The sequence below is a fragment of the Lethenteron reissneri genome, chromosome 53, assembly GCF_015708825.2.
Source record: "Lethenteron reissneri isolate LAM-NWPU_2019-01 chromosome 53, ASM1570882v1, whole genome shotgun sequence".
In the NCBI taxonomy this organism is placed as follows: Eukaryota; Metazoa; Chordata; class Hyperoartia; order Petromyzontiformes; family Petromyzontidae; genus Lethenteron; species Lethenteron reissneri.
Genome location: NC_083831.1, coordinates 3,707,229 through 3,851,407, shown reverse-complemented (window position 1 = coordinate 3,851,407; position 144,179 = coordinate 3,707,229). Strand labels below are relative to the sequence as shown.

The 144,179-nt window shown below is 49.9% G+C and overlaps 2 protein-coding genes across 2 annotated transcripts; one reads left to right on the top strand and one right to left on the bottom strand.

Moving 5' to 3' along the window:
- Nucleotides 1-58,390: 58,390 nt before the first annotated feature.
- Nucleotides 58,391-72,618, top strand: LOC133356293 (forkhead box protein A1-A-like). The gene is made up of 2 exons (XM_061573729.1): nucleotides 58,391-58,494; nucleotides 71,221-72,618. Exons 1-2 carry the CDS (start codon nucleotides 58,405-58,407, stop codon nucleotides 72,616-72,618), a joined length of 1,488 nt encoding a protein of 495 aa, XP_061429713.1. The 5' UTR covers nucleotides 58,391-58,404.
- A 14,635-nt stretch (nucleotides 72,619-87,253) lies between these two features.
- Nucleotides 87,254-124,207, bottom strand: LOC133356331 (mirror-image polydactyly gene 1 protein-like). Its single transcript, XM_061573800.1, has 9 exons — nucleotides 123,868-124,207; nucleotides 120,986-121,139; nucleotides 119,196-119,301; nucleotides 115,403-115,532; nucleotides 113,309-113,342; nucleotides 106,054-106,224; nucleotides 104,514-104,609; nucleotides 95,082-95,176; nucleotides 87,254-88,056 (listed from the first exon to the last, which is right to left on the bottom strand). Exons 3-9 carry the CDS (start codon nucleotides 119,224-119,226, stop codon nucleotides 87,825-87,827), a joined length of 789 nt encoding a protein of 262 aa, XP_061429784.1. The 5' UTR covers nucleotides 119,227-119,301; nucleotides 120,986-121,139; nucleotides 123,868-124,207; the 3' UTR covers nucleotides 87,254-87,824.
- Between the last annotated feature and the right edge of the window lie 19,972 nt (nucleotides 124,208-144,179).

The following is a 144,179-nucleotide window of genomic DNA, read 5'->3' as shown; positions in this document are numbered from 1 at the left end:
AGAGGCGCGAGACGTTATCCGCCAGCACGACGCCCACGTTCCTCTCGAGCAGTGGTTCTTAGCCCTGAGGGGGGGGGGGGGGGGGGGGGGTGCGGCATGCCCTTTCTGCGGGGGTAGCGAGACGGGGCGAGGATTTTGTCCGAAGGCAAATCATCGAACACACAAATTAAGCACGGACACGTAAGCACAACTCTTCTTCTTGGTTATTTCGGTAAAGTCACGTAGAAGGGAAATAATATAATAAAAAAAATAAACATAATAAAATACAATTCTCACGACGTTTCGGCCACAACGCAAGCAGCCGTCCTCAGGTGAAGAACAGGTCTGTCGAAAAGACAGACCTGCCGACAGACCTGTTCTTCACCTGAGGACGGCTGCTTGCGTTGTGGCCGAAACGTAGTGAGAATTGTATGTTATTATGTTTGATTTTTATTATTTCCCTTCTACGTGACCTTACCAAGAGAACCAATAAGATGAATCCCTGCAGTCACGAAAGCTTTAAATCGAAACACAACTCCTCTGTTCAATCACGTGCTTATTAACATTCTCAAAAAACGTTTTAGCCACGAAGAACCATTAAGAACCAGCAAAGCTGCAGTAACGGTTAAGAAACTACAGCCTTAATGCGTACTCTTAGGTTTTTTCGGTAAAGTCACGTAGGTAAAAAAATAAAATTAAAATTAATAAAAGTAAAATAAAAAATAAAAATCACGACGTTTCGGAGGCAGGTGGAACCGTCACAGCACGATTGCTGTATCAAGTATCAAGTACTTGATACAGCTATCGTGCTTGATACTTGATACAGAAATCGTGCTGTGACGGTTCCACCTGAAGACGGAAGATTGTGTTGCCTCCGAAACGTCGTGATTTTATTTTACTTTTATTAATTTTAATTTTATTTTTTACCTACGTGACTTTACCGAAAAAACCTAAGAGTATGAATCCTTGCAGTCACGAAAGCTTCAAATCTAGAAGCCCTAATGCGTTTTGACCCCACGTGGTCTCGGGCAGCCCGCGTCACAAAGAGGAATGGAGTGACGCGTGGTCGTGACCAGCGGTGTCGTAGGAGCAGCAGCCGAAGGAGGCAACACGCCCGAGAGGGGGGGGGAGGGGGATCAAGACAACCGCGGAGACGGAGCGATGGAATCGGCTCGTGCGCAGGAGCTCGACGTGTTGTTGATCTTTTTGTTGTTGTTGGTGCACCGCGAGACCGCGAGATATGGCGAAGGCTGAGAGGGAGGCCTTCATCCAGCAGTGGACATATCACAGCCGATAACGATGATGATGATGTGGCTCTAAAGCAGTAGCATCATGTGGCGTCATAGCCTTCATCCAGCAGTGGACATATCACAGCCGATAAAGATGATGATGATGTGGCTCTGATGCAGTAGCATCATGTGGCGTCATAGCCTTCATCCAGCAGTGGACATATCACAGTCGATAAAGATGATGATGATGTGGCTCTGATGCAGTAGCATGATGTTGGCGTCATAGCTTTCATCCAGCAGTGGACATATCACGGCTGATAACGATGACGACGACGTGGTTACGAGACGGTGCCACGATCACGAGCTCCACATGCACGCAAGACACTTTCGCCCTAACTCAATGCAGCTGCATCGCCCATCACAGCCGAGCCGCGTTGGGACACGTGGGTTGGATTAGAGACGCGATGGAATTCTCGACGATTCCTCTCGGGCAACTGCGGGGATTTTGTTTTGATTCATTGGTGGAATCTGCAGAATGTTTTTGAACTCTCTCTCTCTCACGCACACACGGACGCACAGCTACATGCCGTACGAGGTGTCTTGACTCGGGGCTTAATGGATCTTCTGGTTGTTGATGAAAATTTCTGATTGTTCCAGCACGCACTATTATTCTCTTGTGATGATGGGGTCGTCTCGTCATTTCACAGATGTGATTGCTATCCTTGGTTCCTTCGGTAAAGTCACGTAGAAGGGAAGTAATAAAATAATACAACTAAAACGTAATAAAATTCTCACGACGTTTCGGCCGCAACGCAAGCAGCCGTCCTCAGGTGAAGAACAGAGCGGTGTTCATTAGGACGCTGTCTTTCCGACAGCCCTGTTCTTCACCTGAGGACGGCTGCTTGCGTTGTGGCCAAAACGTCGTGAGAATTCTATTATGTTTTACTTTTTATTATTTTATTATTTTTCTTCTCCGTGACTTTACCGAAAGAACCAAGAATATGAATCCCTGCAGTCACGAAAGCTTTAAATCGAGATGTGATTGTTGTTTGCATTGGTCAGGCTAACGGGCCTCGTCACGTGGGAGTGTCGGCCTCTACGACTCACGTGGTGCGGGATTTGGTTTCGTGCCGAGGCAGACTGTGCGACTGTTGCAACATCGGTGGCTAGAGCCTGCTGATGAGTTCTAATGAAGGGGTAGCCAGCCCACGCTTTGTCTCTCTCATTGCATCATCATCATCTGCTGCTGTCAGTGCGGTCACATTTGTTCGAATGTATTGTGACGGTGAGCATAGGCTGGTGGAGAGATGTTAACTACCTCGCCTGGTGTATAGGATGGTCGCGGGTTCGATCCCGACCCCGACACCTGCTGCTGAATTTTTGGAGTTTGCGGTGTCTCTCTCCACGTGGTCGCGTGGGTTTTTCTCTGGGTCCTCCGGTTTTTCCACTCCACATTTAGAAATGAGTTTAGATTATTAGGCTGCTATGTAAATGTCCTCGTGATAAGCCACTTCGTCGGGTTATCGTTTGTGGTCAGGTCGCCTTTGAAAAAGAGTTGGAGAGCTTTAGTGAGCCTTACCTGGTAAAAAAAAAAATAGCCTTAGATTTATTTGTATTTTTTTGCATAAATGACACGTTTGTTTACGTGCGCCTTGTTTGAAACCGCATACAGATTTGGTTAAAAGAAAGCGGTTACCGGTTTGACGCACAAACACACACACACATGCAGATAACACAATGCGTAGAGCAACACACGTGACTCGCTTAGTGTTGTAACTGAGACGCGAAAGGAGCTGCCACGGCGTAATGGTTCTAGATTTGAAGTTTTGGTGGCCATACTCTTAGTTTTTTTCGGTAAAGTCACGTAGGTAAAAAATTAAATATAAATAAATAAAATCACGACGTTTCGGAGGCAACACTAGCTTCCGTCTTCAGGTGGCACCGTCACAGCAAAATCACTGTAGAGGTCGCCGGTTCGATTCCATTCTGCAGGCACATGCAGTCGAAACGGTGGTGGAAGTTCACATTGTTTGGGTCTTTCGGTAAAGTTTCGTCAATAGGTTCAAAGAAAATAACAAAAACCAAAAAAAAAACAACGACAATTCAATCACAACACATGCGATCGTCCTCCTGATGACGATCAAAACGTTGTAGTTGTTTAGTTTATTTTCTTTGTTATTTTCTTTGAACCTATCTACGTGACTTTACCGAAAGACCCAAAGTATACGAATTCCTGCAGTCACGAAAGCTTTAAGTCAAAACGGTGGAAGTTTTTTTAACCCCCCCCCTCGCTCCCAACGTTACCTCCATCCACCCAGCAGTCGTACTGAATTCAACCACAGCTGATCGGCAGGGCCTGTACGGTGGGCTCAAGTGTGGGTACCCCCACCTCTTGCAACAGTATAGAAGAGTAGACCAAATACCCTCCATCTCCGTCGAGTGGAGTGCCCTTCCAGCCGGCGGTAGCGCGAGCGAAGCTATTGCAGGGCTGCGCCTTTAGCGTCGTTCTCCCGTCTCTGTGAACATTGCCTCCTTCGGGGACTTATCAGGCGGCGCTCTCTGATTCGCGATTCGTTGCGAAGACCTCCGGGACCGCCAGGGAGGGCAGCATCAGCGAGCCTCAGGGTATCCTTGGTTGGATTGTGGGGGGGGGGGGGGGTATTAATGCATTCCATGTATGGGGGGGGGGAGGGGGGGTTACCCTTCACTAATGAGTTCCAGAGAAGTTTTAGTGGGGGGCGGGTTACGTTTCTTCAATTCCCCGGCATCTCATAGCGCCCGACATCACCTCTCAACCGCTAATTGCGGAAGTGCCTTGCTGCAGTCCAGCTGATGGGGTTCCCCCAGCGGTGGACGTCACCGTGTGTGTGTGTGTCACAAGGAGTACTCAGCACCGGGCTGCAAGTGGACATTTGTCTGCCAGGAGAGGGGGAGGGAGTGGGCGGCTATGTTACCATGTGGTTCTAGATTTGACGCTTTCGTGACTGCAAGGATTCATACTCTTAGCTCTTTCGGTAAAGTCACGTAGGTAAAAAATGAAATTAAAATTTATAAAAAAAACGACGTTTCGGAGGCAACACAAGTCTCCGTCATCAGGTGGGACCGTAACAGCCAGATTTGCTGCATCAAGTGAGGCCACTTGATGCAGCAAAAGTGGCCTCACTTGATGCAGCAAATCTGGCTGTGACGGTCCCACCTGATGACGGAGACTTGTGTTGCCTCCGAAACGTCGTGATTTTCATTTTATTTTTTATTAATTTTAATTTCATTTTTTTTTTACCTACGTGACTTTACCGAAAGAGCTAAGAGTATTACCATGTGGTCCTGTATGCAGGAGGTTGTGGGTTCGATCGGGGGCCCTGACGCCTGCTGCTGTATATTTGGAGTTTGCCGTGTCTCTCTCTCCACGTGGTCGCGTGGATTTTTCTCTGGGTGCTCCGGTTTTCCCCTCTACACATTCAGAAACACGCGTCTCGAGTATGTGGCTGCTATGTAACGTTCGCACGATGATACGCCACTTCGTTGCGCTATCATTTGTGGCGAGGTCGCTTCTAAAATAGCTTTACAGCTCAGTGGGCCTTACCTGATAACATACACAAAACATGTTTTAGTTGAACCAATGATCATATTTCGTTACTGGCAAATGAGGTTCCAATGGTGTAAATGCTTACCCCGAGCTCTCATACTCTGATGGTGCATTGTCTTTCAGTTGTGCGCCTTTTGGCGTCATCTGGTCCAACACCAAATGAGAATAGGCTCTAAAGAAAGCTGTCTCGGGTGTGGACCAATCAACTTCAAGGACAGTGCATACATTATCAGAGTTATGTGTTTTGTTTGCATTCCAACTGCAGGTATTGTGGGCAATGCAAACATGACTCCTTGTAAAAAAAGGTGTCAGTTTTGTTGCCAGATAAAAGGGTAAAAAAACAATCATCATGTTTTAGTTGAGTTGAGTTATTTTTTTGCTACCCGTGCAATTCATCGCCCGTTTTCTGCGAGCAGTTGACCAAATTTGGGCACGTTCGACAAAGGAGTTTCCCAGGCCACCAGCGGAACCTGCTCATGGCCCCACGCCGCTGGCAGCACGAGGCACGCACGCACCTCGCAGCACATTCGGGTGACGAATTCCAGCCATGAGTCGCAAACCCACGGGGGGTGGGGGGCAGGTGGAGGAGGGGGCTTCAATATCGGCAGGGGGGGTGTGGGATTTTTACTTTCGATAAAAAAAAAACATTTAATCGATTTGCTGCATTGCAATGACCGTCACGAAATGTAACGAAAAGGTTGCAAATAGGAGCATGGAAATGTGATTTTAGATTCTAGATTTGAAGCTTTCGTGACTGCAAGGATTCATACTCTTAGGCTTTTTCGGTAAAGTCACGTAGGTAAAAAATAAAATGAAATTGATAGAAGTAATAATGGAAATAAAAGAATAAATCACGGGTGATCACCCGTGATCACAGGTGATTTATTATTTGATTTGATTTTATTGATTTTAGATTTTAGATTTTTCGGCACGGGAATTTTTAGCAACGGAGAGGCGAGAAAGAGGAGGAACAGACGAACGGAGGGGGGGGGGGCGATAAACATTGCGGCGACCGTAAAAATTAGAGACTCGGTGAAGTTGTGGCAGGACACGGCGTGGCTGATGGTGATGGCGGCGGCCCTGTTGGACAAGGGCTGGCGAGTGAGTGGCAGTCAAAGGGATGGAGCGCTCTAACGCTTAGGCTTTCGCGACCAATATCATCCATAATAGAGGTTGTCGCCTGCTGAAGCTAGTCGTAATTACTGGCCAAACGTCGTACTCAGATTGTAAATGTTGTGGCTTGGCTCTCCAACACACCAGTTAGTGTTGTACTAGTATACTACACTATACACTACACTACTACACACTAGTGCTGTACTAGTGACGAATTGTCCACGTTCTGTTTACGTGACAACCCTTACTCGTTGGCTGTGTCGGGTGGTGGCGGGTTTTTAACGGCACATTCATAGATTCACGCGGCCTAACCCCCCCAAAAAACTCAAACCAAAGTGAACCAATCATTCTAGATTTGAAGCTTTCGTGACTGCAAGGATTCATATTCTTAGGCTTTTTTGGTAAAGTCACGTAGGTAAAAAATTTTTTTTAATGAAAAGTAAAATAAAAATAAAATAAAAATCACGACGTTTTGGAGGCAACACAAGCTTCCGTCTTCAGGTGGAACCGTCACAGCACGCTTGCTGTATCAAGTAATTTTTTTTTATATAAAAAAAAGAAGTACTTTTTATATAAAAAAAATGTTTTTACCTACGTGACTTTACCGAAACAACCTAAGAATATGAACCAATCATCTGTCCTGCAAGGACGACCAAGAGCCCGACGCGGTAAAAAGCGGCGGTGGCAGCTCCAAGGACTTCGCAACCGTGCTGAGTTACGCGAATACCAACAGTGACGCAATGACCGCGAATCGTCGGGGGTTGGCACGAATTCAGGGTAGCCACGGAGACAGAGCTCTGGCTGAGCGGGGGGAGTTGTTCGGGGTTGAGCGGGGAGACGGAGAAGAGGGGGCGGTGATCGAGATCGCAGGCGGCAGGGGAGCGGGGAGTGTTTGTTAAAAACAGATACGCGCGACAAAGAGACTTTTGACTTTTAAACAACTTTTATTGCCGCCAGCAGCAACGGCGCTGGAGGGGACTTCGATATGAAATACACACAGTCACCAGCAAACAAATGAAAATAAACGCTACAAATCCACGCGCTGTGCAGGCGCTAAAAGCACCGCGCACAACACGAAAGAAAAGTCACGTGGTGGTGGTGGTGGTCGGGAGGTGGCTGTATTTGTTGTTTTTTTTTATAGAACTTAGCTGTTGTTATTTGTTTTTTTTACCCTTTTATCTGGCCACAAAACTGACACCTTTATTTACAAGGAGTCATGTTTGCATTGACCACAATACCTGCAGTCGGAATGCAAACAAAAAACATAACTCTGATAATGTATGTGCACTGTCCTTGAAGTTGATTGGTCCACACCCGAGACAGCTTTCCTTAGAGCCTAGTCTCACATGGTGTTGGACCAGATGACGCCAAAAGGCGCACAACTCAAAGACAATGCACCATCAGAGTATGAGAGCTCGGGGTAAGCATTTACAACATTAGAACCTCATTTGCCAGTAGCAAAATATGATAATTGTTTTTTTAAACCCTTTTACAGACGCGCGAGGGAGGTTAAAAGTATGGATCTGTGGCTGTAGTTGGTTATTTTTATCGAGAGAAGTTCAACGACCGTCTGCGATCTGTGAATCGGAATAAACGCTCACCTCAAATTCCTGACGAGCAAGATGGTTTATTGCCGCTAAACAGAGTTCCGTTGAGTTAACGTCAACTGTGCCATAGAACGGGGACTTTATGTCAGTTGGCAATGGCAAATTGAGTCAAGCGTCTATCTTCTTTAAATCCTTTATATTAAGTTCACTTGCTTGCTTTCTTGCGCGCTTACGACCGTGCAAATCTTTCGGTCGTTTTTTAACCCACTTCCCGTGATCCAATCGAGCTGACATTTTGCACACAGACTCGTTGTGCGTGACAATTTATTTTCGTGCATTTTTTTTCTCCAAATTTTTACAATTTTTAGGAAAAAATTAATTATATTTAATTACCAATTGCTTAATGGTGGCAGGCAATCATCTGACCCATAGGTGGCAGCCATCTCAAGCCAGAGGACGAGAGGACTCTAGCCGCCACGCATATAAAGGATTTATAGTGAAAAACTTAGTTTTTACGGGTTAATTTTTTGTTTGCGAGAACGACCACAAGCCACAGAGGGTCTTCACAAAAAACCGGTGCGGGTCACGTCCTCCGAGGAGATGGAGCAACGTGAGATCGGTTCATGCGCAGCAGCGAGACGGGATCGTGACGTCGCTGGAACGTCAAGGATAGCGAAAGGCGCGGGCGAGATTTTTATCCAGTGGTGGATTGACCCTGGTTGACGATGATGGTGGTGGTGGGGAGCGGTGGTGCAGCGGTTAACGCGCTGAACCTTGCGACCCGGGTTCGATTCCCGCTCACGGCCAACACCCGTGACGGATTATCTGAACCGGTACTGGGCCTCCCCTAGGGCGACTCGGCCTCAAATGAGTACATGGTGCAGTGTGCAAACATCGCCACTGGGGAGACAAAGGCGGCCGGGCGTGGTTTTGGCCACTTACTTCCTCGTGTACCGTGCCGGCCTTCATAGGAGCTCGCTCACAGCGCTTGCCCTAACAGTCTGTTAAGGCTATCTAGGGGTTTTTTGCATTTCATGATGATGATGATGATACCACTCTAAATTTGGGAATGTGGACGCACAATGTAGCATTGTGCTGCGTGGAAGACGCGTCAAGGGACACTGCTAAATCCTCTTTTGGTCAGATGTCCGAGTAGTAATATTTCAATAAAGACGCCTTAGGACGCCGTTCTTTCTTGTGCCTGTATAAGGCTGCTTTTTATGGGCGCACTACAAGACTCGCTGTCCGCAATAAACATCCCGTAATCTGCTCGACATCTCGGATCAACGTGTCCCGTGCAAGCGCTGCTCAAGCAACTCACCCAAGAATCGTCATTCAGGGTATTGTAAGTATACTGATGATGCTATGTAGTTTATACTCTAGTTGTTTATGTAGTTTATACTTTAGTTTTTTACGTGGTTGTTTAGTAACTGCAGCTACATACTATTAACATTCCTTTCCTTTGTTAATGCTACCCCCCTTCCCCCTCCCTTTGATGCTGCTAATCCTGCATAATGCACGGGCATAATCTTAATTTGAAACCCCCCCCGCCCACCTCCTACGCATTTTCCATATGCTAAATTCCTCTTGATATGCTAATTATTTTGTCAAGGTCGCTCTTCTTCCCACCTCCCCCCCTCCAACCCAGCTTAAATATACGCTCCAAGCTTGGCAGTGTTTCATTCTTCACCTGAGGACGGCTGCTTGCGTTGTGGCCGAAACGTCGTGAGAATTATTTTATTATGTTTTATTTTTATTATTCTATTACTTCCCTTCTACGTGACTTTACCGAAAGAACCAAGAAGATAACAGCGTGCAGTTAAAGCGTTAAATGCGGCGAGGAACCCTGGTTTTATCGCCGACATGACAGCGCTTACCAGGCTTGACGAATTACACAGAGCGAAAAAGTACTCTGCGGAAGCATCTGCTAAGATGTGTGAGGCCTGCGATGTGTGAGGCCTCCAAACAACTGCTACTTCAGCAGGTTTTTTTCTTGCTGTGGTTGTCCTACCTGATGACGATTGCTCGTGTTGCGATCGAAACGTCGTGATCTATTATTTGTTTTCTACCTACGTGACTACCGAAAGAACCAAATAGTATAACACTGTTCAACACAGTTTTTTCTGGCATAAGGTATTCCAACGGTTGTAAGGTAATTTTGGGGTGCTGATTCCAAATCAGTTTTTGTCTATCCCATCAGGTTTTTGAGATATCAAATATTGCATTTTCAATAAAAACTGCAAAAGAAAAATATTAATAAATAGGGATATCTACAGAAAATGATATTATAAACAGACTATCCTAAAAATACAGCACCATATTTTAACACTAAACCAGTCACTGACTCGCAACAACTTGCAATCATAAGTGACAGAGTTAATTTCGGGTAAAATCAATGAAAATGGGGTATGCCCATAGCATAAAAATGAGATGCGATAGAGCAAATCTGAGATCAGATTTGGAATCAGCACCCTGAAATTAGTTTTAAAAAGCTGCAAAAGTCCAGGCCAAAAAAAATGTTTTTTTTTGTTGACCAGTGTAAGACATAGAGGCGATTATTACGGACGGACACAAAGATACAAATGCTCCCGTATAGTCTTCAGCGGACTGTCGGGGCAAGTGCTGTTAAGGAGTAGCACATATGATGGCCAGCATGGCACACACTAACGGGTTGGGTGGCCAACACCATGCCCGGCCACCTTTGTTTCCCCAGCATTGATGTCTGCACACCGCAGCCGGATACTCATTAACGACTGAGTCGACCTATCGATTCGGCCGATGACCGATTCAATTACTCGCCACTGTTCGTGGTCGTGAGCGGAAATCGAACTCGGGTCGCTGGATTCGTGGTGCAGCGTGCTGACCACTGACACTGCCTTTCTGCACAGACAAATCAGACAAACATACGCGCACACAGACAGACACGCAGATATGCATACAGCAGACATGAAGACACAGAGAGAGAGAGAGTAATACAAATAGATATGGAAACAGACAGATACGTTGACAAACCAACACAAATGTTCACTTTTAATCTTTAATCTACGTTTACGCGGTCCTGTTGAGATTGTCACAGCCCCATTATTTTGTCATTGTAGATACATTAAGTAGCACTCACTCTGCGGTGGATGAATGAAGCCCCGTCATTGCTAGCTAATTATTCAGATATTTTGCTGCTAGACATTTACACATTATAAGCTATGTTTTGAACTATCATTTGTGGCCAAGTCGCTTCTGAAAAAGAAGTTAATCAGTGGCCGTTACCTGGTAAGACACAGATAGTTGAGTTTTATTTGTATATTTTTCAGAGTGATTTGTTTACATTTCCCATACTTTGCACTCCAATCCACGTGTTTGCATTTGATTGTTGACGAACCGTCCTGAGCCGCCCCTACCAGACACCTGTAAAACGAGCTTCATAGCTCATCGGATTTTTTCAGCATGAATGAACATTCTGACTCTTGATTCCGAGTTAAGTACTCGAACCAAGGCAACACCGAGCCAGACTTTGAACAGGCACAGGAATGCACAAGCAGCAGCTGCAGAGGCAATCAGTCTGCGAGATGGACACTCAAGAGACATGGAAGGAGACTGACCATTGGGCAGATGGAGGGGGAGAAAAGCCAGATTGATGAACAGACAGATAGACAACCGCATGAATGTTCAGGTAAATGGTCAGACAAGAAAAGGAGAGACAGGCGGACAGACGATTGATGAATGGATCGATTGAGAGATTGATAGAAAAACAGACAGGCAGATAGCCATACACATGTCTATAGAATTTGACTTTTAAGCAACTTTTATTGCCGCCAGCAGCAAAAAGCACTGGAGGCAAAATCGATACGAAACACACAAAGTCACCAGCAAACAAATGAAAATAAACGCTACAAATCCACGCGCTGTGGCGCTAAAAGCACCGCGCACAACACTAAAGAAAAGTCACGTGGTGGTTGTGGTGGTCATCGCGCACGCCACGGTGACGAGCGAGCGCTTCAGAAGGTGAACACCACGAGGGTGCCGTCCACGCTGATACAGAAGGGGGCTTTTCCGGCTCCCCAGCGTTCGAAGAAGACGCGCACATCACCGGCATGTGTGTGGTACATGGCGTGCTCCAGCTGGAGCCGCGCCTTAAGCAGGCCTCTGAACACTGGAAGCACAGAGCAGCCGTCAGTGTATATAGAGGCAGGCAAGGCAAGTGGGTATATAGATAGGCCAGGGGTCGGCAACCTACGGCTCCGGAGCCGCATGCGGCTCTTTACGGGCTGCTTCTTGACGATGAGTACGTATGTACTCAGATGCATTGCGGCTCTTGAAATACTGAATTTTGTACCGAATTGGAAAGAAATGGCTCTTCTTGTTATTTTGGTTGCCGACCCCTGAGATAGGCGAACAGAGAGACAGGCACACACAAGCACATAGACTGAGCAGAACTCACACAGAAGGAAGAAACAGACAGAGGCTTTACTCAGTTTAACACGTAGGCTTTCGCGACCAATATTATTCATAATCAACGTTTTTGGGTTTAGATCGCGTTATTTATAAATGTGTCGTAACCCTCCACCACCCGACACGGCCAATCAGTAAAAAAGTGTCACGTTGACAAAAGACAATTAGTTCACTGGTTTAGCCCACCGGTGTGTTGAAGCGTGAAACCACAACAATTTACTACCCCATGCACGGAAGGTGTTTTCGTGCGTGTGCGTGTGTTTCCTCCCGGTCATGAAGCCCTCTCTCGTAAACACGCAGGGCTCCCTATGGAGACGAGATGCGTGTGTCTGCGAGTGAGCATGCGTGCCTGCAGGAGGAGGCTCGTAAAGGAAGGGCTTTGCTGCTCAGTGGTGAGGCAGTCGCCCTCCAATAACAACACTGGCGCGGTGCAGACGAGCGGGGCGAGAATGCAGCAAGTTGGCACGGTAGGGGGGTGCAACTCGCGCGTCTTGCCGGTCATCTCAGTCAGTTAGGGGGCCGTCCATAAATGACGTCACGCGATTTTGGACGATTTTTGACCCCCCCCCCCTTCGTCACACGGCGTTATAAAAAGTCAGACCCCCCCCCTCAAATATGACGGAACAAAGCTCTGCCCCCCCCCCCCCAAAAAAAAAAACATGCTTCAAATCGCTTTAAACTATTGTCATTATAGTGCGTATTTAATGTGGCGCTGCACTCAGATGTTGTAGAAGACATTTATTAAAAAGTCTATTTAATTAAGTAGAACGTGTTGTCTATATTTAGAGTTGCACATTTCTCAACCCCCCCCCCCCCGCTCGTCACACATCGTCACAAATGTCTGACCCCCCCACCCCCAGGTGCGTGACGTCATTTATGGACGGCTCCTTAACCCATTACACCTGCTCAGTCTGTCGCGTGATCTCATTTCAGGGAGCCTTCGACGCTTCACGTGGTCTCAACGTGCACCTGGCCTGGCACAGGTATTGGTGTATGTAGGTCGACTCAGCCTCAAATGAGTGGCTGGTGCGGCGTGGGGAGACAAAGGCGGTCGGGCGTTGTGCAGGCCACCCCGCCCCCTCGTGTGCCATTCCGGAGTTCATAGGTGCTCACTAATAGCACTTGCCCCAAAATAAGGGTAAGGCTTCTTCTTGGTTCTTTCAATAAAGTCACGTAGAAGGGAAATAATAATAAAATAATAAAAATAAAACATAATAAAATAATTCTCACGACGTTTCGGCCACAACGCAAGCAGCCGTCCTCAGGTGAAGAACAGGTCTGTCGGAAAGACAGCGTCTGAAAGGGCACCACCAGGTTTGACAAACCTGTTCTTCACCTGAGGACGGCTGCTTGCGTTGTGGCCGAACCGTCGTGAGAATTGTATTTTATAATGTTTTATTTTTATTATTTTATTATGTTTTATTATTATTTTATTATGTTTTATTTTTATTATTTTATTAGTTCCCTTCTACGTGACTTTACCGAAAGAACCAAGAAGATGAATCACTGCAGTCACGAAAGCTTTAAATCGAAATTTAAGGGTAATGCTTTATTGGGAATCTTTTTCTTTGTTGTGTCTGAATGTGGGGAGCAGTGGTGCAGCGGTCAGTACGCTGCACCACTAATAGATACGGCGACTCGAGTTCGATTCCCGCTCACGGCCATCAACACAAGTGACGATTATGTGAGCTGGTCGTGGGCCGCCACTAGGTTGACTCAGCCTCAAATTAGTACCTGGTGCAAACATCGGCACGAGGGAGACAAAGGGGACCTGGCGTGGTGCTGGTCACCCATCTCCTCGTTATGCCGTGCGGCCATTATAGGTACTCGCTAAGAGCACTTGCCCCAAACGTGTGTCAAGGTTATACGGGTCGTCTTTGCCTTTGCATTTTGTACCTCTGTCCTGCCAGCAGCATGCACGCGTGCGTCAAAGTCAGTCGATGTCAGGTTGCACGTGGTCGGGTAAACTGTGAGTACTCCCAGCTCATACGACGACATCCGGTGCATGTGGAAGAGTAGGCCTTCAAAAGGCCCTTCTGCCAGCAGTGACGTCGACTCAGCCGATGATGCAATCCAGGGTCGCTAAAAGTGATGAGTACCAACTTGTTGGAAAGCCATAGTGGAATTTACGTAATAATATCAACCTTTTTAGTAGGGGAAACAATGGCATCGATACCAGGTCAGTGGAAAATTGGCTACCGCACAGATCATTTAGATTCATACAAAAACTCTCTCGCTATATATAAAAACAATAATAATGAAAATAAAACACAGGAAGACCTCGTTGAGATTAATCCCCCCCCCCCCCGCGAAAAAAATACTTTTTTTTGCAGAGGGATGTGACTTGGGATGTTTGGACAATAGAACTTTCAAGCGGGTTTATTTTTAAATGTGAAAGGAAATCGGAGTGGCCAGAGACACCCAACGCGTGCGGGGGGGGGGGGGGGGCAGACATCACGTAGACATGGGTCTACTTTCTGTACTGCCTCCTACAGCACCAGTCTCCGGTTGCTGAACGAATCCATGAAAAAGTTGCACTCATCGCACGCAACGTGCTTGCCACAAATGAACAGTAATCACCTTTCTGATCTCATCAAGGAGCATTAAACATCATCACGCGAACTCCGGCCATCCTCGCAGCAGCTTTTGGCTAACCGTCGAACCGTCGAACAAAGACGGTCGCCGCTGCATCGCGCGGCGCTTTCAGATGTGCTTCTGCGGCCGTCTGGAACGCTCCTCCTTCCGATATTAGGAAGCCGCTGGGAGCTATGCACTTATAAATGTTGACTGAGAAACCACTTCTTTGGAATTTCCTTTTCGTTTTTAGTTTGTTGTCCTTCTCCCGCACCACCGATCAGCACAGTTGGCCACATACGGTGCGAAAGAAGGTCAACATGCGTCCACACATATGTAGAGACGGTAATAGGGTCACTATGGCGTGAGCGCCATCCAGGGTTTGGGTGTCTCGGCCTCTCTCTGACACCGGCGTTGGTATGGCAGGGAAGCGGGCCCTAGAGGACATGGCCCCGTTGACGGGTAGAGAGTTGACACACGAGGACGTGATCTTTGGGTGAACGTGAGAGGGCACGTGACCGGCACAAGGTAGCAAGGGGGCCCAAAAAGGTGGCTTGAGGGACACGTGACACTGACCCAGAGGACATGGCCCCGTTGACGGGTAGAGAGTTGACACACGAGGACGTGACCTTTGGGTAAACGTGAGAGGGCACGTGACTGGCACAGGGTAGCAACGGGGCCCAAAAAGGGGGCTTGAGGGACACGTGACACTGACCCCAGATCCTTCGGGAAAGATCCAGAGGAGGGCGTGCCCGGAGGCAGTTGCGAAGCCACGCTCGGGAGGATAAGAGGGATGGTCGGAGAGCAATCGTCGCTGCATTGTGGAATCAACTCGTCGGTCTTCGGTCGTCATTTCGGGATTGAGCTCGGTATCGTGGGTCAGGCAGGGTCCCTGACTCACCCGGTTATGTAGTTAACCCGTTGTGGTTCAGTATAGTGAATCCGTTGTGGTTCAGCATAGTTAACCCATATTATTATTCTTGGTTCTTTCGGTAGAGTCACGTAGCAGGGAAATAATAAAATAATACAAATAAAGCATAATTAAATTCTCAAGACGTTATGTTTAATTTTTATGCTTTTTATTATTTTATTATTTCCTTTCTACGTGACTTTACCGAAACAACTAAGAAGATAATGCTGAACTGGTAACCAATTCGCACTTTTTGTTTAACATGACAAACCTAACTCATTGGCTGTGTCGGGTGGTGGCGGCGTTCAACGACATAAATTTACACGATCTTACACAACAGCAACAAAACCCCTCGACTATGCATAATCGAGAACGTGTTGACACAGCTGGTAGCGCGATGCGAGCCCAGCGTCCGTGCCGGTTAATACTTGCTGCGTGAAACCCGTTAAAATACTTAGCGTTTGCCTGGGTTCACAGTGATTGTTCATAGATCCCGTGAGGTCACACACACACACACACGCCAAAATGAATACAAGTAGGCCATTGTGTGCTGTCGTCACGGTCCACATTTCAAGTAATTTATTACACCGCAAATGACTCACTCGGGATTACACAGCAGCAGCAGCAGCAGCAACAATCGCCACCCTCTCAACAAACCCCCCCCCCCCTGCCACACACACTGCGAAAACATGGCAGGACCCTCTTGAAAAAGAGTCAAGGGACTCGGTAAGGTTTTTTTTGTGACTTTACCGAAAAAACCAAAGAGTATGGATCCCTGCGAAAACTTCCAATCTAGAATTATTTTTTTTTTGGTTCTTTCTGAGCAAACAGGCATTGTAATTCTTATCATAATATTCAAATACTCGCCTGCGAATACACTGCCTTTCGTGATGGCCGTCGCACGATAACAATAGCGCCAATACCAAATACACTCGGTGATTTCGCATGGATGAGCTCGGCGTTTTCCGAGTTCGATTCCCAGCCACGGCTGACGTGAGCGTGCAAAGCGATTTTCGAACCGGTCCTGGGCCCGTCCGTCCGCCCGCACCGCCCCCCCCCCACCTAATGTCACCAAGCCACATCAATCCTGCGATTCACAAATACGAAGTAGGCATCGTCATCATCGTCGTCGTGATCCGATCCGTTACTCCTGATGCAATCGTCTAACCCGACCACTTCAATGTATGATGGCGTCCTCTGGTCTAGCACCAATTGAGATGAGGCTCAAAAGAAAGCCGTCTCTGGTGTGGACCAATCAGTTTCAAGGACAATGCATATATCATTAGAGTGTGTTTTTTGTTTGCATTTTGACCACAGGTATTGTGGTTAATGCACACATGATTCCTCGTAAAAAATGTTTCAGTTTTGTTGCCAGAAAAAAGGAGAAAACCCCTATTTTTTTTATTACACTTCAATGTAAAATTGTAGTTGTTTTGCTCTCCATACATTTCAGCCGTATGAAGAAGATTGTGTGAGTCTATGGGTCCCTGTGATGAGTCCATGGGTCTGTGGTGAAGTATGTTGGACTGTTTGAGTCTATGGCTTTCTGTGTGAACATATGGGCCACTGTGTGAGTATGTGGGTCTCGGTGTGAATATTGGCTCCGTGTGAGTTTATAGGTCTCTGTTAGTCTATGTGTTTCTGTGTAAGTCTGTGTGTCCCCGTTTGAGTATATAATTATCATTGTGAGTGTCTGCGTCTCTGTGTGAGTATATGCTTATCTGTGTGAGTCTGTGGGTCTGTGTGAGTCTCTGGGTCTCCGTGTGAGTCTATGGGGCTCTGTGCGAGTTTATTGGTCTTCGTGTGAGTCTATGGGTCTGCGTGTGATTTTCTGGGTCTCTGTGTGAGTTTATGGGTCTCTATGTTAGTATATCTGTCTCTGTGTGAGTCTATGGGCCCTGTGTGAACCTATGCGTTTCCATGTGAGTATATGGGTCTGTGTGTGAATTTATGGGTCTCTGTGTGCGTCCATGGGTCTCTGTGTGAGTCTTTGGATTCTCCATGTGAGTCTATGGGTCTCTGTGTGAGTTTAATTGATCTCTGTGTGAGTCTATGGGTGTCTCTGCGAGTTACTGGGTCTCCATGAGCGTCTATGGGTCCCTGTGTTAATTTATCGGTCCCTGTCTGAGTTTGTGGGTCTGTGTGTGAGTCTATGGGTTTTCTGTTTGAATCTATGGATCTCCGTTTGAGTCTAGATGTCTGTGTGTGAGTCTATGGGTATCCGTGTGAGTCTCTGGGTTTCTGTGTGAGTCTATGGGTCTCCATGTGAGTCTATGAGTCTCCGCGTTAGTCTATGGGTCTGTGTGTGAGTCTATGGGTCTATGTGTAAATCTATAGATCTCCGTGTGAGTCTTTGGGTCTACGTGTAAATCTATGGATCTCCGTGTGAGTCTATGGGTTTCTGTGTGAGTCTATGGATCTCCGTGTGAGTCTATGGGCTTCTGTGCGAGTCTGTGGCTCTCCGTGTGAGTCTATGGGTTTCTGTGTGAGTCTATGGGTTTCTGTGTGAGTCTATTGGTTTCTGTGTGAGGCTATGGCTCTCCATGTAAGTCTATGGGTTTCTGTTTGAGTCTATGGATCTCCGTGTGAGTCTATGGGCTTCTGTGCGAGTCTGTGGCTCTCCGTGTGAGTCTATGGGTTTCTGTGTGAGTCTATGGGTTTCTGTGTGAGTCTATGGGTTTCTGTGTGAGGCTATGGCTCTCCATGTAAGTCTATGGGTTTCTGTGTGAGTCTATTGGTTTCTGTGTGAGTCTATAGGTTTCTGTGTGAGTCTATGGCTCTCCGTGTGAGTCTATCGATTTCCGTGTGAGTCTATGGGTTTCTGTGTGAGTCTATGGCTCTCCGTGTGAGTCTATGGGTTTCTGTGTGAGTCTATGGCTCTCCGTGTGAGTCTATGGCTCTCCGTGTGTGTCTATGGGTTTCTGTGTGAGGCTATGGCTCTCCATGTGAGTCTATGGGTTTCTGTGTGAGTCTATGGCTCTCCGTGTGAGTCTATCGATTTCCGTGTGAGTCTATGGGTTTCTGTGTGAGGCTATGGCTCTCCGTGTGAGTCTATGGGTCTCTGCGTGAGTCTATGGGTTTCTGTGTGAGTATATGGGTTTCTGTATGAGTATATGGCTCTCCGTGTGAGTCTATGGGTCTCTGCGTGAGTCTATGGGTCTCCATGTGAGTCTATGAGTCTCCGCGTTAGTCTATGGGTCTGTGTGTGAGTCTATGGGTCTATGTGTAAATCTATAGATCTCCGTGTGAGTCTTTGGGTCTACGTGTAAATCTATGGATCTCCGTGTGAGTCTATGGGTTTCTGTGTGAGTCTATGGATCTCCGTGTGAGTCTATGGGCTTCTGTGCGAGTCTGTGGCTCTCCGTGTGAGTCTATGGGTTTCTGTGTGAGTCTATGGGTTTCTGTGTGAGTCTATTGGTTTCTGTGTGAGGCTATGGCTCTCCATGTAAGTCTATGGGTTTCTGTTTGAGTCTATGGATCTCCGTGTGAGTCTATGGGCTTCTGTGCGAGTCTGTGGCTCTCCGTGTGAGTCTATGGGTTTCTGTGTGAGTCTATGGGTTTCTGTGTGAGTCTATGGGTTTCTGTGTGAGGCTATGGCTCTCCATGTAAGTCTATGGGTTTCTGTGTGAGTCTATTGGTTTCTGTGTGAGTCTATAGGTTTCTGTGTGAGTCTATGGCTCTCCGTGTGAGTCTATCGATTTCCGTGTGAGTCTATGGGTTTCTGTGTGAGTCTATGGCTCTCCGTGTGAGTCTATGGGTTTCTGTGTGAGTCTATGGCTCTCCGTGTGAGTCTATGGCTCTCCGTGTGTGTCTATGGGTTTCTGTGTGAGGCTATGGCTCTCCATGTGAGTCTATGGGTTTCTGTGTGAGTCTATGGCTCTCCGTGTGAGTCTATCGATTTCCGTGTGAGTCTATGGGTTTCTGTGTGAGGCTATGGCTCTCCGTGTGAGTCTATGGGTCTCTGCGTGAGTCTATGGGCTTCTGTGCGAGTCTGTGGCTCTCCGTGTGAGTCTATGGGTTTCTGTGTGAGTCTATGGGTTTCTGTGTGAGTCTATTGGTTTCTGTGTGAGGCTATGGCTCTCCATGTAAGTCTATGGGTTTCTGTTTGAGTCTATGGATCTCCGTGTGAGTCTATGGGCTTCTGTGCGAGTCTGTGGCTCTCCGTGTGAGTCTATGGGTTTCTGTGTGAGTCTATGGGTTTCTGTGTGAGTCTATGGGTTTCTGTGTGAGGCTATGGCTCTCCATGTAAGTCTATGGGTTTCTGTGTGAGTCTATTGGTTTCTGTGTGAGTCTATAGGTTTCTGTGTGAGTCTATGGCTCTCCGTGTGAGTCTATCGATTTCCGTGTGAGTCTATGGGTTTCTGTGTGAGTCTATGGCTCTCCGTGTGAGTCTATGGGTTTCTGTGTGAGTCTATGGCTCTCCGTGTGAGTCTATGGCTCTCCGTGTGTGTCTATGGGTTTCTGTGTGAGGCTATGGCTCTCCATGTGAGTCTATGGGTTTCTGTGTGAGTCTATGGCTCTCCGTGTGAGTCTATCAATTTCCGTGTGAGTCTATGGGTTTCTGTGTGAGGCTATGGCTCTCCGTGTGAGTCTATGGGTCTCTGCGTGAGTCTATGGGTTTCTGTGTGAGTATATGGGTTTCTGTATGAGTATATGGCTCTCCGTGTGAGTCTATGGGTCTCTGCGTGAGTCTATGGGTCTCTGTGTGAGTCTATGGGTCTCTGCGTGAGTCTATGGGTTTCTGCGTGAGTCTATGGGTTTCTGTATGAGTATATGGCTCTCCGTGTGAGTCTTTGGGTTTCTGTGTGAGGCTATGGCTCTCCGTGTGAGTCTATGGGTCTCTGCGTGAGTCTATGGGTTTCTGTGTGAGTATATGGGTTTCTGTATGAGTATATGGCTCTCCGTGTGAGTATATGGGTCTCTGCGTGAGTCTATGGGTCTCTGTGTGAGCCTATGGGTCTCTGCGTGAGTTTATGGGTTTCTGCGTGAGTCTATGGGTTTCTGTATGAGTATATGGCTCTCCGTGTGAGTCTATGGGTTTCTGTGTGAGGCTATGGCTCTCCGTGTGAGTCTATGGGTCTCTGCGTGAGTCTATGGTTTTCTGTGTGAGTATATGGGTTTCTGTATGAGTATATGGCTCTCCGTGTGAGTCTTTGGGTCTCTGCGTGAGTCTATTGGCCTCACTGCGCTATCACCAACGCTTCCTGTGGGCGCCACTAATGCACTGCCCGCCCTTACCCGCACCAAAGGAAACGCCGCATGGTTATTGACCCCAGCTCTCACGCCCCCCCCACCACCATCCCTCCGTCTCCTCCTCACCGCCACTCGCACAATTGTCGCGCTCTTTGTGTAAATACACAAATACACATGAACATAAATACCCCCACCCCGTCCCTGCTCCCAGTGTGTCGCTTGTGCAGGGCTGTCGGGGCAAGTGCTGCTAACGAGCACCAATGGAATGCCACTGGGTGGTGGTGGTGGTGTGTGGCCAGCGGCAAAACGCCCGGCCGCCTTTGTCTCCCCAGTGCGGATGTTTACACGAGGGCATCAATCAGTCATTTGAGGCCGATCCCACTTACCGGAGGCACAATTTGATATCACTCGCCAATGATTATTTCGGTCGCGGCCAGGAAGGGAACCCGCGTTTTCCTGGGTATCAGGCGGTCGTGATTAAATTTGTATTTTTTTTTAAGTACAACACAAACATTCCTCGATTTGAGAGCCGCGGGCTACCAGCCGGCGCCTGAGCCGAGGCAAGGCGTGTTTATTATTCTCACGATTCGATGTACATGAGCCTACATCCCGCGCTAAGACACGTGGCTCAAAGCCGTTGGCAAGAGAAAATAGCCCAAAGGATGAGAAGGGCACACAGAAGCTCGAGTCCCATGGGCGATCTCTTGGCCTTCTCTCCCGTGGCACTGTGGGACTGTCTGGGCCTTCACTCACGTGGCACCCGCATTGTGGCACTCTCTGGGCCTTCTCTTCCGTGGCACCCGCATTGTGGCACTCTCTGGGCCTTCTCTTCCGTGGCACCCGCACTGTGGCACTCTCTGGGCCTTCACTCACGTGGCACCCGCATTGTGGAAGTCTCTGGGCCTTCACTCACGTGGCACCCGCATTGTGGCACTCTCTGGGCCTTCACTCACGTGGCACCCGCATTGTGGGACTCTCTGGGCCTTCACTCACGTGGCACCCGCACTGTGGCACTCTCTGGGCCTTCTCTTCCGTGGCACCCGCATTGTGTGACTATCTGGGCCTTCTCTCACGTGGCACCCGCATTGTGGAAGTCTCTGGGCCTTCTCTCATGTGGCACTGTGGGACTGTCTGGGCCTTCTCTCACGTGGCACCCGCATTGTGGAAGTCTCTGGGCCTTCTCTCCCGTGACACTGTGGAACTGTCTGGGCCTTTTCTCCCGTGACAATGTGGGACCCTCTGGGCCTTCTCTCACGTGGCACCTGCACTGTGGAACTCCCTGGGCCTTCAGTCCCGTGAGACCCGGGGAGTCCAGTTCGGCAGGGATCTTCAAGTCCTTCCACCTACAGACATGCCTCTGCTACATCAGCAATTTTTTTCTTGCTGTGGTTGTCCCACCTGATGACGATTGCTTGTGTGTTGCGATCGAAACGTCGTGATCTATTGTTTTTCTACCTACGTGACTTTACCGAAAGAATCAAAGGGTACTATTTCAAACTATGAACTAAACTATGTTTAATATTGCCAGGTAAGGCCCGCTGAGCTATGTAGCTCTTTTTCAGAAGCGACCTGGCCACAAATGATAGCTCAACGAAGTGGCTTATCATGTGAAAATTTATAGCAGCCAAATATTCTTAACTCATGCTTCTAAATGTCGAGGTATCTAAACCGGAGGACCTGGAGAAAAATATCACGCGACCACGGGGAGAGAGACACGAAAAACTCCAAATAAACAGGCATCGGTTCGGTATCGAACATCACGACCTCCTGCATACCAGGCGAGGTAGTTAACATCTCCTAGCCACCGTGATGATGATGATGAGAGAGAGAGACGCAAACTCCAAATATACAGCAGGGTCCGGGGTCGTACCCGCGACCTCCTGCATACCAGGCGAGGTAGTTAACATCTCCTAACCACCGTGATGATTGTAATGCGGGCGCGGGCGACCTCCCGGATGTGACGTCACGGAGAGGTGGAGTTAGGTGACGTGGGAGCAAGGTTAAGGTTCTTAAGAGATGAGACCGGAAGAGGAGAGAGAGTGAGACTGGACCAGAGTAAGGCCACGTTGGGCGAAGCCAGGAGGAGTGGCACGGGCGGCCAGCGGTGGCCAGCTAAGGGAGCAGCCAGCGGAGCTGCGAGAGAAGACAGCGGTGGGGCTGCTGGAGAGAAGGCGGTCGAGGAGCTGCAGTGAACACAGCCGGCGAGGCTGTGTGTGGGAGAGGCTACGAGAGCGACGAGAGGAGAGAGAGGCTGCGAGAGCGACGAGAGGAGAAACTGCAGGAAAGCAGCCAGTGGGGGCTGCGTGAGGGTAACAGCCAGCAAGGCTACGAGAACAACGGGAGACCAACAGAGGAACTGTTGGCGTGACGGGGTTAACAGCAGTATCAGTGTCGGTATAGAAGTCTTATAGAAGGACAGCCGTGTGGGTTACGAGGAAGAACCGAATAAAGGACACCAAGCCAGACTTCATGGTCGAGTCCTTTATTACATTGGTGTCGGAAGTGCAACGGCATGTCGAAACAAGTGAGAAAGAAAAATGTTCCAGCGCCAGCATCGGCTTCTTCGTCCGAAGACGAAGACTTCCCTCCAAACATGGATCCTGCTGGGGTGGTGGAGGAGAGCCCTGCTGAAACGAGTGCGGGGACGGGAGTTGAAGATGTAGCCGCAGTGTCAGGGCCGCCGACAACATCAGACGCTGATCTGCGATGGCTGCAGGTGGCGGAGCAACTGGAGACTCTCAAGGACGTCCTGGGCCAATTGTGTCATCTCGTCACCCCAAGGACGGCGACGGAGAGAGCGGAGAGTGCTCCACAGGCCGCCACGGTATCTTCACTCCCGGCGCCATCGGCCACGCGGCAGGAGGCCGCCATCTTGCGCGTTCCGCGGCGGGAAACCGCCATCTTGACCACGCCGCGGTTCGACGCCATTTTGAATTTGCCACCGGAGGAGCCATCGGCGGAGGGCGGAGTAAAGCGAAGTCGGAGTCGCCATCTCACCACGGTCAAAGAATTCGCCATTGGGGGCGACTGGAGCGCTTTCGCCTGCAGATTTTTGGCGGCGGTCCGTTCTGCGAGATGGACCGATGCTGAGGCCTTAGAAGTGTTGCCGACTCTTCTGGACGACGAATCTGTTCGTTTTTTTCGCTCCATTAAGGCCGAGAAGAAGAGGACATTATACGGAGTTTTTCAAGAAATGGCCGACGCCTACGAGCCACCTGACGACGCGCATCGGCGATTCGCTCAACGACAACGAGCGCCCGAGGAGTCGCCTGTGGCGTACAGGGGTGCGGTGCTTGATTTGGCTATGGCCGCGTATCCAGATACAACACCTGACCTGCTCGAGCCTCTCATCTTGGGCAAGATGCTCGAGCTGTCGCGGGATCTTGGGATTCCCATGCCGGTGTGCGGGCATGAGAAGCTCACCTCCCGGGCGGCGGCGAAATGTCTGGATGCGCAATTCAACCTACGACGATGGAAACAAGTCGCGGCGTGGACAGGGGGGCCCGTCGCAGAGGGTGGTGCTCTGGATTGGGACCCTACGAAGTCGGTATACGTGCCGGATGGGGGGGGCCCTCAGGAGCTGACGGCCGCCTCGGGGCCATGGTCAAGCCGCGGTGGACCGGCCTCTCGTGCTGCACCACCGATACGAGGCCGGCGCGATGCAAGGCCTGCGCTTCGGCGCAATGACGCCGATTGTTTCCGCTGCGGACGGAGGGGCCACTACGCGAAGGACTGCTGGGCCCGCATCCCGGGTCCGCCACAACAGGAGGCCTCATCACCGGCCAAGCCGACCAAGGAACCACCGAACCAGGCAAGTCGGCAGGCACCAGACACCCGGCAAGGCTTTACACCTCACCCATCACCTTCGTTGTGCGGTCATAGTGTTGTTGTTAAAGAGAGACCTTCGACGGGGCCTTGTCGCTCTGTGACGCAGTGGCGCAAATTGGCACGGAGGGTTGTCGCGGCCGCTACGGGTTCGTCCACCTTGCCGGGGTCTATACAAGGGGTGGACGTGCGCATTTTGGTCGATTCCGGGGCGTCCGCGACTATTATTTCGGATGTCATTTTTCATCTGTTAGGCATCCCACCCGGGGCCGTGCGTCCGGTTTACGGGTCGTGCGTCGCTGCGAACGGGGGTAGTATGGGCATCGTGGGCCAGGTGGACGCTAAAATATCTATCGGGGATGTGTCGGCCTCGGGCGTTGTGTTGATTTCAAGATCCTTGGCAGTTCCTTGTTTATTGGGCACTGATTTCCTGGCTAAGATGCCTATTTTGATCAAAATTAATGAGAATTGTATTGAACTGCCGGGTGGCCGTCAAATTTCGTTTCTGCCGTCGCCCTGGGGGCGACCTGCTTCGGCCGTCCAAGTGCAGGCGCTATCCGTGGCATCTGTTGACATTCCACCTGGTTCACAGATGCTTATTCCCCTGCGGTATCGGAAGCCCCTGCCTAGTCAGCTAGGAGCGGTTGGGATCTTGTTGTCACCTTCAGCCTCGATAACGGCCAGGTTGGCGCTGGTTGGGGCGCAAACCATCGTCCGGCCAGATCAATTACCGTTTTTGCAGGTGCTCAATGCGGGTACTGAAAATGTTTGCGTCCCGGCCGGCACGGTTGTGGCACATGCCACCACGGCATTTACGGCTCACGATTGTTCGCATAGCCAGGAAGTGGTTGCTGGTGTTTCCGAGCCTGTGGCTTCGGATGATCGCTGGATTGCTAGCTTATGTGACGGAAATTCTTCCCTGTCTGTGGATCAACGGGGTGCGCTTCACAAATTGTTATTGACGTATTCGGATGTGTTCAGCTCCAATGATTTGGATTTGGGACGCACCTCGTTGCTTCACCATCACATTGATACAGGCGACGCTGCCCCTATTCCGTTGAATTCGCACCGAATGAGTCCCGCCGAGCGAGAACACGTTCGGGGGGCAGTGGAAGACATGTTGGCTGCGGATATTATATCGCCATCAAACAGCCCATGGGGCGCGCCTGTGGTTTTGGTTAAGAAAAAGGATGGCAAATTGCGATTCTGTGTTGACTTTCGAAAATTGAATAAGATATCGGTGGCAGATGCGTATCCCCTGCCGCGTATGGACGACTCCCTCGACGCATTGTCGGGGGCTAAGTTCTTCTCTACACTGGACCTCTCTTCGGGATTTTGGCAGCTTCCCCTTGACGAGCCCTCACGGGAGAAGACCGCATTCCGTACGCCGCAGGGGTTATTTCAATTTAACTGCCTTCCGATGGGGCTGAATGCGGCCCCTGCCACATTTCAAAGGCTCATGGAGCTCGTTTTGACGGGGTTGCAGTGGGAGACATGTCTCATATATTTGGACGATATTATCGTCTTCAGCCGCACATTTGATGAACATTTAAGGCGTCTGGAGACGGTGTTCGCGAGGATGCGCTCCGCGAACTTGAAATTTAAACCAAAGAAATGTCACCTACTGCAACGGTCCGTCCGTTATTTGGGGCACATCGTGAGTGCTGAGGGGGTGTCTACGGACCCGGAAAAAACGGCGTGCGTCCGAGATTGGCCAACTCCGGCCACCGTGGGGGATGTACGTCGCTTTCTGGGATTTGCCTCGTATTATCGAAGATTTGTACCGAATTTTACGACCATCGCGAGGCCCTTGCAGCTCCTTACGGGTAAGGGACGTAAGTTTGCGTGGGGACCGCCAGAAGAGGCGGCCTTTCAGAGTCTGCGTAATCTGTTGGCTACAGCCCCAACATTGGATTATCCGGATTTCGATCAACCGTTCATTCTTGATACGGACGCGAGTGACACAGGTATTGGCACGGTGTTATCTCAGTCTAAAGGGGGCGTAGAGCGCGTCGTTGCGTATGGTAGCCGGGTCTTGTCGCCCGCGGAAACCCGCTACTGTGTCACTCGCAGGGAACTCCTAGCCGTTGTTTTTTTCTTACGTCAGTTTCGACCGTACCTGTACGGCCGTTCCTTTATCGTACGTACGGATCATGCGGCCTTACAATATGCCCTTAAAATGGATCAACCTTCCGGCCAGCTGTCGCGTTGGTTGGACACGCTACAGGAATTTTCATTTCAAATTCACCATCGCAAAGGGGTGCGCCATGCGAACGCAGACGCACTTTCCAGATTGCCGCAGCGCTCCCCTTGCAAATGTGCGTCGGGGACGCATAGATGTACGCCCAGCCTATCCCCCCCTCAGCCGCTGGTGTTGGCTGTTGAGGAGTCGGATGCTCCTGTGGAACCGGGGCCGACTGATGGGGTTTTGAATCTGCCACGGTCTGTTTGGATAAGGGAGCAGATGATGGATGAGTCGTTAGTGTCCTTGCGGAAGCGATCTAAAGTGGAGATTGGGGGTCCGGTTACGGAGGGTGCGCCGGAAACCGCGATCCGAGATGGTCTGCTCATGTGGAGGGAAGGTCTCCAGGAGCGCTGGCGTCTGGTGGTGCCTGCGTCCCTGCGATACGAGTTGATTAGAACTCTCCATTGTGACACGCTATTACATCTGGGTGTGCAGAAGACCTTGTTGACGTTGCAACGTCATTATTTTTGGCACGGCATGGCGACGGATGTCGTGGGGCACGTCCGCGCGTGCCCTGACTGTGCCCGGCGTAAGCCACCTAAACATCCTTATGTGCCGCCCTTACAGTCAATTCAGGTGTCTCGGGTTAATGAATTGGTGGCACTGGACATTTTGGGACCTTTCCCACCATCGGCGAGGGGTAATAAATATTTGCTGGTCGGGGTTGAGTACCTCTCCCGTTGGCCGATGGCCTGGCCGTTGCCCGACCAATCGGCTGCGGCCATTACCGACGCCTTTTTGTTCGGATATGTTATGGACAAGGGTGCGCCGGAGAGACTCCTCACGGACCAGGGCCGAAATTTCTCGTCTAAATTATTGGCCGGAAGTGTGTGCGGGCCTAGGGACTAAGAAGGTCCGGACATCCCCATACCATCCGCAAACGGATGGTATGGTTGAGCGGCTAAACCGGACATTGTCTGCCATGCTGTGCCATACGGTGAGTGAGCAACAATCGGATTGGGACCTGCACATCCCGGGGGTGCTTTCGGCGTACAGGATGACTCCTCATGCGGCTACGGGTTATTCGCCGTTTTACCTTATGTATGGTCGGGAAAACGTGCCGCCGATGGATGTGCAGATGGGAACCGGTGTAAGGGGACCTTGTAAACCACTTCCTGACTACATTCGGGACACTGTTCGCCGGGTCTCGGAGGCGCGGGAGAGTGCCCGTGTGGCTACGGCCAAAGCTCAAGCCCGGAATGAGAGGTATGCACGGCGTTCCAAGGGGGAATGCCCCTGGAAGGTTGGGGACCTGGCCTGGCTCCATTGCCCGCAGGTGCGGCCGGGTACCTCTCCCAAATTTCACAAACCTTGGCAAGGGCCCGTCCGCCTCATTGAGGTTCCCAATCCTCAGTCGGCGCGTGTTCAGATTGGTTCTCGCCGCTGGTTTGTTCACACGTCGCGCTTGAAACCGTATGTTGCTCCCCTACATGATGAGCCCTGCAGCCCTTCCGACCCCGCTGCAGACACATCCGCGAGACACGCCCGAGACTGATCCTTCAGGGACACGGGACGTTGGTGGACTTCCAACAGCGACAGGGGGATTTTACCCTGTCGCTCCTCAAACTCCATCACGTTCCCGTTCCGCGGGTGGGCCGCCGACCGTCCGGGACGGGCCGGCGACCCGCACACGTTCTAAATCCCTTGTGTTTCGTTGATTGTTACGTTGCATTATTGCTCTTACTGTGTATTTATTGCCTGCTTCTGCTACGTTACTTGATTATTATGTTGTGTTGATTGTTCCTACTGTTATATTGCATGCTTGGTGTCCTTTGGTGTGTCAGGGTCGGTTTCGCCCGCATTACTGTTGGTGTTGTTCAGCCGAGGTCGGCTGGGTTTTTCTCCACGGGGGAGGGTGGTGTAATGCGGGCGCGGGCGACCTCCCGGATGTGACGTCACGGAGAGGTGGAGTTAGGTGACGTGGGAGCAAGGTTAAGGTTCTTAAGAGATGAGACCGGAAGAGGAGAGAGAGTGAGACTGGACCAGAGTAAGGCCACGTTGGGCGAAGCCAGGAGGAGTGGCACGGGCGGCCAGCGGTGGCCAGCTAAGGGAGCAGCCAGCGGAGCTGCGAGAGAAGACAGCGGTGGGGCTGCTGGAGAGAAGGCGGTCGAGGAGCTGCAGTGAACACAGCCGGCGAGGCTGTGTGTGGGAGAGGCTACGAGAGCGACGAGAGGAGAGAGAGGCTGCGAGAGCGACGAGAGGAGAAACTGCAGGAGAGCAGCCAGTGGGGGCTGCGTGAGGGTAACAGCCAGCAAGGCTACGAGAACAACGGGAGACCAACAGAGGAACTGTTGGCGTGACGGGGTTAACAGCAGTATCAGTGTCGGTATAGAAGTCTTATAGAAGGACAGCCGTGTGGGTTACGAGGAAGAACCGAATAAAGGACACCAAGCCAGACTTCGTGGTCGAGTCCTTGATTACATGATGATGAGAAAGAGACACACGCAAACTCCAAATCAACAGGTATCGTCAGGGTCGGGATCGAACCCACTACCTCCTGCATACCAGGCGAGGTAGTTAACATCTCCCAGCCACCGTGATGATGATGATGAGATAGAGAGACGCAAACTCCAAATATACAGCAGGCGTCGTCAGGACCGGGATCAAACCCACGACATCCTGTATACCAGGCGAGGTAGTTAACATCGCATAGCCACCGTGATGATGAGAGAGAGAGACACGCAAACTCCAAATATACAGCAGCAGGCGTAAGGGTCGGGGTCGAACCCACGACCTCCTGTATACCAGGCGAGGTAGTTAACATCTCCTAGCCACCGTGATGATGATGAGAAAGAGACACGCAAACTCCAAATCAACAGGTATCGTCAGGGTCGGGATCGAACCCACTACCTCCTGCATACCAGGCGAGGTAGTTAACATCTCATAGCTACCGTGATGATGAGAGAGACACGCAACCTCCAAATATACAGCAGCAGGCGTAAGGGTCGGGATCGAACCCACGACCTCCTGTATACCAGGCGAGGTAGTTAACATCCCAGCCACAGTGGCGTCCCCCTCCCCAAAGCCAGGCTGTGTGGCTGCCTTGTTACTGCGGATAATATGCACGCGCTCGAACAGGATGCCATGAATCAAAGGCAGAGTAAATGATACGTTTTGTTCACGTTCATTCATGTGGGGATTCATTAAATTATGTTCCAGCGCCCATCCTTTCCTGCGAGCATGACCCGAAAGAAAAACAACTTGCGCACTTAACTAAGCAACGATAAAAAAACAACAACCTCGCTTTCAGATTTTCGTTTGACTTAACACGCACGATAAAATATATATATGCCGTGATGCAAACTTCTCGTTGGAAATGTTTCGTATTGAGCCGCGACGTGCATCGTGGGAATGTGATGATGAACGCACGGGCGCGTGCGTCAACGTGTGTGTCAGTGTGTGTGTGTCAGTGTGTGTGTGTCAGTGTGTGTGTCAGTGTGTGTGTGTGTCAGTGTGTGTGTGTCAGTGTGTGTGTGTCAGTGTGTGTGTCAGTGTGTCAGTGTGTGTGTGTCAGTGTGTCAGTGCGTGTGTCAGTGTGTGTGTGTCAGTGTGTGTGTGTCAGTGTGTGCGTCAGTGTGTGTGTGTGTCAGTGTGTGTGTGTCAGTGTGTGTGTGTCAGTGTGTGTGTCAGTGTGTCAGTGTGTGTGTGTCAGTGTGTGTCAGTGTGTGTGTGTGTGTCAGTGTGTGTGTGTATGTGTCAGTGTGTGTGTGTCAGGGTGCCAGTGTGTGTGTGTCAGTGTGTGTGTGTCAGGGTGCCAGTGTGTGTGTGTCAGTGTGTGTCAGTGTGCCAGTGTGTGTGTCAGTGTGTGTGTCAGTGTGTGCGTCAGTGTGTGCGTCAGTGTGCCAGTGTGTGTGTGTCAGTGTGTGTCAGTGTGTGTGTGTCAGTGTGTGTGTGCGTCAACGTGTGTGTCAGTGTGTCAGTGTGTGTGTGTCAGTGTGTGTCAGTGCGTGTGTCAGTGTCTGTGTGTCAGTGTGTGTGTGGCAGTGTGTGCGTCAGTGTGTGTGTGTGTCAGTGTGTGTGTGTCAGTGTGTGTGTGTCAGTGTGTGTGTCAGTGTGTCAGTGTGTGTGTGTCAGTGTGTGTCAGTGTGTGTGTGTGTGTCAGTGTGTGTGTGTATGTGTCAGTGTGTGTGTGTCAGGGTGCCAGTGTGTGTGTGTCAGTGTGTGTGTGTCAGGGTGCCAGTGTGTGTGTGTCAGTGTGTGTCAGTGTGCCAGTGTGTGTGTCAGTGTGTGTGTCAGTGTGTGCGTCAGTGTGTGCGTCAGTGTGTGCGTCAGTGTGCCAGTGTGTGTGTGTCAGTGTGTGTCAGTGTGTGTGTGTCAGTGTGTGTGTGTGTCAATGTGTGTGTCAGTGTGTCAGTGTGTGTGTGTCAATGTGTGTGTGTGTGTCAGTGTGTCAGTGTGTGTGTCAGTGTGTGTGTGCCAGTGTGTGTGTGTCAGTGTGTGCGTCAGTGTGTGTGTGTGTGTCAGTGTGTGTGTGTCAGTGTGTGTGTATCATGGATACATGCCGGGTCCAAGCAAGAACATCTGCTGGACTACATAGTGACGGACCAGCGGATGCGAACCCATGTCCTTGACACCAGGACCTACCGTGGAGCTGATCTGTCCTCTGACCATCGACTAGTCATCTGTAAGATGCGCCTGCCTTTCTTCCACTCCGGTGGTGGGTGTACACCCAGGATCCCATTCCAACCAAAAGTGGCCTGGTCTCAGTTAGCTGATGAAAGTTGCAAGCGAGAATTTCATCATCGCTTGCAGATGGGGTTGGCATCGTCCCCCACTCCACCTGATGTCGAGGGGAAATGGGCGAGGTTTAAGACTGTGACTCATGCAGCTGCAATGGCTGCTTTGGGTACGCGGTCCAGACCTCCCCAGAAACCCTGGCTGACAGAGGAGGTGTTCAGGTTAATTGAGAAAAAGCGTCAGGCCCACTCTCATCGCCTACAGCATCCCACGTCAGAGAATGAGGAGGTTTACCGCAGCCTTCGCTCGGAAGTTCGGAGAGCCTTAAGGCGCTGTAAGGATGGGTGGTGGTCGCGGGTTGCTGAGGAGATGGAGTCTGCCTCAGTGGCCCGTGATCACAAATCACTATTTAACTCCATCAAAAAAGTAACCTGCAGCGCCACACCTATTACCATCATTAGAGGAAAAAACGGTGATCCAATCTCCGACCCCCAGTAACAGGTTTGCAGATTTGCTGAGCATTTCTGTGAGGTCCTGGGGGAGGGAAATTCTCTCAGCCAGGAAAACATCATGGCACAAAGTGGTGATAACCCTGCTGAGGCTGCGGTGCCTCAAATATTGGAAGAGGTCACCCCCTGTGAGTGGCTGGCTGAGGTGCCAGCTGTTGAGGAAGTACTGAGGGCGATCCGGAGTCTGAGACCAGGGAAGGCATCGGGCAGAGATGATCTCCCAAGCGAAATGCTGAGGGAGGGTGGCGTTTGTGCACAGACTGCCCTATATGACATCATAACAACAGTCTGAACCACTGGACGGGTTCCGCAGGACTGGAAGGATGCCCTGGTGGTTCCCCTCTTTAAGAAGGGGGACCGTACCGACTGTAGCAACTACAGGGGCATCTCACTCCTCAGTGTGCCGGGTAAGGTCCTGGCAAGGATTATTCAACATCGCCTTGCTAGGCACGCTGAGGAGAGGCTTGCGGAGCCCCAATGCGGTTTCAGGAAAGGGCGGTCCTGCACAGATGCCATATTTTCTGTCCGTCTGCTACAGCAGAGGTGTAGGGAATTCCAAAAGACCTACATCTCTGCTTTATTGACCTGGTCAAGGCCTATGATACCATCAGTAGGACTGGGCTCTGGGTTGTTCTTCGTGCTTTCGGAGTCCCTGACTATCTGCTCACGATTATTAAGGACCTTCATGATGGTGAGCGGGCCCGGGTAAAACTACGTGGCCGGGAGTCGGAGCCTTTCCCTGTACACCTTGGGGTGCGACAGGGATGTCCTCTGGCTCCCACATTATTTAACATCTATTTTGACCGCGTAGTTCGTGAAGCCCTCAATAGCTGTACCGGGGGAATTTCCATTTGGTACAGATATAATGGGAGGCTGATCGACGCCCGGGTGCGATCAAGGGATGGCTCCCTATTGGTCAACCATGTTATGTATGCCGATGATTTGGTAATAGCTGCTCATTCAGAAGAGGAGTTGGAGATGCTGCTGCTGAGACTGGAGCGTGCCACTAAGAGGTGGGGCCTTACCATCAGCCCCACCAAAACTAAGCACCTGCCTGGGTATTTTGTACCATCGGACACTCCACCCCCACAACTCCCAATTGGTGATGGGGCAGTTGTGGAGAGAGTGGAGAGTTTCCCATACCTGGGCAGTGTGCTTATGACCGGCTCCAGTCTATCAGCAGAGGTCTCACTCCGAATCAGTCGAGCGGCAATATCTTTTCATCGGTTGCGTAACGCTGTGTGGAAGCTACCTGGTCTGTCGCTCCGCACGAAGCTTCAGGTCTTCTCGGCCACGGTCATTCCCTCCCTTCTCTACGCTTGCGAGACGTGGACCCCCCTGGTGGAGCATCTTCGCCGGTTGGAAACATTTAGGCTGGCCTGCCTACGATCCATCCTGGGTTTAACCAGGCTGGATTGTGTGAGGAGCTCACAAATCCTTGAAAGATCTGGGCAAAGTCCCATCAGTGAGCTCCTCCGGCAGGCAAGGCTGCGTTGGCTGGGTCATGTAGCCCGCATGCCCAGCCACCGAATGCCTAAACAGCTTTTGTTCGGCCGGATCGAGGGGGCTAGACGGGCGCGGCACGGGCTGGAGAAGAGATGGAGTGATGTGGTACAGGAGGACGTGGAGCTGAGTGGACTTGCCGATGACTGGTACCAGCGGTGTCAAGATCGGCCTCAGTGGAGGAGGCTCGTGAAGGACGCTACTGGGCAGTTGGAGGCAGTCGCCCTCCAACAACAACGGAGGGCGGAGGAGCGACGCTCACAACAACGAGCGGAGCGCCGGGTGGCTAAAGCACAGCAAGTCGGCACAGTAGGGGGCACAGGTGGTGCATCAGCCAGTCATCTCGGTCATCTCGGTCAGTCGACCCGTGGCACCTGGGTCTGCCCCGTGACCTCCTGTCAGCGGGCTTTCGACACTTCACGTGGCCTCAAGGTGCACTTGGCCTGGCACAAGCATCGTGGTGACGTCACCGCCACTTAGTGGCGAATGGCGGTTGTTGTTGTGTGTGTCAATGTGTGTGTCATTGTGCCAGTGTGTGTGTGTCAGTGTGTGCGTCAGTGTGTGTGTCTGTGTATGTGTCAGTGTGTGTGTGTCAGTGTGTGTGCGTCAGTGTGTGTGTGTCAGTGTGTGCGTCAGTGTGTGTGTCTGTGTATGTGTCAGTGTGTGTGTCAGTGTGTGTGTGTCAGTGTGTGTGTGTGTCAATGTGTGTGTCAGTGTGCCAGTGTGTGTGTGTCAGTGTGTGCGTCAGTGTGTGTGTCTGTGTATGTGTCAGTGTGTGTGCGTCAGTGTGTGTGTGTCAGTGTGTGTGTGTCAGTGTGTGTGTGTATGTGTCAGTGTGTGTATGTGTCAGTGTGTGTGTGTCAGTGTGTGTGTGTCAGTGTGTGTGTGTCAGTGTGTGTGTGTCAGTGTGTGTGTCTGTGTATGTGTCAGTGTGTGTGTGTCAGTGTGTGTGTGTCAGTGTGTGTGTGTGTGTGTCAGTGTGTGTGTGTGTGTCAGTGAGCGGTGGGTGTAGCGGTTAGCGCGCTCCACTACGAACTCGGTGACACAAGTTCGATTCCCGCTCACGGACAACACCGGTGACGATTATCTGAACCGGTCCCGGGCCTCCCCTAGGTCGACTCAGCCTCAAATGAGTACCTGGTGCGGTGTGTAAACATCGCCGCTAGGGAAACAAAGGCGGTCGGGCGTGGTGCTGGCCACCCACCCCCTCGTGTACCGTTCCGGCCTTCATAGGTGCTCGCTAACAGCACTTGCCCCTACAGTCTGTTAAGGCTATACGGGGGATCTTTGTCTTTATCTCTGTGTCAGTGTGTGTGCGTCAGTGTGTGTGTGTCAGTGTGTGTGTGTGTTGGGTGGAGCGGTGGTGTAGTGGTGGGCGCGACGCTGCGTCACGAACCCGGCGACCCGAGTTCGATTCCCGGCTCACGGACAACACCAGCGGCGTTGATCTGAACCGGACCTGGGCCACCCACAGGATGACTCAGTCTCAAATGAGTACCTGGTGCGGTGTGTATTCATCATCACTAGGGAGACAAAGGCGGCCGGGCGTGGCGGTGGCCACCCACCCCCTCGTGTGCCGTGCTGGCCTTCAAAGGTGCTTGCTAACAGCACCTTACCCAAACAGTCTGTTAAGGCTACACGGGGGATCTTTGTCTCTGGTGTGGTGCGTGGTGTGGTGTGTGTCTGTTGTGTGGAGCGTGGTGTGTTGCGTATGTGTTGGTGTGGTGTGTTGCATGGGGTGGTGTGGTGCGTGGTGTCGTGTGTGTGGTGTGGAGCGTGTGTGTGGTGTGTGTGGTGTGTGGTGCGTGGTGTGGTGTGTGGTGCGTGCGTAAGTGTGCTCCATGGCGCGCGCCCTTTAATTATCTGCCTTTTGCGCGGCAGATGTCGAATGAGTAGAATGTCATTCGACATCTGGTCCGCGGATCGTTGTGGGGCTTCGGGCCGACCGCAGATCCTCAGCGAGGTCCCGTGTCGCTTGTCAGACCGCCTGCCCCCCCACCCCCTCGCGCGCTCTGTGCCACTCATCAGCAAGTCGGAGCCGCGCCCCAAACTACCGAACCCACCGAGGTATCCGGCCAACGCCAGCCCCAATGTGCCATTGAACAATCGGCAGACTTCCTTGACAGCGTTTGCGATTATACGCGACGCGATGGGTCCCAAGGCCAGCGCTGAATTATCAAACAATGATGACGACGCCGCCCAACTATGCCTTGATATTTGTGGCTATGTTAGCTTTTAATACGTACGGCATGCGCGCGTTCTGATTTTCGACAGTATATTTTGTAAACTTGTTCAAGATATCTCCAATTGCCGGCAACATATACTGCAAAAAAAACCTCGAATTATCTTTCTTCCATGCCTCCCGTTCCCTTCCTCCCGGTCCCACCACGTCTCTCCCTCCTGTTCCACGATTTCCTCAGCACGTAACCTTCTGGGCGTCACCCGTGACTCTTCCCTCTCCCTCGCCGATCACAACTCCGCCAGCGACCGTGCTTGCCCTTCCCAAAGCCACCTCTCACGACCCTGGACCCTACGAATGCAAGTTTCCACCTGGCAAGCAACGACAAAGATCCCCCGTGTAGCCTTAACAGAATATGATAATTGTTTTTTACCCTTTTATCTGGCAATAAAACAAGTAGTGCGCTTTTTGGCGTCATCTGGTCCAACACCATGTGAGACTAGGCTCTAAAGAAAGCTGTCTCGTGTGTGGACCAATCAACGTCAAGGACAGTGCATATTATTTTCATTATCAGAGTTGCTTCTTTTTGTTTGCTTTTTTGACTACTTGTGTTGTGGTTATTGCAAACATGATGCCTTGAATAAAGGTGTCAGTTTTGTAGCAGTTTAAAAGGGTAAAAACCTACTACTATATTTTGCCACTGGTAAAAGAGATCTCATAGAGTGCATACATTATCAGAGTTATGTTTTTTGTTTGCATTCCGACTGCAGGTATTGTGGTTAATGCAAACATGACTCCTTGTAAAAAAAGGTGTCAGTTTTGTTGCCACATAAAAGGGCAAAAAAACAATTATCATATTTTGTTACTGGCAAATGAGGTTCTAATAGTGTAAATCCTTAACAGACTGTTGAGGTCAGTGCTGTAAGCGAGCGTCTATAAAGGCCGGCACGGCACACGAGGGGGTGGGTGGCCAACACCATTCGGTCCCATACCTGTCAACCCCTTATCAGTGCTGCCTACCTTGTTTACAGAACAACTCAGACCGTATTGGTCACCCCGTTGCCCTTATACTTCTCAACGTTCATCCTCCATCACAAGCGGAGAAACACACACATAGACAATATGTTGTTGCCCGTGTTAAAACGGCTGCACACCGTATGGACCTAAAAACTCAAATTCCCTGTACAAGAATACGGCTAAACTGTATGGGTTGACAGGTATGGTATAGTGTAGTGCATAGTGTATAGTAGTGTAGTGTATAGTGTAGTGTACAGTAGTGTATAATGTCGTGTATAGCGTACCTGTCAACCCCTTATCAGTGCCATATCTGATCACAGCCCAATGCAGACCGTATTGGTTACCCCGTTGCCCTTATAGATCTCAACGTTCATCCTACAAAGTGCCATCACAAGGGAGAAACACAAATAGACGCATTATTTCTCGCCCGTGTTGAAACGGCTGTACACCGTATTGCCTTGAAAACTCTAATTCCCTGCGTAAGACTACGGCCTAAACCGGGTGGGTTGACAACTCTACGTTCAACTTTCGCAAAATCAGCCCGCTTATTTCCACCTCTGCAGCAAACCTACTCGTCCATTCCCTTATCCGTGTCCCCGTCTGGACCAACGCAACTCTCTCAAGCTCGGTCTGACCATGTATTCCTTTGACGCCCCTTAAACAAATACAAAACAACTCTGCCCGGCTCTCATATTCAACCACCACACCCCCCACAGTTCCCATAACCCGACCCTCCTCGTGCAATTGCGCCAGGCTCTCACTGTCGACTGCCGTTACCTCTTCGAATTCCTCACCCTGGTCGACAAATCCCGTCTTGGTCTTGCCCCACCGTATCTTGCCACTCTTGTATATTTGTACGTGTCGCCTTCTCGTCCTCGCTACGTGCCCAATCTTTGCTGCCTCTCTCTCTCTCTGTCTGTTCTTTCTTCTCCTTGTGCACACATGTCGGTGATGTGCAGAGCGTCTTCTTCGAACGCTGGGGAGCCGGACAAGCCCCTCTCTGTACTAGCGTGGACGGCACCCTCGTGGTGTTCACCTTCTGAAGCGCTCGCTCGTCACCGTGGCGTGCGCGGTGACCACCACCACCACCACCACGTGACTTTTCTTTTGTGTTGTGCGTGGCGCATTTAGCGCCACAGCACGTGGATTTATAGCGATTCTAGATTTGAAGCTTTCGTGACCTCAATGATTAATACTCTTTGTTTTTTTCGGTAAAGTCACGTAGGTAAAAATTTAAATTAAATTAAATCACGACGTTTCGGGCGCGACACAAGCGTCCTTCTTCAGGTAGGGACGACTTAGCGACACACTTAAGTGGTTGTGCTTTCGCTAAGTTGTCCCCACCTGAAGAAGGACGCCTTTGTTGCGTCCGAAACGTCGTGATATAATTTATTTTAATTAATTTATTTATTTATAGCGATTGTTTTCATTTGTTTGCTGGTGACTTTGTGTGTTTCATATCGGAATCGCCTCCAGTGCTGTTGCTGCGGGCGGCAATAAAAGTTGTTTAAAAGTCAAAAAGTCTCTCCCTCTCTGTTCCTCCTTCTCATTTTGCTCAATCCACGCGGTTTCTCTCTCTCTCTCGTTCTTCTCCCCCCCCCCCCCCACAACTTCATTGGAACAAACTCCCCCCTCCACATTAAGCGGTCACCTTCGCTCACGAAGTTTCCACTCCTCACTCAAAACTCACACTCATTGTTCCCTAGCTGACCCCCAAGACCTCCTTCAACCCCCCCCCTCCTCATAACCACCACGTGACTGTTCCCTCTTCACATTCTCATTGTGTGGCTATCACTCATTAACCTCATTCATCGTCATCAATTTTGCTTTCAAGGAATTCTCGCATCATCATCACAGATATTCCCCCATCGCTTCCTCTCATCTCTTTCATTCACGTCATCTCCACCGCCACACTGTCAGGTCGGTGTTGTAACATATTCAGTTCATGTACAGCGCCGTGGTTAAGGCGATATTTAAAAATGACGTTAAGATAAGATATTTACTGCTGTTTTTACGTTTTATATCGGCAATACTTTTAACACAATGCGTCCTCAACAACATATTAAACACACGCTATTAAATACGTTGCCAAGTAATGCTGTCTGCGTCACGTTTAACACGTGTACACACACGGAACATGTGTACACACGCACATGGAACACGTGTACACACACCGTAACACGTGTACACACACCGTAACACGTGTACACACGCACATGGAACACGTGCACACACGCACATGGAACACGTGCACACACGCACATGGAACACGTGTACACACGCACATAGAACACGTGTACACACGCACATGGAACACGTGTGCACGAGCAGGCACGGAACATGTGTACACACGCATACGGAACACGTGAACACAAACCAAAACCTCTTGCTTCATTTGAATTGGCTCTATTAACGCAGACAGCGCCAATTGTTTAACGCGTCACGTGGGATCCGTTTAACAATCATCGGGCAAGTGCAGCGGGTTGAGTGAATTGGTAAAAGCGGAAGAACGCAGCGTGGCGTTGGTGGTGGTGTGAGGTCGCGAAGACTGGACGTTGGGAAACCCCGCCTTAGCCAAATCCACTGCCGGATGAAAGCCTCCACAAACCGTGTCGGTCATGCGAGTCGTTCGTTTGACCATACTTCACCACGCTCGTTGGCTGCAGGTTGGTGCTGGTAGGTGAAGGGAGGTTCAGCGAATCACTCGATTTCTGCCGGGGATCGAACTCATGTGTTAGGCCAGCTCACAGCGCAGTGTGCTGACCACTAGACCAGCAGCAGCACTTCGCCCATTGTCTTTAATCCCATGGGAAGTTACCAACTGGGCCGGACCCGGAGTGGTCTTCACACTGTGGGGGGGGGGGGGGGGGGGGGGTGGGGGGTCTGGGAAGGGAAGTGGGGAGACACGGCTCCGGTTCCCAGCTGAGATGGAGTCAACGACTTCGTCATCATCATTGTCATCGCCATCATCAGTCAGGCATGGTCGATCCACTGCTGTTTGAATGCCCTTTCTAAAGCCACCTCTCACGACCCTGGACCCTACGAATGCAAGTCTCCACCTGGCAAGCAAAGACAAAGATCCCCCGTGTAGCCTTAACAGACTGTTGGGGCAAGTGCTGTTAGCGAGCACCTATGAAGGCCGGCACGGCACACGAGGGGGTGGGTGGCCAGCACCACGCCCGACCACCTTTGTCTCCCGAGAGGCGATGTTTACACACCGCACCAGGTACTCATTTGAGGCTGAGTCGACCTAAAGGAGGCCCAGGATCGGTTCAGATAATCGTCATCGGTGTTGACCGTGAGCGGGAATCGAACCCGGGTCGCCGGGTTCGTAGCGCAGCGTGCTAACCGCTACACCACCGCTCACCACACACGCACGAACGCACACACGCACGGATCCACATCTCTACGCGACAGTGATTATCCTAGAATTGAAGCTTTCGTAACTGTAGAAATGACTATACTCATTGTTTTTTTCGGTAAAGTCACGTTCTCTATGTGCTATGTGCGTGATGTCCCCCTGTGTGTTCCCTCGCAATGTGTTTTACCCCATTTCCACCTGATGATGATCGCTTGTGTTGCGTTCGAAACGTCGTGATTTATTTTTTATTAAATTTAGTTTTATTTTATTGGTTCTTTCGGGAAAGTCACGTAGAAGGAAAATAATAAAATAATAAAAAATAATATTTTATTATTTTCCTTCTACGTGACTTTACCGAAAGAACCAAGAAGATGAATCCATGCAGTCACGAAAGCTTTAAATCGAAATTTAGTTTTATTTTATTTCTAAATACGTGACTTTACCGAAAAAAACCAATGAGTATAGTGATTATCCTCTTGGATTTGCGACCTCTCCCTCGTTCGGCTGCCATTCTTTCACCAGTCTCGACCCGTAGGCTGTGGGGCCCCACGTGACCGCGAAGGCAGTAACCCCGGGCCTCTCGCGTGAGCTTCCCCACTCGCCTGCCACTGGGCCAGCCTCCCCTCTGACAACGCCGCGTCCTGATCACCCCGCGAGTCCCAATGGACTCTTGCCAACAGCGGGGACTCACGCCGCCGAGAGGAAGAGCGGAGAGCGAGCCAGACGGTGGGGGAGACTGTCAGGTCAGATGCTGGAGGTCTCGCTGCAGATTGCTGGATCTGGCGGACGGTCGAACGCGTCTTTGATAGCGAGAAGGTTTTTGTGATGGTGGTGGTGGTGGTTGCCCCATCGGCTCTGGCCATGGTGACATCTTCATCTTGAGGGCCTTCAACCGTAGGCACTCGAGGACCCGGTTAAATCACTGGGGCGGCTGAGACGCGGCTGCGAACCCAGCAAGCTTCAAACGACGCGTGCCGGGTTCCACGCCCCGGACCTCTGGGTCAAGCGAGCCGCCTCCTGGCGTCTGAGAATCCTCGATTTGGGGGGGAGACAATGCAGTCATTAGCGAGGGATGTACCGAGTCAGCGTCTCTCCGAGGCGGGCAAGTTTACGGATAGAACGGATGAGACGACGGCTGCAGCGTTTCCTGCTCCAGGAAGGGGCCTCCTGTGGTTCCGCACGGCCTCGCGCGGGCTCAGCGATCGGCATTGGGTGGCCGAGTGACCGGGTGACGACAGGGAGACAGGGTGACAGGAAGACAGGGTGACAGGGAGAAAGAGAGACAGGGTGACAGGGTGACAGGGTGACAGGGTGACAGGGAGACAGGGAGACAGGATGACAGGGAGACAGGGTGACAGGGTGACAGAGAGACAGGGAGACAGGGCTATGATCCAACGGGACGGCCCAAGCTGATTTGACCAGAGGACTTGAACACATTGTGAGTGCCCACGCGCGCCTTGACTCCACCGCACACGCTCTGCCGATGGACTGTGGGCAGAGGTGAAGGGTGATGGGAGTGAGTGAGGGTTCGTGAAGGTGGATTCACTCGGCTGGCGATTTGTCTCAGCTGGCCATGCGAACGCAAGCGGCGACCTCTGCATCGCAATCGTCCAGCGCTGTGGAGGCAGCGGCGGGGGGTTGGTGAGATCGCCGCACAGATGGGTTGTGGAACTCCCTTCCCCGCGGGCGTCGAGGGGGTGCCGTGACCTGGATGACCGGGAGCAGAGCCGGCCCAGCCACTAAGCGACCCTTGCAATTGCAAAGGGCCCTGTGGCCAGCAGAGGGCCCCCTAGAGTCACTGCTAGCTAGTGGGTGAAAAAAATCATACATCAAAGGGGCCTCCAACCAAATTTTGCTTAGGGCCCCCAAAGGTCTAGGGCCGGTTTTGACCGGGAGAATGGGGAATCAGCGACGTCGTGCGGACTAATCGCCGTCTGTTCGCATCTATACGGGGCGAGCGCGTTGGCCGCTCACACGCAAGGCGTGGGGCTGTTTTTCCGGGTTACCTCTCACACGTGAACAATGCACACGACTAATCGTTGAATTGTTTTTCCCCGTGAACATCTGGCAAATACAAAGCGCGACGTGGCGGCAGGAGTAGCAGCGGCAACGGGGTCCTCCTGAAAAAGTTGTGCTGCGACTCGGCGTGGCGCACCTTGCGAGAGATAAATAAAATGAAAAGTAAAACCAAAAAAAAAGCATCGCGTGCTCGTGTTTAATTGCGGGCTATTTTGTGCGGTTGGCGATGCTGCTATTGCCGTATGCGTACTTTGTCGACACGCACACACACACGCAATGATGGCAGGCAGAGGCGAGTGAGCGAGCGAGCGTGCGAGGGAGGGAAATGCGTGTCAGCCAGATGTTGGGTGACGAATGGCTTGCGTCGTGAGCAGAATATTTGCTTGTTTTCCTGCAGGAGGAATCCGATGAGCTATGAAGCTCTTTTTTCCACAGATGTCCAGTAAAGGGGCACTGGCTAAGAACGTAACGACATCAGACACAGTACAAAAACACGATCGGAGTGCAAAGTACAAGAAAGGTAAACAATGATACTCTGATGGTGCATTGTCTTTGAGTTGTGCGCCTTTTGGCGTCATCTGGTCCAACACCATGTGAGACTAGGCTCTAAGGAAAGCTGTCTCGGGTGTGGACCAATGAATTTCAAGGACAGTGCATAGATTATCAGAGTTATGTTTTTTGTTTGCATTCCGACTGCAGGTATTGTGGTCAATGCAAACATGACTCCTTGTAAAAAAAAGGTTTCAGTTTTGTTTCCAGATAAAAGGGTAAAAAACCAATTATCATACTTTTCTACTGGCAAATGAGGTTCCAATGGTGTAAAGGTAAACAAATCACACAGGCTTGAGTCGAAGCTTTCGTGACTGCAGGAATGACTCTTTGGTTCTTTCGGCAAAGTCACCTAGGTAGAAAATAAATTAAATAATAGTGTGCAATTACATTTATGTTCTTTCTACGTGACTTCACCGAAAAAAACAGAGTAAATCACGCAAAAACATACAAATACAACAACTCAACCCTCCCCATCCTACCAGCACGAAGTCCACTGAGGTATGAGCTCATTGTAGTAGCAATGTTGTGAGTCGAGGGGTCGGCTTAGGCCCTCTGAGCCGAGATGAGGAACGACGTCTGGGACCCCCCCCCCCCCCCACCGGGGTTGAGAAGAAAAATGGAACGAAAGTTTGTGGGTTGTTCAAATTGACTCCGTACAGCTTGGATGCATCCATGGATCACGAGGGCCTTGGCGAAGAGGCGGTCACCCTCCTCACCACGGTGGACAAACAAACAACAACAACAGCCGCGTTGGTCGTCGCCGGTTGTAGCTGCTGCATGATGTCCGACGTTTCGCACCAGCGTGTTGGCTTCTTCAGCAACTGGATTCGGTTCGCGAGCGAAACGTCGGAGATTGCGCCGAACGACACGGCGTTACGACGCGGAAAATGCACGACCACCACTCACCCACCCACCCACACACCCACACACCCACCACTCACCCACCCACCCACCCACTCACCACTCACACACCCACCCACCCACTACTCACCCACCCACCACTCACCCACCCACCACTCACCCACGCACCCACCCACCCAACACTCACCCACCCACCCACCACTCACCCACCCACCCACACACCCACCACTCACCCACTCACCCACCCACCACTCACCCACGCACCCACCCACCACTCACACACCCACGCACCCACACACCCACCCACCACTCACCCACCCACCACTCACCCACCCACCCACCACTCACCCACCCACCCACCACTCACCCACCCACACACTCTGTCGCAAAGATCTGCACATTATTGAATTACTGGTGTAATTGGGGCAGTGGTCACAGTTGGTTTCGTGCAAACATCATTTAACGAAAAATACTCAAATGTAAATATTCTATTGAATTTATGTCATGAAAAATGTCTCTATGTATCACATTCGTCGTAAATTGACGATCATCTGCCAAAAGTTTTCCTTGAGATTAATTTTGTTGAATCAGTACTTCGATGTTGCTTGGATTTCTGCGTCTCGACAAAGCAACGTAATAAATGTATAACGGTGTGCAAAAGGAAATTATAAATGAAAAAACAGCGGTCCTGGTATATTTTTGGAGAAAATTGATTAATTTTGTAACTACTAATTAGTTGCAATATTAATATAAGCTAGATTTGAAGTTTTCGTGACTGCAAGGATTCATATTCTTAGGTTTTTTTGGTAAAGTCACGTATACAAGAAATCGTTGCTATTATTTAATTTATTATTATGACTTTACCGAAAAAAACCTAAGAATATTAATATAAGCCTTTCACGCATTTTTTTTCTAATTGCATGAAAATCCACGTAGTCTACCCGGCGTTACACACAGCATGCCGATTCCCAGGCGTTAGGCGCACAACTAATGCATCAAATTGATCTACAGTCAAATATAATAAATTCGAGTTGTGCTTTCTACGCGTGTAGATTCCACCCCCTGGTGGTAGAACGACGAAGCTGCTGTGAGCCTGATTCGTAAACACTTTCGCTGCAACGTTTCCCCAAACAGAATATCAGAATATTTATCTTGGAGAAATCAGAACTCCGGTCATCGCGTCTGCCCACCGCCACGCGACTTCGTCTTACCACGTTCCACGCTGCACGCACCCGATGATTGTTTTCAGGAGGGTCCTGCCGTTGCTGAATCGCAATTTATTTCTTTATTTGAAAAACGTTTTTAGACAATTGATGATGAGTCGTGTTTATTGTTCCACGTGTGGTGGAAACCGGGAGGTCACGGGCTGGGTGGGGAAGGGCTGGGTGGGGAGGGTGGGGAGGGGCTGGGTGGGGAGGGTGGGGAGAGGCTGGGTGGGGAGGGGCTGGTCACCCCGTGGTGCCCTTATAAAACTCAACGTTTAACCTAATCACGCCGGCTTGTGCCCGCCCTCACAGTCGGGCATATTTGCGGAATACACCACGCCGCCGTTGACCCTGGCCATTGACCGAGCAACCCAACGTTCCTACCAGCTCCCTCCGCAGGAATGTGTTTTAGAAGTGCTTTTTTTCTTTGGTTTGTCCTCCTTCCCCCGCACCTCCGATAAACACGGTGGATCATGTACGGTGCGAAAGGAGTTCAACATAAGAACATCAATTTTATATACACACAGCGAGTTTCATCGAGATTTCTAATCGTGAAGAGACGCAAGCGAACCACGAGGCGTCGCAATAGCAACACAATCACCAACATCGGGCAGAATAATCTCCCCACTGCGCTGCTACCACAGATGTAGACGTCAAAGCGTTCGCAGCAGGCTGCTCACAAACAATCTCATGATCTTCTTGGTTCTTTCGGTAAAGTCACGTAGAAGGGAAATAATAAAATAAGAAAATAAAACATAATAAAATAATTATCACGACGTTTCGGCCACAACGCAAGCAGCCGTCCTCGTGTTTTGGCCGAAACGTCGTGAGAATTGTATTTTATTATGTTTAATTTTTATTATTTTATTATTTCCCTTCTACGTGACTTCATCAAAAGAACCAAAGAGTATGGATTCCTACAGTCACGATAGCTTCAAGCCAAGATTTAACTGAATGACAGTGTCTTTTCGACAGACCTGTTCTTCACCTGAGGACGGCTGCTTGCGTTGTGGCCGAAACGTCGTGAGAATTATTTTATTATGTTTTATTTGCATTATTTTATTATTTCCCTTCTACGTGACTTTACCGATAGAACCAAGAAGATGAATCCCTGCAGTCACGAAAGCTTTAAATCGAAATCTCATGATCATCATCATCATCCGCCTTGATTAATCCACTGCTGGATGAAGGCTTCTCCGAGCCGTCGTCATCTGTTACAGTCGCTGCAGTTGCAACGATTCGGCGAGCTTCTGCACGCGAGCTCATTCCACGTCTCCTTCTCTCAGTTTCAGTTCAGTTTCATTGATAGGTGTAGCCATGTGAGCGCCTCTTGAATCGGGTGCAACCGCGACAAACAAAAACATGAACAAAGAAACATCTTAAAGTGACAGAAACGTCCATAAAAAACCAGCAAGATCTTCCAGAAAAAAAGCACCGTATACCAACGCTGTGTGCAAAAATCCCAGTGGGATGCAAGTCAAACAATAACAACCATAAGACAATTTAGATTAAAGTTATCAGGCTAACTCCGTACTTTAACAAACAAACATGGCTAATCAGGAGGTACAGGGTGGAAGGACAATAAACTAAGGAAATAGACTTTTTAATAAATGTTTTTTTCCCACAACATCAGAGTGCAGCGCCACATTAAATACGCACTACAATGACAATAGTTTAAAGCGATTTGAAGCATGTTTTTTTTTTTGGGGGGGGGGGGGGGGGTGCAGAGCTTTGTGCCGTCATATTTGAGGGGGGGGGGTCTGACTTTTGTGACGCCGTGTGACGAGAAGGAGGGGCGGGGGGTCAAAAATCGTCCAAAATCGCGTGACGTCATTTATGGAACGGCCCCTTAGGTCGACTCAGCCTTAATCGAGTACAGTGCCTGGTGCAATGCGCATGCATTAGTTCAAAGTTCATTTATTAGGTATAGCCCTGTGAGCCATTCGACTCTTGAATCGGGTGCAACCGCAACAAACAAAAACACATGAACAAGAAAACATCTTAAAGTGACTAAGTGCAAACGGAAAATCCAAGAAAAGACAGCAAAATATTGCAGAAAAATCACCGTACACCAACACTCTGTGCAAAAATCCCAGTGGGATGCAAGTCAAAGAACAACAACAACAACCACAAGACAACTTAGATTAAGGCCAAAATCAGTAGCACTGGGGAGACAAAGGCGACCGGGGGGGTGGTGGTGGTGCTGGCCACCCACTTCTCTGCGTGCGCTGCTACCGCTACCCACCGACCACGAAGAGCCGCTGGTAGCGCAGCGCACGACGAACCCGGCGAGCAACCGAACCTACAACGGTAGCGCGAATATTTGAACCGGTTTAGCGCCTCCCCCTAGGTCTACTCGGCCGTAAAAATAAATAAATAAAACTACAGCGCTTGGGGAGATGAAGGCGAGCAGGCGCGGTGTTGACGGCCTTCATAGGTGTATTCTCGCGAACAGCACTTGCCCCAACAGCCCTGTTGAAGTCTGGGGGGGGGGGGGGGGGTGGGAATCTTTGTCTTTGTTATGTTATTCGTATGCGAGCTGCAGAGAGAGAGAGAGAAACGCGGGCTGCCGCGTGTTTACAATTCCCATGATCCGCGCGGCTCGCCTCTAGAAAAGGAATCGAGCTCCAATCAAAGACCCCCCCTGCTCCTCCTCCACCACCACCACCACCACACACTCCACACACAAGACAAAGGTCTGCCGTATAGCCTCCACGGACTCCAGAGGCAAGTGCTGTTTACGTGCAACCTACGAAGTCCTGGACGGTTACACGAGGGGGTGGGTGGACAGCACCACGCCCGACCGCCTTTGTCTCCCCAGTGGCGATGTTTACACCCCGCGCCAGGTACTCATTTGAGGCTGAGTCTACCACACACATATAAACGCACGCGCATACAAAGACAAAGGCCCCCCTCCATGTAGCCTGAACAGACTGTTGGGGCAAGTGCTGTTAGCGTGCACCGATGAAGGCCGGCACGGCACACGAGGAGAGTGTGTGGTCAACACCTCGCCCAGCCGCCTTTGTCTCCCCAGTGCTGACGTTTACACAACTCATTTGAGGCTGAGCCGACCTCCTCCACAGAGACACACGCGCGCGCACACAAAGACAAAGATCCCTCCCCCCGAGTGTAGCCTGCATGGGCTGTCGGGGCAAGTGCTGTTAGCGCGCGCGAGACGGTGGCATGGCCAAGCCGCGCGCCCGATCGCCCTCGGCTCCCCCTTAGCGGTGACGATTACACGCCGAATCAGTTGTCCATTTGGGGCTAAATGTATTCTTCGCAGAGGCCCGGGGCTGGTTCATATCTTCGCCACTCTGAACTCTGGTGGCCGTGTGCGTAGCGCAGTGAGCTTACCACTGCGCTACCGCACTTCCAATTAGGACGGTTGGCTACGTACGGTGCGAAAGAAGTTCAACATATATACATGCAAGCACGCACGCTCTCCCCACAAGACACGCAACAACAACAACAACAACCGCCGCTCGCCACAGAGGGGCGAAGACTTCACCCACGGCGTTTGTGCCAGGCTAGGTGCCCTTTTGTGGCCACGTGAAGCGTCGCCGGCAGGAGGTCGCGGGGTCACGGCACAGATCCATGTGCGGTGGGTTGATCGACTGGGATGACTGACAGGCCGCATCAGCTGTGTGTGCACCACCACTGCCAACACGGAGATTTTGCAGCAGCAGCAGCAGCAGCAGCAGGAGCACCACCAGTTGGTGAATTTTGACAGCGATGTCTGCGGTCAGGATCAGCCAAATCGCAAGCGGGACGTTTGGAGCACGCGAACTTTTGACCGTGGGTTCGTTCCGCCTGATGGTTTACTCAGCTAAAGACATTTTTGTTGTTGTTATTTTACAAGGCAAGGCCTCACTGAGTTGTACAGCTCGTTTTTTTCAGATGCGTCCTGACCACAAATGATAGCTCAAAGAAAGTGGCAGTATCACGTGGACATTGATAGCAGCCAAATACCTGAAACGCATGTTGATTCTAAATGTGGAGGGAAAAAAACCCGGAGGACCCGGAGAAAAATCTACGCGACCACATTGAGAGAGAGAGAGAGAAATACGCATACTCCAAATATACAGAAGGCATCAGGGTCCCGATCGAAGCCACGACCTCCTGTATACCAGGAAAGGTAGTTAACATCTCACCACAGCGACATCACCACCACCACCACCACCACCACGCGACTCATTGAACATCGCCGAGTGAGCCGCTTGAGTGTGAGTAGGCGGAGCGGTGGCGCAGCGGTTAGCGCACTGCCCTGGCAATCCTGGGGTCGATCCCACCCCCCCCGTGGCTAACGTCGGTAGCGGGCGATGATCTCGCCCGGTATGCAGGAGGACGTGGGTGCGATCCAGACCCTGACGCCGTATATATTTTGGGTTTCTGCGTGTCTCTCTCCCCCATGGTTGTGTGGATTTATCTCCGTGGTTTCCCCTCCACATTTAGCAGCAACATCACCACGTTTCGAGTATTTGGCTGCTACAGTGTGTAGTAGCTACATGTGTAGTAGTAGCTACATGTGTAGTAGCTACGGGCCCCGCATTTTCAAGGGTCCCTCGCTAAATGCTTTCAAGCTATCAATTCCGGTTCAGTGATTCTGAACTTGCTCCATTACTATAGTACTATACTGCCTTCAACATTCATGAGCGACCGGGTGTTCAAGGTTAGCGATTCGTCGTATTATCTGGCTGTTTAGCAAATGGGAAAAATCCAATTACTTTACTATGCGAGTATAAAATGTGTGTGTTTAATATTTACGTGTTTTTATTTTATTTAGGACCCTCTTTGCAATATATGCTACAGGCCCCGCACTAGCTTATTGCGGCACTGACGCTACATACACGCGACAATTGTCATTGTTTCGAGGCACACGCCACAGATCAGCAGGGCGGTGATGACAGCGACGAGACGCCTCCTCTTGAGAGGAGCTCTCTCCGAACAACGAACCCGCATTGGTGCACAGAGACACACGGGATATGTCGCGCTCAGCTCACATAGCCAGCGGCTCATAGCAAGCGCTGAGCTCACATAGCTAGCACTCAGCTCACACAGCCAGCACTCAGCTCACATAGCCAGCGCTCAGCTCACACAGCCAGTGCTCAGCTCACACAGCCAGCGCTCAGCTCACACAGTCAGTGCTCAGCTCACACAGCCAGCGCTCAGCTCACACAGCCAGCGCTCAGCTCACATAGCCAGCGCTCAGCTCACATAGCCAGTGCTCAGCTCACATAGCCAGCGCTCAGCTCACACAGTCAGTGCTCAGCTCACACAGTCAGTGCTCAGCTCACACAGTCAGTGCTCAGCTCACCGAGCCAGCGCTCAGCTCACATAGTCAGCGCTCAGCTCACATAGTCAGTGCTCAGCTCACATAGCCAGCACTCAGCTCACATAGTCAGTGCTCAGCTCACATAGCCAGCACTCAGCTCACATAGCCAGCACTCAGCTCACATAGTCAGTGCTCAGCTCACATAGTCAGTGCTCAGCTCACATAGTCAGCGCTCAGCTCACATAGCCAGCACTCAGCTCACATAGCCAGCGCTCAGTTCACATAGTCAGCGCTCAGCTCACACAGTCAGTGCTCAGCTCACCGAGCCAGCGCTCAGCTCACATAGTCAGCGCTCAGCTCACATAGTCAGTGCTCAGCTCACATAGCCAGCACTCAGCTCACATAGTCAGTGCTCAGCTCACATAGCCAGCACTCAGCTCACATAGCCAGCACTCAGCTCACATAGCCAGCACTCAGCTCACATAGTCAGTGCTCAGCTCACATAGTCAGTGCTCAGCTCACATAGTCAGCGCTCAGCTCACATAGCCAGCACTCAGCTCACATAGCCAGCGCTCAGTTCACATAGTCAGTGCTCAGCTCACATAGCCAGCACTCAGCTCACATAGTCAGTGCTCAGCTCACATAGCCAGCGCTCAGCTCACATAGTCAGCGCTCAGTTCACATAGTCAGTGCTCAGCTCACATAGCCAGCACTCAGCTCACATAGTCAGTGCTCTGCTCACATAGCCAGCGCTCAGCTCACATAGCCAGCGCTCAGCTCACATAGCCAGTGCTCAGCTCACATAGCCAGCGCTCAGCTCACATAGCCAGCGCTCAGCTCACATAGCCAGCGCTCAGCTCACATAGCCAGCGCTCAGCTCGCATAGCCAGCGCTCAGCTCACATAGTCAGTGCTCAGCTCACATAGTCAGTGCTCAGCTCGCATAGCCAGCACTCAGCTCGCATAGCCAGCGCTCAGCTCACATAGCCAGCACTCAGCTCGCATAGCCAGCGCTCAGCTCACATAGCCAGCACTCAGCTCACATAGTCAGTGATCAGCTCACATAGCCAGTGCTCAGCTCACATAGTCATTGATCAGCTCACACAGCCAGCACTCAGCTCACATAGCCAGCACTCAGCTCACATAGTCGGCGCTCAACTCACATAGCCAGCGGCTCATAGCCGGCGCTCAGCTCACATAGCCAGTGATCAGCTCACGTGCAGTCAAGCCATCCGCGTGGCTTACATAGCCTCACATGGGCTGACACATAGCCTGGCATAGCTGACACGTAACGTGGAACAGCTGGCAAAGCTTGGCACATAGCCTGAGCCTGACGTAGCCGAGACAGAGACTGGCATAGGCTTTGATTGGCTGCCATAGTCGGATAATTTATTCTGACGTAGCCTGCCAGGTAGCCTGGCATAGCCTACCATAGCCGACACAGACACTGACGGTCTAACATCGTACGAGACGTACACTTGGCACAGCCAATGCAGAGACTGGCAAAGCCCGACGCGTAGCTTGACGACTCACACACAAAGTCCACCGACGGAGCCTGGCACAGATAGGACACGCTTGCTTTGCCATAGCTAGACACAGCCAATGTATAGCCTGATAGCAGCGACATGTAAACCTGACGTGCCGCTCGCTGCACGGAGCCTGTAGCCTTCAGACACCCTCGGTCGCACTTTCCGATGAGCACGTTTTTATTTTATTTTGGCCGCGTACGGTGGGAAAGAAGGTCAACAGATACGCGCACACATCACACATCACACGCACACCTACACTCCACACACACATCACACATCACACGCACACCTACACTCCACACACACACCACACATCACACGCACCATCAGCGCCGCCTCGAGTCCAAGGGCTGGCTCATAGCCCGCTGCCGGCTCGCACGTTTGGTTAATTGCGGAACGATGTTGCGATAGGGAGTTGTGTCACCTGCAGCGCGCACGCATACACACCTACACTCCACACACACACCTACACACACCTACACACACACACCTCACACATACACACCTACACTCCACACACACACAACACAACAACCGCCATTCGCCACTAAGTGGCGGTGACGTCACCACGATGCTTGTGCCAGGCCAAGTGCACCTTGAGGCCACGTGAAGTGTCGAACGCCCGCTGGCAGGAGGTCACGGGGCAGACCCAGGTGCCACGGGTCGACTGACCGAGATGACCGAGATGACTGGCTGATGCACCACCTGTGCCCCCTACTGTACCAACTTGCTGTGCTTTAGCCACCCGGCGCTCCGCTCGTTGTTGTGAGCGTCGCTCCTCCGCCCTCCGTTGTTGTTGGAGGGCGACTGCTTCCAACTGCCCAATAGCGTCCTTCACGAGCCTCCTCCACTGAGGCCGATCTTGACACCGCTGGTACCAGTCATCGGCAAGTCCACTCAGCTCCACGTCCTCCTGTACCACATCACTCCATCTCTTCTCCAGCCCGTGCCGCGCCCGTCTAGCCCCCTCGATCCGGCCGAACAAAAGCTGTTTAGGCATGCGGTGGCTGGGCATGCGGGCTACATGACCCAGCCAACGCAGCCTTGCCTGCCGGAGGAGCTCACTGATGGGACTTTGCCCAGATCTTTCAAGGATTTGTGAGCTCCTCACACAATCCAGCCTGGTTAAACCCAGGATGGATCGTAGGCAGGCCAGCCTAAATGTTTCCAACCGGCGAAGATGCTCCACTAGGGGGGTCCACGTTTCGCAAGCGTAGAGAAGGGAGGGAATGACCGTGGCCGAGAAGACCTCAAGCTTCATGCGGAGCGACAGACCAGGTAGCTTCCACACAGCGTTACGCAACCGATGAAAAGATATTGCCGCTCGACTGATTCGGAGTGAGACCTCTGCTGATAAACTGGAGCCGGTCATAAGCACACTGCCCAGGTATGGGAAACTCTCCACTCTCTCCACAACTGCCCCATCACCAATTGGGAGTTGTGGGGGTGGAGTGTCCGATGGTACAAAATACCCAGGCAGGTGCTTAGTTTTGGTGGGGCTGATGGTAAGGCCCCACCTCTTAGTGGCACGCTCCAGTCTCAGCAGCAGCGTCTCCAACTCCTCTTCTGAATGAGCAGCTATTACCAAATCATCAGCATACATAACGTGGTTGACCAATAGGGAGCCATCCCTTGATCGCACCCGGGCATCGATCAGCCTCCCATTATATCTGTACCAAATGGAAATTCCCCCGGTACAGCTATTGAAGGCTTCACGAACTACGCGGTCAAAATAGATGTTAAATAATGTGGGAGCCAGAGGACATCCCTGTCGCACCCCAAGGTGTACAGGGAAAGGCTCCGACTCCCGGCCACGTAGTTTTACCCGGGCCCGCTCACCATCATGAAGGTCCTTAATGATCGTGAGCAGAGGGTCAGGGACTCCGAAAGCACGAAGAACAACCCAGAGCCCAGTCCTACTGATGGTATCATAGGCCTTGACCAGGTCAATAAAGCAGAGATGTAGGTCTTTTTGGAATTCCCTACACCTCTGCTGTAGCAGACGGACAGAAAATATGGCATCTGTGCAGGACCGCCCTTTCCTGAAACCGCATTGGGGCTCCGCAAGCCTCTCCTCAGCGTGCCTAGCAAGGCGATGTTGAATAATCCTTGCCAGGACCTTACCCGGCACACTGAGGAGTGAGATGCCCCTGTAGTTGTTACAGTCGGTACGGTCCCCCTTCTTAAAGAGGGGGACCACCAGGGCATCCTTCCAGTCCTGCGGGACCCGTCCAGTGGTCCAGACTGTTGTTATGATGTCATATAGGGCAGTCTGTGCACAAACGCCACCCTCCCTCAGCATTTCGCTTGGGAGATCATCTCTGCCCGGTGCCTTCCCTGGTCTCAGACTCCGGATCGCCCTCAGTACTTCCTCAACAGCTGGCACCTCAGCCAGCCACTCACAGGGGGTGACCTCTTCCAATATTTGAGGCACCGCAGCCTCAGCAGGGTTATCACCACTTTGTGCCATGATGTTTTCCTGGCTGAGAGAATTTCCCTCCCCCAGGACCTCACAGAAATGCTCAGCAAATCTGCAAACCTGTTCCTGGGGGTCGGAGATTGGATCACCGTTTTTTCCTCTAATGATGGTAATAGGTGTGGCGCTGCAGGTTACTTTTTGATGGAGTTAAATAGTGATTTGTGATCACGGGCCACTGAGGCAGACTCCATCTCCTCAGCAACCCGCGACCACAACCCATCCTTACAGCGCCTTACGGCTCTCCGAACTTCTGAGCGAAGGCTGCGGTAAACCTCCTCATTCTCTGACGTGGGATGCTGTAGGCGATGAGAGTGGGCCTGTCGCTTTTTCTCGATTAACCTGAACACCTCCTCTGTCAGCCAGGGTTTCTGGGGAGGTCTGGACCGCGTACCCAAAGCAGCCATTGCAGCTGCATGAGTCACAGTCTTAAACCTCGCCCATTTACCCTCGACATCAGGTGGAGTGGGGGACGATGCCAACCCCAGCTGCAAGCGATGATGAAATTCTCGCTTGCAACTTTCATCAGCTAACTGAGACCAGGCCACTTTTGGTTGGAATGGGATCCTGGGTGTACACCCACCACCGGAGTGGAAGAAAGGCAGGCGCATCTTACAGATGACTAGTCGATGGTCAGAGGGAAGATCAGCTCCACGGTAGGTCCTGGTGTCAAGGACATGGGCTCGCATTCGCTGGTCCGTCACTATGTAGTCCAGCAGATGCTCTTGCTTGGACCCGGCATGTATCCATGATGTTGTGTGGATGCGCCGATGCCGGAAGAGCGTGTTGGTAATTACAAGCCCATGGGCTGCACAAAAATCTAGCAGCCTCCTACCGTTATTATTGAGCTGATCTGGCTCATGCCTTCTAATCACTCCAGACCAGGTGTCAGCATCATGACCAACTCGGGCATTGAAGTCACCCAACAAGATGACTCTGTCCCGAGTGGCCACTTTAGCCAGCACCTGTGACAGGAGGTCATAGAAAGCGTCTGACTCATCGGCTTTGCTTGCATCCCTCCACGGATGTTCGTCTTCGGTGGGGGCATAAGTAACCACGACCACCACTCCTCGCCTCCGGTTGATGGGAAGGCGAGCCCAAAGTATCCTGGGGCTTACAGCTTCCCACACCTCACCGCCACGTTCCCACGCCCCCTTCATTCTTTTGTTCAGAAGAAGAGCCACTCCCTGTTGTTTGGCAGTCTCCTGCCCCGAGTAGAGGACTGTCCACCCCTCATGGTGGCAGGAGCCAGAACCGGTCCACCGGACCTCCTGAATGCCACAGAGATCCAGGCGGTACCGGTCCAGCTCCCGACAGAGGAGTGGCAGCCTCTCCTCCGCAGTGAGCGTTCGAACATTCCACGTGGCCACCCGCAATGGTTTTTTGTTGTTTCTGGAGGAGCCCCGAGGGTGAAAATTCAATCTCCTGGCTCCACCAAATGGGGTTTGGCCATTAGACGTCATAAAAGCCTGACCCCCACACACACACACCTACACACACACACACCCACACTCCACACCTACACACACACAGAGGAGTTGACACAACTGACACACACACAGAGGAGTTGACACAACTGACACACACACACAGAGGAGTTGACACAACTGACACACACACAGGGGAGTTGACACAACTGACACACACACACAGGAGTTGCCACAACTGACACACACACAGGGGAGTTGACACAACTGACACACACACAGGGGAGTTGACACAACTGACACACACAGAGAGGAGTTGACACAACTGACACACACAGAGAGGAGTTGACACAACTGACACACACACACAGGAGTTGCCACAACTGACACACACACAGGGGAGTTGACACAACTGACACACACACAGAGGAGTTGACACAACTGACACACACAGAGAGGAGTTGACACAACTGACACACACACACAGGAGTTGCCACAACTGACACACACACAGGGGAGTTGACACAACTGACACACACACACAGAGGAGTTGACACAACTGACACACACACACAGTGGAGTTGACACAACTGACACACACACACAGGGGAGTTGACACAACTGACACACACACACAGCGAAGTTGCCTCAACTGACACACACACAGAGAAGTTGACACAACTGACACACACACAGAGGAGTTGACACAACTGACACACACACACAGAGAGGAGTTGACACAACTGACACACACAGAGGAGTTGACACAACTGACACACACACAGAGGAGTTGACACAACTGACACACACACAGTGGAGTTGACACAACTGACACACACACACAGGGGAGTTGACACAACTGACACACACATAGCGAAGTTGCCTCAACTGACACACACACAGAGAAGTTGACACAACTGACACACACACACAGAGGGGTTGACACAACTGACACACACACAGAGGAGTTGACACAACTGACACACACACAGAGGAGTTGACACAAGTGATACACGCACTGAGAAGTTGACACAACTGACACACACACAGTGGAGTTGACGCAACTGACACACACACAGAGGAGTTGCAGCAACTGACACACACACAGAGGAGTTGCAGCAACTGACACACACACACAGAGGAGTTGACACAATTGACACACACAGATGAGTTGACACAACTGACACACACACAGATGAGTTGACACAACTGACACACACACAGAGGAGTTGACACAACTGACACACCCACAGGGGAGTTGACACAACTGACACACACACACAGAGGAGTTGACACAACTGACACACACACAGAGGAGTTGCAGCAACTGACACACACACAGAGGAGTTGCAGCAACTGACACACACACAGAGGAGTTGACACAACTGACACACACACAGAGGAGTTGACACAACTGACACACACACACAGTGGAGTTGACACAACTAACACACACACACACAGAGGAGTTGACACAACTGACACACACACAGAGGAGTTGCAGCAACTGACACACACACAGAGGAGTTGACACAACTGACACACACACACACAGAGGAGTTGACACAACTGACACACACACAGAGGAGTTGCAGCAACTGACACACACACAGAGAGGAGTTGACACAACTGACACACACACAGAGGAATTGACACAACTGACACACACACAGAGGAGTTGACACAACTGACACACACACAGAGAGGAGTTGACACAACTGACACACACACAGAGGAGTTGACACAACTGACACACACACAGAGGAGTTGACACAACTGACACACACACACAGAGGAGTTGGCACAACTGACACACACACAGAGGAGTTGACACAACTGACACACACACAGAGGAGTTGACACAACTGACACACACACAGAGGAGTTGACACAACTGACACACACACACAGCGAAGTTGACACAACTGAAACACACACACAGAGGAGTTGACACAACTGACACACACACACAGAGGAGTTGACACAACTGACACACATACAGAGGAGTTGCAGCAACTGACACACACACACAGAGGAGTTGACACAACTGACACACACACAGAGGAGTTGACACAACTGACACACACACAGAGGAGTTGACACAACTGACACACACACAGAGAGGAGTTGACACACCTGACACACACACTCAGAGGAGTTGACACAACTGACACACACACAGAGGAGTTGACACAACTGACACACACACACAGAGGAGTTGGCACAACTGACACACACACAGAGGAGTTGACACAACTGACACACACACAGAGGAGTTGATACAACTGACACACACACAGAGGAGTTGACACAACTGACACACACACACAGCGAAGTTGACACAACTGAAACACACACACACAGAGGAGTTGACACAACTGACACACACACACAGAGGAGTTGACACAACTGACACACACACAGAGGAGTTGACACAACTGACACACACACAGAGGAGTTGACACAACTAACACACACACAGAGGAGTTGACACAACTGACACACACACAGATAAGTTGCCTCAACTGACACACACACACAGAAGTTGACACAACTGACACACACACACAGAGGAGTTGCCTCAACTGACACACACACAGTTGAGTTGACACAACTGACACACACACACAGCGAAGTTGACACAACTGACACACACACACATGAGTTGCCACAACTGACACACACACAGAGGAGTTGACACAACTGAAACACACACACACAGAAGTTGACACATCTGACACACACACACAGATGAGTTGCCTAAACTGACACACACACACAGAGGAGTTGACACAACTGACACACACACAGAGAAGTTGACATAACTGACACACACACACAGAAGTTGACACAACTGTCACACACACACAGCGAAGTTGCCACAACTGACACACACACACACACAGCGAAGTTGACACAACTGACACACACACACACAGCGAAGTTGCCACAACTGACACACGCAACACAGAGGGGAGTTGACGCAACTGACACACACACACAGAGAAGTTGACTCAACTGACACACACACACACAGCGAAGTTTGCCTCAACTGACACCCACGCACACAGAGGGGAGTTGACGCAACTGCGCGTGACGCCCTCGCTGCGAGGCGCGTCTGTGCACGCGCACGCGCACAGACGCGCGCGTGCACGCGGCGAGCGAGCGGCGATGCTGCGCGTGTCCCCAGCGCACTCGTGCGTGAAGATGGAGGAGCAGGAGAGCGCCGAGTGGGGAGGATTTTACGCGAACCACGCGGAGGTGAGCGACACAGACGGGGGACACGAACGCAGGGAGACACAGGGAGACACGAACGCAGGGAGACACAGGGAGACGCACGCAGACACACGCAGACACAAACACGGCAGCATGAATACACAGACGGAGACATAAACGCAGACGCACACAGACAAACACGGCACTACATGCACAGACGGAGACACAGATACACAAACACAGGGACACAGAGACACAAACACGCAGGCACACGTACACAAACACGGCAGCATAAACACACAGACGGAGACACAAACGCACGAACGAACGGGTACAGATACACAAACACGCAGGCACGCGTACACAAACACGGCACCATAAATACACACACAGACACACTAACGCAGGCACACGTACACAAACACGGCAACATAAATACACAGACAGAGACAAACGCACGAACACAGGAACACAAACACAGAAGCATAAATACACAGACGGAGACTCAGATACACGAACACAGAAACATGAACACACAAACACGGCAGCATAAATACACAATCATCTACACAACTGTGCGCAGACAAGCATACAAATCTATACACAAACCCATTCACGAACATGAAGACACAACCGCGCACAGACACATACACAAAGACATACACAAACATATAGAAGCCCACACGCAGACACATACACGCAACCGCATACAGACGCACATACACACGTACAAAGCTATACACAAACATATACGCATGCACACACAAACAGTACACACTAACACATATACGGTATACACACAAAGCAGACACACACTAAACGTTAACACTTAAACGTACACATAGACATACAAACAACCCCGTATAGACATTTACAGACTGTTGGGGCAAGCGCTGTTAGCGAGCACCTATGAAGGCCGGCACAGCGTACGATGGGGTTAGTGGCCAGCACCACGCCCGGCCGCCTTTGTCTCCCTCGGAGACGATGTTTACTACACACCGCACCAGGTACTCATTTGAGGCTGAGTTGACTTAGGGGAAGCTCAGGACCGGTTCAGATAATCGTCGCTGGTGTTGGCCGTGAGCGGGAATCGAACGCGGGTCGCCGGATTCCTAGCGCAGCGCGCTAACCGCTACACTACACACACGTGTTCACACCCACATACGTGTTCACACGCGTGTTCAGACATGCTTACTCACACGCGTTTTCACACACACACACATGTTTACACACACTCGTGTTCACAAACACACGCGTGTTCACACACACACATGTTTACACACACGCGTGCACACACACACGTGTTTACACGCACACACATTTTCACACACACACACGCGCGTGTTCACACACACATGTTTACACACACGCGTGTTCACACACATACGCGTGTTCACACACACACGTGTTTACACGCACACACATGTTCACACACACGCGCGTATTCACACACACACGTGTTTACACACGCGTGTTCACACGCATACACATGTTCACACACACGCACGCGTGTTCACACACCACGGAGGAGCACGATGACTGCAGGGTGATTTCAAATCCCCCCGCCAGCCTCTCTCCATCACCACTTAGCAAAATCCCTCATTCGACACAAACACTTCTCTGTATCATCTTGAAGAACACACTGGGGGTGGTGGCGGCGGTGGTGGGTGAGATGCGCCTTCATTGTCGATGCGTCTCACCGCGCCGATGATTCGCTTCGATCACAGAACTTTCGAGTGGCTTCGAGACATTTCGTTATACAGGGTGCTTCAAAAATATGTGAACACTTCAGAGAAATTTGCAACAGAAGATTCCAGGCAGGTGTTGACAACGACGGCGAACAAGTGGGAGACCCTTTGACTTGTTGAAGCTATTAACATTACACTTGTTATCATGTTACAGTGCATATTATCCTATTATTTGGGTCTTTCGGTAACGGCACGTGCATCGGTTCAAATTGATAAAAAATAAAATTAACAAATCAGGCGGAGAGGTGACGACCGCTGGTGTTGCGATCGAAATGTTGCATTTTTTTGTTTATTTTTTTTTCTACTAATCGGGTTTTCCCCTTTTTTTTCTGGCAACAAAACTGACACCTTTTGCAAGGAATCATGTTTACATTAACCACAATACTTGCAGTCAAATGCAAACAAAAAGTATTGTGGTTAATGTAAACATGATTCCTTGCACAAGGTGTCAGTTTTGTTGCCAGAAAAATAAAGGGGATACCCGATTAGTATATTTTGGAACTGGCAAAGGAGGTCCGATGATATATTTTATTTCTATTAATTTGAGCCTATCCACGTGACTTTACCGAAAGACCCAAATAATATGAATCCCTGCGGTCACGAAAGCTTTAAGCCAAGTCTATTTTCCGTTCCTTTTCCATTACAAACGATCTTCCCATATACGTGTCAAAAACAAAAAATAAGCACCATGCAGTATAACCATTGCAATGATAATGTCAACTTGTAACGCACCACCGCCGTAGACTATTCGCTCATTACCCTCGTAGAGAGCGAGAGAGAGAGACGGGGAGCTCACGACTCAGAGACGCTAGGAAGATGGAGGAACCACGGATAAGCAGGAAGGCAGCAACGTGGTCACGCCGTGGCTACGATCACCCAAGCGGCCATCTCCAGACGCCAGGGTGTTGTCGGCCCCGGAGAAAACCCACGCGTGGCGACGGAGGTGCAAGATATCCCCGTGCAGATGGAACAGGTTGAGTCCACTGCTCTGTTTCGATTCAAAGCTTTCGTGACTGCAGGGATTCATCTTCTTGGTTCTTTCGGTAAAGTCACGTAGAATTGAAATAATAAAATAATAAAAATAAAACATAAAACTCTGCTCTGCTTTACCGCATTCCACCTGACGAGCCGGGGTACGGCTCCCATCTGTGCGGTGATCGACCAAACCTCGCTGCTGCCTCCTACGCATTGCAGGCCACGTGCCTAGCCACCACCGCCTTGCTTGACCATACTTCACCACGCTGGTCGGCGCGGGTTGATGAAGGGAAGGGGTGGGGGGGGAGTTGCCCACGACCGTTTAGATGTCGCTCGCCGCCGATGTTAGCCGTGGCCCGGACACGAACTTGGGTGACTGGGTTCGTGGGAGCAGTGCGCTAACCACTGCGCCACCGCTCCGCCGACACGTATGTGAACTTTACGACGCGTATATGTTGAACTCTCTTGACGAAGCAAACGCGGGAATGGGGGAGGGGTTCATCCAGAAGTAGATTTCCAAACGAGCTGCAGGTGATGGAAATTACGCATGCATCGATAATGTAGTGTTTTTTATTGGTTAAATCGCGTAAATATAAATGTGTCGTTAAACCCGCCACCACCCGACACAGCCAATGAGTAAGGTGTTGGCACGTAAACAGAACGTGAGCAACTCGTTACTAGTACGGCAACACCGGTGTGTTGGAAAGCCAAGCCACACCATTTACAATCCGAGCACGACGTTTCGCCAGTAATTACAACCGGCATCATCAGGCGGGCAGACAGATTCTACATGCTTCCGCGCATGCAGAACTTCTTTCGCACCGTACGTAGGCCAATCGTTGCCAATGGCGTTGCGCGATGTCTACGCCGTTGCATCGCGTCTACCGCGCTCTCGAGAGCTGTCACGAAAACAGAACGAGAGCGGTGTCCTCGGCGTGGCGAGACGCTTCGGGGATGTAAGACGCACACCCAGCAGCGTTTCCTTTCAAACACGGAGACGTGAAAGGCTGCGTTCTTATAATGCGAACGAAACGCTGCAGAGGCCTATAGCGTTAATTACTCATCGGAATTTAACCAACGTATAATCACCGTCATCATCATCATCATCACCGCCTTGGTTATTATCTCCGCCGATTAGCACGGTTGGCTACGTACGGTGCGAACGAAGTTCAACGTACACACATCGTCATCGCGACATTCAATGAAGGCCTCCTGTGTTCGTTGCACCTTTCTAAGGCGACGGAGTCGCGTGAACGATGACATACGGAGACGCACCTCCGATTAGCGCGGTTGGCTACGTACGGTGCGAAAGAAATTCGACGTGGAGTGATGCCGTGCCAGCCGCAACCTACGGCAAGGCTGAGTGACGATAATGAATTTTGCGAGATGAGTCACAGGTTTGTGTGACTTAAGTTTGCCGTGGGATTGACCGCGTGTCGTGCGAACGGAAAGCAATGCAAGGCGTAGCAACGTGGGTGGAAGAAGAAGGTCCATTTCAAAAAGGTCGGCGATGTTCGATAATTTTTCGTTTTATTACTCAACGGCTGTTAACCTTGGGGTGCGAGATGCCCTTTCTGATGGGGGGTAGCGAGACATGTCCAGATTTTTTTTTTAAATAAGAAAAATCAGCAACAACACAAATGAAAAATGCGGGCACGTTACGTAACAACTTTGTTTCATCAGACCCCGTGTGTTTATTAACATTATACATATTTCGTGTTTTTTTTTAAAGGTTAAGAACCCACAGTGTTGTTGACGAGTGTGTTGTGTTGTTGCCATTAATTGCGCACCACTACCAACGCAGTGGTTGCAGCACCACCAACCACTTTGTTTATCATGTTCAGTGCTGCTCGCTAACAGTACTAGCCCCAACAATCTAGAATGGTCATACGGGGTGGCGGCTGTGGGGGGGGAGGTTTACATAATTAGTTATTTCTATATATGTACATATTTGCGATGCGTGAATAATTGAAATAGCATAACAAGCAATGCGCTTACAAATGCGAGATCGCGTTCATCGAGATCAGGGGTCGTCGGCAAAAAATCTTCGCCTCCAGCGGCTCACGCGGTGCCACGAAAAGGAGCTGTTGCTGCTTCGTCGTCGTCACAGTTATTTATTAAGGAACCACTGTCTCCTAATCACATTCCATTGCGGCTCTTGAAATATTAGAGGTTTTTTTTCTTCCGTGTAACCGATTTTTTTTTTCAGATTCCATTGCGGCTTTTTAAATATTTAGAGGTTTTTTTTCGTGTGTACCGAAATATTTTTATTTTATTTTTTTACCTTCTTGTTATTTTGGTTTTCCGACCCCGCTGCCATAGATACAGATCATGCAGTGGGCGCTTTGCCAGTCGGCAATTGATGGTGTCGATTGCGCGAGTCTGACTATGAGATTCACAGCAGAGGTCGCAAACGGGTTTTGATTCCTTACCCGTACCCGTACCCGACCGCACAAGGGTCGCAATCGGGTACCCGTACCCTACCCGATACCCGACTACCTGTACCCGGCCGGGTATCGGGGAGGGTACGGGTACCCGATTGCGACCTCTGGGATGAAGCCACGTTGCAGGCGCGGGTGGGTTGATTCTAGGAACTTGAATTGTGAGAAGAGACAAGACGTTGGAAATGAGTGACAAACGGTTACTCACCAGTGACTCACGGCCTACCCGTACCCGTACCCGGCTGGGTATGGGTAGCCGGGTATCGGGTAGGGTACGGGTATCGGGTACCCGCTTGTGACCTCTGATTCATAGTGGCCAATCCAACGCTTCACGTTTCATTCGCTCGCATTTATTCACTTATCCCGAAAGAATTCATGGTGCAGCATCATCATAATTACCAGCATCATCATCATAATCACCATCATCATCATCATTTCAATCACTGGTTCAGACATTACTCGTTACTACCACTGCAGCTACGGACGTTGCTGCTAATCGAACTCAGGCAGTCAGGTTCTTAGTCGTTTAGTATATATGTGTGTGTGCGCGTGTGTCAGTGGACACATCGGGACACCCATCCAAGCGAAATATTTTGAATTGAATGAGAAAAAAGAAGATTGCGGCGCGCTAACCGTTGCACCACCGCTCCCCATCGGTGGGATACAAATCACTTATCTATATTTACTTAATTGTAAGCTTTCGTGACTGCAGGAATCCATACTCTTTGTTATTTCGGTGAAGTCACGTAAGTATAAAATAACATAAATCACGACGTTTCGGGCGCAACACAAGCGTCAATCATCAGACTTTACCGAAAGAACCAGAATATATTGACTTATTTTATATACTCAATTGTGTGGGTCTCGCTTTAGCACGACCAAACTGTGCGTTTGAAGAAGGACCATGAGCCGAAACGTTCCCTAATATATCTAATTTCCCTTTTGTTGAAGCACAGATGTTTAATAAAAGGACATTATTCACAGTTTTGCATATATATTCTTGCAAGAGGGTAATTTTATAACGAAAAAAGATGACAACACAGTCATTAAAAACCCTGCCCTAACAGCATAACAAATATATTACAGGCGACGTTTCAGGCAATGACCATTTTTGTTATATATTGTCTAAATGGTATTTCCCTTTGATGGGGCACACCCAAAAAGTTAATGCGCCCCTTTTTGTTGTTTCATGCAAATGTGAGATTTTCGTTCGATACAACGGCAAATATTCCCGCAGCAAACAATGTTTGCCGCATTTACGTTATCGTTGAAGCAGAACTAAATATTCAACACACGGTAGGAGTAGTAGTAGTAGTTTGTTTGTCTAAAATAATTGTGAAAATTCGCAATAAGCATTTCTTTGAGTCAGACCACTCAGTAACGACTGTTATTGTCAACCCGTTTCGTCGTGTCCTGAAGATGCTTGACGCAGCTGCATATGTCACGTATCTTACCCGCACCAGCGATTAGCACGGTTGGCTACGTACGGTGCGAAAAAAGTTCAACATACATATATATACACATCCATACGTGTCTTGCACTGCCACTCGATTTGGTTGTGAGAATGGATCCTTTAACTCACTCACCAGCTCACTCGCTCACTCAGCAGCTCGCTCACCAGCTCACTCGCTCGCTTACCAGCTCACTGTCTCACTCACCAGCTCACTCGCTCACTCACTCGCTCACTCACCAGCTCCCTTGCTCACTCAGCAGCTCGCTCACCAGCTCACTCACCAGCTCACTCACCAACTCACTCACTCACCAGCTCACTCACCAGCCCACTTGCTCACTCACCAGGTCGCTCACTCGCTCACTCGCTCGCTCACCAGCTCACTCACCAGCTCACTTGCTCATTCACCAGCTTACTCGCTCGCTCACCAGCTCACTCACCTGCTCACTCACCAGCTCACTCCGCAGCTCACTCGCTCATTCACCAGCTCACTCACCAGCTCACTCCGCAGCTCACTCGCTCATTCACCAGCTCACTCACCAGCTCACTCCGCAGCTCACTCGCTCACTCACCAGCTAACTCACCAGCTCACTCCGCAGCTCACTCGCTCATTCACCAGCTCACTCACCAGCTCACTCGCTCGCTCACCAGCTCGCTCACCAGCTCACGCACCAGCTCACTCGCTCGCTCACCAGCTCACTCACCAGCTCACTCGCTCGCTCAACAGCTCACTCACCAGCTCACTCGCGCGCTCACCAGCTCACTCCGCAGCTCATTCGCTCATTCACCAGCTCACTCGCTCACTCACCAGCTCACTCAGCAGCTCACCCGCTCGCTCACTAGCTCACTCACCAGATCACTCGCTGGCTCACCAGCTCACTCACTCATTTACCAGCTCACTCGCTCGCTCACCAGCTCACTCACTCACCAGCTCATTCACCAGCCCATTCGCTAACTCCGCAGCTCACTCACTCACTCAGCAGCTCACTCGCTCACTCACCAGCTCACTCACTCACTCTCTCACCAGCTCACTCGCTCGCTCACCAGCTCACTCGCTCACTCACCAGCTCACTCACCAGCTCACTCACCAGCTCACCAACTCACCCGCTCACTCACCAACTCACTCGCTCACTTACTCGCTCACTCAACAACTCGCTTGCTCACTCACCAGCTCACTCGCTCACTCAGCAGCTCACTCACCAGCTCACTCGCTCACTCACTCGCTCACTCACCAGCTCACCCGCTCACTCACCAGCTCACTTGCTCACTCACCCGCTCACTCACCAGCTCACTCAGCAGCTCACTCGCTCACTCACCAGCTCACTCACTCGCTCACTCACCAGCTCACCCGCTCACTCACCAGCTCACTTGCTCACTCACTCGCTCACTCACCAGCTCACTCACCAGCTCACTCGCTCACTCACCAGCTCACTCGCTCGCTCACTAGCTCACTCACCAGCTCACTCGCTCACTCACCAGCTCACTCGCTCACTCACCAGCTGACTCACCAGCTCACTCGCTCGCTCACCAGCTCACTTGCTTGCTCACCAGCTCACTCACCAGCTCACTCGCTCACTCACCAGCTCACTCGCTCACTCACCAGCTGACTCACCAGCTCACTCGCTCACTCACCAGCTGACTCACCAGCTCACTCGCTCACTCACCAGCTCACTCGCTTGCTCACCAGCTCACTCACCAGCTCACTCGCTCACTCACCAGCTCACTCGCTCACTCACCAGCTGATTCACCAGCTCACTCGCTCACTCACCAGCTCACTCGCTCACTCACCAGCTCACTCACCAGCTCACTCGCTCACTCACCAGCTCACTCGCTCACTCACCAGCTGATTCACCAGCTCACTCGCTCACTCACCAGCTCACTCGCTCACTCACCAGCTCACTCACCAGCTCACCCCGCAGCTCACTCGCTCACCGGTGAGTTAGCTGAACAAATGCAACAACGGCCACTTCGTCAATCCCGTGCTTCTCACGTGGACATTTTCATTCGTTTGGCTTGGTCGGGTGGCGGAGGGTCCCACGACACTAATTATAGCCAGATCGTTACGTTGGCTTCACCCCAAAAATAATTTACGCGTTATAAAATGGCATTATTCATATTATTACGAAGGGTCAGATCGCGTAAATATGAATGCGTCGTTAAAGCCGTAAACCACACGACACAACCGATTCGTAAGGGATGTGCCACGTGAACAAAACGCACCAATTCGTTACTGCTGCAGTCCACCGGTGTGTTGGAGAGTAAACCCACAACATTCACTATCTGAGTACCACGTGTCGCTGGTTATTACATCCAGCATCATCGGGCGATATTTAGCCAGAATTGCAGTATTGTGATTATACGTCAGTTATATTACTAACGCTCCTTACACATTACATTGATAATAATTGTTTTATTCATGGACAGCGTGATAATGAATACCACTTGCAAGGTTTACAGTTTATTACCTGACATTACTCGCCACCCATCCTCATAGACATACAAAATAAAGATCGCCCAATGTAGCCTCACAGGATAAAGTGATGTTAATGAAAACGGACACACACATATATATACAGTCTGTAAATTGCATTGACATGCCCGGAAACTCACGTATACCTACAAAGACAAAGATCCCCAGTATAGCCTTAACAGACTGTTGGGGTAAGTGCTGTTAACGAGCACCTACGAATAACGGCACGGCTCACAAGAGATTGGTTGGCCAACACCACGCCCAGCCGCCTTTGTCTCCCTAGCGGCGATGTTTACACACGGCACAATTTACTCATTTGAGTCTGAGTCGACCTAGGCGAGGCCCAGGACCGGTTGAGATAATCGTGTTTGGTCTCGGCCTTGAGCCGGAATCGAACTCGGTTCACCGAGTTCGTAGAGTGCTAACCACAACACTACCGCTACACGACACATTTGAGACATAAAGATAAAGATAAAGATCCCCCGTATAGCCTTAACAGACTGTAGGGGCAAGTGCTGTTAGCGAGCACCTATGAAGGCCGGAACGGTACACGAGGGGGTGGGTGGCCAGCACCACGCCCGACCGCCTTTGTCTCCCCAGTGGCGATGTTTACACACCACAGCAGGTACTAATTTAAGACTGAGTCGACCTAGGGGAGGCCCAGGACCGGTTCAGATAATCGTCACTGGTGTTAGCCGTGAGCGGGAATCGAACCCGGGTCGCCAGGTTCATAGCGCAGCGCGCTAACCGCTACACTACCGCTCCCCATTAAAATTTGAGACATACCTATATACACACACACACTCATGTATACTCAGATAACCAACTCATATTCACACGTATACATTTTCCCCCCACGTTATTGTTATGGAATGCCTATGTGGAGGATTTTAAGACTTTTATTCTCAAGATAATTCGTCACATGTTGTGAAGTTAGATCAATCAGCTGACGCCTCGCTTGCTTGGGTAATTGCGTTAAAATCTAACACTGAGAACACACGGGCGTATCATTGAACTGTTTATTATTTGCGGAGTAGTTCGCTAACTTAGGCGGAAGCTTCATAAAAAAAAACTATTCCGATGATAATCGTTATTCATACTCATGATGCTAACCAGCTGAGAGCGGTGGCGCAGTGGTTAGCACACTGCGCTATCAACGTGCCCGACCTTAAGGTTCATTCCCGACCACGGCTCACATCAGCGGCGAGTAGAGCAACCCGAGTCCTCTACCATTCACCATCCCGCGACGATCAGCGGTGGTGAAGCATGGTCACGCAACACGGATGAAGAAGGTTGATCCAGCAGTGGATTGAGACTGTCTGCGGATGATTTTTTGTTACCAGCAGCAGAGAGGCCGCTGTTGCTCTGCAAGGGAAAATGAGAAGAAAGCCGTCAAATAATCCGCATTTTTGCGACAAAAAATGACTAAATGCTAAGATGTATGTATGTTGAATTTCTTTTGCACCGTACGTAGCCAACCGTGCTAATTGGAGGTGCGCGGGGGAAGGACAAGAAACTAAAATAAGTTCTAAAGAAATGAGATTTCAACGTAGATGATTTTAAAGTGTCTAGTTTCCAGTAGCTTCCTTATATGGGAAGGAAGAACGTTCCAGACAGCCATAGAAGCAGCCCATCTGAAAGCGCGCGATGCAGCAGTGACCGTTTTTGTGGTGGATTGTGATTTTATTTTACTTTTAAAGAAGATTCTGGCGAAATAATTGCGTTAATCGGAGCAATTTTCAACGAGCCGTGGTCAGTCTTCTGTATTCATGACTCCCACTTCTTGGTGTCGCTAGCTATAATTACGCTGGTCTACAGCCACAAAGCTTCCGAAATAAAAATGTAGTCCAACTTTACTAATTCTGGGTCACTGAGAATGAAAATGACGCTAAAATGTGTTGATTGGCTCTAGTTTTCAAGATATGCTGCTGTGTCAGTATATACAACCCTTGACTTGGGAATGGCGGAGGATAAGCGAGTTATAAATGAAAGGGCTCTCAATTTAAACCAGAAATTACTAAAACACATCTTTGACTGGATCTATGAATAAATCTATGACTGGGTTTGGACAGTACTTGATTTTCAAAGAAAACAATGGCAGATATGAAATACCAATAACACTGGTCAACACACTTTTTTTGGCATAAGGTATTCCAATGATTATAAGGTAATTTTGGGGTGCTGATTCCAAATCTGGCATCCGTTTTTGTCTATCACATCAGGTTTTTGAGATATCAAACATTGCATTTTCAATAAAAACTGCAGAATAAAAATATTAAATAAATGTGGATATCTACATAAAATTATATTATAAAAACACTATCCTAAAAATACAGCACCAAATTTTAACACTAAAGCAATCACTGACTCGCAACAACTTGCACTCATAAGTGACAGAGTTAATTTCGGGTAAAATCAATGAAAATGGGGTATGCCGATAGCATAAAAATGAGATGTGATAGAGCAAATTTGAGATCAGATTTGTAATCAGCACCCTGAAATTAGTCTAAACCAGCTGCAAAAGTCGAGGTCAGAAAAAAATGCTTTTTTTGTTGTTGACCAGTGTAGTTATTATTGGTATTTCATGTCTTGCCGAACGTATTTTTTCGCCGTTTCAGTTCAACCCATGTCCGTTTGTTACAGAGGAAATCGCGGTGTAGTCAGTAACCCAGCTAGATTCAGGGGAAACAGCCCGCAACAGCCACTAACCGCAGAGTCATTGTTGGTGTGGAGAAGTGCCGGCCAGCAGCCAGCCAGAAAACTCGAGGCATGGATTGTTTTGTTAAAAGTAGTATGATTGGGGACGCCGCGTTGGCGAGATGTTAACTACCTCGCCTGGTGTACAGGAGGTCGTGGGTTCGTTCCCGACCCTGATGCCTGCTGTACATTTTGAGTTTGCATGGTGGCGAGATGTTAACTACCTCGCCTGGTATACAGGAGGTCGTGGAGTCGAACCCGACCCTGATGCCTGCTGTACATTTGGAGTTTTCATGGTGGCGAGATGTTAACTACCTTGCGTGGTATACAGGAGGTCGTGGGTTCGATCTCGACCCTGATGCCTGCTGTACATTTGGAGTTTGCATGGTGGCGAGATGTTAACTACCTCGCCTGGTGTGCAGGAAGTCGTGGGTTCGATCCCGACCCTGATGCCTGCTGTGCATTTGGAGTTTGCGTGTCTCTCTCCCCGTGGTCGCGTGGATTTTTCTCCACTTCCTCCGCTACCCCATTCCCCCTCCACATTGAAAAATCACAATGCGTTTCAACTATCTGGCCGCTTTAAAATTCCACGCGACGAGAAGCCACTTTGCTGAGCTCTCATTTGTGATGAGCCTGGGTGTCTTCTGCAAAAGAGCTACGTAGCTCAGTGGGACCTTACCTTGTTAAAACAAACTATTATTTACTCTTTTTATTTTTCGATTTAAAGCTTTCGTGACTGCAGGGATTCATCTTCTTGGTTCTTTCGGAAAAGTCATGTAGAATGGAAAAAAAAATTAATACAAAAAAAACGTAATTAAATAATTCTCACGACGTTTCGGGCACAACGGCTGCTTGCGTTGTGGCCGAAACGTCGTGAGAATTATTTGATTATGTTTTTTATTATTTTTTTTATTTTTTATTTTATTTTGTTATTACCATTCTACGTATTATTTACTCGTTTTCATTTAACAGTTTCAACGTGTCTCGCAGGCCTACCCAACCATCGGAAGCATGGGGGCCATGACGTCCTTCAACTCCTACATGGCCATGAACACCGCCGCCGGACTGGTCACCCCTCCGCCCTGCTACGGCGGGGGTGCAGCCGGAGTCTCCCACGGGGGCACCTTCACGACGGGCGGCCCCCCGCAGAGTCTCAGAAGCCCCAGCCCCCTCGGCTCGGGGGTGCAGGGCTCTCCTCCCGGCGGCTCGCTCGGAGGGCTGCAGGCCGGCCACTACTCGGCCATCAAGAACGGGGGGCCCTACGGCCTTCACAGCGGTGGCCTCGGTGGCCTCGGCGGCGGAGGCGGCACTCTGGGAATTCGGACCTCGCGCGAATCTAAGCCGCCTTACAGGAGCAGCTACGCGCACGCAAAGCCGCCGTACTCGTACATCTCGCTCATCACCATGGCCATCCAGCAGTCGAGCGGCAAGATGCTGACGCTGTGCGAGATCTACCAGTGGATCACCGACCTGTTCCCCTTCTACCGGCAGAACCAGCAGCGCTGGCAGAACTCCATCCGCCACTCGCTCTCGTTCAACGACTGCTTCATCAAGGTGCCGCGCTCGCCCGACAAGCCGGGCAAGGGCTCCTTCTGGGCCCTCCACCCGGACTCGGGCAACATGTTCGAGAACGGCTGCTACCTGCGGCGGCAGAAGAGGTTCAAGTGTCACAAGAAGGCCCCGGGCAACGGTCTCGCCGGGGCTGCGGCCGCGACGAAGGGCGAGAGGCGGCAGCACGCGGCGAGGGATGAGCACAGGGAGCGGGAGGGGGAGGAGGGGGAGGAGCGGGAGGAGGAGGAAAGCGCCGTGGCCGTGACCGTGGCGAGGCGCGCGGACGTCAAAGGATCGACGCAATCGTCGTCGTCGTCATCGTCTGCGTCGGCGACTTACCGCAACGCGCCTGCTTTGTCGGAACAGCAGCTGTGCATGAATGGAGGCGACAGGTCCAATCATCATCACCACCAGCAGTTGCAGCAGCAGCAGCAGGATGCAGCACATCACGGCCATCACAACCACCACGGTCACCACCACAACCACAATCACCACCATCACCACAACCATCATCACCACGCCCTGCAAAACCAAGACGCGCTCAAAATCGACCCGCGCTGCAACTTCACCCACCCATTCTCCATCCACAGCCTCATGTCTGCGGCTGAGCAGCAGCAGCATCATCATCATCAGCAGCATCATCATCAGCAGCAACAGCACCATCATCATGAGCACATCGACAACCCTCGCTACTCGGCGTTCGGAGCCCTGGCCGCGTGCAGCTCTGTCGAGGCGACTCACGCAAAGGATCCCGTCTCGCCGCTCAGCGCCAACGAAGCCACCTACTACTGCTCGCAGGGCCTCTATCAGCGAGCCACCATCCTACACTCGTCATAACGACACACTACAACCCCTCCTCCTCTCCACCCCTGCCGCTGTCACCCCATCGCCCACCCCCCCTCTCAGCTGCCTAAGCAGTGGAAACTCAATCACGGGGGGGGGGGGGTGATGATCATTGCATTCAGATCGGGCCGCAGAGTTGGTCACCTGGCTGGGTAGGTGGCGGTGCTGCCGGAGACGGGAGCCTCCGTCACTCGAGGCAGCTGCAACCGAAGAGCCCCCCACACCCAACCTCCCCCCCCCCCCCCCCCACCAGCAGCGAGTGCGCGAGTTTGTCGCCCTGCTGCTTGCGAGTCGGCCGGACGCACGTGGCGCACGTGACGGGAGAGTTGTCTCGGAGTCTACCCGCGCGACGTTTCACGCCGACGCGATGTGACGGGACGGTCGCCTTCAGAGGCGTGCGGGCGTTGACTCAATTTGATGTCTCCGGGTGGACGTGGAGACGAGGGCGAGAGCGAGGGGGGGGGGTTTGATCAACTTGCAGCGTCGTTTCAACTGCGGCACCCGGAGATGGATCGCGAACCGACGACTTCTGGATGGCCAGTGCGGTGTGCTGACCATTGCAGCAGCAGCAGCATCAGGCAGCGCTTGACTGATGACCCTAGCAAGGCCGGACCACACACTCCTCGTCATCTTTGTCGTCGTCGTTGTTACGTTGTTTTGTCTCTCCACGTGGGTCCACTTCCTACGGCTGTTAAACACTCACGAGTGGTGATTCGGGGATTACACCCCCTCCCCCTCGACCCCCCCGAACCCTCCCGACACCCCCCCCCTCGTTTTGGGTGGTCATCCTTCGTTGCTCACTTTGGGAACAAATCGCCCTCCCAAGATCCCTGTAAGTGGCAGCACCATTTGCTCAAAACGAACACGGACACACACACACGCACACGAGACGGTGATTATACAGATCAATAACACCACGATCGGATCATGGACAGAGCCGTCAATGCCCACCACCATCGCCACTATCATCATCATCATCACCACCTCGCCAGAGATGTCCACCATCCACCAGATCCCTCAACTGCTGCTCAGTGGAGACACAACGAAGCGTCTCACACCATCGTCTGATCCGTGAATATTTTCTTCCACTTGGACATCCGACTCGTGCAGAGACCACTCCAATGTTACGTTGTCGATACCCATTCCTCAACGCATACACCGTGTTTATTTGTATAATTTGTATATATATGTGTGTGTGTGAACTCTAGATGCGATGCTTGTTTTGGTATTCCGAGAACACTTCCCCCCCAAAACCTCCAGATTCTTGACTCCCGCTTCCACGCCTCCCCCCAAGTTGGTCCAAATGTGCCGTCAGCGAAATTGTCACGAGCCGAATAATCTGTGAGGAAATGTAACGGAGGGGGGTGGCGCATCAGTTGAACACAGATCGTTACTCGGAGACATCCTCCGAGTGGCGTTAGTTTGTGTCAACTTGGTCAAAGCATCGGAATTCATCTTCAGTGTTCGTTTCCGCATCTCAATTGTGATTCATATTCATATTTCTCGCGCGCGCACGTGTGTGTGTGTAATGTATGTATGGATGCATGAGTGTATTCACACGAAATACAACGGATTGATTTTTATTTTATATCTAGGGGGATTTTTTTACAGATTGAAGTGAAAATCGATAGTTGGTTCACTAAGAATATGGACGTGAACGTGGGGTTTTAGATGTTGCATTGTCACCTGGAGAAAATAAATATCTCGACGTTTTGGTCGACTGGCCGTTTGCAGGGAAAGAAAACATGTAGCGCAGTTTGGTCACTTGGTTAACGTCCATACACTGCACATCATTGGCTCTGCTCTGAGACAAGAATCATTATTCCATCATCAACACCGTTATCACCATCAGTTTCATCATCATCGTGATCACCAACATTACCACCACCACCACAATCATCATTATCATTTACATCATCATAAATTATTATCAACACCATCGTCACTATTATCGTTAATTTTAGCGCGTTTCACATATCCTGTGACGACTCTACTTGGTATAACATTATTGCCTGAATAAGGCAATTCACCCGAAACGTTAGACTCTTTCTTTCATCTCAGTCGCAAAAGCCACATGAATGTAAATGAACGGAGTGTTCCTTTAATGTTGTACAGCGCACGATTTTCATTTAAATTTAAAAATAAAATCTCACTGGCTATGCATATGTATACGCATGCATCAGCACAACTTCGCTCACTAATGTCATGATAATTAATCACAACTAAAATATGTTACAGACCTTGATCAATCCACTGCTGAATGTGATCTCATGGTAGCATCCGTTATCTTAGCCGAGCAGGTTAATTAAGCCAGAAGGTCACGCCGGGTTTGGCCACGGGGCTTCGTTTGACCATACTTCACCTCGCTGGTCAGTGTGGGGTTAGTATGGTGAAGTGTGTAGGTCAAGGGTAGCCGTGGCCGGGAATCGAACTCATGTGGCCGAAAATCGCCACCTCTCCAATCAGTAAACACGCGCGTGTGTTGACTTTCGTGTCCGCGATCATATCGATGTTGCTGCAGGCCAATACATCGGACATTTGGCAACCATTATAGTTAATTATTTGCTCATAAGTAAAATAAATCACCACCAATTTGCCGAACGTCCACTAAAGTTTGTTCTCTAAATAATCCGAGGTGAAAAAAATAATTTAATTTTCATATTTATATTTCCATTTTATAGAAGTGGTGCAAAAGCCAAACTGGAAACTAAAGTTTTGTTTACATCAGAAACATTCTAATTTTCGAACCTGGCTACGGCAAAATGTCGGGCTAGGATTCGTACAATGTTCAATTGTGTATTCGAACCTGGCCCTAGGACGCTTAGTCAAAATATAAAATCGGAATTTTCATCACAAAATTTTCGAGTGTGACATGTGTGTTCTTTGTTTTTTTTAAAGAGTGTGACGGTACAGCCAATAAAAAGCGGCCACATATTGCTGCCGGTTTAGCAATACGAAGCTTTTACGCGCAGAATTCAAGGCGCATCCTTGCAGCTGCTGGCGGATATCTTTACATTAAGAGAAAGCTATAAAGAACAGGTCTACAGACGATGTTTGGCCTACTCTTCCACGCTGGCCAGATGTACGAAACACGGGACAAACGCCAATTTAAATTGTAAGTTTCGCTAAGAAAGAGTTCGTAATGGTGCATGGGTGACGCTTTGTATATGTATGAGGTTTGTGTGTGTGTGTTTAAACATCGCCACTCAGAAGACAAAGGCGGCCGGGCGTGGTGTTGGCCACCCCACCCCCTCGCGTGCCGTGCCGACCTTCATTGGTGCGAGTCGATAGCAGCACTTGCAGTCTGTTCAGGCGACACGGGGGTGGGAGTCTTTGTCTCTTTGTGGCGGAAGGGAGCGGTGGCGTGAATGGTTGTCGCACCACGCGCTATGTACAAATCCCTCCACTTCGAGTTCAATTCCCGACCGCGGCTAACGTCATTGGCGAGTTATTAATCTGAGTCTGTCCCGTGGACCGTCCTACATGTCAACTCAGAGTTTAGTGAGTTGTGTAAACATGGGGGCGACACAGACCGTGGTTCCGTGCCGGCTATGATAGGTGCTCGCTAACAGAAGGTGCCACGATTGGCTACGTACGATGCGAAAGAAGTTCAACACGCGGGATTGGGTGTCGGTGTCTCTGTCGTTAACTTTCGATTTAAAGCTTTCGTGACTGCAGGGATTCGTCTTCTTGGTTCTTTCGGTAAAGTCACGTAGAATGGAAATAATAAAAAAATAAAAATTCAACATAATAAAATATTAAATTTCGATTTAAAGCTTTCGTGACTGCAGGGATTCCTCTTCTTGGTTCTTTCGGTAAAGTCACGTAGAAGGGAAGTAATAAAATAATAATAATAAAACATAATAAAATAATTTTCACGACGTTTCGGCCACAACGCAAGCAGCCGTCCTCAGGTGAAGAATGCGTTCCAAATACATGTACTTCTTCACCTGAGGACGGCTGCTTGCGTTCTGGCCGAAACGTCGTGAGAATGATTTTATAATGTTTTTTTTTTATTATTTTATTATTTCCCTTCTACGTGACTTTACCGAAAGAACCAAGAAGATGTCTCTCTCGTTGTTGTGTACAATCCTAACGTTGCATAACATTCGTCATCATCTGCCAATCAAGCGTGGGTTTAAATGTGAGATTAGTTACTGGATCGGTCGTTCAACTGCCCGGAAAACGCAAACGCTCTCGGGACAACATAAATAAGCACGAAGAAATATACCACCAATTAATCTTCAGCCACTTGTCAATAGTTTGCAATTGTATACTGTATATACTGCATGTGCGCGCGTATGTACATAGCGTTCCAAATACATTTAATTCATTATAGCGCACACCTCCACGTGTATACTGTGATGTATACTGTCATGTATACTGTCGTGTTCACGCGCGCACTGGGTACGCGTGGGTGGAGCGGTGGTGCAATGGTTGGAGCGGTGGTGCAGTGGTTGGAGCGGTGGTGCAGTGGTTGGAGCGGTGGTGCGCTACGCCACTCGGGGGCTGTCGATTCCACGGCCACGGCTAACGTCAGTGGCGAATGATATCCGACCAGCGCGGTGAAGTATGGTCAAACAATCCGCCCCCCTCGCCACTTTATCCAACAGTGGAGTTATTTATTCATCAGATGATGATTGCTTGTGTTGCAGTCGAAACGTCGTGAGAATTGTATTGTTTAACATTTTTATTATTTTATTGTTTCCCTTCTACGTGACTTTAGCGAAAGAACCAAGAATATGAATCCCTGCAGTCACGAAAGCTTTAAATCAAAAGTGGAGTAACTGTTTAACACCTCGGCTTCAGCAACCAATATGATTCACAATAGAGGTTTTTTTGGGTCGGTTAGATCGCGTAAATAATTTACACGATGTCACTCCCAAAAACACAACCTCTATTAGTGGAGTTACAAATTGCCTGCACGGTATCATGTGATTCTGCACCTCCGATTATCACGGTTGGCTACGTACGGTGCGAAAAAGGACCACATAATATGCTGTACACGTGCATTTTCTGCGCTGTGTAGACACGCGTGCAGAAGCGTATATATGCACATACATGAACTATTGAGAGTCATACACGTAGCATCGATGTGTGTGTGTGACAGAGAGCTGTCCTGGGTCTCGACTTGGTCGACTCAGCCTTAAATAACATGAGACAAATATCACTCGCCGGGTTCGTAGGGCAGTGTGCTAACCACTCAGCCACCGCTCCCCCAATGTAATATTTGTCACCATGTAGATGATCGCTGCCGCTGTTGTTATTAAATTAGCGCGCTCCAGCCATGGGGATTGGGAAGCAAAGATTCGTTTGCGGGTCTGCGAATGAAAATCAAAGTCGGCAACCAACTCAGTCCACAATCATCCCGGACGGTCGATAAAGTTGGCGCGCCGATTGACTGTGCGAAGCAAACGGGTTTTCATCCCGTGGACAGACTTTGCGCCCGGTGGAATGTGGAATTTCCCCCTTTTTTGCCCATTGGCTTTGGGGCCGTCGGGAATATTGTCCGCTTCATGAAAAGGGTCCGTCCATAAATGACGTCACGCGATTTTGGACAATTTTTGACCCCCCCCCCCCTCGTCACACGGCGTCACAAAAAGTCAGACCCCCCCTCAAATATGACGTCACAAAGCTCTGCCCCCCCCCCCAAAACCATAAAACAAGCTTCACATCGCTTTAAACTATTGTCATTGTAGTGCGTATTTAATATGGCGCTGCACTCTGATGTTGTAGGAGTGTTGTTGTAACAATTAGTGTTGTTATAACAATTCTATATTTATTTAAAGTTGCGCATTTTTACGTGACGTCACATTTCTCACACCTCCCCCCCCTCGTCGCACATCGTCACAAATGTCTGACCCCCCCCCCCACCCCCCCTAGGTGCGTGACGTCATTTATGGACGGCCCCAAAGGGGGTACCTGTTGCCTGCACTATGTTGTATACACAACGCTGCGTGTCTTGCATAGTTGATCCATCCTTTAAATTCGAGTGTGCCCTTCGACCGATGCTAGAACGCGTGGCTGAGGAATCTGTGGCTCAAGGGCCGCAAATCGACGGTGAACATCAAAGACAAAGACCCCCCTATAGCCTGTAACAAACTGTCGGAGCAATTGCTGTTAGCGAGCACCTATAAAGGCCGGCACGGTACACGAGGAGATGGGTGACCAGCATCACATCCGGCTGCCTTTTGTCTCGCTAGTGGTATTGTTTACACACTGCACCAGGTACTCATTTGAGGCCGAGTCGACCTAGGGGAGATCTAGGACCAGCTCCAGATAACCATGCCTGGTGTTGGCTGTGAGCAGCAATCGAAACCGGGTCACCAGATTCATAGTGCAGCACGCTAACCGATACGCTACCGCTCCCCACCAACACCCACAACTGCAACGAACCAACACACGCACACAAATGCATTTCACCCGCCACTGCCAACATTCGAGGCCCCATCAATCGGGTTCGAGAGGTGGAATGCATTCGACCTGCAAACGACACTGCCGCGCCAAGGCTGTGCGGCGGTGGTGATTCGTCGTTATTTGCCACGTGTCAATTCGATGACGTTAATGGATGAACGCGTGTTCCGCTAAAGGGGTCGCCCACCTGGCCAGGTTTGTCCCGGTGGTGTCCTCGCTTCGAGGAGGCGTTTGCTGTCCTGGGAAATCTCGCAGTCTTCCAGGGGGACATTACAAGTCCCGATTTGTTTTTTGTCAATTGCATCGTAACAAGAAAACTACTCATAATCAACGTTTTTGGGTTTAGATCGCGTTATTTATAAATGTGTCGTAACCCTCCACCACCCGACACGGCCAATCAGTAAAAAAGTGTCACGTTGACAAAAGACAAATAGTTCACTGCTTTAGCCCACCGGTGTGTTGGAGCGTGAAACCACAACATTTACAAGTTGAGTAAAGAACGCGATCTAAACCCAACAACGTTGGTTATGAATAATATTGGTCGCGAAAGCCTCCGTGTTAAAGAAAACTACTACACCACTCACTCAAGTCGACGCGTTCACATGTAGTTCCCACCTCCACTGGTGCTGTGGGATGTTTCTTCTACTTCTTACAATGACATGTTCCAGTTTTTGGTACATCAGAGGTGGCAACCATATCCCACCAACAGTACTATAAAGCCCTATTACGTCCCCCAAGTTCAGCCGCTGCAGCATTCGAGCAAATGCGATTGCATGCAACTCGGATGCGCGCAACCGATATCGCTTACACGCGGACGTCTCCGCAACCAGTTGCTCGACGGCGATTGGTCGCGACGTGCGCCCGTCACGCGCGACGACAATGAACCTCGCTACGACCCCGAACGCTCCGTGTGCCACGTGCTTGCTGCCCAACCACTCGCTCAGATGCGGGACAAAGCTTTCGGGAAAGGCCTCCCCCTCCACCCCCGCCACCCCCCCCCCCATTTCCGCCCCTCCCACCCCGCTTTTTGACACGACGGGAGAGTCGGGGGGCTGTGCGTGGTTCGCTTCTCGCTACCCGAGTGGGACCCCGCGCTGTATTTATTGCGGAGTTATCGAGCGCGGTGTTCCAGAGAGAGAGAGAACGCGAACAACGCATAATTAAAGGTCGTTGCAAAAATTAAATGTGGCCGTGCGGTTTGAGTTGTTCATAATTCACGCCTCTCCGGATTTATACGACGCACTATTTTTTGTATTTGAAAGCAGACGTTAGGGTGCGTCTTATAATCGGGTGCGTGCGTCGCTCAGTGTGTGTATGGCTCACTCTGGCCCATCAGCCAACCCGTGGCACCTGGGTCTGTCCCAAGACCTCGTGTCAACGAGCTCCCTACATTTCGATTTACAGCTTTCGTGACTGCATGGATTCATCTTCTTGGTTCTTTCGGTAAAGTCACGTAGAAGGGAAGTAATGAAATAAAATAAAAAATAATAAAACATAATAAAATAATTATCACGACGTTTCGGCCACAACGCAAGCAGCCGTCCTCAGGTGAAGACCAGGTCTGTCGGGGAGACAGCGTCTGATTTAATTTTATTATTGTATTACTTCCCTTCTACGTGACTTTACCGAAAGAACGAAGAAGATGAGGTCCCTACACTTCACGTGGCGGCCTCAAAGTGCACCTGGCCTGGCACCAGGCGCCGTGGTGACGTCACCGCCACTGCGTGGCGAATGGCGCGGCTATTGGTGTGGCTCAGCCTCAAATGAGTACCTGGTGCGGTGTGTCAACGTCACCATTGGGGAGACAAAGGAGGCCGGGCGTGGTGTTGGTCACCCACCCCTTCATGGGGGCTACTTGCTCATAGCACTTGCCCCTAAAAGGCTGTTAAGGCCATACGGGGGAGCTTTGCCTTTGTATGCGCTACGCTACGAACCCCGGCCACCCGAGTTCGATTCCCGCTCACGGCCACCAACACTGCTGACTTTTACCTGAACTGGCCCTGGGCCTCAAACGAGTACCTGGTGCGGTCTGTAAACATCGCCACTAGGGAGATAAAGGCGGCCGGGCGGGGAAGATACTCTCTGGAGGGGGGCTCTCTCGTGCTCCCTCTTAGTGGAGGCCCGACCGTACGCAGTGGCGCGACCAAGGCAATTGCAGGGCTGCGCCTTAACCTATTTCATTTCTAATTATGGGTGGGGGGGGGTGGGGGTAGGGGGCCGGTCGAGCAGTGGTTAGAGCACTGCGCTATGAACCCGGTCACCTGAGTTCGATTCCTTTTTTCTTCATTAACCCGTAATGATGATCGTGGTGAAGTATGGTCAAACAATCCGCCATAGCCTGCATCTGATAGATGTACTATGAACGGTTTAAAAAGTCGTTGTTTTGACAAAAACAATGCGTGTTTCGGCAGTAGTTTCGTTTTCTTTCGTAACGCAGTTGCTTTTGGGCAGATTTCGATTTGCTTCATCGCTGGGCTATGCATCCCTCTTACTGCACCCGTGCTGTGTGCAGGGTGACAGGTGACCGAACAGGTATGGGGGCTTCCCAGCACAATTACAAATCATTATCGACGATGTACAGGTGACACGATGGGTCTAACAGAGGCAATGTGATGCATTATGTATGTGCACATGTACACACACGCGCGCGCGCGCACACACGCGTGCAAGTAAATAAACGCCTTCCCCGTCCACTGCTGTTAAGGGACCTCCTAAATATTTGTAATAAAACATTGCATGGCAAAGACTCAGCATACCCGTATAGCCTACACAGGCTGCTGGGGAAAGTGCTGTTAGCAAGCACCATTAAAAGCTAACAAGGGAAAATCAATGTTATTGAACCTTGACATTGGTGTGGATTGCAAGGGTCCTGTCGGTATACGAGCTGGCGGTTGTCGGCTTGTACACTCATTGCAAGATTCGACTAATCGATGTGCATCAGCCATCACGCCAGGCCCAAAGTAAAGGGAGCCACAGTGGCTATGAGATGTTAACTACCTCGCCTGGTATGCAGGAGGTCGTGGGTTCGATCCCGACCATGACGCCTGCTGCTGTGTATTTGGAGTTTGCGGTGTTCTCTCTCTCTCTCCCCGTGGTCGGGTGGATTTGTCTCCGGGTCCTCCGGGTTTTCCCCCTCCACATTTAGAATCAACGTTATGCGTTTAGAGCATTTGGCTGCGATACATTTGCACAGGATACGGCCTCTCCGTTGAGCTATCGTTCGCGGCCAGGTCACTTGTGAATAAAAGAACGACGTATAGCTCAGTGGGCCCTACCTGGTAAGATACAAAAAAAAACGTCGGCAGTTTGATAAATTATAGTTTACACTCAGCGGGCGCGATGCAATGGCAGCGAAAAAATGGTGAGGAAGTTGACATCCACGTCCCAGTTGCGGCGTGGCTCACCACATCGCGTGGCTCCCGCGTGCCACGTGGCTCCCGCGTGCCACGTGGCTAGCGCGTGCCACGTGGCTCCCGCGTGCCACGTGCCTCCCGCGTGCCACGGGGCCATGGACTGGCGATCGGTGTACGACGAGGGCGGCGAGGCGCGGTGACACGGCGAGCGATGGGAAGGAGCGGTGGCCTGAAGTGTCGTCGGTCGATCAGAATATTTGTTTCCATTGGAGGAGTCCGACGCTCAATCAGAACTGGTGGACGGGGGGTGGGGACGGGGGGGGCACATCGGGACCCGGCAAGATTTTGGCGGTGGCCTCGAACCGTCGAATCGAGAAATCGTCAACCGGCTCCCTGGCGCGGTCTTAGGGTCGGCCCACTGCTGCTGATGGTGGTGGCCCGGAGTTTGCTGCTAGGCTGTGGAGGTGGCTGTTGCGTTCCCGCTCCCCTGCAGGAGAGATGGGTCGGTGTCTCCTTCATTGCCACTGGTTTCCCAGCCCTCTTTTGGGTCCTGTACCATCTTTGTTGAATATTGTTTCAAACCGAGAACCTCCCCCCCCGCCCGCCCTCCTCCCTCCCCGCTCACCCCCTTGCCTGACCCCAAGATGGTTCTGAGACGAAAATGTATGAATGATGAAGGTTAACATTTTAACCAATTGTACAATTTTGATGAGGTATCCTGGCTGGCTAGTAACTGTGCCATCGAATTATAAGTAATATTTTAAAATACTTTTTTTTAAAACACGCTCTAATGAAATGTACCGTACGAGTAATGGCAGAACTCCACGACTCCATTATAACGTATGGGACCGTGGCCAATTACAGCCCACGTGAGTTGAGCGTGGACAATTAGACCCAAGGCGAAACATAACATATAAAAAATGGTTTAAAAATATATATATATTAATGATAGAATATAGTATTGTCATCAGTATGACATAAGTATACGAAGTTTGCAGTCGATACCACATTGGGAAGTTGGTTAAAATAAAGTTACAAAATTTGAGGATACGACAACAACAACAACAGACAGAGTGAGTTAAATAAAAGCGTTTAAAAACAAATTCAACGGGCGCTCTCCACGCGTGACGTAATCTATTCGTGCTGGCTGGTTACTCTTGGAAATCCGCCTTGTTTACCCTCGATGAGATTAGGAAAGTATTTACGTACCTCCATACTACGCGGATTCAAATGTCACCGTAGTTATTTTATTGTGGCAGATGCACGCGCGATTACCCACCAACGACTCACACGCTTGACACGATTCCACACATTTATAAATCAACTCACGGTCCCCCCTCCCCCCCAAACCCCCCCTGCGACTTTGCCACGCTACCCCCAGGGGGTCTGCTTAGCCCACCCGCCCCCCCGGTTGAGAACCACTGCTCTGGTCCCACTTTGAGTCTCGCCTCCAGCCAGGTTAGGGCCGCAGTACGTCACCCCGAGAAAGCCGTGGGCGGTCAGGGGGGCGGCTGAAGCGGTCGCCCCCACCCCGTCCCCCACGACAGCATCGCCGGCTCTCGTCACCTCGGCCAACAGCGGTGGTGGTGGCAGCGGAGTGCTCAAAGGGGCCGTCCATAAATTACGTCACGCGATTTGGGATTTTTTTTTTTTACCCCCCGTCCCCCTTCGTCACACGGCGTCACAAAAAGTCAGACCCCCTCTCAAATATGACGTCACAAAGCTCTGCCCCCCCCCAAATAAAACATGCTTCAAATCTCGATTTAAAGCTTTCGTGACTGCAGGGATTCATCTTTTTGGTTCTTTCGGTAAAGTCACGTAGAAGGGAAATAATAAAATAATAAAAATAAAACATAATCAAATGCAATTCTCACGACGTTTCGGCCACAACGCAAGCAGCCGTCCTCAGATGAAGAACAGGTCTGTCGGAAAGACTTTTTTGTTCTTTAACTCATTCAGACGCTGTCTTTCCGACAGACCTGTTCTTCACCTGAGGACGGATGCTTGCGTTGTGGCCGAAATTTCGTGAGAATTGTATTTTATTATGTTTTATTTTTATTATTTTATTATTTCCCTTCTATGTGACTTTACCGAAAGAACCAATAAGATGCTTCAAATCGCTTTAGACTATTGTCATTGTAGTGCGTATTTAATGTGGCGCTGCACTCTGATGTTGTAGGAGAATACATTTATTAAAAAGTCTATTTAATTAAGTAGAACGTGTCGGCAAGACTTATTTAAAGCTGCGCATTTTGATGTGATGTCACATTTCTCAAACCCCCCCCCCCCCCCTCGTCAGACTTCGTCACAAATGTCTGACCCCACCCCCCTAGGTGCGTGACGTCATTTATGGACGGCCCCAAAATGCCACCCCCGCTACCGCCGGACGATGTTACCGCCTCAGGGTGAAGAGAGCGGAGGCCGTCGGACTGCGAGAAGGGCTGCGTGCAGAACGAGAGAGAACGAGAGAGTGAGCGAGAGAGTGACCGAGAGAGTGAGCGAGAGGTGGGGGTTTACATAAAGCAAAGTAAAAAAATAAAAAAAAATGTTACGAAATGATGAACGAAGCAAAGTGCCGACTACACCGAGCATCTTCTTGTTTCCACTGATCGTAAAAAAAAGAGAGAGAAGAGAGAGCGGCACACGCGGCTGGGGTTGCTGTTTTAAAACGGCTGTCTGTTTATTGACGACGCAGCAATAGGCACAAAACACGCGAGATCGTGAGCGGTCACATGGCTGACAGCGTGGGGGGGGGGGGGGGCAAAGTTACGAGTTGCAGGGCTCCCTTTGACAGCCAAACAAGATATAGGTTTTCAACAACGGTGTTAAAGAACAAAAAGTTATTCAATTTACGTGTTTCAGCGAGAGGAGCCGCAATGCACGTTGTCCCTCGGCGAACGTTTTTAATCTGTTACGCGGGAACTGCTTTTGGCCGAAATAATTGTTAATCGAAATCACTTATTAGTTGAAAAATAAGTAAAAAATCACTGAGTTTGCAAGACAGCCGTTGCCACTTCCACGATAATGCAGATTTTTTTTTGGGGTTAGATCGCGTAAACCCAAAAACCCGCTATTATGGATGACTGTGGTCGCAACAACCGACGTGTTAAAATGGCCGCTCTAAGTATAAAACGCTCTTAAATGGGCGTCGCTGATTGGCCGAGGGCATGGCCCAGCCGCACGCGAGAGCGCGCGGATTGGCCGAAATCGGCGACCGCGTGCGACACGTCAACGTGGCGATCGTCAAAATGCAAACGTCAGTCGCATGGGAGGGGAGACGTTAACCGAAAAACCGTCCATCGATGTCACTGTTAATCGAGAGGACTGCTTTATATTCTTGGGTTTTATCGGTAAAGTCACGTAGGTAAAAAATAAAAATAAATAAAAGTAAAATAAAATAAAATAAAAATCACGACGTTTCGGAGGCAACACAAGCCTCCGTCTCGCTGTATCAGCGAGCGTGCTGTGACGGTTCCACCTGAAGACGGAGGCTTGTGTTGCCTCCGAAACGTCGTGATTTTTATTTTATTTTTATTTTACTTTTATTAATTTTAATTTTTTACCTACCTGACTTTACCGAAAAACCCCAAGAATATGAATCCTTGCAGTCACAAAAGCTTCAAATCTAGAATTAAGGACTGCTTTAGATAACAGCCTAGACTGTGCGAGACAAATCAAATATTGGGGGGGGGCCCACCTGACCGATTGCCGGTACCCCCTAAGCTGATAATGTATTTACTACGCCACTGACTCCAACTAACGACTACCAGAAGCTTACACCCTCCCCCCCGCCCCAATTATCGGCCCTTTTAACCTCTGCCCGTTGCCCAATCCCACCCCGCCTTCACATCCCGCTGCCTTTTTTTGTACCAATTCGAAATCCGCGGCCAATTCGGCTGGCAGCCGTTTCTCGATCCAGCCCTTCGATTCTATTTGCCAGACGTGGTGCTGCTCAGCCGATCGGGGCTTAACCTCACGTTGTGTTTTAATAATGACGAGTCGTCCAATGCCATCGTGTTTGAGGTTGCATCTGCTTTATAATTGTCTATGGCAGATTTAAATTATCTTCTTGGTTCTTTCGGTAAAGTCACGTAGAAGGGAAGTAATACAATAATAAAAATAAAACATAATAAAATATTTTATTTGTATTATTTTATTATTTCCCTTCTACGTGACTTTACCGAAAGAACCAAGAAGATGAATCCGTGCAGTCACGAAAGCTTTAAATCGAGATTTAAATGAGTATTTTTTAGATACAGCGTGCATTTTGATAATAATCTATATATAAATAACATTTTCTTTAAAAAATTATATTACGATTACGATTTGCTAGCTATTTTTATTTTTTTATAAGCGTTGATGAAACCCAATTTAAGAGCCTCTTGGCTCACAGGGTTATTAAAAATAACCTGAAACTGATGTCGTGAAGTGTCATGTGCTCGGCTTCCTTTTGCAAACAACCGTGATGCTCCAAGGGGAAAGTTTCCAATCGTTCTAGATTTGAAGCTTTCGTGACTGCAAGGATTCATATTCTTAGGTTTTTTTCGGTAAAGTCACGTAGGTAAAAACATTAAAATTAATAAAAGTAAAATAAAAAAAAATCACGACGTTTCGGAGGCAACACAAGCTTCCATCTTCAGGTGGAACCGTCACAGCCAACCATTATATAAACGGAGTGGTTGCTCCTGTAATCGCTCTTTAACTTGATACAGCTATCGTGGCTGTGACGGTTCCACCTGAAGACGGAAGCTTGTGTTGCCTCCGAAACGTCGTGATTTTTATTTTATTTTACTTTTATTAATTTTAATGTTTTTACCTACGTGACTTTACCGAAAAAACCTAAGAATAAGTTTCCAATCGGTGCAGGGTTGCCAGGCGTATGGCGTGTAGGGCATCGGAAACGTGAACGTCGACGAGTGTGGAACAAAAGTTGGAGGCGTTCGCAAAGTTTGGAAATGCACGCGTGGAATTTGGCATTGGGAAGTGCCGGCAGTAAGAGGAGCACATGAGAGAAAACGCAAGTTAGAGACAACAACAACAACATCAGTTAGAAACGTGCACAAAATGGACTCGGCCTTTTGTGCATTATGCAAACACCATCAGCAGTTCCCTGATTTGTTTTTGCGCAAAAAGCTGTGCTTTTTTAGTACATTTGTCGTTGTGTTGTTAAGATAGCTTCATAATCATTCACTTGACGTCGGTTTTTGGTCGCTGAATGTATACACAAGACGGCAACTTCAGGGTGAGTGGGCATGGGTAATTTACACCATCGTCGTCGTTACGAGGGGTGATGAACGTTGCTGGTCAAGACGAACGGTGCAAGTGGCAGCCAAAGCGGGGGGCCGCGCACTCTCTCTCTCTCTCTCGAGATCCACGGCCACCGTGGAGACGAAGCGATGACTTCAACTCGTGCACGCCAACGACTCGGACGCGTCACCTGTCGGCATGGGCAGCGCTCTCGGCTTTGAGACTCAGCGCTCGCCTGAGCCGAGCCTCTAGCCCCATGCGTTCGGAGAGGGCCTGCTCCAGACGAGAGGACAGACTGTGGCTCCTACGCCAGGCCTCGCTGGAGGGGTCAGGCGGCGCTGCTGCCTCGTTCGCGGCGGTCCCTTCGACCCCCTGGGCGCTCCGAGCGTGACCCTGGGAAGCGGAGCTGCAGAAGCTGCTGGTGCGAGCGAGACAGCGACAATTAGTTCTCGATTTGAAGCTTTCCTGACTGCAAGGATTCATATTCTTAGGTTTTTTTCGGTAAAGTCACGTAGGTAAAAAAATACAATTAAACTTCTTGGTTCTTTCGGTAAAGTCACGTAGAATGAAAGAACCAAGAAGATGAATCCCTGCATTCACGAAAGCTTTAAATCGAAAATTAAAATTAATAAAAGTTAAATAAAATTAAAATAAAATTAAAATCACGACTTTTCGGAGGCAACACAAGCTTCAGTCTTCACGGAAGCTTGTGTTGCCTCCGAAACGTCGTGATTTTTATTTTATTTTTATTTTATTTAACTTTTATTAATTTACATTTTACATTTTTACCTACGTGACTTTTCCGAAAAAACCTAAGAATAAGCGCCAAATAGGTTTCGGACGAGGTGGACATCGTACCTGGTAGCTAGCCCGGTGACGTCGTTGAGGCTTCAGTCGTAAGTGGGCTTCTTGTTGTTGTGGTCAGTTGACTGAGAACCAGGCCTTTGAGCCGATGCGTTTTTACTATATTAAACTATATTTACACCATTGGAACCTCAAATGCTTACCCCGAGCTCTCATACTCTGATGGTACATTGTCTTTGAGTTCTGCGCCTTTTGGCGTCATCTGGTCCAACCCATGTGAGACTAGGCTCTAAGGAAAGCTGTCTCGGGTGTGGACCAATCAACTTCAAGGACAGTGCATACATTATCAGAGTTATGTTTTTTTTGCATTATGACTGCAGGTATTGTGGTCTATGCAAACATGACTCTTCGTAAAAAAGGTGTCAGTTTTGTTGCCAGATAGAAGGGTAAAAAAATCAATTAGCATAAACTATATTTGTTTATCAGATAAGGCCCCCGATGAGCAATACAGCTCGTTTTCAGATGCGACCTGGCCACAAACGGTAGCTCAGCCAAGTGGCTTATCATAACGTGGACATTTTTTGCAGCCAAATAAATCTTAAACGCGTGACGTTGATTCTAAACGTGGAGGGGAAATCCGGAGGACCCAGCGAAAAATCCACGCCACCACAGGGAGAGCGAGAGAGACACCTCAAACTCCAAATATACAGAAGGCGTCGGTGTCGGGATCGAACCCACAAACTCCTGTAGACCAGGCGAGAAAATTCACATCGACCACACAAACAGCATCGTCGCTTCTGTCTTTTCACTTAGCCTCCAACACGGAGCAGGCGAAGTTAAACAATGGAAATCCATCCACGTTCGTCTCGGACCAGTTTGAACAATGATGACAAAAAACGTCCTCACAAGTTAAACGTCTAATTTGAAGTGTATTATGAGCGGTGTAGAGAGAGAAAAAAAATTGGAAGATTTATGGGGACGAGTCGACGGTTTGACGCGTACGCTAAAGCCCAATGAACCATCACCAGTCCACCACGACCACCACCACGACCACCACCACCACGACCACCACCACCACGACCACCACGACCAGAATGTGTAAAACCTAGTCTTATCTTAATTTACAATCTGTTGCAATTCCCCAAAAATTCCATTTGAAAGAGGAAAAAGAAGATTTGGAAATTAAAGAGCGACTTTGGCCCATCCTCGCTTCCACGAGCGTTATCTGCAGGGGACGCACACTCCATACGGTGGCCTCATTACGTTTTTTTTAAAATAAAAAAGGTTCAAATAGTGCAAACTTAAACGTCCCCCTCTGTTTTTTTTTCTCTCTCTCTCTCTCCTGCCCATTATATTGTTCATTTACGTATTTTCGGGGTACAAATGCCTCTGTTGCGTGGTTGTTCGCCATTTGGGAGAGGAAAACTAAAGGGACCAGGCCTCTGTGCAGTGCGTTCTGATCGCAGAGTTTGACAGCCCCCGAAGTTGTTTGGCTACGAGATTACCACCGACCAACCACCACCCCCCGTTCCTCTCTCCCTGCGCACAGCTCCCAGCGGTTGCCGTAATCATCGTTCGGCTCATAGAGCCCCCCCCCCCCTCCAACCACACAGCCAACCACCCTCTGCCACCGGAACAAAGACAATGGTCCCCAGTATAGTCTTAACAGACTGTTGGGGCAAGTGCCGTAAGCAGAATCGGAATATTTATTTAAACTGCTGGAGGAATCCGATGAGTTATAAGGCAATTTTTTTCGCAGATGTCCAGCAACAAAAAGTAATAAAAAAAATACAATAGGAGTGCAAATTATAGGCAAGATAAACGAATAACTTTTATGCATATACATATAAAACTAAACTATGGAGGCCAGCATAGCAGACCAGCGGGTGGGTGGCCAGCACCACGCGGGGCCGCCTTTGTCTCCCCAGTGGTAATGTTTGCACACCACACCGGGTACCCATTTGAGGCTGAGTCTACCCAGGTGAGGCCCAGAACCGTTTCAAATGATCGTCACTGTTGTTGGCCGTGAGCGAGAATCTAACTCGGCTTGCGCCGGGTTCTTTACTGACCTGGCTGCACCATCGCTGCCCTAACCGCTGCACCACCGCTCCCCCCCACTACCTAACACACACACAGAGACGAGACGACTAGAGCCCCCCCCCCCCCCCCCCCCCCACTGCACAAACGCCAAACCCAGCAGATGGTCCGGCAAAGATACCGGTAACAACACCACGAGAATCTTAGACCGCGCGCGCTCAGGCAAACGCATCTGCCATCCTCGGGGGCCGCTTAAACTTCTACGCAAACAGCCATTACTTGGGAGGCGGCGGCGGGGGGGGGGGCTTTGTGTGAAAGAAAAAAAAATAGAAGGGGGGAAAAAAAATTCGTGCCCTTTTTTTTTGAGTAAAGATGAAAATCTGTGGGCAAATACAATCTGCGCTACGTGCAAGAGGTGGGGGGCGGGGGGGGGCACGTGGCAGTCAGCAGCAGCAGCTGTGCCCGCGTCTTAGCGCTTATTAATCGGAGCCGCGAGAATGTATCCGAGCAAACGACTTGCGGAGAGGCTTTAAATTGGCTTAAAAGGTTTAAAGGGGCGATTCTTTTTGACGCGGAATTTTTTTATTTTCGCTGCACGAGGGGGGGGGGGGGGGGGGGCACGTCAACGAAACGGAAACTGTGAAACGTGGCGTTGTGCAGCGGTTACGATCGGAGACTGTGACACGCGGTGGTGTGGTGCGGTGGTTAGTGCAGCGCAAAAATTAATCTGGCGAACTGGGGTAGGGAGAAAGACGGGAGGCGAGGGGGGGGCAGATAACCACACCCGGTCGCCTTTGTCTCCCCTGCGCTGATGTTTACACACTGCGCCGCGTATTTCGGCTGAGTCGACCTATGGGTAGCCCAGAACCGGGGTTGATATAAATGGCCACTGAACCTGGGTTGTCCGGGTCGTGGGGCAGTGTGGACCACTGCTCCCTCACACACACACACACGCGCGACCACGTCTACACACGCACGCAACTCTACACAGAGCTGATTGAATGATTCAGGGAATGAATGCATTTATATTTTGCATATCTGAGCGTCAAATATCTGCCGTGATCAGTTAACGTCCCAAACCTAGTGCATGAGTTGTGCATCGTGTAAATGTTGTTTTTTTAAATAAAGATGTTCACATATCTGCCCTTTTTACATATCCGGCTATCTCCAATTCCTCATCCAAAAGTCGCAAACCCCTCGTGAAAGATCCGTGAAAGATCCTAGACACGTGACGAGAGCCCTTGCTTCGATCGTACACGAAGCTTCTGGTGCAGTAACCCCTGAACCGCATCGAATGCACAAACTATGGCAACAGCAGCAGCAGCAGCAGATGCGTATACTCGATGATGATGACAATGATGATGACAATGATGTTGACAATGATGATGACAATGATGATGACGATGATGATGACGATGATGATGACGATGATGATGACGACGATGATGACAATGATGATGACAATGATGTTGACAATGATGATGACAATGATGATGACGATGATGTTGACAATGATGATGACAATGATGATGACAATGATGTTGACAATGATGATGACAATGATGATGACAATGATGATGACGATGATGATGACGATGATGATGACGATGATGTTGACAATGATGATGACAATGATGATGACAATGATGATGACAATGATGATGACGATGATGATGACGATGATGATGACGATGATGATGACGATGATGATGACGATGATGTTGACAATGATGATGACAATGATGATGACAATGATGTTGACAATGATGATGACAATGATGATGACAATGATGATGACGATGATGATGACGATGATGATGACGATGATGTTGACAATGATGATGACAATGATGATGACAATGATGATGACAATGATGATGACGATGATGATGACGATGATGATGACGATGATGTTGACAATGATGATGACAATGATGATGACAATGATGTTGACAATGATGATGACAATGATGATGACAATGATGATGACAATGATGATGACAATGATGTTGACAATGATGATGACGATGATGACAACGACGATAACAATGGTGATGACAGTGATGATGATGATGATGACAATGATGATGACAATGATGATGATGATGACAATGATGATGATGATGACAATGATGATGACAATGATGATGATGATGACAATGATGATGACAACAATGATGATGACAATAATGATGATGACAATGATGATGATGATGATGACAATGATGATGATGATGACAATGATGATGACAATGATGATGATGATGACAATGATGATGACAACAATGATGATGACAATAATGATGATGACAATGATGATGATGATGACAATGATGATGACAACAATAATGATGATGACAATGATGATGATAATAATGATGATGACAATGATGATGATGATGACAATGATGATGACAATAATGATGATGACAATGATGATGATGATGACAATGATGATGACAACAATGATGATTACGATGATGATGGTGATGATGATGATGATGATGAAAATGACGATGCACAAATGGAAAACTAAAAACTCCCGGGCGGTGCGCCATACAGAGGGGGAGGAGAAGAGGGAGGCATTATCACAGCGATGACGCACCACTGCGCTACCCCTGACGCACACATCTAGCGCATTAACCACCCCGACGAAACATGACAGCGCTTGCTCTCCATCAATATCAGCCTTATAAAGAATCAGACAGATCCATAGACTCACTGAAATCCGTAGACTCACATCGAGACCCATAGTCTCACACAAATATCTATAGATTCACACTGAGACCCACGTACACACGCAAAAATTTGTATATTCCGATGAAGAACCATAGACTCACATAAAGACCCACAGACACACACGGAGATCTGTATATTCCGATGAAGAACCAGACACTCACATAGAGACCCACAGACACACAGGGAGATCTGTATATTCCGATAAAGAACCAGACACTCACACAGAGACCCACAGACACACACGGAGATCTGTATATTCCGATGAAGAACCAAAGACTCACATAGAGACCCGCAGACACACACACAGAGATCTGTATATTCCTGTGAAGAAGCATAGACTCACATAGAGACCCACAGACACACACACAGATCTGTATATTCCTGTGAAGAACCAGACACTCATATAGAGACCCATAGACACACACACAAAGATCTGTATATTCTGATGAAGAACCAGACACTCACATAGAGATCCACAGACACACACAGAGATATGTATATTCTGACGAAGAACCATAGACTCACAGAGAGACCCATAGACACACACACAGATCTGTATATTCCTGTAAAGAACCAGACACTCATATAGAGACCCATAGACACACACACAGATCTGCATATTCTGATGAAGAACCAGACACTCACAGAGAGACCCACAGACACACACACAGATCTGTATATTCCGACGAAGAACCATAGACTCACATAGAGACCCACACACACACACACACAGATCTGCATATTCCGATGGAGAACCATAGACTCACATAGAGACCCATAGACACACACCCAGATCTGTATATTCCGCTGAAGATACAGACACTCACACAGAGACCCACGGACACACACAGAGATCTGTATATTCCGATGAAGAACCAGACACTCACATAGAGACCCACAGACACACACATAGATATGTATATTCCGATGAAGGACCATAGACTCACATAGAGACCCGCAGACACACACACAGATCTGTATATTCTGATGAAGAACCAGACACTCGCATAGAGACCTATAGACACACACAGATCTGTATATTCTGATGAAGAACCAGAAACTCACATAGAGACCCATAGACACACACACACAGATCTGTATATTCTGATGAAGAACCAGACACTCACATAGAGACCTATAGACACACACACAGATCTGTATATTCTGATGAAGAACCAGACACTCACATAGAGACCCATAGACACACACACAGATCTGTATATTCCTGTGAAGAACCAGACACTCACATAGAGACCCATAGACACACACAGATCTGTATATTCCGATGAAGAACCATAGACTCACATAGAGACCCACAGACACACACAGATCTGTATATTCCGATGAAGAACCAGACACTCACATAGAGACCCACAGACACACACAGCGATCTGTATATTCCGATGAAGTACCAGACACTCACACAGAGACCTATAGACACACACACAGATCTGTATATTCCGATGAAGAACAAGACACTCACATAGAGACCCACACACACACACACAAATCTGTATATTCCGCTGAAGAAACAGACACTCACATAAATACACACAGAGATCTGTATATTTTGATGAAGAACCAGACACTCGCATAGAGACCTATAGACACACACACACAGATCTGTATATTCCGATGAAGAACCAGACACTCGCATAGAGACCCACAGAGAAGGAGGCATCGTCGCCCCTCCACTCCTCCTGACGCACTCATCTGGCGCATTAACCACCTCGATTTAAAATCACCGCTCCTGCTCTCGACGTCAACACGAGCGGCCAGATGAAGACAAAGTCAAAGAAGAAGGAGTCCCCCAGGGAGTGGGATGGTGCGGAGTTGCGCGGCGCGCGTGTGTGACGGCTGCACCTGGAGTAGGTGTGGAGCTGCTGCAGTTCTTTCTGCAGCTTGTGGCAGCGTTTCAGGGCCGCGTCTCTCTCCCTTTGAGCAGTCGACAGCGCAATCTGACGAAGCAAAACAAGTACTCTTTTTATATATATATTTTTTTAAATATATATTTTTTTTGTTTAACAAACATCACTACTTAAAAAAAAAATTACAATTATTTTTTAGCTACATCTTGTTTTACTATATATTTTACATGAAATAAAAATAAATCACGACGTTTCGGGCGCAACACAAGCGTCCGTCATCAGGTGGGAAAGCATAGTCTGCTGCTGAGGCAGACTATGCCTCAGCAGAAGAAGTGGCCATGGGCTAGTGTTGCGCCCGAAACGTCGTGATTTATTTTTATTTTATTTTATACCCACGTGACTTTACCGAAAGAACCAAATAGTATGGGTTCCTGCAGTTACGAAAGCTTCAAATCAATATTTTTTTTAAACTATATTTAAAAAAATTGCTACGTACATTTTTGGTTTTGCTATATATATTTATACAACTGAGTTACGTAGCTTCTTTTTTTTCAGAAACGACCTGACGATCACAAATGATAGCTCAAAGAAGCGACTCATCATCTTCGTGGACATTTATAGCAGCCAAATACTCGAAACGCGTGATGCTGATTCTGAAACGTGGAGGGAAAAACCGGAGGACCCGGAGAAAATCTACGGGGAGAAAGACACGAAAACTCCAAATATACAGGTAGGCGTCAGGATCGGGATCGAACCAACGACTTCCTGTGTACCAGGCGAGGCAGTTAACATCTCGCCCTGAGAACCCCTCCCACCCGCAGCAGACAGTCGTTTGGCAACACCACCAAACATTATTGTCGTGAAGTTCAGCCACTGTCATTATCGCCGTGGTGTGGCGACGAGAAGGCGAGTAGATTTCGACTTAAAGCTTTCGTGACTGCAGGGATTTATCTTCTTGGTTCTTTCGGTAAAGTCACGTAGAAGGGAAGTAATAAAATAATAAAAATAAAACACAATAAAATAATTCTCACGACGTTTCGGCCACAACGCAAGCAACCTGAGGACGGCTGCTTGCGTTGTGGCCGACACGTCGTGAGCATTATTTTATTATGTTTTATTTTTATTATTTTATTACTTCCCTTCTACGTGACTGTACCGAAAGAACCAAGAAGATGAAGGGGAGTAGAGTCAAGGACGTCACGCGTGGGACAAGGAAAAAGGAACGCGACATGAGAATAGAGGAGAGAACGGATGGGGGTGATGAGGAATTGGATGGAGAGGGAGCTGTGTGTCTGTGGGCCTCTGCGTGAGTCTGTGGGTCTCTGTGTGAGTCTATGGGTCTCTCTTTGTGGGTTTCTCTGTGTGGGTCTATGGGTTTCTGTGTGGTTCTTTCTGTGAAGGTCTATGGGTCTCGGTCTGAGTTTATTGGTTTTTCTGTGAGTCTATGGGTCTCTCTGTGTGGATCTGTAGGTCTCTGTGCGGGTCTGTGGGTCTCTCTGTGTGGGTCTCTCTGTGTGGGTCTATGGGTCTCTGTGTGGGTATGTGGTTATTTCTGTGAAGGTCTTTGGATCTCTGTCTGAGTTTATTGGTTTATGTGCGAGTCCATGGGTTTCTCTGTGTGGATCTGTGGGTCTCTGTGCGGGTCTGTGGGCCTCTCTGTGTGGGTCTATGGGTCTCTGTGTGAGTTTATTGGTCTCTGTGTGGGTCTATGGGTCTCGCTGTGTGGGTCTTTTTGCGTGATTTTATGGGTCTCTGTGTGAGTCTGTGTGTCTCTCTGTGTGGGTCCACTGTTTTCTGCGTGGGTCACCCACTCACACGCGCGTGATGACACCCGGCCGGGTCTACGCTCCGCACCCTTCCCCCGATATTTGACGGCACGACGCGGCACTGTGAAGCACCTTGCATGATGGGCGGGGTAGAGAGGTGCCGAGTTCAGGAGGTGCGGGAGGAGGAGGAGGAGGGGGGGGGCGGTCGTGGGACGGGTTGTTTTGGGGGGGGTGGGGGGTGATGGTGCGTGCTTGTGCGAAGGGGGAATTATTCCGCTCGAATCAATCGGGCATTGATCGCGCGACGCGCGCGACGGGGACTGATCTGTCACCGGGCGACAATCCCCCGACTGTCAGCTCGTGAGGGATTAGAGATGAGGATGTGGCTTCCTCCTCCTCCTGGGATGCTATCGCTGTCACTGCTCTCTACTTTTACTCTCTCTCTCTCTCGTGCCTCTCTCGCCTCTCGTTCCATCCTCTCGATCGACTTCCTTTCTCTCTCTGCTCTTTTTGCTCTTCCCCGACCTCTCCCGCTGTCTCTATCACCTCTCTCTCTCTCTCTCTCTCTCCTCTTGACGTATAAACGCTTAGTCGGCTCAGAAACCTACTTGCTGTACTTCCTCGAGCCACCTCATTCGCTGAGCAGGTGGCCACCCCCAGAACACACGCGTCGCGCACTGCCGCTGCGACGATCGCTTCCGTGACGAGGCGCTGGGTGACACGCGAGGCCACGCGTCTCCATGCAAGTCTGACGGTCACAATGCAAGTCTGACGGTCCTCTGGGGAGTAGCGCGGTTCGTATGGGCCATGGGCGCAAGGCGCAGTCGCACCGCCTGCGCTCTCGACAGCCACGCCACGGCACGTAATATGTTGAACTTCTGTGGCACCGTACGTAGTCGACCGCGCTAAATCGGATCCGCAGTCCAATGCCCTCCTTGACCCAGAAACAGATTTCGCACCGCACGCTTATTTTCTCAGCCCCCGTCGGTGACACGGCGCTGGGATCACGGGAGGGGGAGGTGGGGCGGATTAACGCTCTCGCCCACTCGCCCTCTCTGCTATCCGCTAACCAAACCCCCCGTCACCCTACCCCCCATCGCAACCCCTAATCCCCGCAGGCCCACCCACACACTCAAAGCCCTTGCCGCACTCGGGAGGGCGACAGGAGGAGCAGGAGGAGGAGGGCGGAGGTGGCGGCGGGTACGCGAACACGAGGGCCCAGCGAGCGAGCGAGGGGTCTCATTGTCGCGAGGTGTAAATGAGCGGAATTAATGATTCGGTGCCACCGCCTCCGCCGCCGCGCCATGCGGACACAACAATTTGTGGGGGTTTTTTGGTAACAAGGCGGCCACGGAGGAGCCCTCGACGGTGAAGTGGCAGCACGGAGTGGCGACCACGTGCGTCGCCTCCACTCGGATGGCACTCGGTGGCGAGAGGGGGTCACTGATTGCCGGGGTCGTCAGTGGCGTGGCACCCTCATGGAGAGCACCGCAAGTGGACCACGCGGTTGCGCCGCTGCTCTGCGGCTCTCTCCGAGTCGACGGCACGGCGTCCGACGTTTCGCTCCCGCGGGCCCCTTTTGCTTGGCTTGCTCAGGCATACAAAATTTCGCGCGGTGTCCGTGCACAAAATAATAATGGCAAAAAAAACAAACACCACTGCAACAATTTCGATTTAAAGCTTTCGTGACTGCAGGGATTCATCTTCTTGGTTCTTTCGGTAAAGTCACGTAGAAGGGAAATAATAAAATAATAAAAATAAAACATAATAAAACACACTATGGGGACCTCATTTGCCAGTAAAAATATGATAATTGGTTCTTTACCCTTCTATCTGGCAACAAAACTGACACTTTTTTGCAAGGAGTCATGTTTGCATAGACTCCTTGCAAAAAGGTGTCAGTTTTGTTGCCAGATAGAAGGGTAAAGAACCAATTATCATAATAAAACACTATTCTCACGACGTTTCGGCCACAACGCAAGGACGGCTGCTTGCGTTGTGGCCGAAACGTCGTGAGAATTGTATATTATTACGTTTTATTGTTATTATTTTATTATTTCCCTTCTACGTGACTTTACCGAACCAAGAAGACCACGGCAACAGTTGGCTCATAAAGAAGCTCGCGGAGCGAAACGTAGGACATCGGGAGAAGCGCGTGGCGGTAGCGTGTCGCTCAGGATGGCATCGCGTTGCGCGCATGAGTCAGGTCGCAGAAAGGTTCTCCGTTGTCCACGCCTCTTCTACGATGATGTGTACACACCACCACACCAGCGGTCCTCCCGTATGGGAGAGATCTCCAACGCGGCCTGAAGCTCTCCTCTCGCGTGCCCGAGGGGCTTCCCACGACCGCCCCTTCTAGTTCAGTCCGTCAGACGTTGCAACTTTCATCAGCCAGCCAGCCTGCCTGAATCACCAAACTCACGCGTAAACGCCATTTCAATCGCCTTTTGGCGTCATCTGGTCCAACACCATGTGAGACTAGGCTCTAAAGAAAGCTGTCTCGGTTGTGGACCAATCAATTTCAAGGACAGTGCATACATGACCAGAGTTATGTTTTTTGTTTGCATTCCGACTGCAGGTATTGTGGTCAATGCAAACATGACTCCTTGTAAAAAGGTGTCAGTTTTGTTGCCAGATAAAAAGGTAAACAATTATCATATTTTGCTACTGGCAAAGGAGGTTCCAATGGCATTTCAATCCCCTATCTTATCCCATCCGATGCTTTTGCTGGTGGAGCCAGACCATTATGTTGTCCTTTCCCCGCACCTACGATTTGTTATCCTTACGCCCGCGCACCTCAGGTTGGCTATGTACGGCGCGAAAGAAGTTCAACATACTGCACACTCACAAGCGGCTGCTGCGACTGAACGGTCACGATCGTTTCTGGAAGAGCGATCGGCCGACGTGTGACGAGCGAGTTTTATCATTAATGACGGATCGTCTTCGACGCCGTTGATCGTTCGCGCAAGGGTCACCTTCACAGGTGGTCCCGAGCTCATGGTGGACATTCCACATTACCCCCGGGGCCAGGTACTGATTATCACTGGTCAACAAATTTTTTTTTTTTTTTCTGGCCTGGACTTTTGCAGCTGTTTTAGACTAATTTCAGGGTGCTGATTCCAAATCTGATCTCAAATTTGCTTTATCACATCTCATTTTTATGCTATCGGCATACCCCATTTGCATTGATTTTACCCGAAATTAACTCTGTCACTTATGATTGCAAGTTGTTGCGAGTCAGTGACTGCTTTAGTGTTAAAATATCGTGCTGTATTTTTAGGATAGTGTTTTTATAATATAATTTTATGTAGATATCCACATTTATTTAATATTTTTCTTCTGCAGTTTTTATTGAAAATGCCATATTTGATATCTTAAAAACCTAATGTGATAGAAAAAAACTGATGCCAGATTTGGAATCGGCACCCCAAAATTACCTTAAAACCGTTGGATTACCTTATGCCAGAAAAAGTGTGTTGACCAGTATTATCACTGACACTGGTTGTTGTCAAAAGCGGATTTCGATTTGTATACAAATGTATTCTTACTGATAATAGGGGTTTCCCCTTATGTCTGGCAACAAAACAAGTGTTAATATGTTAAAAGACCAAACAAGGAATCGTGTCTGCATTAACCACAATGCTTGTGGTCAGAATGCAAACGAAAAACACTGATAATATATGTGGCATTATATTGGAAACTGATTGGTCCACACCAGAGACAGCTTTCTTTTGAGCCTCGTCTCAAACGCTGCTAGACCAGAGGACGCCTCTTCTTCCTTTTCTTCTGCAAATGAGACGACGAGAGCGACATCGCGACTCTTTGATTCGAGGGCCTCACGGCGATGACCAGTGCAATGGTCCGTGGCACTTTAATCATTTTATCGTTTACTGTTAATTTTGAATCACAGTTCCTATGATTATTGTTGCATTGGTTTTTTTAGCTTTATTTTGGTGATTTCGAAAACGTTTTGGTTTAGCCATATTTGTTTGTTGTAGTACAGAGTTAGACTGATAACTTTAATCTAAATTGTCTTGTGGTTGTTATTGTTTGACTTGCATCCAACTGGGATTTTTGCACGCAGCGTTGATATACGGCAAGGCCGTAGCCATGCAGTCAACATATGGGGGGACCAAATCTTCCAGGGGGTCTGGGGGTCCCCCCCCCCCCCCAGAAAAAAAAATCTAAATTAGAAAACAAATATTTTGCCATTTCCTGCCTAAAATACAAATAAATGCACTACCACATAGGATGGACTTTTAATTTATGTTTTACAATAATGTCTAATAGTGTATTGTTTTACATTGCTCTGTTTTTTTTCTTTTTGACCTTTTCTTGTTTCACTGTATGGAATGGCAGAGATTCGGGATTAATAAAGTACAACCATAACCACAACCATATAAACAGAAATCTATTTTATAGCAACATATTGGGGGAGGACATTTTGAGCATATTTGAATATTGGGGGGGGGGATGTCCCCCCCCCCCAATCGATATTATCATGACGCCCTTGATATACGGTGCTTTTTCTGGAAGACTTTGCTGTTTTTTCCTGGATTTTTCTGATGCGCCTAGTCACTTTAGGATGTTCCTTGTTCATGTTTTTTGTTTTGTTGCGGTTGCACCCGATTCAAGAGCCACAGGGCTATACCTAATACATGAAAGTGAACTGCACTTTTGTTGTCCAGAAATCACCTTCTGCGCGCGTGGAACGCTCGTTGTGCTTCTGCGTTGCCTTATCTCGTGCGTTTGGTTTGCTTGGCCAATGGCTTCTGAGTTTTAGTTTTTTGAGCGTAACGCACCCACGCAAAACGTTGCCCTAACATTGGGCCAATCGTTGGTCCGACGGTCCCAACCACATGCCGACGTCGGGACAACGTCGGGGCAACGTTGGCAACGTCGGGACAACGGCGGCATGTTTACCGGGTATAGAGCAGCAAATCCGCATTGTGTAGCGATTGCGATGAGTTTGAGCGGCGCTTTGAGCTCCGGTTAGGGTGGGGAGTTCGAGACAGAGAAGGAGGAGGTGGAGGAGGAAGGGGGGGGGTGGAGGCCGACATTGCAATTCATCCCACGTAGGACGTGGGGAGGGGGTGAAAGATCAGCCGCCCATCGAGATTCCGCGTCTCGACTCACTTCGTTAATTTTCATCGCCCGCCCCGTGTTTACACAGTGCCAAATTCCGTTGCCTAGGCAATCGGAGGTCTTACAATCGGGTGCCCGGAACAGAGGCTAAGCTGTCTATAAGCAAGGAGGAATCGCATCAGCGCAAGCTTTCTCCCGTCCGCGCCACCACCGCTATTTTTTGTTTCCCTATTATCCATTTATCCACCTCCTCCTCCTCCTCCTCCCCGCTTTTGATTGAGGGGCTGTGCGCGCGCGAGGATGCCGAACATATTCAAGGCGGTGAAAGTGATCGCGCTTTGGGCCCTGATGCTGGGCCCATCGCTCCCCCATCCGATTGTCCCCATCGCGACCGTGATTATCGCAGAATTTGGTTTAATTGTTGTTGTTGTCTTAATTCTTGTCCTCGCCAAGTTAGCGGTTTGTTGTTGTTTGCTGCTGCTGTTGTTGTTGTTGTCGCAAATCAAACATGGTGTGCCTGTCCCATCGAGAGCCGCGCACGTTGGCAAGTTTGGTTTTAGTTCAAGAGCGGCGACATTTGCAGTGGTAACGTGCGCGCCTTACAGCAAGGAGCGCCTGAGTTCGATTCCCAACTCGGGCACATCTCTATGTGGAGTTGGACTCCCCCCCCCACCCTGTTCCGCATGGGTTTTCCTCCGGGTTCTCCGGTTTCTTCCCATGGATAAAGGAAACCCGCCACACAATGTCACCCGCACTAGCCAAAACAACAAACCCGTTTCCTTATAACTGCTAGTTGCGCTTAGATTGTTGTCCTTCTCCCGCACCTCCGATTAACCACGGCTGGCTACGTACGGTGCGAAAAAAGTTCAACATAGGGTACGTACATACATACAATATTTACATGACCCCTGGACCAGCTGGCCACATTCACAATATTCTTAGGTTTTTTCCGGTAAAAATTTAAAATTAATAAAAGTAAAATAAAAATAAAAATCACGACGTTTCGGAGGCAACGCAAGCTTCCGTCTTCAGGTGGAACCATCACGGCACGATAGCTGTATCAAGTTGATACAGCTATCGCGCTGTGTTGATACAGCTATCGTGCTGTGACGGTTCCACCTGAAGACGGAAGCTTGTATTGCCTCCGAAACGTCGTGATTTTTATTTTATTTTTACTTTACTTTTATGAATAAAAATTTTTTACCTACGTGACTTTACCGAAAAAACCTAAGAAATATGAATCATTGCAGTCACGAAAGCTTCAAATTTCACATTCACAACCTCACTCTAACGTGCGCGTCTGCGAGCATGTACGCGGCTGATGGGCCACAATCACCAAAGGCAATGCAAGATCTCAACAGACATCGGCGAAGCTGAGCAGCGGGTTGGATGGGCGGCTGCTGTGCACGCGTGCCAGGTTGCCGCGGGCACCGCTAGGGTCGTGGGTGTCGCAGAGGGAAGCGTGGGCAGCAAAGTGCTGCACTGCGATGGGCCCAAGTCGGTGTGCTGTGTTTTCGCAGGGCTGCGTCGGCCAGCGTGGAGAGTTCAACACGTAAGGGCGTTCGCAACCAATATTATCCATGATGAAGATTGGGATTTTTTTTCCTTCCTGACCCCCCCCCACCCACCCACTCTAATTAAGACCGAAACAGGAAGTGCTATTTCACAATTCTGCCAAATCGCCTGATGAAGCTGGCTGTAACCACCAGCTAAACGCGAGAGTGCTCAAATTGTTAATGTTGTGGGTTTACTCTCCAATACACCGGTGTGCTGAAGTAGCAAATAACTTTCGATTTAAAGCTTTCGTGACTGCAGGGATTCATCTTCTTGGTTCTTTTGGTAAAGTCACGTAGAAGGGAATAATAAAATAATAAAAATAAAACATAATAAAATGCAATTCTCACGACGTTTCGGCCACAACGCAAGCAGCCGTCCTCAGGTGAAGATCAGGTCTGTCGGAAAGACAGCGTCTGTTGCGTTTCGTTTGCGTGACAACCCTTACTTAATTGGCCGTGTCGGGTGGCGCCGGGTTTTAACGACGCATTTATATTCACGCAGCGGAAAGCTATCGGTCGATACAGCTGGTGAATATGATGATGATGATGGATCGTCACGTGCTCGCGTGACCACCTCTACCACTGCCCAGAGGTCGCAAACAAGTTTTGATTCATCTTCTTGGTTCTTTCGGTAAAGTCACGTAGAAGGGAAATAATAAAATAATAAAAGAACAAAGAAGATGAATCCCTGCAGTCACGTAAGCTTTAAATCGAGTTTTGATTCCTTACCGGTACCCGTACCCGACCACATCAGGGTCGCAAATGGGTACCCGTACCCTTACCCGGCCGGGTACGGGTACCCGTTCCCTACCCGTACCCGTACCCTACCCGAAATGAGTGATAAACGGTGACTCACCAGTGACTCACGGCCTACCCGTACCCGGCCGCACCAGGGTCGCAAACGGCTACCCGTACCCGGCCGGGTACGGGTAGCCGGGTATCGGGTAGGGTACGGGTATCGGGTACCCGGTTGCGACCTCTGCCACTGCCGCCACCGCTTGCCCGCTCCCCGCCACTCGCCTTGAGCTCCTGCTCGGGGTCGTTCGTCTGTCCCGAGGAGGCGCGGGCGCTCAGCTCCCCCTTCGCGTGGCTCAGCTCCTGGTCGAGCGTTTTGCACTGCGGGAGAAACGCGAGACGCGACGCGTGTGAACGAGGCACGTGGGAATGTGCATTTTAATAATAATAATGATACTTTATGTATGCTGACTAATTGCCACGTAAAAAAAACTTGATTTTAAGCTTTCGTGACTGTAGGAATTACTATTTTGTTATTTGGGTAAAGTCACGTGTAAAGAAAATAAATAATAGAAAACGACGTTTCGATTGCAACGCACGCAACCGTCATCAGGTATAACTAAATTTGAGAGAGAGAGAGAGAAAACACAGACACAGAGACACAGAGAGAGAGAGAGACACACACAGACAGACACACAAGCAAAGAGTGACAACACAGAGACACACAGAGAGAGACACAGACAAAGATACACAAGCGGAGAGAGACAACACAGAGACACACAGAGACACACAGACAGACACACAAGCAAAGAGAGACAACACAGAGACACACAGAGAGAGACACACAGACAGACACACAAGCAAAGAGAGACAACACAGAGACACACAGAGAGAGACACACAGACAAAGATACACAAGCAGAAAGAGACAGCGCAGATGCACACAGAGAGAGACACACAGGCGGAGAGAGACAACACAGACACACAGAGAATGTCTATGGTGTGTGTCTCTCTCTGGCGCATTTAGTTTGTAGATCCCATCGTGCCACCGCGTACGGGAAGCCAGGAAACAAACAGAACCTGGGGGGCATATACGGCCAGAGCTGGGGGGGTAAAGGGCATGTCAAAGATGTGAGTTTTCAAGACAGACTTAAATAGATAGATATATATTAACGATTCCGATTGTCTTAGCGGCAAAGTGTTCCAAAACTTGGGCGCTACACTTGCAAATAGCGCCATCGCCCCAGGCAACGATCCTTGACCTGACAGGACTAAGTAGAAGGCGATACAAATATCTCAGGGACCTCGTTGGAGAGTCAACGCGGATTCGGTTCCTGCCAACATTGTGGGGCTAACCCAGCGAGCGCTCGAACTCGGCAGGGAATTTTCACCAACATTCACACCGCCTCCCCCCGGCTCCCCTATGTGGGATGTGTGCGAGACCCGTGCGACAAACGGTGGACAGCGAGCATGTTTGTCTGGACACCGTTGCGTGTGTTCAGCCAGGCGCACACCTGAGCAAGCGGTGGCGCGGTGACACATTTCGGCGTTCAAGCGTCGAACCCGCTCAGTGGCTTTTGCGGCGATGAACTTTTTTCGTGCGCCGCGTAACAACAACAACAGCAGCAGCAGCATCATTTCGCGACCTGTTGGGCTTTGGCCGTCACGACCCTTTGCCGCGCCGCTGCTCGCTCGAGATGCGTTCGAAGCGCTCGGCAGGGCGACGAAATGAGCCGCGCGCTGTTTCTAGAGGAGCGACTCGATCAACACACGGGTCCCTTCGCGGCCAATCGACCGTTCGGCGTCCTTAGCGTCGCGGCGCTGACCCGGGCGATGGCGTCGTCTCGCTCGGCCACAACGGCGCGCATCTCCTCCGCCGTGATGCGGTCGCGTCGCGCCTGCCCCTTGCGGATGCGGCTCACCAGGGCCGCTCCGTAGCGCTCGATGTCGCGGCCGGAGTTCGCCTCGCGGACGCCCTCCAGCAATTCTTCCACGGCCTGCGCGCGCGCGCGTGCGTGCACACGTGCGTAGGTGTGTGCGTGCGTGCACACGTGCGTGAGTGTGCACGTGCGTGTGTGCGTGCACACGTGCGTGGATGTGCACGCTCGGTGGCTTCAATTTAACAGCAAACCGATTCATCTTCTTGGTTCTTTCGGTGAAGTCACGTAGAATGGAAAAAAAAGTAAAAAAAATAAAACATGATAAATAAGAATACATAATAAATAAGAATTATTTTGTTATGTTTTATTTTTATTATTTTATTATTTCCATTCTACGTGACTTTACCGAAAGAACCAAGTCACGAAAGCTTTAAATCGAAAAAAAGCAAACCGATTGATGCGTGTGTGCGTGGGTGCACAAGTGCGTGAGTGTGCGTGTGTGCGTGTGCACACGTGCGTGCGTGTGCGTGTGTACACGTCCGGCCTTCATAGGTGCTCGCTAACAGCACTTGCCCCTACAGTCTGTCAAGACTATACGGGGGATCTTTTTGTGTACACGTGCGAATGTGCGTGCGTGCGCTTGGGGAGGTCAAGGAGCAGCCCTGCCAACTGTTTCGCTCGCGCCACTGCAAGGCGGAGAGGCCCTTGACTTGAGCAGACGCTCCTGAAAAATAATTGTTTTTGGCCTACTCTTCCACGCTGGCCGGACATCTCGAAAGCGGTGTGCGGACACTTAACCGATTAACTGTGGTGTGCCCGTTTCGCGGACAGAGTGGACACGGCAAATGTACAACTTTGTACTGTTCGCCCTCGCGCGCTGTTCTCCGGCCTGACACTGGTGACGAGAAAAGGGTAAACAGAAGACCTCTGGTGGAGGGGGGGGTCAATCAGTTTTAAAGACAATGAATATATTATAATCAGAGCACGTTAATTTGCATTGTTTTGCCACAAGTACGGGTTGGGCAATGCAGACTTGGTGCCTTGCAAAAGGTTTCTATTTTGGTGTTTAGACTTCTTAACACCTGTTTAATTGCCGGAAAGGGTAAAACCTATTCTTTGTTTTCATCAATCTAAAACACCTTTTCCATCGCACGTGTGTTGCACGTTCAAATAAACAAAAATGAGAAGCTGCCACGGCGGTTGAAAACGGTTAGCAGCGCACTGGGAACTTGCAACCCAGAGGTCGCCGATTCGTGTGTGTATGTGTGTATGTGTCTGTGTATGTGTGTATGTGTCTGTGTGTGTGTATGTCCGGCAAAACAACCTCCTACCTCCTCGCGGTGCCGGACGGGCAACACTGTCGTGGGCAGTGCTGTGGGGGGAGGGCCAATGCCCATTGGCCTCTCCCCTCATGGCGTCTGTGACCACCACAGTGGCTAAACGGGGGCTCTGGACGGGTGTGAGGGGCTGGTAACCCCTCCACCTTCAATTCATTACCACTAAACCACGAATTAAACATAAACCTGTAACAAATAAGCTTGTGCCGGAGGCCCCGGGGGGTCAGGCTTATATGACGTCTCCTGGCCAAACCCCATTTGGCGGAGCCAGGAGATTGAATTTTCACCCTCGGGGCTCCTCCAGAAACAACAAAAAACCATTGCGGATGGCCACGTGGAATGTTCGAACGCTCACTGCGGAGGAGAGGCTGCCACTCCTCTGTCGGGAGCTGGACCGGTACCGCCTGGATCTCTGTGGCATTCAGGAGGTCCGGTGGACCGGTTCTGGCTCCTGCCACCATGAGGGGTGGACAGTCCTCTACTCGGGGCAGGAGACTGCCAAACAACAGGGTGTGGCTCTTCTTCTGAACAAAAGAATGAAGGGGGCGTGGGAGCGTGGCGGTGAGGTGTGGGAAGCTGTAAGCCCCAGGATACTTTGGGCTCGCCTTCCCATCAACCAGAGGCGAGGAGTGGTGGTCGTGGTTACTTATGCCCCCACCGAAGACGAACATCCGTGGAGGGATGCAAGCAAAGCCGATGAGTCAGACGCTTTCTATGACCTCCTGTCACAGGTGCTGGCTAAAGTGGCCACTCGGGACAGAGTCATCTTGTTGGGTGACTTCAATGCCCGAGTTGGTCATGATGCTGACACCTGGTCTGGAGTGATTGGAAGGCATGGGCCAGATCAGCTCAATAATAATGGTAGGAGGCTGCTAGATTTTTGTGCAGCCCATGGGCTTGTAATTACCAACACGCTCTTCCGGCATCGGCGCATCCACACAACATCATGGATACATGCCGGGTCCAAGCAAGAACATCTGCTGGACTACATAGTGACGGACCAGCGGATGCGAACCCATGTCCTTGACACCAGGACCTACCGTGGAGCTGATCTGTCCTCTGTCCATCGACTAGTCATCTGTAAGATGCGCCTGCCTTTCTTCCACTCCGGTGGTGGGTGTACACCCAGGATCCCATTCCAACCAAAAGTGGCCTGGTCTCAGTTAGCTGATGAAAGTTGCAAGCGAGAATTTCATCATCGCTTGCAGCTGGGGTTGGCATCGTCCCCCACTCCACCTGATGTCGAGGGTAAATGGGCGAGGTTTAGGACTGTGACTCATGCAGCTGCAATGGCTGCTTTGGGTACGCGGTCCAGACCTCCCCAGAAACCCTGGCTGACAGAGGAGGTGTTCAGGTTAATTGAGAAAAAGCGACAGGCCCACTCTCATCGCCTACAGCATCCCACGTCAGAGAATGAGGAGGTTTACCGCAGCCTTCGCTCGGAAGTTCGGAGAGCCGTAAGGCGTTGTAAGGATGGGTGGTGGTCGCGGGTTGCTGAGGAGATGGAGTCTGCCTCAGTGGCCCGTGATCACAAATCACTATTTAACTCCATCAAAAAAGTAACCTGCAGCGCCACACCTATTACCATCATTAGAGGAAAAAAACGGTGATCCAATCTCCGACCCCCAGGAACAGGTTTGCAGATTTGCTGAGCATTTCTGTGAGGTCCTGGGGGAGGGAAATTCTCTCAGCCAGGAAAACATCATGGCACAAAGTGGGGATAACCCTGCTGAGGCTGCGGTGCCTCAAATATTGGAAGAGGTCACCCCCTGTGAGTGGCTGGCTGAGGTTCCAGCTGTTGAGGAAGTACTGAGGGCGATCCGGAGTCTGAGACCAGGGAAGGCACCGGGCAGAGATGATCTCCCAAGCGAAATGCTGAGGGAGGGTGGCGTTTGTGCACAGACTGCCCTATATGACATCATAACAACAGTCTGGACCACTGGACGGGTTCCGCAGGACTGGAAGGATGCCCTGGTGGTCCCCCTCTTTAAGAAGGGGGACCGCACAGACTGTAACAACTACAGGGGCATCTCACTCCTCAGTGTGCCGGGTAAGGTCCTGGCAAGGATTATTCAACATCGCCTTGCTAGGCACGCTGAGGAGGGGCTTGCGGAGCCCCAATGCGGTTTCAGGAAAGGGCGGTCCTGCACAGATGCCATATTTTCTGTCCGTCTGCTACAGCAGAGGTGTAGGGAATTCCAAAAAGACCTACATCTCTGCTTTATTGACCTGGTCAAGGCCTATGATACCATCAGTAGGACTGGACTCTGGGTTGTTCTTCGTGCTTTCGGAGTCCCTGACCCTCTGCTCACGATCATTAAGGACCTTCATGATGGTGAGCGGGCCCGGGTAAAACTACGTGGCCGGGAGTCGGAGCCTTTCCCTGTACACCTTGGGGTGCGACAGGGATGTCCTCTGGCTCCCACATTATTTAACATCTATTTTGACCGCGTAGTTCGTGAAGCCTTCAATAGCTGTACCGGGGGAATTTCCGTTTGGTACAGATATAATGGGAGGCTGATCGACGCCCGGGTGCGATCAAGGGATGGCTCCCTATTGGTCAACCACGTTATGTATGCCGATGATTTGGTAATAGCTGCTCATTCAGAAGAGGAGTTGGAGGCGCTGCTGCTGAGACTGGAGCGTGCCACTAAGAGGTGGGGCCTTACCATCAGCCCCACCAAAACCAAGCACCTGCCTGGGTATTTTGTACCATCGGACACTCCACCCCCACAACTCCCAATTGGTGATGGGGCAGTTGTGGAGAGAGTGGAGAGTTTCCCATACCTGGGCAGTGTGCTTATGACCGGCTCCAGTCTATCAGCAGAGGTCTCACTCCGAATCAGTCGAGCGGCAATATCTTTTCATCGGTTGCGTAACGCTGTGTGGAAGCTACCTGGTCTGTCGCTCCGCACGAAGCTTCAGGTCTTCTCGGCCACGGTCATTCCCTCCCTTCTCTACGCTTGCGAGACGTGGACCCCCCTGGTGGAGCATCTTCGCCGGTTGGAAACATTTAGGCTGGCCTGCCTACGATCCATCCTGGGTTTAACCAGGCTGGATTGTGTGAGGAGCTCACAAATCCTTGAAAGATCTGGGCAAAGTCCCATCAGTGAGCTCCTCCGGCAGGCAAGGCTGCGTTGGCTGGGTCATGTAGCCCGCATGCCCAGCCACCGCATGCCTAAACAGCTTTTGTTCGGCCGGATCGAGGGGGCTAGACGGGCGCGGCACGGGCTGGAGAAGAGATGGAGTGATGTGGTACAGGAGGACGTGGAGCTGAGTGGACTTGCCGATGACTGGTACCAGCGGTGTCAAGATCGGCCTCAGTGGAGGAGGCTCGTGAAGGACGCTACTGGGCAGTTGGAGGCAGTCGCCCTCCAACAACAACGGAGGGCGGAGGAGCGACGCTCACAACAACGAGCGGAGCGCCGGGTGGCTAAAGCACAGCAAGTTGGCACAGTAGGGGGCACAGGTGGTGCATCAGCCAGTCATCTCGGTCATCTCGGTCAGTCGACCAGTGGCACCTGGGTCTGCCCCGTGACCTCCTGCCAGCGGGCTTTCGACACTTCACGTGGCCTCAAGGTGCACTTGGCTTGGCACAAGCATCGTGGTGACGTCACCGCCACTTAGTGGCGAATGGCGGTTGTTGTTGTTGTTGTATGTATGTGTGTATGTGTGTATGTATGTGTGTATGTATGTGTATGTATGTATGTGTATGTATGTCATATCGGTCAGTCGACCCGTGGCACCTGCTGGGTCTGCCCCGTGACCTCCTGCCAGCGGGCTTTCGACACTTCACGTGGCCTCAAGGTGCACTTGGCCTGGCACAAGCGTCGTGGTGACGTCACCGCCACTTAGTGGCGAATGGCGGTTGTTGTTGTATGTATGTGTATGTATGTGTGTATGTATATGTATGTATGTGTGTATGTAGGTGTATGTGTATGTGTGTATGTATGTGTGTGTATGTGTGTGTATGTGTATGTGTGTATGTATGTGTATGTGTGTATGTATGTGTATGTGTGTATGTATGTGTATGTGTGTATGTATGTGTGTATGTATGTGTGTATGTATGTACGTGTGTGTGTATGTATGCATGTGTGTACGTGTGTGTATGTATGCACGTGTGTGTGCATGTGTGTGTGTATGTATGCGTGTATGTATGTATGTGTGTTGAATTTTTCCCCCACTACCGTGCCTAGCCACCCGTGCTTAATTGGAGGTGGGGGCAGGACAACAAACTAAACACAAAACGCCGTTCCATAAAATTGAGGTTCGATTCCATTTCCGAAACGATGTGGGTGGGGGTCAAGTTTCTTAAATCCTTGTCCCTCTGTCCACCTGGCAGCGTGAATGGGTTAACCATACTGCAGTTCCTCCATTGGCAGGTTCACGTGTGTGTGGGGATTTCTATTCTGTCCGTGTGCACGATGCCAATGTCGAGGTCTGCTACTGCCAGCCACGACGAGAGGGCTTCAGTAGATTAACACGTAGCAGGCTTTCGCGACCAATGTTATTCATAATCAACGTTTTTGGGTTAAGATCGCGTTAATGAGTTAATGATGACGTCACCCTGCTGCTGCTCTATATAAGAACGGGAGACACAGCAGAGCCTCACCATTCTGGCGAATTGCCCGATGATGCTGGATGCAATTACCAGCGAAACATCGTACTACTCAAATTGTAAATGTCGTGGCTTCAACACACCGGTGGGCTAAAGCAGTGAACTATTTTGTCTTTTGTCAACGTGACACTTTTTTACTGATTGGCCGTGTCGGGTGGTGGAGGGTTACGACACATTTATAAATAACGCGATCTAAACCCAAAAACGTTGATTATGGCTTCAGTAGAGCTCGTTCCTGTCGTTATCACTCTTCCTCCTCCTCCTCTGCATCAATCTGTTTTCCGTTAAATTGAAGCCACCGAGAGTCGAGAGAAACTCCCTAGATATTTACCGCTTGCTCTCCGCCAGGGGTGGAGAACCTTTTTTCTGCAAAGCGCCATTTGGATATTTATAACATCACTCGCGGGCCATGCCAAATTATCAACTTAAAAATTAGCCCGTTATATTTGGTCAAACGTTTAATTAACTCGCCCCTAATGCGATGGCTGGAACTGCTTCTCTTTGGTGAGGCGTGTGTGATGTTAGCTGGTGGTGATGATGTTGCTGCTACTCGCAACTGCTTTTCCAGGTTTGCTCCTAGATTTATTGATTTCGAGTTCCGCCTGCGGTTGCCTTGGCAGGGCCACACCAAATGATTTCGCGGGCCTTGTACAGCCCGCGGACCGGACGTTGCCCACCCCTGTTCTACAGAGTCGAACAATGCGTCAGATGGAGAACTTTGTTGCTACAGAGGCATAACCACTGAGAAGAGAAAGGGTGATCTTTCGCAACCGGTAAATATGAACAGATGATATTACGATGATGCCTGCCACATTATTTTCCAGAATCTTTATTCCGATGTCGAGGCCTGCTGCGAGCCACGAGGAAAGGGCTTCAGGAGTTAGTCGAGTTCGTGTAGTTTTTGTTGTTGCTGTACCTCCTCCTCCGTTGAAGGACCGCAGACGAGGGTGGGTTTACTCCATAGCCTGGGCTGCGTGGCCACAGTCGCATGGTGCTCCTACCTCCTCCAAGACGTCTGGCTGGCGTGGAAGAGTAGGCCAAATACTGGCTCGAGGAGCTCTCTGCAGCTTCCTCTTCTGTCAGCAGTGCAGTGAGCGAGCACTATCAGGGCTGCACTTTTGCCAGCGCCCTTTGCATTATTTAATTAATCTTATCGGTGGGGGGGGGGGGTGTGATGTCCGGTAATACATCGTGTTGTGTAAAGTGCGTACGGTATAAGAGACAAGCCCTACACAATGCAACTTACCAAGTCGAGTTGCTCACAATTGTAATCAAATATCCTGAAAAGAGAGAAATGGAATGAGCAAATGTAATGGATACGATGTTTATATTCGCTTTGCCGTGTCACACTGCACATAACGGGAGGCAAAAAAATTAATGTTTCGTAACATGAATGCTGCGCTGTACACATGAATAACATCCACACACTAATGAAATTGTACAATACATATAAATATCGATTTCAAGCTTTCGTGACTGCAGGGATTCATCTTCTTGGTTCTTTCGGTAAAGTCACGTAGAAGGGAAGTAATAAAATAATAAAAATAAAACATAATAAAATAAAATAATTCACCTGAGGACGGCTGCTTGCGTTGTGGCCGAAACGTCGTGAGAATTATTTTATTTTATTATGTTTTATTTTTATTTTTGTATCACTTCCCTTCTACGTGACTTTACCGAAAGAACCAAGAAGATAAATACAAATAGACAATAACACAAACACAGCAATATCAATATCTTAAACTATAAATTTGGAAGTTTTATTTACCTTTCACGAAGATATAAAATCGCGAATAATCGAATTTAGCGATAGAAAAATTGGCGAATGTAGATATTTGACTGTACACTCCGTTCTCCTATAACGCAGCGTGCCGTTTTCAAAACGCGAATTGGATATAACGCGATTAACGTATTAGGCAACACTTTTGTTTTGTTACAACGCAGATGCGATTTGGATATTAACGCGACCGAGTGAACAGAGAACTACGTCGCGCGAGTCGGAGTAAGCGTTCGTACGGCTGCCTCGAAGTTGCATCATCGCGCAAGGCATTGGGATGCTGCTGGATGCTTCTAGATGCGACCCACGTGCCCCGGTGTTCGTGCGGCCTGCGCACGAATCTCACGGGGCTTATAGCGGACGGTGCTTTACTCCGATCTTATTTATTATAAGGCGATTTTCCTGTAAAGAAACTATCACCAATTTTGATTTAAAGCTTTCGTGACTGCAGGGATTCATCTTCTTGGTTCTTTCGGTAAAGTCACGTAGAAGGGAAGTAATAAAATAATAAAAATAAAACATAATAAAATTATAATAAAATTAAATTTAAAATTAAAATAAAAATTGTATTATGTTTTATTTTTATTATTATATTACTTCCCTTCTACGTGACTTTACCGAAAGAACCAAGAAGACAACTATCACCACTTTACAGGACAATACTGCACGTACGTGCATTAATAGTGGCGTGTGTCATTAGCAATTCGACACCGCCGTCAGTGACACTTGGCGGTCTTGGAGAAGGAAAAAATACAAATATATAACAGGCGACGTTTCGGGCAATGACCCTAATTCATAAGACAACACACGTTGATTGATGCGTGCGAGGTTCTTGTCATTTGCGCTCTTGCCCCACTGCTCAACGCGGTTATCACCCAACGATTCATGCAACATTTGAAACACGTGTTTGCCATTCCGTGAAGCAGACGGTACGTCGTAGTAGTGTGAATATCGTATGGTTAATAGACTCACAGCGCTGCCGTATGGTAGTAGTAGTTCATGGCAATTGCACCAGGGCGGCCGTTGGAGGCCGAACCACAAACTTCTGCAGCAGGCAAGCATATAACGCGCTACCGTTCGGGCGCGTCACTGCCCCGGCTGATGGTTTGTGACCGCGCGTGTGTGCGTGGTGTTTGTGTGAGTCGTGTGCCGTTCCGGCCTTCATAGGTGCTCGCTAACATCACTTGCCCCGAAATTATGTTAAGGCTACACGGGGGATATTTGTCTTTTTTAAGCGTAGCGGTAACATAGGGGTTAGCGCGCTGCGCTACCACACCCAGCAACCCGAGTTCGATTCCCGCTCACGGCCAACACCGTTGACGATTATCGGAACCGGTCCTGGGCCTCCCCTAGGTAGACTCAGCCTCAAATGAGTACCTGGTGCGGTGTGTGTAAACATCGCCACTGGGGAGACAAAGGCGGCCGGGCGCGATGCTGACCACCCACCCCTCGTGTGCCGTGCCGGGTTTTATAGGCGCTCGCTAACATCACTTGCCTCGGCAGTCTGTTAAGGCTACACGGGGGATCTTTGTGTGTGTGTGTGCGCGTGCGTTCGTCACCCACTCCGCTTGTTCCTTCTCCAAGCGTCGGGCTCTCTCCACGGCCGCCTCCCGCTCCTCCTCGGCCGTGTGAACCCGCGACAGCATCGCCTCGTCTCTCTGTCGCTGCGCCACCAGGATCTCGTCCACCAGCACTAGCAGCAGCAGCAACAGCAGCAGCAGCAACAGCAGCAGCAGCAACAGGAGCAGGAGCAGCAGGAGCAGCAGCATCAACAGCAACAGGAGCACCAACAGCAACAGGAGCATTAGCAGCAACAGGAGCATCAACAGCAACAGGAGCATTAGCAGCAACAGCAGCAGCAGCAGGAGCAGCAGCAGGAGCAGCAGGAGCAGCAGCATCAACAGCATCAACAGCAACAGGAGCATTAGCAGCAACAGGAGCATCAGCAGCAATAGGAGCAGCAGCAGTAGCAGGAGCAGCAGCAGCAATAGATGCAGCAGCAGCAACAACAGCATCAGTAGCAACAGCATCAGCAACAGCAGCAGCAGCAGCAACAGGAGCAGCAGCAGGAGCAGCAGCAGTAGCAGGAGCAGCAGCAGAAATAGATGCAGCAGCAGCAGCATCAGCAGCAACAGGAGCATCAGCAGCAACAGGAGCAGCAACAGGAGCAGCAGCAGGAGCAGCAGCATCAGCAGCAGGAGCAGCAGCAGTAGCAAGAGCAGCAGCAGCAATAGATGCAGCAGCATCAGCATCAGCAGCAGCATCAGCCAGAAGCAAGAGGAGCAGTAGCAACAGCAGCATCAGCAGCAGCAACAGCAGCGATAGCAGCAGCAGCATCAGCAACAGGAGCAGCAGCAGCGCCATCAGCATCACCTCAAGCTCCCATTGCGTCGATGGCCCTTCCGCCATCAATGGCATTCGCAAGACAATGGCAGGGCTGCATCTTCACCGTTAACTCAATACAAGTGCGTTCATTTGAGAGGGTGCGTGTGTGTGTGATGTTAACTACATCGCCTGCTATACAGGAGGTCATGGGTTCGATCTCGACCCTGACGCCTCTGTATTTTGAGTTGACATGTTTCTCCCTTCGTGGTCGCTGTGGGATTTTTTTCCCTCCAGATCCTCCAGTTTTTCCCTCCACATTTAGAACAAACGTGCGTTTATAGTATTCGGCTACGGCTATAGATTTCCACATGATGATAAGCCAATTCGTTTAGCTACCATTTGTGGCCAGTTTGCTAATGAGAAAGAGTTATACAGCTCAGTGGGCCTTACCTGGTAAAAATAAAAGTTTAGTTGAGATGTGGTGTGTGCCACCTATTAGCGTGGCATTCCACGAAAAGTCCACGCCAAAATTTTTGTAAACGACCTCTTTTTATTTGACCAAATAAGGCCCCCTGAGCTACATAGAGCTATTGTTCAGAAGCGACCACGCTACAAATGAAAGCTCAACAAAGTGGCCAACATACTCGAAACGCGGTGATGTTCATTCTAAATGTGGATGGAAAAACCGATGGAACCCGGAGAAGAAAAATTCCACGCGACCACGGGGAGAGCGAGAGAGACACCGCAAAACTCCAAATATAAAGCAGGCGTCAGGCTGAATAGCCATGGTGTCGCAGTGCGCCACGTACCCACATACATAGCATCCCGACCGGGTCGGCATCACAAGTGGCGGCGGAACGAGAGGCATTAAAAAGGCGATTTCGCTAAAACCCTGCGCGCTCTCCCCACGGGGTCTCCCCCCTCTCCGTGTGTGTGTGCGTTCGGTCGATTCCGCCATTGGCAGTCGCCGGGAGGGATGGATGGGGATGGATCCGGGGGTGATGATTGGATGGAAAAAATTCGACCGAGCTCTTCTGGCTCACCTGTGCGCTCACCCGGCCGGCTCTTTGTAATTTGGACGGGAGCCAGTGCACAAACAAACATTTGAAATGTGGGTGTGGGGAAGTGACCGGAGCCTTTGGGAGGCGGTGTGGGATAGATTGGGGGAGGGAGGTCTCATTGTAGATCTCTCTCTGTGCTTCGCTCGCTCTCACTTTCTCCCTCTCTCTCCTCGCTCTCTCGGTCCGTTGTGTGTGTGTGTATGTGCCCGTGTGTGTGTGTGTGTTGGACTCCCATCGGAGAGAAAAGAGGAATTGGAGACGAGGCGGGGAGAGGCTGTGAATACGCATGGCGGTGTTGTGCAAACAACGACAGGACCAGTGGTGTCACGGCGGTTAGCGCCGGGGAGAGAAAGGGAGAGAGGGGGGGGGGGGGGCAGACAGCATATGGATTCGACCAGATGGTGCCAGGAATAATAATAATCTTCGCTCCTATGGGCTGCTGATGGTAGATGCGGATACAGAGACTGCAATTTCACATTCATTTTGGTCAAGCCCAGCAGATAACGGGCGCGGTGCTGTGATGTCACATTCCTCGAATTCTGTGGGTCGGGGGGCATTGCGCCCGTGACGATTGCGCCTGTGTTGTGGATGACCACAGTCGCGTCATGCCGGAGAGTTTTGAACGTTCCATTTGTGGCTCTCCGCGTCTATCTATCGCTGCCGTGGTTTGTGTCGTGGGATGCGGTTTGGGGCAGACCACGAGCTCCGTGGAAGATCAAACCCCAGGGTCGGGTCTTTCACAACGATGAGGATGATCGGGCCGGCTTTGGTAGAGATGCCGCGCGCGACTTACAGGATCGACGATAGGTAAACAGGTGCGGATGCAGAAACGTTGTGTAATCAGCATCATCATTAGCCGTAATCACCATCATCATTAGCCATGGTGTAATCACCATCATCATTAGCCATGGTGTAATCACCATCAGCATTAGCCATGGTGTAATCACCATCATCATTAGCCATGGTCAATCCACTGCTGAACGAAGCCTACGCACCCCCTCCGCCTTCCCAAGCTGCCAACGCGACCAACCCACGCACGGTGTCACGTGCACACGCACGCACGTTGAACTTCTTTCGCACCGTACGTGGCCGACCGTGCAAATCGTCGGTGCGAGGGAACGGAAACAACCAGACACTTAAAAAGCAGTTTTAAAGAAATGCGTTCTCAATCTTGATTCAGCCTTGCACGACTGCTCGGGCAAGGGCTGTTGGCAAGCATCTATTGCGAGCAGTGTGGCCAGCACCACGCCCGGTCGCCTTTGTCTCCCCATAGTGACGATGGTCACACGTCGCACCACGTGCTAATTTGAGGCCGAGTTGACCTACGGGGAAGCCCGGGCTGTGAGCGGGAACCGGGCTGGGCAGGTTCTGTAGCAGCAGCGCGCCGTGGTGGCTATGAGATGTTAACTACTTCGCCTGGTGTACAGGAGGTCGTGGGTTCGATCCCAACCGTAAAGTCTCTATATTTGGAGTCTACATCGAGATGTTAACGACCTCGCCTCATATACAGGAGACCTTGAGTTCGATCCCAAACGTAAAGTCTCTATATTTGGAGTCTAAATCGAGATGTTAACCACCTCGCCTGGTGTACAGGAGGTCTTGGGTTCGAGCCCAACCGTAAAGTCTCTATATTTGGAGTCTACATCAAGATGTTAACGACCCTGACGATGCCTGCCGTATATTTAGGGTTTGCGTCTCTGTCTCTCCCCGTGTTCGCGTGGATTATTCCCCGGGTCCTCCGTGTGTGTCCCTCCACGTTCAGCATATCGCGCATCCAGACCAATTGGCTGCTGCAAAGTCGCACGCAACAAGCCGCCGCTTCGTCCGGGCCATCATTTGTGACAGCCGGGTCGGTCCTGAAGCACGTCACTCAGTTGGGAGACCTTGCGTGGTTCAAATGAAAATCAAAACACCCACTGCGCCCCCCCCCCCACCCACAGCGCAATCCACACACGGAGTCGGCGCGTCACCTGCAGCCTTCTCGGCCACCCTCGCCTCCATCTGCTTCACCTCGAGCTCCAGGCCACAGCGCGACGCCGACAACTCCTCGTCCGCCTCCCGCAGCCTCTCCTGGAGCTGCTCGCAGAAGAAGGCGGCAGCAACCCGCTCGATACACGAAACAAAGACAAAGATCCCCCGTATAGCCTCGGCAGACTGTTGGGGCAAGTGCCGTTAGCAAGCAGCACCTATGAAGGCCGGCGCGGCGCACGAGGGGGTGGGTGGCCAACACTACGCCCGGACGCCTTTGTCTCCCCAGTGGCGATGTTTACTGCACACCGCACCAGGTAGTCATTTTGAGGCTGAGTCGACCTAGGGGAGGCCCCTAGGGGAGACCAGTTCAAATGATCGTCACCGGTGGTGGCCGTGAGCAGGAATCGAACCCGGGTCGCCTGGTTCGTAGCGTAGCGCGCTAACCGTTACACTACCGTTCCCCCCACACACACAAAAAACAAAGATCCCCCGTATAGCCTTAACAGACTGTAGGGGCAAGTGCTGTTAGCGAGCACCTATGAAGGCCGGAACGGTACACGAAGGGGTGTGTGGCCAGCACCACGCCCGACCGCCTTTGTCTCCCTAGTGGCGATGTTTACACACCGCACCAGGTACTCATTTGAGGCTGAGTCGACCTAGGGGAGGCCCGGGACCGGTTCAGATAATCGTCACCAGTGTTGGCCGTGAGCGGGAATCGGACCCGGGTCGCCAGGTTCATAGCGCAGCGCACTAACCACTACGCCACCGCCCCCCCACATACACCCTGACACACACACCTACATATACTCAGAGAGAGTAGCAGCAGCACCCTGCTGAATACAGAGTTCCTGCTCTGCACAGATACTCCCTGCACCGCAATGATAGAGGCGATAAAGATGATCACAGTCGTGATGATGATAGTGATGACATTGAAGATGATCACAGTAGTGATGATGATGATAGTGATGGCAATGAAGATGGATCACAGTAGTGATGATCACAGTAGTGATGATGATGATAGTAATGGCAATGAAGGTGATCACAGTAGTGATGATGATGATGATAGTGAAGGTGATCACAGTAGTGATGATGATGATGATAGTGATGGCAATGAAGATGGATCATCGTAGTGATGATGATGATGATGATAGTGATGGCAATGAAGATGATCACAGTAGTGTTGATGATAATGGTGATGGCAGTGAAGGTGATCACAGTAGTGATGATGATGATAGTGATGATATTGAAGGTGATCACAGTAGTGATGATGATGATGATGATAGTGATGGCAATGAAGATGGATCATAGTAGTGATGATGATGATGATGATAGTGATGGCAATGAACATGATCACAGTAGTGATGATGATGATGGTGATGGCAGTGAAGGTGATCACAGTAGTGATGATGATGATAGTGATGGCAATGAAGATGGATCACAGTAGTGATGATGATGATAGTGATGACATTGAAGATGATCACAGTAGTGATAATGATGTAAGGGATGACAGTGAAGGTGATCACAGTGATGATGATGATAGTGATGGCAATGAACATGATCACAGTAGTGATGATGATGATGATGATGACAGTAATGGCAATGAAGATGATCACAGTAGTGATGATTATAGTGAAAGCAATGAAGATGATCACAGTAGTGATGATGATGATGATAGTGATGGCATTGAAGATGATCACAGTGATGTGATGATGATAGTGATGACAGTGAAGATGATCACAGTGATGATGGTGATGGTGACGATGACGCAGACGATTGTGCGGACGCTCACCGCCTCGTTGTGCGCATTGGCGGTGTCCAACTCCACCCTGAGTAGCTCCAGGCCGCGGGGCTCCAGGCGGAGCGACTCCCCGCGGAAGAACACCGAGCTCGCCCGGGCTCCATGGAACTCCGACTTCCTCGCTGACTCGACGGGGGGAGGCGCCCTGGGCGGGAGATAGATAAGAGCAGCAGCGGCGGCAGCGATAACTCGAATAGCTCTTAGGTTTTAAAAAAAATATTTTTTCGGTAAAGTCACGTAGGTAAAAAAAATAACCCCTAAGAGTATGAATCCTTGCAGTCACGAAAGCTTCAAATCTAGAACTCGAATAGCCATCACAATATGTACGTATCTGTGTTGAACTTCTTTCGCACCGTACGTAGCCAACCGTTCTAATCGGAGGTGCGCGCGGGGTGGTTAGGGACAGCAAACTAAACCCCACAAGGGAATAGGAAGAAGGGCGATGTGAATGTACAAGGCGCCTCTTCCATCGCGCCGCTACGGTCACTCGTCCCGTGAACTTCCATTGCAGTTGAATTCTCGTCCAGGGGTTGAAACAGCAGCGGCGAGTGATATATCCTGAACGGGTCCTCGACTGCCATAGGGGCCGTCCATAAATGACGTCACGCGAATTTGTACGATTTTTTAACCCCCCCCCCCCCCCCCAGTCACACGGCGTCACAAAAAGTCAGACCCCCCCCCCTCAAATATGACGTCACAAAGCTCTACCCCCCCCCCCCCGAAATATAAAACATGCTTCAAATCGCTTTAAACTATTGTCATTGTAGTGCGTATTTAATGTGGCGCTGCACTCTGATGTTGTAGGAGAAAACATTTATTAAAAAGTCTATTTAATTAAGTAGAACGTGTTGTCTATATTTATTTAAAGTTGCGCATTTTGATGTGACGTCACATTTCTAACCCCCCCCCCCCCTTCGTCACATATCGTCACAAATGTCTGACCCCCCCCCCCCAGGTGCGTGACATCATTTATGGACGGCCCCATATCCACGTTCAGCAACCTTGGCACGGGTGGGCCTTCTTCTAATCAACTTCAAGGACAGTGCACATTATGAGAGTTATGTTTTTTCTTTGCATTATGACTGCAGGTATTGTGGTCTATGTAAACATGACTCCTTGGAAAAAAATGTGTCAGTTTTGTTGCTAGATAGAAGGGTAAAACACCTATTATCATATTTTTACTGGCAAATGAGGTTCCAATGGTGTAAATGCTTACCCCGAGCTCTCATACTCTGATAGTGCATTGTCCTTGAGTTGTGCGCCTTTTGGCGTCATCTGGTCCAACACCATGTGAGACTAGGCTCTAAGGAAAGCTGTCTCGGGTGTGGACCAATCAACTTCAAGGACAGTGCACATTATCAGAGTTATGTTTTTTGTTTGCATTATGATTGCAGGTATTGTGGTCTATGTAAACATGACTCCTTGTAAAAAAATGTGTCAGTTTTGTTGCCAGATAGAAGGGTAAAAAAACAATTATCATATTTTTACTGGCAAATGAAGTTCCAATGGAGTTCCACGTCGTTTTAGTCTCTACCAACAAAAGCATCGTCGAGTCGTCCTCGCCCCGCTGCATTCAGGAGATGTTTGTCGACGAGTTCCATTCACGGGATGTTTGGCCGTGGCGTGGGAGGCAAATCGGTAGCGCGTGGAGGAACCCTACCAAGTGCGACGAGGGGTCGTGGGTCACACTCAAAGCTCCGCACGGATAGATTTAAGAATCCATAGCTCCATAATAGAGGTTTTTTTGGGGCGTTAGATCGCGTGAATATATAAATGTGTCGTTAAAACCCCGCCACCACCCGACACAGCCAACCAGTAAGGGTTGTCACGTAAACAGAACGTGGCCAATTCGTCACTAGTACAGCACTAGTGTGTAGTGTGTAGTAGTGTAGTGTATAGTGTAGTGTGTAATAGTGTAGTGAAAAGAAGTGCAGTGTATAGTGTAGTGGTGTAGTGTAGTAGTGTAGTATACTAGTACAGCACACCGGTGTTTTGGAGAGCCAAGCCACAACATTCACAAACTGAGCACGACGCTTCGCTAGTAATTACAACTAGCTTCATCAGGTGACAGCCATATTTGTGGAGATGTCCACCTGCTTCGTTCCTTAAATAGAGGCGTAGATGTGGTGACCACGCTTCTGCGCTCTTCTTGTGCAAAGTGTGGGGGGGTGGGGGGGGCTAATGAGTGAGCGTGCATTATGCATGCTCATTATGCGAGCCCATTGAGTTGGTCCTTCCTGTCCATTGTGTGTACTAATCCATACCTGTACCGCCACCATCCTAGGCTACACCTCACAGCCCCGTGCCTTACAGTGCCTGGCGAGCACGCAACCCGGTGGCGAGATGTTAACTACCTCGCCTGGTATACAGGAGGTCGTGGGTTCGATCCCGATCCTGACGCCTGCTGCTGTATATTTGGAGTTTGAGTGTTTTTCTCATCATCATCACGGTGGCGAGGAGATGTTAACTGCCTCGCATGGTATACAGGAGATCGTGGGTTCCATCCCGACCCTAACGCCTGTTGCTGTATATTTGGAGTTTGAGTGTCTTTCTCATCATCATCATCATCATCACGGTGGCTAGGAGATGTTAACTACCTCACCTGGTCTACAGGAGATCGTGCGTTCCATCCCGACCCTAACGCCTGCTGCTGTATATGTCTTTCTCTCTCTCTGGCCGTGATCGTGGGGGGTTTTCCCCAGGTCATCCGGTTTTACCCCTCCACATTTAAGAACATGCTTTAAGAGTATCTGGACGCGCTGAAAATTACTCCATTGAGTTATCCTTTGTGACCAGGTCGCTTCTGAAAAAGAGCTAATAGCTTGTAAATAAAACCGTTCAGTGCACAATTAAATCTGCGTCTCATCACTCACGGCCTTCGCGCGTACTCGGCACCGCTGCCACAGCCAGGAGTGGTGGCACGATGATCGGGCTTGCGGCTATCACCGCACGGTGACCTGTGACCTGAACCAGCAGTGGCAGCAGCAGCAGCGCCGTTCTCGCGAGACAGCGGTTGACAACGCGTCACCGGCCGAGGCAATTCTGGTGAATCTTCCGCTTGGGCCGGTGGCCTCGGCAAGTTTCCCGTGATGGAGCGGGAATCCGGCAGCCCCGCCGACGGCGTCTCCCACCCTAGCGACTCGAGCGCGTCGCTGGGAGACTCGTCGAAGGCGACCTCCGCGCCGTCGCGCGTCCACCGCGGGGACCCTTCGAGCCGCTCCGGGAGCGCGCTGAGCGAGAGGCCGGAGATGCCGATGGTGGCGCCCTCCGACACCTCCTGCCACTTCCCGTCGCCGAACGCCGTCGCCGTTGAGTCGCCGCTCGCGAAGGTGGTGGTGGTGGTGGTGGCGGTGGTGGCGGTTGCGGTGGTGGCAGTATCTGCGATCAAAGCGTCGCTCGGACGGAGGGCGGTCGTCGACTTTTCCCGAGGCTCGCCAGCGACGTCCATCTGCGTAACGAGAGAGCACGCGCGCATCCATGAGCCGTTGAGCCGTAGGCCCGAAATTGGTTCATCGGTACTAGCTAGGATGGCGACTGCTACCAATGATTTGCTGAAAAGCGGCTGATCCCGAGATGGGAAATATGTGTGAGAGCTTGGACCTTCTCGTAGCTTTTTGAGATAAAATGTCATTTTAAAGGAGTGTGTTTGATAGCGAGAGTGGCTTTGGAGGAAGAAGAAAACACCCGGAACGTGACTTTAATTCTTGACTTAAAGCTTTCGTGACTGCAGGAATTCATATTCCTTGGGTCTTTCGGTAAGACCCAAAGAACGTGACTTTAATTCTCTATGGAAAGGTGACAATTCGTGGGAAGGGTGGCTATCAAGCACACAGTGTGATCTCCACCCTTGGTGGATACTGCCAATGATGAACACTGCCCGTGGTAGATCTTGGAAGACATTACCACTCCAAGTGGTGCCAACCAACCACCTTGGCCGATGGGCTACACGGCTACACTGCTGCATTCGGGTCGTGCCGCGCGCTGTTCATACGATGCCCGACGTTTTGCATCCGCGTGACGGGATCAGCTTTGAGAACTGAATTCATTCGAATTCAACTGAATTCAACTTCGAAAAGCCCGAACAGCTCTAGAGGCTGTGAAACAAATGCGGCACGTGGCTTGCGTTTTCACGCTGCGTCCAAACCGCACTGCTCACGTTGATCGTGAATCTTAACCTCCGCATTTAAAGAACTAACAAAAAAAAAACACGATGTGCCTAATCTCTGCTTGCACTGGCAAAATAAAAAAATTTCACCCGATCGAATCGAAAGTATCCGCGCAGAATTCCACTGCAATGAAGCCCCGTGGTGGCTCCAACTCTCTGATGGGGAAGTGGCATCTAATTCTAGATTTGAAGCTTTCGTGACTGCAAGGATTCATATTCTTAGGTTTTTTCGGTAAAGTCACGTAGGTAAAACATTAAAATTAATAAAAGTAAAATAAAATAAAAATCACGACGTTTCGGAGGCAACACAAGCTTCCGTCTTTAGGTGGAACCGTCACAGCCACGACAGCTGTATCAAGTAACAATTATATAAACGGAGTGGTAGCTCCTGCAATCTCTCATTTACTTGATACAGCTGTCGTGGCTGTGACGGTTCCACCTGAAGACGGAAGCTTGTGTTGCCTCCGAAACGTCGTGATTTTTATTTTATTTTACTTTTATTAATTTTAATGTTTTACCTACGTGACTTTACCGAAAAAAACCTAAGAATATGAAGTGGAAACTGTAGAAGTGATTTAATTCGCATAGGTGTAGCGGCACGAGGCAGCTGGTGAGCCGAGTTCAATAACGGGGCCACGGCTAACATCAGTGGCAAGTGACATCTGAACCGAGTCCTGGGTCTTCCCCGTCACCAGCGTGGTGAGGTATGGTCAAACAACCCCCGCCCCGGTGATTGACACAGCCTGGAGGAGGCCTTCATGCAGTAGTGGACTGATAGAGGGCTGGACGTTTACGCTGTTTGTGTATATACTGTATCAGTTAAAGGCGCAGCCATGCAGTTTCTTAATCACCCCACTGCTAGCGGAAGGGGCCTCTACGAGAGGAAGAACCAGAGTGGTCTCGCGTCTGTTCTCCGAGACGCGTGGGAAATAGGTACCCACATTTTACACCACCGCACGCGACCTGCCGATTTCACTTCACTGCGCCATCGTACCGGCGGCAGTTGGCAGGCATCTCCCGGCCATCCAACACCTTCACGCAACATGAGCGAACACTCTTCGACAGAATGCAACAAAAACAACAAGTATAAACCACGGCTCTCTCTGTCTGTCTGTCTGTCCGCTGGACCAGGCGATTTACAATACCGCCTGGGCTGGGTGCTCAACGAGGGTGGCCGCGCATTATCTGCGCACAGGCAGCAGGCGATGTGTGGAGCAGCGTTTATTCCGCACGCGCGAACCGCCCGGAATGTTAAGCGTGCGGCGAGCAATCTGCCGTGTGGCGGTGGTGTGGGCGCGGGTCGGTGGGGGAGTGGTGGGTCACGTGTGAGGGCGCAAGTGGCCCAGGGTTGCCACCTCTGAGATTCAGAAAACTCGGGACGTGTCATCGTAATAACAAGAAGGTTATTGCTCCGAACGCGAGGGCGGGAGGGAATTTACCTGTTAACTACCTCGCCTCGTGTGCAGGACGTCGTGATTTGATCTAGATCCTTGTATATTTTGGAGTTTGCATGTCTCTCTACCCGTGATCGCGTGGATTTTTCTCAGGGGTCCTCTGGTTTTTCGCTCCACATTTAGAGTCAACGTGCGTTTCGAGTCTTCGGCCGCTCCAAAAAAAAAACTGTTAAGCTTAGTTTAGAATCGGTCCGTCTCGCTAGGTAGGGCTGGAAACCACAGCTGGAATGTTTATAAGCAACCAGCGCCATGTCATCTAGTCTAGGGGTTTAACTCAGCGGCAGCTATCCCTGTACATTAGTCTACCAGTCGTAAGGGTTGTGGGGAGGGGGTGATATTTGTGATGTAGAATAGCAATTGAGAAATGTGAGATGTGTCCTTTTTTCCCATGGCCTAGTCTCGCGAAAGGCATCACGAGATCTCCGTGACCTCCCCCGTGAAGCCAGCGACGCGTACTATTTCCAACGGTCAATCCACGCAGCGCAGTATTAACCAGGGCGGCTTGCTGGTTTCGAACCGCGATCCTCTACAACAAGGGGGTTGGGGGGGGTTGCGCTGGGCACGTCACTGTTATGGGAAGGATAAGGATCTCTCGTGGTAGCAGACGAGGGGAGAGCAGCAGCGTAACGAAGCGTGGGGGGCAGGGGGGTGCCTCGCCCCCCCCGTGGAAAAAGCTATGAGTTGTGGGCCCCCCTTGACAAACACCACGAGATATGTTTTAAACAAAAAAATAACTTATTGTAACCCACGGTTTCATATTTTGTTGTTTTAAATGAAATGCTTTCATTTACGTTCAACGTTTTCTTTTAATGAAATTCAAGTCAAATAATGGGGAGGGGGGGTTGGGGGGGCACCTGACCGATTGCCGCACCCCCTGAGCTGATAATGTCGTGATTAGGCCACAGATAATGTATTTATTGGCCACTTGGAAGAGAACCACACACACGCGCATAGTCTTGTCCCCCCTCCCTCCGCACATCCGATGAGCACGCATGGTTACGTACGGTGTGAAAGAAGTTCAATAAAAAATCATTCAAATGTATAATTGCCCATTCCATCCTAGGATTCCATTGTGCATTGCATGGATATCAACAAACAAAAACAGAACCCAGGGTGCAACCGACAAAACTAAGGAGGGGAGGTGACTTTCAAGAGATGTGGTTGCAGAGCAGACCTAAATATACCTATTCATAATAAAGGTTTATGGGTTAGATCGCGTAAGTACAAATGCGTCGTCACCTACCGACTCTGTGATTGCCTGATTTCAAGTGGCAAGGCCTGATCTCGAGAGTGCCACGCTAACAAAAGCCCGATCACCAAAAAGAGCTCAACCTAGAACACGCGTGCGTGCGTGTGACCTGCGTGCGTGCGCATGTCCTGTGCGTGGCAGTGAAGCGGAGTGCCCGGAGAACGACCAACACCCGTGCGTACGTCTGCACACGGTGGGTTTCATTAACAACCCACGTGCCGTGACCCCTATTGTTGAACCCGCCTTGCGGCGTTGGCCCCTAATGACACTGGAACGTGACAATGTCTACCTCGGGACCGCTAATTGGCACGGCCACCGTGCGATGCTCATTTGGCTGTCGACAACAACCTTCACTGCATCTCTGTCCGCTTCCGTGCTGAACGTGCCACGGACGCACACGCGCCACACGCGCAGTGCAAACACCGCAGCGCAAATAGAGGAGTAAAGACGAAGATCCCCCGTATAGCCTCGGACAGACTGTTGGAGCAAGTGTTGTGAGCGAGCGCCGTTGAATGCCGGCACGGCACACGAGGGGTGGGTGGCCAGCACCACGCTCGACCGCTTTTATTCCCCCAGTGGCGATATTTACACACCGCACCAGGTATTCATTTGAGGCTGAGTCGACCTAAGGGAAGCCCAGGAGCAGTTCAAATAATCACCACTGGTGTTGGCCGTGAGTGGGGATAGAACTCCCTGGCTTCGTAGAGCAGCGTGCTAACCGCTACACTACCGATCCCCACAAACACACAACAAAGACAAAGATCCCCCGTATAGCCTAAACACACTGTAGGGGCAAGTGCTGTTAGCGAGCACCTATGAAGGCCGGAACGGTACACGAGGGGGTGGGTGGCCAACACCACGCCCGACCGCCTTTGTCTCCCCAGTGGCGATGTTTACACACCGCACCAGGTACTCATTTGAGGCTGAGTCGACCTAGGGGAGGCCCAGGACCGGTTCAGATAATCGTCACTGGTGTTGGCCGTGAGCGGGAATCGAACCCGGGTTGCCAGGTTCATAGCGCAGCGCGCTAACCGCTACACTACCGCTCACACACACACACACGTAGACACACACTCACGCGAACACACACAGACATACACACGTACACACACAGACACACACAGACATACACACGTACACACACACACGCACGCGCGCGCGCGCGCTCCAATACAAAATGCCATGGAGCATGCAAAAAAATGGTATATTTACACAGGTAATTAATGCATAAAAAATATGCAAAATGAAAACAATCGTGATGAAATTGTGACTCGGTGCTTATTTGCTCAGCGGGGGGGGGGGGGGGGGGGGGGGGGGGTGTTGCGCGCGTGCGTTGAGTGTTAGAACGCGTGCGCTACGCCAGCTGTTATATCACGCGAAGTGCACAGCACGAGTGAGCGGGGCGGGTGCGTCGTCTCTGTTAGGTATATATGCATGTATGATGTATATATGGTGCATGTATTATTCATGTACGTACAATGCATTTTATGACGCATGTGTAGTGTATCAATCTGGACGCACTAAGAGTTGGAGGCAAATCCTTTATTACGTTCCATATAGTCACCGGGGATATCTACACACGGTCCATACGCTACCTGACCAGCGACACGGAGGAGGTGAAGATGAGGACGGTGGCAGCACGACGAGTTCCTTTCCCAGACAACAGCCTCGACTGAGTGTCGGAGCCTCCCTTTTATCCTCTCATCAGAAGGTTCCAGACTCTGCCCACGTGTCTCTCTGGCAGACCGGGCTGCTCTACCCATAATCCTCCTCTCTCTGAGCATCCCAAGCTACGTACCCTAGTGACTCATTCTATGTCACTACACATATGTAGTGTGCTAATTCAGAGACACTAGGAGGAGGCACTCTCTCTCTCTCTCTCGTTTGTTTCGCCCTTCACAGCCATAGGGGGTAATTACACACCGGGTCAGGACAGCCAACATGCTTCATGACCCACGGCTCGAAGAGGCGAAGACCACGACGATGGCAGCACGACGAGTTCCACTCCAGATGGCAGCAGCCCCGACTGTGAGTCGGAGCTCGCCTTTTATCCTCCCCAGCGTCGCCAGGCTCCGCCCTCGGCCACACCCCCTTTTGGATCCCCCCAAAGGCTCCGTGCCTCGCCCACGTGTCCCACTGGTAGAACGGGTTGCTACCCCCAATCCCATTGTCTACCAATCTTCCAGCGCTACCGTGACTCATTCAATGTTTGTTTGTTGTAGTACAGAGTTAGACTGATGGCCTTAATCTAAGTTGTCTTGTGGTTGTTGTTGTTTGACTTGCATCCCACTGGGATTTTTGCACATTTTTGTGTACGGTGCTTTTTCTGCAAACTTTTACTGTCTTTTCTTGGATTTTCTGTTTGCACTCAGTCACATAGTCACTTTTAAATGTTTTTTGTTCATGTTTTTGTTTGTTGCGGTTGCACCCGATTCAAGAGCCGAATGGCTCACGGGGCTATACCTAATAAATGAACTTGAATGTCACTATACATGTATCATGCATGTTTGATGTTCGTATGATGTATGCATGATGTATGTATGACGCGTGTATGACGTCTTGTATGATGCACGTGTAGTTGTGTATTCTCGCGGACACTGTCAGCTTTTCTCTTGTGTCACTTTATTACTTCGCATCCCACATTCTTGCTCCGAACTCTCTCTCTTACTACCGCTAGCCTGTTACTGAACACTCCGCTAGCCTGATACTTAATACTCTGCTAGCCTCTTACTTAATACTCTGCTAGCCTCTTACTGAACACTCCGCTAGGCCGTTAGCCTTCTCTCACACCTCCAACCTCGTCCGTGCCCCCAGCGGGGATCAGCCAACACCGCTGGGGAGCACGAGGTGTTGAGGGCGAGGTCCCAGGCTTCTTGTCTCCGGCTCTTGTCCTCTTCGTTCCTTCAGCTCCAACCAACTCAACCCCGTGTTCTCCGCAAAACCCTTTATATCCCCCTCCTCAATACGGGTCCTCAATTGCCCCCTATTAAGCCGGCGTCTCGGTGGTGCCTCCTGCAGGTGCTTCCTCTCCCTTATCGTCTCCATCTCCCGTCTCTTCGGCGCCTACTCTGTGTTTGCACGCTTGCATCTGCCTGTCCCCGAAAGCACCCACCTCATTACCACTTCTCCCCTTAATTACTGGTGGCTGTTCCATGTCCTAACGCTTGCACCTGCTCGCCCTGAAATGCACCCGCTGTATGAAAATCCCACGCGTGAATGCATCCGCTGTTTGCAACCCTGCGGGCGTTATGCCACTACGTATGTATGACTAGCTTTACTACCCGGCTTCGCCCGAGACTTGGATTCTTGTCTTGGATTAACACACGGCCTACGCGGAGGGTGGGGGGGGGGGGATGCATGACATCGGCAGGCACACTGCGTGACGCTGCCGCATGCGGGAGACGTCACAGATGTGACGTTTGACGTCACCCGCATGCGGCAACATATGTGACGTCACCGCTCACTTGCCGTGCAATATATTATATCCATTATTTCGCCCCCTCCGCCAAAATACAAAAGTCTATTTTTAGACTGTTTTCATTGTGTACAGTCTGGAAGCAACCCACATGCCAAATTTCAAGTTTGTTGCATGTTGGAAGTATGCTAAACATTTCGAACAGACACACATATTCACAAATTTCCTTTTTATATATGTAGATGTATAGATGACAAGGCCGTAGCAATGGAGTCAACATTGGGGGGACCAAATCTTCAAGCGTGTCTGAGGGTCCCAACCCAGAAAAATATCTAAATTTGAAAACTAATTTCCTGCCTAAAATATAAAAAAACACTAACACATGGGATAAACTTTTTATGCACTTTTTTTTACAATATCTAATAGTGTATGGCTCTGTTTTTACTTTTTTTAATAAAGTACAACCATAACCGCAATCATATAAACATAAAGCGATGCATTGATTTATATAAGACAATTCCAGATATTGTGGACAAGTTTTAGCAAATTGTTATTTTTTTATTTACATAGCATAGCAATATGTTCTTATAGCAGTATATTGGGGGGGGCATTTTGAGCATATTATATTTACGGTCTTGATGGATTATGTCTTGTATGATGTATGTATGATGTATGATGCATGTATCATGTATGTATGATGCATATCAACGGGACCTTTTTGGCAGTATCAAAGTATGAATTATAGTAATTATTTATATTCTTTGGGTTTTTCGGTAAAGTCACGTAGATCGGTTCAGAAAAGTAACAAACCTTTGTGGCAATAAAGCAGGTGTTAAGATGTTCAAACACCAAACAGAAGGAATCAAATCTGCATTAATCACACTCAGTACTTGTGCCAAAGCATGCAAACAAACACGCTCTGATAATGTATGCATTGTCTTTGAAACTGATGCATTTGTATGCATTTACGTTTAACTTCTTTCGCACCGTACTGAGCTAATGGGCGGTGGTATATTGCACTTCCCCTACTCCGGAGCACGTAAGAGCCATTTTAAACACTACAACTAATTAAACTCTACACATCTGAAAGGGCAACCCCCTCTCAAGCCACACTGAGGGTTTCCAGGAAGAAAAAAAATGTGCACAACTAATATTTTCACCTGCACCACCACTACGACCACCACCATCATTATTATTATTACATAAACTCCTCGACTTGTCATATTCCTCAAAGATAATGTCTCCTGGCATAAGCTCAAGCAGACACACCCTTCCCATGCTGCCAAACGCGTAATACACACACGCACACACGAAACAGAGACAAAGATTACCCATATAGCCTCTAACTCAATGTTGGGACAAGTGCTGTCAGCGAGCACCAATTAAGGTGTCTCCCGAGTGATGACGAGTGTTCTTTGTTTTACAGACCACCGCACCCAGGTACAGTACAGTGCTCATTCAAGGCTGAGCCGACCTTGGCGAGGCCCAGGACCGGTTCGGATACTCGTCACCGTTGCTGGCACAGGCCGTGAGCGAGAATGGAACTCGGCTGGTCGTGTCCATTGCACAGTGCGCTCACCACTACACCGCCGCATCCTACACAGGCACAGACAAAGGTCCATATTCTTGGGTTTTCTCGGTAAAGTCACGTAGGTAAAAAAATAAAATTAATAAAAGTAAAATAAAAATAAAATAAAAATCACGACGTTTCCGAGGCAACACAAGCTTCCGTCTTCAGGTGGAACCGTCACAGCACGCTTGCTGTATCAAGTGAATGAGTTAGAGTTGAGTGGCATTTACTTGATACAGCAAGCGTGCTGTGACGGTTCCACCTGAAGACGGAAGCTTGTGTTGCCTCCGAAACGTCGTGATTTTTATTTTATTTGTATTTTACTTTTATTAATTTTAATTTTAATTTTTTACCGAAAAAACCCAAGAATATGAATCCTTGCAGTCACGAAAGCTTCAAATCTAGAACAGGCAAAGGTCCCCTGTAAAGGCTTAGAACAGACAAGCGCTGTTAGCGAGCACCTATGAAGGCCGGCAAGGTACACTATGGGGTTGGTGGGTGACCAACATCACGCCCGGCCCCCTTGGTCTCCCGGATAGCAGGTGCTTATTCGAGGCTGAGTCGACCTCGGGGAGACCCAGAACTGATTGAGATAATTGTCACTGATGTTGGTGATTGGTCGTGATCAGGAATTCTAGATTTGAAGCTTTCGTAACTGCAAGGGTTCATATTCTTAGGTTTTTTTTCGGTAAAGTCACGTAGGTAAAAAAATTAAAATTAATAAAAGTAAAATAAAAATAAAATAATAAAAATCACGACGTTTCGGAGGCAACACAAGCTTCCGTCTTCAGGTGGAACCGTCACAGCACGCTTGCTGTATCAAGTACTTGACCTGAAGACGGAAGCTTGTGTTGCCTCCGAAACGTCGTGATTTTTATTATTTCTTTTTATTTTATTTTACTTTTACTAATTTTAATTTTAAATTTTTACCTACGTGACTTTACCGAAAAAACCTAAGAATGTGATCAGGAATCTAACTCGGGTGGCTGTGTTCGTGTGCGCAGGGCTCTAACCACTACACTACCGCCCCCCACGCAGACACAGTGAGACAGACAGACACACACACACACGCAACATACATACTGAGGGCAGCGTTATTATCTCACAACAACTTTGCCACTCAACTCGAACTGATGACGATTCCCTCGAGCACTTCGCTCAGCGATCCCACGCGGTGCTCAACATTATCCAGGAGCACAGCAAGGTTTGTCCAACTAACAACGTAGGCCGCTTTGTCAATCCACTGCTGGATGGAGGCCTCCACTCGCTGAGAGGCTTGTGGGGGAGGTTACGTGACCTCGCAGTTGGTGTTGGTGAAACGACGAGTGCAGGACCGGGTTTATATTTCACTCGCTACTGATGTGACCCGTGGGTGACTGGGCATCAAGGCCAGGATGCTGGATTCATTGAGCAGTGCGATAACGACTGCGCCACCGCTCCTCCGCGACAATTGGCACGTGCTTAGTACTCTTGACTCAGAGCAGACGAGTGAGTCTCATGATCGCTTCCTCTCACTGAGTCGTCCTCTCTCTCTCTGTGAGTCGTTTTCTCTCTCTCTGAGTCGTCCTCTCTCTCTGAGTGGTCCTCTCTCTCTGTGAGTCGTCCCCTCTCTCTCTGAGTCGTCCTATCTTTCTGTGTGAGTCGTCCTCTCTCTCTGAGTCGTCCCCTCTCTATGAGTAGTCCTTCTCTCTCTGTGAGTCGTCTTCTCTCTGAGTCGTCCTCTCTCTCTGAGTCGTCCTCTCTCTCTGTGTGAGTCGTCCTCTCTCTCTGAGTCGTCATCTCTCTTTGTGAGTCGTCCTTTCTCTCGTTGAGTCGTCCCCTCTCGCGCTCTGAGTGAGTCGTCCTCTCTCTCTCTGAGTTGTCCTCTCTCTCTCTGAGTCGTCCTCTCTCTCTGAGTCGTCTTCTCTCTTTGTGAGTCGTCCCCTCCCTCGCTCTGAGTGAGTCGTCCTATCTCTTTGTGAGTCATCCTCTCTCTGAGTCATCCTCTCTCTCTTTGAGTCGTCCCCTCTCTCTCTCTGAGTCGTCCTCTCTCTCTGAGTCGTACTTTCTCTCTGTGAGTCGTCCCCTTTCTCTCTAAGTCGTCCTCTCTCTCTGTGAGTCGTCCCCACTTTCTCTCTCTCTCTGAGTGAGTCGTCCTATCTCTTTTTGAGTCGTCCTCTCTCTCTCTCTCTGTGAGTCGTTAGAAGTTGACCTTAATTAGCAATACCACTTCCCCTTACCAACCCGTACTGACCAGTACGGTGAAGTACGGTCAAACAGTTGACATTATCGACTACAAAGGATGCCCCGGCGTAAATCCACTCCAGTAACGTACAGAGTTCGATTTAGCAGTAGCTGTTAACGATTATGAAATGATCACTGCGTGTAGGCGACAGTTCAAACAGCAAAACCTACAATGATGTTTTAAAGCCCTGACCGTGTATATGGATACTTGGTGTATTAACACACGCGGTGTATGTGGATACTTGGTGTATTAACACACGCGGTGTATACGGATACGCGAACTCACCTTTCTCCCCACGTGTTGCAGAGGAGTGGCGTGCGTTGCGTTGCGTGTGTGGCTGAGTGAACTCGTGGCGCTGTATATCCGTGATCAATAACAGAGAGCCACTTCAACCTCTCAGTCGTTTAGTCGGAGGTGTAGCTGCACTCTTACAGCCTCGCTGCGCGGTGTACACAGCAAGGAGCTGCTGGGTTACTGTCCCGACTCGGGCATCATTTGTTTTGTGGCGTTTGTGTGTTCTTCCCCTGTTCTGCAGTGAGTGAGTGGAGTTTGTGTGTTCTCACCACCGTGTTGCAGAGTGAGTGAGTGGAGTTTGTGTGTTCTCCCCCTGTTCTGCAGAGTGAGTGGAGTTGGTGTGTTCTCCCCCTGTTCTGCAGAGAGTGAGTGAGTGGGGTTTGTGTGTTCTCCCCCTGTTCTGCAGAGAGTGAGTGAGTGGAGTTTGTGTGATCTTCCCCTGTTCTGGAGAGAGTGAGTGGAGTTTGTGTGTTCTCCCCCTGCTTTTCATAGTGTGAGTGAGTGGAGTTTGTGTGTTCTTCCCCTGTTCTGCAGTGAGTGAGTGGAGTTTGTATGTTCTCACCACCGTGTTGCAGAGTGAGTGAGTGGAGTTTGTGTGTTCTCCCCCTGTTCTGCAGAGTGAGTGGAGTTGGTGTGTTCTCCCCCTGTTCTGCAGAGAGTGAGTGAGTGGGGTTTGTGTGTTCTTCCCCTGTTCTGCAGAGAGTGAGTGGAGTTTGTGTGTTCACCCCCTGTTCTGCAGAGATTGAGTGAGTGGAGTTTGTGTGTTCTTCCCCTGTTCTGCAGAGAGTGAGTGAGTGGGGTTTGTGTGTTCTTCCCCTGTTCTGCAGAGTGAGTGGAGTTTGTGTGTTCACCCCCTGTTCTGCAGAGATTGAGTGAGTGGAGTTTGTGTGTTCTTCCCCTGTTCTGCAGAGAGTGAGTGAGTGGGGTTTGTGTGTTCTTCCCCTGTTCTGCAGAGAGTGAGTGAGTGGGGTTTGTGTGTTCTTCCCCTGTTCTGCAGAGAGTGAGTGGAGTTTGTGTGTTCTTCCCCTGTTCTGCAGAGAGTGAGTGGAGTTTGTGTGTTCTTCCCCTGTTCTGGAGAGAGTGAGTGGAGTTTGTGTGTTCTCCCCCTGCTTTTCATAGTGTGAGTGAGTGGAGTTTGTGTGTTCTTCCCCTGTTCTGCAGAGTGTGAGTGGAGTTTGTGTGTTCTCCCCCTGTTCTGCAGCGAGTGAGTGGAGTTTGTGTGTTCTCCCCCTGTTCTGCAGAGATTGAGTGAGTGGAGTTTGTGTGTTCTTCCCCTGTTCTTCAGAGTGTGAGTGAGTGGAGTTTGTGTGTTCTTCCCCTGTTCTTCAGAGTGTGAGTGAGTGGAGTTTGTGTGTTCTTCCCCTGTTCTGCAGCGTGTGAGTGGAGTTTGTGTGTTCTCCCCTGTTCTGCAGAGATTGAGTGAGTGGAGTTTGTGTGTTCTTCCCCTGTTCTTCAGAGTGTGAGTGAGTGGAGTTTGTGTGTTCTTCCCTTGTTCTGCAGAGTGAGTGAGTGAGTGGAGTTTGTGTGTTCTTCCCCTGTTCTACAGAGACTGAGTGAGTGGAGTTTGTGTGTTCTTCCCCTGTTCTGCAGAGTGAGTGAGTGAGTGAAGTTTGTGTGTTCTCCCCCTGTTCTTCAGAGACTGAGTGAGTGGAGTTTGTGTGTTCTTCCCTTGTGCTACAGAGAGTGAGTGAGTGGAGTTTGTGTGTTCTTCCCTTGTGCTACAGAGTGTGAGTGAGTGGAGTTTGTGTGTTCTTCCCCTGTTCTGCAGCGAGTGAGTGGAGTTTGTGTGTTCTTCCCCTGTTCTGCAGAGATTGAGTGAGTGGAGTTTGTGTGTTCTTCCCCTGTTCTGCAGAGAGTGAGTGAGTGGAGTTTGTGTGTTCTTCCCCTGTTCTGGAGAGAGTGAGTGGAGTTTGTGTGTTCTCCCCCTGCTTTTCATAGTGTGAGTGAGTGGAGTTTGTGTGTTCTTCCCCTGTTCTGCAGAGTGTGAGTGAGTGGAGTTTGTGTGTTCTCCCCCTGTTCTGCAGCGAGTGAGTGGAGTTTGTGTGTTCTCCCCCTGTTCTGCAGAGATTGAGTGAGTGGAGTTTGTGTGTTCTTCCCCTGTTCTTCAGAGTGTGAGTGAGTGGAGTTTGTGTGTTCTTCCCTTGTTCTGCAGAGTGAGTGAGTGAGTGGAGTTTGTGTGTTCTTCCCCTGTTCTACAGAGACTGAGTGAGTGGAGTTTGTGTGTTCTTCCCCTGTTTTGCAGAGTGAGTGAGTGAAGTTTGTGTGTTCTCCCCCTGTTCTTCAGAGACTGAGTGAGTGGAGTTTGTGTGTTCTTCCCTTGTGCTACAGAGAGTGAGTGAGTGGAGTTTGTGTGTTATTCCCATGTTCTGAGAGAGTGAGTGGAGTTTGTGTGTTCTCCCCCTCTTCTTGCAGAGATTGAGTGAGTGGGGTTTGTGTGTTCTCCCCCTGTTCTGCAGAGTGTGAGTGAGTGAAGTTCGTGTGTTCTCCCCCTGTTCTGAGAGAGTGAGTGAGTGGAGTTTGTCTGTTCTCCCCATGTTCTGAGTGAGTGAGTGGAGTTTGTGTGTTCTCCCCCTGTTCTGCAGAGTATGAGTGAGTGGAGTTTGTGTGTTCTCCCCCTGTTCTGCAGAGAGTGAGTGGAGTTTGTGTGTTCTTCCCCTGTTCTGCAGAGAGTGAGTGAGTGAGTGGAGTTGGTGTGTTCTCCCCTTGTGCTGCAGAGTGTGAGTGAGTGAAGTTTGTGTGTTCTCCCCCTGTTCTGTAGAGTATGAGTGAGTCGAGTTTGTGTGTTCTCCCCCTGTTCTGGAGTGAGTGAGTGTAGTTTGTGTGTTCTCCCCGTGTTCTGCAGATAATGAGTGAGTGAGTGGGGCTTGTGTGTTTTCCCCCTCTTCTGCAGAGAGCGAGTAAGTGTGTCCATTAAGGGTGCCACACAATGTGCCACGAAAAGTGACGTTTGAGTGTCCTGGGATCACTCCCCTCCTCTCACGTCGCTTCTCTTGCCGTCAAAGTCGACAGCGATTGAGGTTTGCGGTTCAGTTCCACCGGGCCGCCCTGGTTAATACCACGGCATGTACTAGCCACAATGACACTACTCCTACCACTATTACCGGTTCAGCGCCAGCGGGCCGCCCTGGCCAATACCGCGGCGTGAACCAACCACAATGACACTACTCCTACCACTATTACCGTACACGCCGCCTGCTTCACAGCGGACGTCAAAGATCGCCCGTGACGTAATTCGCAAGAGTCGAATGATGCCACGGTCCAAAGTTTGCCAAATTCTAAACTTGCACTGCAAATTGACTAAATTGGGCACAATACAGGGTTTTTTTGGGGGGGGAGGGGATAGAGCTCAAATATGTGTCGTTAAACCAGCCACCACCCGACACAGCCAATTAGGTTTTCTAAGTAAACAAAGCGTGCCGATTGGTTACGACTTCAGCACTCCGGTTGTGTGTTGGAGAGTAAACCCCATAAAGCATTTACAATTCAAGCATTGTGGTGTTTTTCCGGTAATTACAACCAGCATCATCAGGCAACAGCCATAATTGTGGACAATTCCACCCGTTTCGGTCTTAAATAGAGGTTGCCGGGGGGTAAAAGCTGATGCCATCACTGTGAGCCTATCAGGTGTAATTACCAGAAGGTATGGTGGTTAAAGTAGTCAAGATACTCAATTGAGATTCTCCAGAGCAGCAAGCAATTTTAGCACCCGTGCTGGCAGCATACCAACGCCCCGAGGTCACTCCTGCAACTGGGACCCCTCCTGGCTCTCTCTTTCTCGAGTTCTAGGCTGGTTACGCAAAGCAACAAACGAACAACAAATAGGAATAGGGCTTCACCTTTTCTGGAAATGAAAGAGGAGGTGCTAAGATGTCAAAATAGCAAATGGATACGTTTTTGGCAAAGGAATCAAGTACTGCATTAACAAAACACAGTACTTTGTGGTGAACATGTAGACAAACATGCTCTATCTTCTTGGTTCTTTCGGTAAAGTCACGTAGAAGGGAAATAATGAAAATGTTTTTTATTATTATTTTATTATTTCTCTTCTACCTGACTTTACAGAAAGAACCAAGAAGATGAATCCCTGCAGTCACGAAAGCTTTAAATCGAAACATGCTCTAATAATATACGCATTGTCTTTGAAACTGACTGGCCTACACCAGAGACAGCCTTCGTTATGGCCTAGTCTCACCAGTGTCAGACCAGAGAACGCCGAAAGACGAACAGTACAAGGACAATGCACCTATCAGAGCATTTATAGCTCGGGGTGAGCAGCTATGCCATGGGACCTTGTTTGAACGTTATAGGATGTACGTCCATTCATAATCAACGTTTTTGGGTTTAGATCGTGTTATTTATAAATGTGTCGTAACCCTCCACCACCCGACACGGCCAATCAGTAAAAAAAAAGTGTCACGTTGACAAAAGACAAATAGTTCACTGCTTTAGCCCACCGGTGTGTTGAAGCCACAACATTTACAATTTGAGGATGTACGTGTCGCGTTATGCAACGCTACAGTTACACGATTTGTAGCAGCAGTCAATAACTCGGGAGAGACCCGAGTTCTTGACTCACAAATGTTCAAATCAGTTGCTGGGAGTTGTACTCGGTCCGGCCGTGACGGTTCCATTTTCGGCCGATAAATCGGTAACCGCCATGTGGGCTGTCGATCAGCGATCACTAAATCTCCGTTCTGCCATAGGAATGTGGAATATCTCACCGGTGGTTTGTTTGGCGTTGCACAACGATCATTAGCGCTTCGCAAAGCACACGGTGACTCTTCATTTTGATTTGCGGGTGCTGCGTAGGCCGACATCTGTTGCCAGGAAACAAAAAATCAACTCGGTTTGTAATGAAGAAAAAAAAACATTGCGGAGAGGCAAGGAAGGAGGAATGACTGTTACTGAGCTCTCCACAACGAGCCTAAACGATTGCCACTTGTTATGTCATTACACTACTCTATTAAGTTGAGCGTGAGCTTGATGATCCATATCTAACAGGGAGGGTCCCTGAACCACACACACCTGGCACGTCACCAGCATGTGTTTAAGAGAGCCTGATTCTGCAGCTGATGATGCACTGAATGTAGAAACAGGCCCAGACTTTTTAAATCCTTTATATTAAGTTCACTTGTTTGCTTGCTTGCTTGCGCGCTTACGACCGTGCAAATCTTTCGGTCGTTTTTTAACCCACTTCCCGTGATCCAATCGAGCTGACATTTTGCACACAGACTCGTTGTGCGTGACAATTTATTTTTGTGAAAAAAAATTCCAAAATTTTACACTTTTTAGGAATTTTTTAAAATATTTAATTACCAATTGCTTAATGGTGGCAGGCAATCATCTGACCCATAGGTGGCAGCCATCTCAAGCCAGAGGACGAGATGACTCTAGCCGCCACGCATATAAAGGATTTATAGTGAAAAAATTTGTTTTTACGGGTTATTTTTGTTGCTTGCGTTGATCAGATCCCGCTGTGAGCATGTGCTCCCAGAAGGCCATGCGGCCGATGGGATGTGTTGATAAAGAAATACGTTTAATTGTTATGACGTGGAGATACAAAGACGCCTAGTGGGGCATCGTGCCTGCTTATGTATTGATGTATTCATCCCGTCACCGATGTCTTCCACGACAATGACGCTCAGTGATTGCTTCGTGCCGCGTGTCGGAGTATGCGCCGTTCACATCATCTCCGCGGTGCCCTCCGCGCAAGGTGTGAGGTGACGGGGCATTACTGCCGCTGCTCGGGCAAGTAGCAACTTCCGGTGGAATGGCCACCTACTCGAGGGATGCTCTTAGACAGCCGAGGTTGGATCGGAGCGAGCCGCACTTCACCCCACTACACGATCGAAAACTCACTGCAGTGTGGCCCCATGTACGCTGCCGGGTGGACAGACTGGGGGGGGAGTGGGGAAGAGATTTAAGAAACTCGCACAATAATTGCTACTGCCTCGCCGGGCGATGGGAGTCGAACCTAGGACCCTCTGGATTGCAAGTCCAGTGCGCTGCGAACCATTGCATCGCCACTGTGGCAGGGCCTTGACCTCCCCCCCTGTGCAATGCGCAAGTTCACACGAGGAGCATGCGACGCGCAAATTGTCATTGAGAGCGGGGACTCACTTTAAAACGGCCTGGGATCTCAAAGCGTCTTATGTAACATCTCAATCATTTCCAATGCCGAGCTGCAATTATTTTGTGTGTGTTTTCGCCTCGGGGACTTCCCTGATGGCAAGCTGTGCATGTGCTGCACAAGGTGACGACGTAATGGCACTACAAGACAACGATCCACCGTATGGCCTTAACAGGGGGCGCCCCGGTAGCGAGATGTTAACTACCTCGCCTGGTGTACAGGAGGTCGTGGGTTCGATCCCGACCCTGACGCCTGCTGTATATTTGGAGTTTGCATGGTGACGAGATGTTAACTACCTCGCCTGGTGTACAGGAGGTCGCGGGTTCGATCCCGACCCTGACGCCTGCTGCGTATTTGGAGTTTGCATGGTGGTGAGATGTTAACTACCTCGCCTGGTGTACAGGAGGTCGTGGGTTCGATCCCGACCCTGACGCCTGCTGTGTATTTCGAGTTTGCGGTGTTTCTCTCCTCGTGGTCGCGTGTATTTTTTTCCGGGGCCCTCCGGTTTTCCCTTCACATTTAGAAACAACATCACGCATTTAGAGTATTTGGCTGCTACACATTTACACGTGGTTGATAAGCCACTTCGTTGCGAAATCATTTTTTTTGGCGGCCAGGTCGCTTTTGAAAAAGAGCTACGTAGCTCAGTGGGACCTAACCTGATAAAAAAGAAATACAGTTTCGTTTAGTTTTATACTTTTGGGGGCAAGCGATGTTAAGCGAGCTCCTACGCAGACCGGCACGGCACGCCACGGCTCGGCAAGGCATGCCCATTGAGCAACCGTGCCAGGTATTTTTTCTGTTTTAAATTAGCTGCAGAGGCGGTGCTTTGCTCCGGCCTGACACTGTCGGTGTGCAGCAATGTGCCGTGAGTGTGTCTAACATCGTGGCCGCATACTCGCTCGACACGCTCAGCTTACATCAAAGATCGTGACAGGCAAACGCGGTGCCAAAATGTGCACCCAACCACGGGCTCGATTCGCGCGATTGAACCGGGGTTGTCAAGTACAGTTGTGAATTGGTGGTCTTAGCCTGGTCACCATCGACCCACATAGAGACCTTTAAACTCACATAGAGACCCATCGACTCACAGACACAACCATACACTAACATAGAGACCCTTAGACTCACATAGAGACCCTTAAACTCACATAGAGACCTATAGACTCACAGACACAACCATACACTAACATAGAGACCCTTACACTCACATAGAGACCCATAGACTCACATAGAGACCCATATACTCACAGACACACCCATACACTAACATAGAGACCCTTAGACTCACATAGAGACCCATAGACTCACATGGAGACCCATAGACTCAAATACAGATGCATAGACTCACATAGCAACCCTTAGACTCACATAGAGACCCGTAGACTCACAGATACACCCATACACTCACTTAGAGACACATAAACTCGCATAGAAACCCATAGGCTCACGTAAAGACCCATAGATTCACATAGAGACGCATAGACTTACATAGAGACCCTTAGATTCACATAGAGACTCATAGACTCACAGATAAACCCATACACTAACATAGAGACCCTTAGACTCACATAGAGACCCATAGACTCAAATACAGATGCATAGACTCACATAGCAACCCTTAGACTCACATAGAGACCCATAGACTCACAGATACACCCATACACTTACTTAGAGACACATAAACTCGCATAGAAACCCATAGACTCACGTAAAGACACATAGATTCACATAGAGACACATAGACTAACATAGAGACCCGCAGACTCACAAAGACCCCCATACACTCACTTAGAGACCGATACACTCGCACAAAGACCCATATTCTCGTATATAGACCCATGGAATATCATAAACTGAGTTGTGATTAGACCGAGATCTCAAGTGCAATACGGTCGTGAGATGATGGTCTCAGACCGATAATGATCAATTACTCACAAGGAGATTCATAAACTCACGTAGAGACCCATAGACTCACATAGAGACCCATAGACTCACACATACACTCATGAACTCACAAAGAGACCCATAGACTCACATAGAGACCCATATAATCACACAGAGACCCATAGACTCACATAGATACCCATAGACTCACATAGAGACCCATATAATCACACAGAGACCCATAGACTCACATAGATACCCATAGACGCACACAAAAGCAAACACTGTAATACACTATGATTGTCTCTCAACGTAAAGGGGCAGCCCTGCAATTGCTCGCTCTTGTCACTGCTGGTGCAAGGAGCTCTCTGCAACTTATTCTATAGCTCCACTACAGATGAAGCTCTATGCAGCCCCTCTAGAGGGTGTATGGCCTACTCTTCCACTGATATTCTGACAATCTGTTAAAGGCTATTCTGCGGAGCAGGTGAGTGTTGTTGTGACCTGCAGTGTGGTGCTGGTTGGACGCAGTGTCTGGTAGACCAAGTCCTCAACACAGGGCGGAAGCAACCAGTGAATCTGTGTGTGAGTGAGTAGGTGGGTGTATGAGTCGGGTGGCTAAAGCAAAGCAAGTTGGCACAGTAGGGGGCACAAGTGGTGCATCAGCCAGTCATCTCGGTCATCTCGGTCAGTCGACCCATGGCAACTGGGTCTGCCCCGTGACCTCCTGCCAGTGGGCGTTCGACACTTCACGTGGCCTCAAGGTGCACATGGCCTGGCACAAGCGTCGTTGTGAC

Bases quoted from the DNA above. Each gene is read 5' to 3' on its own strand.
- LOC133356293 (XM_061573729.1), top strand. From the start codon at position 58,405: ATGCTGCGCGTGTCCCCAGCGCACTCGTGCGTGAAGATGGAGGAGCAG. The intron at 58,495-71,220 runs GTGAGCGACACA...CGTGTCTCGCAG, and splicing joins TTTACGCGAACCACGCGGAG to GCCTACCCAACCATCGGAAG.
- LOC133356331 (XM_061573800.1), bottom strand. From the start codon at position 119,226: ATGGAGGCGAGGGTGGCCGAGAAGGCTGCAG. The intron at 104,610-106,053 runs GTCAGCGCCGCG...TTTCTCCCGCAG, and splicing joins GAGACGACGCCATCGCCCGG to TGCAAAACGCTCGACCAGGA. The intron at 88,057-95,081 runs GTGCAGCCGTCA...CGCTCGCACCAG, and splicing joins CAGCTCCACACCTACTCCAG to CAGCTTCTGCAGCTCCGCTT.